The sequence below is a fragment of the Emys orbicularis genome, chromosome 10 (genome assembly GCF_028017835.1).
Source record: "Emys orbicularis isolate rEmyOrb1 chromosome 10, rEmyOrb1.hap1, whole genome shotgun sequence".
Classification (NCBI taxonomy): Eukaryota; Metazoa; Chordata; order Testudines; family Emydidae; genus Emys; species Emys orbicularis.
The window spans coordinates 50,346,748-50,490,926 of record NC_088692.1 but is presented as its reverse complement, the minus strand read 5'-3'; the positions used below and the strand labels follow the sequence as shown (position 1 = coordinate 50,490,926).

The 144,179-nt window shown below is 46.1% G+C and overlaps 3 protein-coding genes across 3 annotated transcripts in view; 2 read left to right on the top strand and 1 right to left on the bottom strand.

Annotated features, from left to right (window-relative positions):
* LOC135884481 (cytochrome P450 1A5-like) overlaps nucleotides 1-2,146 on the top strand; it is a 9,299-nt gene extending 7,153 nt beyond the window's left edge. Inside the window, 1 exon segment of the mRNA XM_065411883.1 lies at nucleotides 1,840-2,146. Within this exon segment, the coding sequence (XP_065267955.1) occupies nucleotides 1,840-2,146 (307 nt within the window).
* A 30,805-nt stretch (nucleotides 2,147-32,951) lies between these two features.
* On the top strand, nucleotides 32,952-77,780 carry EDC3 (enhancer of mRNA decapping 3). Its single transcript, XM_065412610.1, has 6 exons — nucleotides 32,952-33,115; nucleotides 35,044-35,363; nucleotides 56,919-57,254; nucleotides 72,065-72,218; nucleotides 74,372-74,589; nucleotides 77,446-77,780. Exons 1-6 carry the CDS (start codon nucleotides 32,952-32,954, stop codon nucleotides 77,778-77,780), a joined length of 1,527 nt encoding a protein of 508 aa, XP_065268682.1.
* A 4,286-nt stretch (nucleotides 77,781-82,066) lies between these two features.
* Nucleotides 82,067-115,176, bottom strand: CLK3 (CDC like kinase 3). Its single transcript, XM_065412779.1, has 13 exons — nucleotides 115,113-115,176; nucleotides 111,468-111,616; nucleotides 92,842-93,055; nucleotides 90,537-90,630; nucleotides 90,206-90,272; nucleotides 88,309-88,425; nucleotides 87,566-87,732; nucleotides 86,870-86,964; nucleotides 86,416-86,545; nucleotides 85,742-85,824; nucleotides 85,391-85,470; nucleotides 84,434-84,524; nucleotides 82,067-82,569 (listed from the first exon to the last, which is right to left on the bottom strand). Exons 2-13 carry the CDS (start codon nucleotides 111,614-111,616, stop codon nucleotides 82,384-82,386), a joined length of 1,473 nt encoding a protein of 490 aa, XP_065268851.1. The 5' UTR covers nucleotides 115,113-115,176; the 3' UTR covers nucleotides 82,067-82,383.
* Between the last annotated feature and the right edge of the window lie 29,003 nt (nucleotides 115,177-144,179).

Below are 144,179 nucleotides of genomic sequence, written 5' to 3'. Positions count from 1 at the left end.
ATCTAGATGAGTCCTAAATGACTGTACTGGATTATTGGGAATATGTTGCAGAAATTATTTCAATAGAAACCCTGTAAACAGGTTGAAGTTTCTGGTTGGGGGGAGGGGAGAGGAGCGATCTCACTGAGGATTTACTGTATGACTGGTAAACAATGGGTCTTATTCTCTTCACTTACGCTAGAATTCCATGGATTCGAATAGAGTTCTGACGTTCAAACTTGTGAGAGGAGAACTGGGACCAGTGTGGCTTTTAGATACTAATGTTTGAGCCTTTCCCCATACCCATATGCCACAGTAACTAATGTTGTTCATACTGGGCCTGCTAGACTAACCTAGTTTAAGGAAAGCCATGCCTCACCAATCTTACAGTTCTTTCAGGGACTCAACAAACATTTGGATAAGGGTGATCCAGTCGATATTGTACGCTTGGATTTTCAGAGCTTTTGACAAGGTTCCTCATCAAAGGCACTTAGGGCTACTTAGTTTCCTTGGGATAAGAGGGAAGGTCCTCTCAAGGATCAGAAACTGGTGAAAGGGTAGGAATAATTGGTCAGTTTTCACAATGGAGAGGTGAACAGCGGGTCACCCAAGAATTTTTACTGGGATTTGTGCTATTCAACATATTATTCTGGAAAAGGGGGCGAAGTGGCAAGTTTGCAGACAATACAAAATTATTCAAGATCTAGCCAAAGCTGAATGCAAAGAGTTAGAGGTATCTCACAAAACTGGATGAATGGGCAACAAAATGGCAAATGAAATCCAACGTTGATAAGTGCACAGTAATGCATATGGGAAAATCCCGTCTCTCTCTCTCTCTAAATTAGATGTTACCACCAAACAAAGATCTAGGTGCCACCACAGATAGTTCTCTGAAAACTTCCATTCAATGCACAGCAATGATCAAAAAGACTAACAGTATGTTAGAGACTATTCAGGAAGGGATAAAAAATAAGACAGAAAATATCATAATGCCGCTGTATAAATCCATGGTGCACTCACTCCTTGAATACTGTGTCCATTTGTGGTTGCCCCATCTCAAAAAGGCTATAGTAGAACTGGAAAAGCTTCAGAGAGGGGCAACAATGATGACAAAAGGGTATGGAATGACTTCCATACCAGAAAAGACTAAAAAGATTAAGGCAGTTCTGCTTAGAAAAGAGATGGTTAATGGGGGAGGATATGACAGGTCTATAAAATCATGAACGGTGTGGAGAAACTGAATAGGGAAATGTTGTTTATCCTTTTACACAACACAAAAACCAAGGGTCTCCCAATGAAATGAATAGACAGCAGGTTTAACACCAACAAGTGGATGTACCTTTTCACACAACGTACACAACTTGTGGAACTCATTGCCATTGGATGTTGTGATGGCCAAAAGTATAACTGAGTTTAAAAAAAAACTGGATGGGTTTGTGATGGATAGGTCCATTATGGATGGTCTGATATTCAATTGGTTTTCCCAGGAAAATTTCAAATTATGAAACCTCAAATCATCATTTTAAAAAAAAAAAATGTGAGCCCATTAATGACTTGTTTTCCCCTCAGCTGAAACTATATTGCCTTTGGTCACTAACATAATGGGTTAAATTCATCCCTGGTGTAACTACATAAACTTTCAAGTAAGCAACACCAGAGCTGAATTTGGCACAGAGGATTTTGTTGTTGCAGTGCTAAAGGTAAGAGCACGAATGAATAGTAAAAGTAGTGGGATGTGAGGTTGAAAACTATTGCCATGTTTCACACGAGTCTGTTCTGATGCTATTCATGCTGAAATGCCTGCTTTCCTAGTAATCCTTCAGATGATGGTACAACTACCGTCTTCTCTTTCCATTTCAGGAAGCTTTGGAAAGATCCATCTACCTTCAACCCAGAGCGTTTCCTCAGTGCTGAAGGGACTGAAGTAAACAGGGCAGAGAGTGAGAAAGTGATGATGTTTGGCTTGGGGAAGAGGAAGTGCATTGGTGAGTCCATTGGCAGGTGGGAGGTCTTCCTCTTCTTGACCACCCTGCTCCAGCAACTGGAGTTCAGCGTATGTGATGGTGAGAAGGCAGACATAACACCTCAGTATGGACTGACCATGAAGCACAAGAGGTGTGAGCACTTCCAGATTAAACAGCGCTTTGAAGTGAAGAAATCTGGGTGAGCTGCAGATTCTCATTGCTAGGACACGGAGGGGAAATGCAACATCACAATATTTTGGCTTTTGGAAACTACCACCCAGACTGCTTTGAAGGCTGACATGCTCTAGAGCATAAGATAATACAAGCCATGTTGATTCTGCATCTGTACTGACATAGTGGAGGTTTGCTCATATCTGACGTAAATGTACTCTATCTGCTGCTGTCTATTGGCATTCAAAGACTGTATTACAAATGACTCAAAAATTGGCAAAGCCTGCCAAGTATACCCTGAGGAGCATGCCCTATAGTGACATCTGACACTTCAATTAGCCAGCTCCATCATTCTTACCTGTAGAAACAACAGAATCGGGCAACATGCTTTGATCATGCAGCTGATCTTGAGAGGTTTTACACTGAGTATCTTGAGTTCTCTGCTGAACTTCCCTTAACATCCCTGAGGTGTAGTGTTTTTATGACAGGCACCCAGGTTTTTTTGTGTGTCTTAGTTTAGAATAAGCGACTTTGGCCTAAAATTATCTCTGACATGTAACCAGCTGGCTATGGCTGTGAAATATATATTGAATATAGAATCAGATGTATAACCTGTAAACAGAACACATTTTTGCAGCCATTATTTCTAATCTCATTGGCTCATCTCAGTTGTCTAAAGGTTTTGAGGAGAAACATAACCAGCCTTCTCCTAAATGGCTGGGATGAATAATTTTCAGATTAGGAGTCATTTGTGAAATTTCCAATCTATTTGTGCTGGCTGAAATGCATCTTTTGGCAGAGAGCTAGCTCAATACCCATGCACTACTTAAGTCTTATTTTGAAAGCTTGTGTGAACTTAAGTGTTGCAGAGAGGAATGTCACCTGCTGTGTGACTGGTCAGCTAAATCACATGGTATCCTTCTCCCTGAAATATTTTAAAGAGGAGAATAGTGAAACATGCTTATCTTGTAAGAAAATTCATAAAACTGTTGGGATTTGTGAGCATTTCCTTTAATACTTGGCAATTGTCTGGATACTTGTAAATAACCCCTAGCAAACAACTTGATACTGTTGTACACAAAAATAATATTAATTCAGCGGTCTTACTAGACCAGGTCTATTCATCTAACAAATACCTTTTCAAAGTCACAAGTTAAAATGGGTGAAAACAAAGGACAGACAGTGAGAGGGGAAACCAAAGACATTATTTGCCTTCAAACTGTGTATTGCTGCTCTTTAAAACTAGTTTTTAGAGAGAATTGGTAATAGAGTTATATGTTCAGTCTAGTAAAAGGGGAGGAGGGACAGTAAGTGGGACTCTATCTTATACTGACAATCTCTGCTGCATTCCATATGTCCATCCAGAGTAGATGTCTTCATTACAAATAAAGGAAGCTTATGTCCATGCCCACAGCTTGCTTATTTTGTACCTGGCTGAAATGTGATCTGTATGTAATAGTTTCATTTAACTGATAAAATATCTAAGAATTACATGTAGAAAATCTCTGAAATAATAATCATCAACATGAGATGCTCTTGATTGTTGCCTGAAAGTCTGTGTGCCATAGGTAACTCCAACAAACTCAATCACATGTTACTGATCTCTTCCTCATTTTCAGGGGCCTGATTTAGGCACTTTTGCATCCAGCTTCTCTGTTCTGATATCAACCAGCTGTTACCTCACTGTAGGAACAGTCCTGCCAATAAAGTCAATGGGAATTTTGCAGTCCTCACTGAGACTAGATCAGGCCTTTTCTCTGCATACAGAGAATGTAGCTATATTAAGGCCTAATCCAATACTTACTGAGGTCAGTGGGGAATTTTTGACTCTATGTACCATGAGCTATAAAGCCAGTTCAGCTCTTGCTTTCACTGAAAGCCAGGCCTAACCCTACTGAGATCAATACTGTTCCACTAGTATAAAATGGAACAAAGACCATAGTTTATGAATGATTGACTTTCACAGAATGCTTCATCCTTGTGTGTGTTCCCTCTTAGATACTTGTCTACACTGTCCCAGCTGGTGATGCGTAACAATCCAAGGGATGCATCTGCATGGTTCAGGGGATACAATCTGGTTTGCAACTACTGCTCTGCACTTCCCTTTCTCTATGTATTACTTCCTACTCCCTGCATAACTTCCTTCTCAAAACAGGCAACTCACAAGAGTGACTGAAACTTGGCCGTAAATATAGACTGCACCAGGCCCCAAGGAGTCATAGTATATGAGAGATTTCTCAGAAAACTGCACATACACAGTGGCATCTAACTTGTGCATGGACATCCCACTAGAAATGTGTGTACACACACTTTTTGTGGCTGTAATTACATATGCCACCTTCTCAAAACCTAGCCCTTGATGCTATGAAAATGTCCATACAGATTGGACTTGTTCAGAGTCATGTGGGTTCTAGGACAACTCAAAGCCACTCAGTTGTTACATGAGACCCTGCTTTAATGAAGCTACCTGTTCCTTAAACAGGTAATACAACACCTTCAGTGTAAATAATGGAAGTTACTTGTATTATGCCAAGGAAGAATTGGGACCCTGTATATACTCAAACACATCCAAGCAGTGACACCAAACACCACTACTGGACACTCTCAAGCACACTTACTATGCTTTAGTCTATCAACTCCAGAGCAAGTTGAATAGTAAAAAATAGTTGAACACTGTAGTGAAGAAAAGTGCTAAACTGGCCTCTCTTGCTGAAGAGGCAAGCCCTTGTTAGTCAGCAATATTCAAATGACCCCCAGCTAGTCCCAAAACTGTACAAACCCCAAAAATCCATTAATTTCAGCACAGTTGATTCCTCAACTGAAAATTCATTCCAAAAGTGCATTATTCCAATAAGGTAAAGTTTTCCTCTGGATAGATGGTCTGTTCAAAGTCTATGTATCAGCTCAGGTCCCAAATAAGCTCTACTTTGAGAACTGAGGTGGTGCATAAGCCTTGTGCTGGTGCCCTCTGTCCAGGGTGAATTGCACCGCTGTTGAAAATTTTTCCTTTGACTTCCATGGCTGTATGCAGTGTAGTTTTAGTTGTGTCAGTCCCAGGATATTAGAGAGGCAAGGTGGGGGAGGCGATAGCTTTTATTGGACCAACTTAATAAAATGCTTAAGAGTTGAATAAACTATCATGACTGTTACAGTTCCGAGCAACTTCACCTGTATTTCCCCGCAGTGGTCCAGCAAGGGTCTCCACTCTTAGGCCCCTGGTTCCTTAGATATTACCTCTCTTGGGTGGAGACCTGCGTCTCTCTCCCTTCTGACCAGGGTATGTCAAGCTGAACAGTTCCCTGCCTTCACTGTATATTTCCCAGCAAAGACAGGCTGCCTAAAACAGGCCTGCTTACTTTCTCTTCAGAGACAGAAACAGCGCGACTGCTGCAGATATAAGTTGCCATCCAACCCTTTCTAAGCAAGCCTACTTTATTCTTAAAGTAAAAAGCATTACAGAGAGCACACTAAAAACAATAAAAGAACTCACATATGTACTAATAAGTAGGGCCCTACCAAATTCACGGCCATGAAAAACATGTAATAGACTGTGAAATCTGTTTTTTTGTGTGCTTTTACCCTATACAGATTTCACAGGGGAGACCAGCATTTCTCATATTGGGGGTCTTGATCCAAAAAGGAGTTGCAGGGCGGTCACAAGGTTATTTTAGGCGTGGTTGTAGTATTACCACTTCTGGTAGCAGCACAGAAATAAGGATGGCAGTATGGTATTGCCACCCTTACTTCTCTGCATGGTACGGTATTGCCACCCTTACTTCTGCGCTGCCTTCTGATCTAGGTGGCTGGAGAGTGGCGGCTGTTAGCCGGGCACCTGACTCTAAAGACAGTGCCCCGCTAGTAGCAGTACGGGTGGCAATACCCTACCATGCCACCCTTATTTCTGCGCTGCTGCCTTCAGAGCTGGGCAGCTGGAGAGTGGCAGCTGCTGACTGAGAGCCCAGCTCTGTAGGCAGCAGCACAGAAGTAAGGGTGGCAATACCATACCATGCCATCCTTATTTCTGTGCTGCTGCTGCCAGCAGCACTGCCTTCAGAGCTAGGCTCTGACCAGCAGCCACCACTCTCCAGCTGCCCTGCTCTGAAGGCAGTTCCGCCGCCAGCAGCAGCGTAGAAGTAAGGGTATCAATACCGCAACCCCCCTACAATAACCTTTCGACCCCATTCCCAGCTTCTGGCAAACAGAGGCTAGGGACACCATCCCTGCCCATCCTGGCTAATAGCCATTGATGGACCTATCCTCCATGAACTTATCTAGTTCTTTTTTGAACCCTGTTACAGTCTTGGCCTTCACAACATCCTCTGGCAAAGAATTCCACAGTTTGACTTTGAGTTGTGTGAAAAAATACTTCCTTTTGTTTGTTTTAAACCTCTTGCCTATTAATTTCATTTGGTGACCCCCTATTTCTTGTGTTATGAAAAGGGGTAAATAACACTTCCTTATTTACTTTCTTGAATTAGTATGTGCATATTTCTCCAATGGGTGGTGGGGTAGGGTGGTGGCCTCAAAGGCTGATAACAGGGCAAGTTCATTACTTCCCCTCCCCCCAACAAGAGAAGGTACATGCAGTGCCACAACAACACATACACAATAGCCTTTTCAATACAATGTACCCAAAGGTATTAACCCTAATTCAGTGAGGTTTAACTTAATTCAGTAAAGTTTATCTTAATTCCATAAGACTTGTTCAGAACTTACAAGATATTGTCAGTCTGTCAAAAAGCCAACATGACATAAAGAATATTTAATCCTGCTTTTTATCTCTGGAGGAACTTTGCTACAAACTGAAGCTCTAAACAAAGGACTGAACGACCAATCCAAGCTGTGGATATACTCCAGAGACTTGACTTAAGCCAGCAGTTTATTCCACCACTGCTACAAGCCTGAACCAAGAACTTTGCCATTACTGTATGTAATTGATTCCTTTAACCAATTTTAACTCTCATTTCTTCTTTCTTTCTTTCTTTCTTTCTTTCTTTCTTTCTTTCTTTCTTTCTTTCTATAAATAAACCTTTAGATTTTAGATACTAAAGGACTGGCATCAGCGTGATTTTTGGGTAAGATCTAAATTATATATTGACCTGGGTGTGTGGCTGGTCTTTTGGGATCAGAGGAACCTATTATTTGATGAGACTGGTTGTAAAGAACCACTCATCTCTGAATCCAGTGTTTTTGGTGGTGATATAAGAACTGGAATGCCTGAGGAAACTGCCTTTATGTTTTCTTGTTAGCCAGCGTGGTGAAACAGGAGTTTACTTTTGTGGCTGGTTTGGTATATCTTATAAAAGAAAAACCACCAGATCTGGGTTGTGTTTGCCCTATTTCTCAGCAGTTCATCCTGAATTTGGCATCCTCAGCTGTGACCCACTAAGACATGGTTACACCAGCCAACCAGAGGAAAGCTTAGAAGCAGCCAGTCAGGGCCAGGCTGAGCCCTATAAGATGGGCTGCAAGGCAGAGAGGAGCTGAGTCTGTCCCTGGAGCTTGAGGGAGAACGACTGGTTGCCTGTAGAGAGAAGTACCTGGGATAGAGCAGTGCTGGGCAGGGTCAGGCTGGCTCCCAGACTGTGGCCTTGATACAGGGTCCGAGTAGGTGCTGGGACTACGGAGAAGTGGCCCAGGAAAAGCAGGTAGCAGCAGAGGGGAAGGAGAGGCAGTGAGCGCTGCCAGCTATAGGATCCCTGGGTCGGGGCCTAGAGTAGCAGGTGGGCCTGGGCCCTCTCCTTGCCCCACTGGCTGCCGAAGGAAGTGGCCAGCCAAAGGACTGCAGTTTGCCCCGAGCGAGGGGCTGGACTAGGGGCCTGTGACGTTCCCCTCTGGTGTTATCCGGACTAGTGATCTGCTGGGTCACTCCAATCCTTGACTCTGGGACCCAGCCTTACCCTACTATGCTATGAAAACCCCCACTCCTGGGCTGTTCACACACAGCCTCTGGCATGTAAGCTAGGGTGATCAGACGTCCCGATTTTATCGGGACTGTCCCGATATTTGCTTGTTTGTCCCGCGGCCCGACCGATGTTAGGTCGGGACACTGGACAAACAAGCAAATGCTCCGGAGCCCGGAAGTGCTCGGGGCCCCCCCCAACTCCGCCCCTTCCTTCCCCCATTGGCTCCCTCCCCAAATCCCCGCCTCTTCCCCAGGCTCGCCATTCCTCCTCCCTCCACAAGCGCTGGAGGGAGGCCCCGGAGACGCAGGGAGCGCGGGGCCGGGGTGAGTGAGAGTCCGGCCTGGCCCCGAGCGCAGGCAGGACTCAGTCGGGCGGTGGGAGAGTAGGGGGGAGGCCCGTGGGGCCAGGCGGCGGCTGTTCTCCCCCCCGGGCAGCAGGACTCGGGAGCAGCTGCTGCTGCAGCTCCCACTGCCGCGGGGGGAAGGAAGCGGCCGATGGCCAAGCTCGGCGGCTGCGGCTCTGGCGCCCGGGCCCGAACCCCCCGAGCCCGGGCCTGTTGGGGGGACCCAGCAGCGCGCACGCTGCGCCCAGCCCCTGGCCAGTCGCGTCTGGGCTGGCTGCCCAGCTGGTGCAATCCCGCGGCGGCCCCGGAGTGGGGGCAGCAGGCCCCAGCCCCCCCGTCCTGCTCGGGTCCCGCAGGGGAACGAACGGGGCTGGGCTGCCGATACCTCCGCCCCGGGGCCGCCCGCTTGTTTTGTCCCGCGTCCCGATATTTGACCTGGGTGATCTGGTCACCCTAATGTAAGCTGCTCCTTGGATTGTGCAACCGAATGGCACTAGCCAATATCTCCGGTCCCAGACACAACCCTAGGAACCTCCGTCTTGCAATGTCCAATTATGCCTGCTGGATGCTGCAAGCTTATATTAGTTCATCAATTTAACAAAGATATTGATATGCACCAGGCTTGTTATCCAAAGGGGAGACTCTGACATGCTTCAAACAAAGTACACTGCTTCAGGTAGAATAAACAAACAAATGTATTAAATATGAAAGATAGATTTTAAGTGATTATAAGTCAAAGCATAACAGGTTGGATTTGGTCAAATGAAATAAAAGCAAAATGCTGATTCTAAGCTGATCTTAACACTTCTAGTGCCCTTACAAACTTAGATGCTTCTCACCACAGGCTGGCTGGTTGCCCTTCAGCCAGGCTCTCCCCTTTGATCAGTGCTTCAGTCGCTTGGTGGTGATGTCTGTAGATGGAGGTGGAAGAGAGAGGAAGAGCATGGCAAACGTCTCTCACTTTTATCATGTTCTTTCTTCCCTCTTGGCTTTGTCCCCCCCTTCAGAGTCAGGTAAGCATCACCTCATCGTAGTCCCAAACTAACCAAAGAAATGGGGGTGACTCACTTGAGAGTCCAACAGATCATTTGTTGTTGCCTAGGCCAGTGTCCTTTGTTCCTGTGAGGCTGGGCTGGGTTTGTTTCATACATGCCCTGATGAGGTGTGAACTGCCTCTCTGCTCTTGGAGAGTTTTTGCCTGGGTTTGCTTTAAGCCAAGAGGACACATTCTCAGCTTCATAACTATATACATGAAATTACAACCTACAACATTACTATAACAACGATTACTATAATATTACCATAACAACAATGCTCAGTACATCATGAGCCTTCCGAAGACACCCGACATGACAAACTTTGCATTGAATACCACACAATCATATTATAAGGATGAATATGGGGGTGTAGGGTGTTCCCACGAGGTACAGAATGTCACAGGGCCAAAGTTCGCCACTGCAGCGAGAGGCTGGGTGAAGGACTGGCAGTTCCCCTGGAAGGGGGAGACAATGGAGTTGGGGCACAGCCAGAGGGCCGTTCCCTGAAGAGGACACCGCGGTCCAGGAGCGACGCAGGTCCCCACAGACAGCAGAGACAGTGGAGAAGCAGCGACCGAGAGTGAGACACCACAAGAGGAGGGCATCCTGCTGATGGACAGAGTTAATTCCAGGCACAACCAGCAGGAGGTGCCACGGTGGTGAGCACAACCCGTTACACAGGGCCAGCATTAGGGGGTGGCAAGCAGAGGCCCAGCAAAGCTAAGATACATGCAGAAGCTGAAGCCCGAGCCCCGCTGCCCTAGGCCGAAATCAGATTCGTGAAAGGGATACGGTAGTTTGGAAAGATTGAGAACCACTGTACTACATCATATGCATCATGTGGTCACTTCACCAGATCAGTTGGTGGCTCTGTGGTCATCTCCTCAAGGTGGTAAGTGAAATGACTTGTCTCTTCGAAGAAGCTTTCCTTTCACAATGACCTTTATTGTTCCTACTGTCACCTTCAGCTACTGTAATTATTTTGTTCTTTATATTGTCATAAGCACAGGCTGCAGTTTAAGCTGGCAAGATCAGCAAGATCACAGATGAAACACAGTCTGTTCCCGCCACTGAGTTAGTAGCGAAACAAAATACGGCCATTTTCTTGAGTCATCCTGGGCTTCTGATGGAAAACAGCTGGGTTCAATAGAGATGGAGGGAAAGTGGGAAACATCATGGTATCTTGAAAGTGAGAATCTGATATAAAGAAGAGATACAGATGCCCAGGTTAGATGTGGGCAAAAGCTAGAGTTGATTTTGCAAGTTCATCAGTTGGATTTTGGCTTTCCAAATCAAAATCCAGACATAATTAAAGTCTGGATCCCATTTAGCCCGAACCCCCAAAATGTGAGATGGGGAAGGAAGTTAAATACTTCTGATTTTGGCCCATCTTTAGTATTGTTATGAGTGGAATGAGTCCTGTGACCCCAAGCATGGTTGCTGGGCACACTTTGGCATTCTAAGAAGTCACTTTCTGTTTCTTACTGTTGAATGAGAAATGATTGTAATGTACTTTCTTATTTTGCTCTTCTGTCAGTGACTCAGAAACGGCAGCCAGATGAGCTGAAATAATTAGACCCAACCTATGCGTGACAGCTGGCAGTTCTGCCCTGTACCAATTCTTACACGGAATTCTGCTACACCTACTTATTATATAAGGTGGGAGGTGCCAGCCATATGCTCTTATTGCCATATTGTTCATAAAGGAAACATCGGGTGGAAGAGAATCCCCTGTAAAGATGAACTGAGAAAAGTCACTGAGTTCATCTTTGACATTAACATTAATGACACTACAGGGCTGGGCCAATATAGCAGGTCTTGTGCTCATCAGGACAATAAATACAGCTGGGAAATCAGAATCTATAATCATAGGCAATGATGTAAGCTGTTATAAAAGATGAATCTTTGGACCTATTTGGACCGTATGAAAGTAAAGAAAACGTGTATTGATCACCTTTCATCATGTTCAAGAAACTGAAATACAATAATAAACACGATGTTCTTGACTCAAAAGCTCAGGGCCCCACGTAGGCACACATCTTTTGCTTAAGGACATCCCAGTCCAGCCAAAGAGAATTCCGAAGGTGGTGAATATGTATTGTATTTCTAATGCATGAGGCACTGAAATTCCCCTAACTGGTAATAGGCCATGTTATCAAGGAAGATAAATATGTCCTCTTGCTTCATCTAAGCTCCCTAGATCACACCAGTTTGAATGTCACTATGAAGCGATCTATGTCAAATGACAAAGACGTGACTAGAGAATGATTCCCTTTAATTGCAAGATGTGGCAAAGATAGTAACCCAAAAAGGAATGGTGAGATTCATGAGCTCTAAGGAGCATAAGGAGGTAGAGGGCAGTCATTTATTGAGTGAATAATGGAATATTTGAATTATGTATATCGGAGCTCCCTGCTTGAAACATGGTGGCTCTCTAGTACTGCTAATAGTAGTGCGCTATGTAATCCCTAGGCCTTGTACAGCCCTCCAGCTTTCCAAAGTACAGAAGCATTGACCTTGTGCAATTTATCCTGTTGTGGCTCTTTTGATAAGACCAGAAAACGCAATGTCTTGACTGTTCTGCAGGGACATTGCCCTCTCTCCCGCCATGACATTTAAGTAAGAGAAGAGGCTTGCTTGGATTCCTTTGCCGGAAACTCTGACTGACCCTCAGAAGAAGCTATGATGCCACTCCCTTTCCCCTCGGTGGATGGCCTGGAAGGCCTCGTCCTCCCTCCGTGCGTGTCAGGCCTGTCTTTCCTCAGTGGAATTTGTATCAATGGGGCCTCCTCCTCTCCCCTCAATGGGTATTGTGGGTAGGGATGAGGAGGAAGCCCCATTGATATGCACCCACCTCCCAATAGCAGGTGTCGTGAGTGGGGCTGTGTGACTCAGGGACCTCTTGGTGCCAACTGGCAGAGGGAACAGGAGTACATAAGGTTACAGGGATCCCCTGGGTCTGGTATCTACGTACTAGTTCATCAAAGGGTGTCCCGTACGGTTTCTACAGAAAGCCTGTGTCACACTGATCGTCATAATCATTGAAAAATGTATGTACAGATAATATGTAAGGAGTTAGGTACATATGCTAAAGATTATGCTCTTAAGGTCTGTGAGCTAGGCCTGGTCACCAAAAGGCAATAACATTTCTTTCAGGCAGAAAACACTTGTCTACCTGTCTGCCTATATGTAAATTGAATATTGCATACTTCACAATGTATGCCTATTTACAGACTGAGCAAAATGCTAGTTCAAAGATTGCAAAGTCTCCAGGGAAAATTCTCTACAGGGGAAAACAAGCAGCAAGGGCTCCCTTGTTTACAAGTAAAGTCAATGGAATGTTGGAACTATATCCAGAGGTACAGAGGTAAACTGAAAAAAAACAAGGAGTCCGGTGGCACCTTAAAGACTAACAGATTTATTTGGGCATAAGCTTTCGTGGGTAAAAAACCCTCACTTCTTCAGATGCATGGAGTGAAAATTACAGATACAGGCATTATATAATGACACATGAAGAGAAGGGAGTTACCTCACAAGTGGAGAACCAGTGTTGACAGGGCCAATTCGATCAGGGTGGATGTAGTCCACTCCCAATAATAGATAAGGAGGTGTCAATTTCAGAAGAGGCAAAGCTGCTTCTGTAATGAGCCAGTCACTCCCAGTCCCTATTCAAGCCCAAGTTAATGGTGTTAAATTTGCAAATGAATTTTAGTTCTGCTGTTTCTCTTTGAAGTCTGTTTCTGAAGGTTTTTGTTCAAGAATAGTTACTTTTAAATCTGTTATAGACTGTCCAGGGAGGTTGAAGTGTTCACCTACTAGCTTTTGTACGTTACCATTCCTGATGTCCGATTTGTATCCATTTATTCTTTTATGTAGGGACTGTCCGGTTTGGCCAATGTACATGGCAGAGGAGCATTGCTGGCACATGATGGCATATAAAACATTAGTAGACGTGCAGGTGAATGAGCCCTTGATGGTGTGGCTGATGTTGTTGGGTCCTCTGATGGTGTCGCTAGAGTAGATATGGGGACAGAGTAGGCAACAAGGTTTGCTACAGGGATTGGTTCCTGGGTTGGTGTTTCAGTGGTGTGGTGTGTAGTTGCTGGTGAGTATTTGCTTCAGGTTGGGAGGTTGTCTGTAAGCGAGGACTGGCCTGCCTCCCAAGGTCTGCGAGAGTGAGGGATCGTTTTCCAGGATAGGTTGTAGATCATTGATAATGCGCTGGAGAGGTTTTAGCTGGGGGCTGTACGTGATGGCCAGTGGTATTCTGTTATTTTCCTTGTTGGGCCTGTCCTGTAGTAGGTGATTTCTGGGTAACCATCTCGCTCTGTCAATCTGTTTCCTCACTTCCCCAGGTGAGTATTGTAGTTTTAAGAATGCTCGATAAAGATCCTGTAGGTGTTTGTCTCTGTCTGAGGGATTGGAGCAAATTCGGTTGTATCTTAGGGCTTGGCTGTAGACAATGGATTGTGTGATGTGTCCTGGATGGAAGCTGGAGGCATGTAGGTAAGTATAGCGGAGAGTAGGTTTCCGGTATAGGGTGGTGTTTATGTGACCATCACTTATTTGCACTGTAGTGTCCAGGAAGTGGATCTCTTGTGTGGACTGGTCCAGGCTGAGGTTGATGGTGGGGTGGAAATTGTTGAAATTCAGGTGGAATTCTTCAAGGGCCTCCTTTCCGTGGGTCCATATGATGAAGATGTCATCAATGTAGCGCAAGTAGAGGAGAGGCGCTAGGGGACGAGAGCTGAGGAAGCGTTGTTCTAAGTCAGCCATAAAAATGTTGGCATATTGTGGGGCCATGCGGGTACCAATAGCAGTGCCACTGACTTGAAGGTATAAATTGTCCCCAGATCTGAAATGGTTGTGGGTGAGGACAAAGTCACAAAGCTCAGCCACCAGGCGTGCTGTGGCCTCATCAGGGATACTGTTCCTGACAGCTTGTAGTCCATCCTCATGTGGAATATTGGTGTAAAGCGCTTCTACATCCATGGTGGCCAGGATGGTGTTTTCAGGAAGATCACCAATGCATTGTAGTTTCCTCAGGAAGTCGGTGGTGTCTCGAAGATAGCTGGGAGTGCTGGTAGCGTAGGGTCTGAGGAGAGAGTCCAAATAGCCAGATAATCCTGCTGTAAGAGTGCCGATGCCTGAGATGATGGGGCGTCCAGGGTTTCCAGGTTTATGGATCTTGGGTAGCAGATAGAATACCCCTGGTCGGGGCTCTGGGGATGTGTTTGTGTAGATTTGTTCCTGTGCTGTAGCCGGGAGTTTCTTGAGCAGATGGTGTAGTTTCTTTTGGTATTCCTCAGTGGGATCAGAGGATAGTGGCCTGTAGTATGTGGTGTTGGAGAGTTGCCTGGCAGCCTCCTGTTCATAATCTGACCTGTTCATTATGACTACAGCACCTCCTTTGTTAGCCCCTTTGATTATAATGTCAGAGTTGTTTCTGAGGCTGTGGATGGCGTTGTGTTCTGTATGGCTGAGGTTATGGGGCAAGTGATGCTGTTTGTTCACAATTTCAGCCTGTGCACACCTGCGGAAGCACTCTATGTAGAGGTCCAGTCTGTCATTTCAATCGTCAGGAGGAGTCCACGCAGAGTTCTTCTTCTTGTAGTGTCAGTAGGAGGGTTCTTGTGGGTCAGTGCATTGTTCAGTGGTGTGTTGAAAATATTCCTTGAGTCGGAGATGACGAAAGTAGGCTTCCAGATCACCGCAGAACTGTATCATGTTCGTGGGGATGGTGGGGCAGAGAGTCCCCGAGATAGGACAGACTCTTCCACTGGGCTATGTGTGTGGTTGGATAGATTAACAATATTGTTAGGTGAGTTGAGGGTACCACTGTTGTAGCCCCCTGTAGCATGTAGGAGTTTAGATAGTTTACTGTCCTTTTTCCTCTGTAGAGAAGTGAAGCGTGTGAGACATCCTTCACCTACGGGACAAGCAGCCAGCGTGTTCATCACAGCCAACCTGGTTGTTGAACGCTATCAGAGAAGCTTTGGATAAACTAAATGTCATTATGAAAATGTCATCTTAGTTAAGTTTAGGCTCTAGAAAGTGTGTTATTTTATTTGCTATTTAACCATTTGTTTCCATTCTCCTTGTTTCTTCTTGACTCGCCATTCTTTGTTAAATAAGCGCATGTCTGATTTCACCCTCACCCTAAGTGCTGCGAGTGGAGCCTGAGGTGTAACCGCCAAGCTGGCGTGCGCTGCTCCTGCAGCAGGAGCTGAGCTGTGAATTTGGTGCATTGCATGTGCAGCGGCCCATCGCTGTCCTGCAGAAGGGACAGTGGTGCCCACATGCCGGGAGGGGATCAGGCAGTGCTTAATTTATAATGAAAGTAGTGCCAGGGTTCAAGCAATTAGGTGCTGAGGCTCAAGGAATTTTTTTACATTCATAACTGATGCAGTAAGCCCAGAAGTGCCGGGGCTATGAACTGCCAAGCCCAGAAGTGAGAGGGGCTATGAACTGCAAACCAGAGATGGCCCTGGCACAAATTAAGCATGGGGGGAGGGGTTGTGCTGCCTGTGGCCGGGGTAGGGGGGGAGGGAGCTGGCTGGCAGGCTCCCTCCAGCTGGGGGCAGGACATGGACAGGGTGGAGAAGGTGGCCCTGCCGAGCCCCATGGCATGCTGTGCCCGCACGGGAGTGTTCCAGGCTGCCCGGGGGCAGTGTTTTCCCCAGGAATTGAAATTAGGGGGAGTGTTCGAATTTACAGGCAGGGTCAGGGCTGATGAGGTGTGAGACTGTAAAGGTGAAGGTGGGCTGTATGGCACCATAGTAAAAACTGAAAAATGTTTCATGACCATTTTATTAGATTTAACTCATGTTTTAAAATCTTCACACAAATTAAAGTTGGCTACTCAAGCCTTCTATGAAGCACTACATCTACATCCTTCTTGGTTTCTTGTTATAATTTTGCACAACTCTGTTAATGAACTTCTTGAATGCAATGCGTTCATCTTTGATGGCTTCTCGTGTGTCCAGTACTTCCATTCCTTCAATTGATATGCTCATTAGTTCATTCACATGATCATGCAGAAAGCGACTTCTTTTAGAACACAAAATTCTATTCAATGATGAAAAAGAATGCTCAACTGTAGCTGTTGTGACTGGGAGTAGCAAGAGATGAATTCCTACTTCTTTCATCCCAGGAAACATAGCACAAAGATCGGGTCGAGCCACTAGTGATGATAAAAAAGTTGAAGTCAAATCTTCATTCGTCATATGACATTCCACTCTGTGTACAAATTCTCTATTCTGTCCTGAGTGCATGGCAGCCCCATTGCTGGTAGTGCCTCACTCCACTCAACTGTCGGTGTTTTATAGGACAGGGATCTGTAAAAGCTATGTAGAGGTTGAGTACATAAGAACATAAGAATGGCCATAGTGGGTCAGACCAAAAGTCCATCCAGCCCAGTATCCTGTCTACCAACAGTGACGAATGCCAGGTGTCCCAGAGGGAGTGAACCTAACAGGTAATGATCAAGTGATCTCTCTCCATGAGTGATCTCTCTCCATGGTGGACATCCATCTCCACCCTCTAACAAACAGAGGCTAGGCACACCATTCCTTACCCATCCTGGCTAATAGCCATTAATGGACTTAACCTCCATGAATGTATCTAGTTCTCTTTTAAACCCTGTTATAGTCCTAGCCTTCACAACCTCCTCAGGCAAGGAGTTCCACAGGTTGACAGTGTGCTGTGTGAAGAACTTCCTTTTATTTGTTTTAAACCTGTTGCCCATTAATTTCATTTGGTGGCCCCTAGTTCCTATATTATGGTAACAAGTAAATAACTTTTCCTTATTCACTTTCTCCACACCACTCATGATTTTATATACCTCTATCATATCCCCCCTTAGTCTCCTCTTTTCCAAGCTGAGAAGTCCTAGCCTCTTTAATCTCTCCTCATATGGGACCTGTTCCAAACCCCTAATCATTTTAATTGCCCTTCTCTGAACCTTTTCTAATGCCAGTATATCTTTTTTGAGATGAGGAGATCACATCTGTACGCAGTATTCAAGATGTGGGCATACCATGGATTTATATAAGGGCAATAAGATATTCTACGTCTTATTTGCTATCCCTTTTTGAATGATTCCTAACATCCTGTTTGCTTTTTTGACCGCCTCTGCACACTGTGTGAACGTCTTCAGAGAACTATCCATGATGACTCCAAGATCTCTTTCCTGATTAGTTGTAGCTAAATTAGCCCCCAACATATTGTATATATAGTTGGGGTTATTTTTTCCAATGTGCATTACAGTAACTCCTCACTTAAAGTCGTCCCGGTTAACGTTGTTTCATTGTTACATTGCTGATCGATTATGGAACATGCTCGTTTAAAGTTGTGCAATGCTCCCTTCTAACGATTAGGGTTACACTTTTCTCTGAGCAAAGCTTGTACTCCACCATGTCTTCCAGAGAAGTTTGCAGCTCCATCAAATGCACAAGCAGCCATCTGTTTGGGGTCCAATTGACAAGCATTTAACTCTTCTAAGATGTGGGTTACGGTTATCACAGATGCAGCCAATGCGTTTTCTATAACTTGAACATCTAGAAATGCATCTACGGGCCTACCACTGACATCAAGATAACGTACTCAATGACTTAATACTTGATGCCCATTTGCAGAGGTGCATTCATCAGCCATGTATGCAAATGTTCTGAATGCGGTGAGCAAGTTCTTCACTTTTCAGCTGCTGAGTCTTTCACTGTTGCACTGCATGCTTCTAGCCAGTCAGTTGAGTTTCTTGCAGAAAGATAGTGAGCATTTGCTGGTCTTGTTCGGAACCAGTGTTCAACTTCAGGGTGAACAAGTGACAATGCACTTAACATTGGCCTCCAGTTTGTAGTGTGTGGTATCTCTTGCTTAAATAGAAAGCATGATGCCACAGCCATGTTTGTTCGCATGAACTGTGTTGTGTCTCCAGCATTCTTAACAGCCTCATTAACACTCACCGGTGTGGTCCTTGGTCAGTGGAGACTCAGAGTTCAGAGGTGCTTTCACATGAGTTCACCTCCCAGGTGGGGGCAAGAAGGCACCTTGCTCGTTCCTCCAGCTGCTCACTGTTCGCTCTGGCCACTGCTGTTCGTTGTGCCACCGTTCACTGCATTGCTCTGTTGCCAATGACCCTGCGCCATCACCTTCTGCTGTCACCTGCCATTGTGACCTCTGCGAGTTGGTCTCTTGAGGTTCCACCCAGCTCTCAGTGATTTCAGCTCAGCTCTCAGGCCTTGGCTACACTTGCAAGTTACAGCGCTGTAAAGCCGCCCCCAGCGCTGTAACTCACTCCCCGTCCACACTGGCAAGGCATTTGCAGTGCTGTATCTCCGTGGTTGCAGCGCTGCATGTACTCCACCTCCCCGAGAGGAATAGCGTGTATTGCGTCGCCGCTGCAGCGCTGCGGCACCAGTGTGGCCCGCCCAATGCGCTGTGACTGGCCTCCAGAAGTATTCGGCAGTATCCCACAATGCTTGTTCTAGCCACTCTGGTCATCAGTTCAAACTCTGCTGCCCTGGCCTCAGGTAACCAACCATGTGACCCTCCCTTAAAATTCCCCGGGAATTTAAAAAATCCCCTTCCTGTTTGCTCAGCCAGGTGTGGCATGGAGTGCTATCAGCGAATCTTTCCAGGTAACCATGCCTCCACGCGCCAAGCGAGCCCCAGCATGGAGCAATGGCGAGTTGCTGGACCTCATCAGTGTTTTGGGGGAGGAAGCTGTCCAGTCCCAGCTGCGCTCCAGCCGTAGGAATTACGATATCTTCGGGAAGGTATCAAAGGACATGATGGAAAGGGGCCATGACCGGGATGCCCTGCAGTGCAGGATTAAAGTGAAGGAGCTGCGGAGTGCCTACCGCAAAGCCCGCGATGCAAACGGCCGCTCGGGTGCTCCCCCCGCGACCTGCCGATTCTACAAAGAGCTGGATGCGATACTTGGGGTTAACCCCACCTCCACTCTGAGCACCACCATGGACACTTCAGAGCCGGGGTGGGAGGAGGAGGAGGAAAATGGGAGTGAGGGTGGTGGGGCGGATGGAGACACCCCGGAATCCCTGGAGGCATGCAGCCAGGAGCTCTTCTCGAGCCAGGAGGAAGGTAGCCAGTCGCAGCGGCTGGTACTTGGTGGAGGACAAACAGAAGAGCAGGTTCCCGGTAAGCGGTTTTTTTTCGGGAAGGAATTTTTTCGGTGCGGGCTCTTTGGGAGAGGAGGGTTAGGCATGCATGCCTAGATGCGGAATAGTGCATTGATGTGGTTTATCACATCGTGGTAATCGGCCTCGGTAATCTCTTCGAATGTCTCATCCAGAACGTGTGCAATGGGCTTGCGCAGGTTTATCGGGAGAGCCACCGTGGTCCTTGTCCCAGCCAGGCTAACGTGTCCACGCCACTGTGCCGTGAGGGGCGGGGGGACCATTGCTGCACACAGGTAAGCTGCATATGGGCCAGGGCGGAAGCCGCATTGCAGTAGAAGACCCTCCCTTGCTTCCCAGGTCGCCCTCAGCAGCGAGATATCGTCCAGGACGAACTCCTGTGGAAAATATTGGGACAGTGTTCAGTGTAGGTGCCCCCTGCAGCTGTTGGCTCTCCCCAAGGCACAGAAACCCAGAGGACAATACAGCCCTGAAACAATCAGTCCCCCTTACTCACCATTTTGAGGTTCCTGTGGGTTGTGTGTGCTGTTTGGGACGGGAAAATTATGCTATTGTGTAGACCCTGTGTGTGCTCTCCTTAAGTGCGGGGGAAATCATTACTCTGTCTGCTATAAACAATGCTGCCTCTGTTAAATGATGCATTTTGCCTATACAGCTGCAACAACCTTGAGACCTCAGCCGTCCCTCTTATCCCCAGCTCAGAGACTGCAAAGACTCAGGAAGAGACCGCGAAAAACCAAAGAAGACATGCTGCAAGAAGTGATGCGGCAATCTATTAAAGAGAATGAAAAAGCACAGAACTGGAGGGAGAGAGAAAGCAGGATCCGCCAGGAAAATGCAGCGCACCGGCGGCAAAGCACGGAGCACCGGCAGCAAAGCACGGATCGGCTCATAAGCATCCTAGAATGCCAAGCAGACGTTATCCAGGAGCTCGTAGCCATGCAGAAGGAGCAGTACTGCAAACGCCCCCCCCCCACAGCCCTTGTCCCAAAACTCTTTCCCTTGTGCCCCACTGTTACCTCCAACAAGAGTATCTTCACCACCCAGCCCTGAAAACCACGACCCTTACCCTCTGCACTCAACCCCCATCACCAGGCAGTATAGCTATCCTGAAGTGCAGCACTCACTGCACAGCATACCAGACAGGACATACGCGAATCTGTGATTGTACCGTTCCCCACTCCACCCCCTTGCCCTTTCTGATTCCCAAGCAGTTGTGTTTCTTTTCAATAAATAAATTTTCTTTTCAATAAATGGATTTTTTGGCTTTGAAAACATTCTTTATTATTGCATAAAGTAAGAGATTCCTCAGCCCAGGAAATAAACAGGCACTGCAAGTCTGCTTAGCAAACACTGATTCCTAGAGATTGGAACTACTGCACTTCACTCCCGTGCAGGGCACCAGATATCACTGCTGGTTTTCAGCCTCAAATTGCTCCCTCAAGACATCCCTAATCCTTGCAGCCTCGCGCTGGGCCCCTGTAATAGCCCTGCTCTCTGGCTGTGCAAATTCAGCCTCCAGGTGTTCAACCTCGGAGGTCCGTGCCTGAGTGAAGCTTTCACCCTTCCCTTCACAAATATTATGGAGGGTACAGCACGCGGATATAACCGCAGGGATGCTGTGTTCGGCCAAGTCCAGCTTCCCATACAGAGATCGCCAGCGGCCCTTTAAACGACCAAAGGCACACTCCACAGCCATTCAGCACCGGCTCAGCCTGTGGTTGAACCGTTCCTTGCTGCTGTCAAGGCTCCCTGTGTAGGGTTTCATGAGCCACGGCATTAACGGGTAAGCGGGATCTCCAAGGATCACAATGGGCATTTCAACTTCCCCTACTGTGATCTTCCGCTCTGGGAAAAAAGTCCTGGCCTGCAGCTTCCTGAACAGCCAAGTGTTCTGAAAGATGCGTGCGTCATGCACCTTTCCAGGCCAGCCTGTGTTAACGTCAATGAAACGCCCACGGTAATCCACAAGTGCGTGGAGAACCATAGAGAAATACCCTTTCCGATTAACGTACTCGGATGCTAGGTGGGGTGGTGCCAGAATAGGAACGTGCGTCCCATCTATCGCCCCTCCACAGTTAGGGAAACCCATTTGTGCAAAGCCATCCACTATGTCCTGCACGTTACCCAGAGTTACGGTTCTTCTGAGTAGGATACGATTAATGGCCCTGCAAACTTGCATCAACACGATTCCAACGGTCGACTTTCCCACTCCAAACTGGTTTGCAACTGACCGGTAGCTGTCTGGAGTTGCCAGCTTCCAGACTGCAATAGCCACCCGCTTCTCCACTGGCAGGGCAGCTCTCAATCTCGTGTGCTTGCGCCGCAGGGTGGGGGTGAACTCCTCACCCAGTCCCATGAAAGTGGCTTTTCTCATCTGAAAGTTCTGCAGCCACTGCTCATCATCCCAGACTTCCATGACGATGTGATCCCACCACTCGGTGCTTGTTTCCTGAGCCCAAAAGCGGTGTTCCATGGTGCTGAGCATGTCCGTGAATGCCACAAGCAATTTCGTGTCGTACACGTTACGCAGCTCGATAGCATCGTCGGACTCCTCACTCTCACTTTGGATCTTAAGGAATAGTTCGAAAGCCAAACGTGACATGCTGGCGAGACTCGTCAGCATACGCCTCAGCAGTTCGGGCTCCATTTCCCGCAGACAGATTGCGCTGCACAGAAACCGTTGAAAGATGGCGCCAAAGGTGGACGGAAACAAAGGGATTTCTGGGATGCGAAGCGATGCATCACGGGGCGTTGGGACAGGACCCAGTATCCCCCGCACCCACGCCCCCTTCCCACAACCCACGGCGCCAGAATGGGAAGAGGTGCTCTGTGGGATAGCTGCCCATAATGCACCGCTCCCAATAGGGCTGCAATTGCCGCAAATGTGGCCACGACAGTGCGCTGGCAGCTGTCAATGTGGACAGACTGCAGCACTTTCCCTACTCAGCTGTACGAAGACAGGTTTAACTCACAGCGCTGTACAGCTGCAAGTGTAGCCAAGGCCTCAGTGGGGGAACCTCGTTGCTAGTGCAGACTGGGCTGTCTCTTCCACAGAAACACTGTACCCACAGAAACACTGTCTCACAGCAGGACTAAGCACTTAGACCTGATTATCAGTGATTTCAGCTGTAGTGGTCACTTAACAAAACAAAAGACTATCTATGGAGCCTAATCAGCTCTGTCTTTAAACAGTGGAGAGAGACAGGTCAAATAGTACTTGTGACTCAGGCAGACCATCAAGCAAAACACCTATCCCCACCCTCTCTCAATGCCCTCAATCAGCACAGGCTAAGTACAGTTCTACTGCCCTTTACTCATACAACAAGAATAACATTTCATTATCCCCGCATTCGAGTGATTTGTAACCCAACCCCAGCCAAAATCTATCACTTGGGCAACACAACTCTGTTTGCTGGATACCTAGGTAGATTGGGTGTGAATGTAAATACAATCTGGTCCTGAAGCTCCTTTCCCCCCAGTTCATCACTAGCTGTCAGGGAGAGCTCATTTAGACTTTGCTTACAAATCATCATTTGAAATGATTAGGTTGGCCAACATCACCGAAATGAATGCACCGACATTGTTGTAAAAAACAACAGCTGTATAAGGCAGCTAGTCTATGGTAATACTTTTCAAATCTATTATACTTTTTCAGATATATGTATTTGATCATACACTTTATATGCTTTTAAAGTGTGTATGAATGTTTCAATTTCAATTCAAATTTCCAAACAATCATTAAATTGGCAACACAGCATGTAACTAGTTCACAAAACTGGTGTGTGTGTGTGTGCAGGGAAATCCCTGCCCCGGAGTTCTGACTGGGGCTGGGTCTGGAAACACCTGGAGCTTCGCTCTAGGACCCCACTGCCCCGCCCTGGAAAGGGGGCTCTAAGTGAACCCACAACACTGCCCCGCATCAGGCACAAGGAGCATGCGCACCAGAGGCACGCGCCGAGAGGGTTTACACACGCTCAACCCCGAAGGGCGCTCTGCGCAGGCGCATAGCCAGTTAGGCGGGCTCAGTTTGCGCGGCGCTGGGATGCGGGAGGTCGACTTGTCTATGCTCCTGGGGGTGGGTAGAGCGTCACCCTGGCTCTGAGGCAAAATTGCAGGGCTCTATGACCGGGAGGCGGGCGAGGCGATCCCATCCCCTCCCCAAGCCAAGGCGGAAGTGACGGCAGACGCACAGGGCCGTGGAGGCGGTGTTTCCGGTGTGCGTCGGGGTCGGTGTGCAGAGTAGCTCCAAGAGAGACGGAGAGCGAGCCGCGGGACTCAGGTGGGGGCGGCTCCCCTGTCCCTCAGGGGTGGGCAGCGCGGGGCGGACACGGCCTCGACCTCTGGGGCAGCAGCCGCGCCGGGGGAGGAGCTGGGGCTCCAGCAGGGGCGGTCCGTGGGAGGGGCCCCACTGAGATGCATGGAGGAGGGGGCCCCCCTCTTGGTCAGTTCCCCTCCCCCACTCTGCCCCCGTGCACGGGGGTGATTCCCCTCTCCCATGTCCAGGGAGACAAGCCCCCTTCTTTAATTAGTTCTCCTCGTGGCTCTTCTCCCTGTCAAGGAGTCGGATAACCTGGTGCATTTCAGCGGGGCAGCTGTTCTGCCTCCCCCTCCCTTTAGCCTCAGCAGCCCCAGAGCTGCTGCTTCGGGGGGGATTTGAGTCCCCTTTCCTGTTTTTGATGAGCCCCCAAGGCGCCTTCATTTCCCCGTGGCCCTTTAAAACCTCCCAGCTTGAGTGATCATAGATCCGGGCCTGGGTGCATTGTTTTGCCTCCAAGAGAGAGTGATAAAATCAGGCCTATCTCCTCCTGGATGAAGATGTAACCATCCACCCATGGGATCCTAGTCCTCCATACTCATAACACACACATAATGAGGTAACCTGAAAGCAAACCATCTCCATTAATTAATGAGAAGCACTGTTCTTTAACCTTTATAAGCAAACTGGAGAAGAGTTCGTGTCTTGCGATGCACTTGTATAGTGGCTTGTGCAATGAAGTTCTGCTCCTGATTGGGCTCTCTTGGCATTACCACAATAAGAATAATAAACAGAAACTTTGCTGTTTCATCTGTAGGCTGTTGTCCTGAATGTTAGGAGTAACTGTGTATGTGTTCCCTTGATGACCACAAAACTGTGTCTACACTGGCATAAGTTGCCTTTTGTACATCTTTGGGAAAAAGGCAGGACATTTGGATGTGAGCTTTGGATGAGGCCAAGAGTGTAACAAGATTCAAAAAGGGATTGGGTATTTATAGATATCAGGAATATCCAGAATTATGCTAATTAATTACCATGAATTTTGGAAGGCATATTAAACTGCATGCTTCAGGGTTTATGCCAGTGCCTGACTATTAGGTCTCATCTTGATCTTTATGTGGGGGATAGGTTATTCCCCATCTACCTACTGTGCGGTTCTTATACCTTCTTTAGCATCTGGTACAGATCACTGTGAGAGACAGGATATTCTTGCCCTAAAATAAGGGGGAGGGAGTAGACTAGTGGTTTCAAACTGCAGGTCGCAACCCAGTACTGGCTTGCAGAATGGAAGACACTGGGTCATGGCGGCTCTGGTCAGCACTGCCGACTGGGCCGTTAAAAGTCCTGTCGGCAGTGCTGCTTGGCTAAGGCAGGCTAGTTCCCACACGTTCTGACACTGTGCTGCGCCCCAGAAGTGGCCAGCAGCAGGTCCGGCTCCTAGGCTCTGTGCGCTGCCCCCGCCCCGAGCACCAACTCTGCTCTCCCAGTGGCTGGGAACCAGCCAATGGGAGCTGGGGGGGGGGAGGGGTCGGTGCCTACAGGCAAGAGCTGCGCGGAGCTGCTTGCGCGCTTCTGCCTAGGAGCCGGTCCTGCTGTTGTCCACTTCTGGGGCACAGCGCAGTCCGTGGTGCCAGGACAGGCAGGAAGCCTGCCTTAGTACACATCAATTTCTAGAGTGATAGTATGAGCCCCACAAGTACTAGTTTGTAGACCTGGGCTGTGAGTGTTGCTCCCAGATGCAGTGTAGACACGCTCTTAGTGGCTCTTTTTCTTCTGAGGTGTCTGTAGCTCAAAGTGCACAGCAAAGATTATTGATTTTTTTTCCCCATGTGATAATTTATCATTTTAAATATTTATGTACTAATCTCCTAACATTTTTTGCCAGCTCAAAGCACTGTATAAACATTATGTAAACTAATATGCCAGACCAACCAGATCTCCTTCTTTGAGAAGATAACAGATTTTTTTAGACAAAGGAAATGCAGTAGATCTGGATTTCAACAAGGCATTTGATACAGTTCCACTTGGGAAATTCTTAGTTAAATTGAAGAATGTGGGGATTAATATGGCAATTGAAAGATGGATAAGGAACTGGTTAAAGGGGAGACTACAATGGGTCATGCTGAAAGGTGAACTGTCATGCTGGAGGGAGGTTACTAGTGGAGTTCCTCAAGGATTGGTCTTGGGGCCAATCTTATTTAACATTTTTATTAGGGCTGTCGATTAATTGCAGTTAACTCACACGATTAACTCAAAAAATTAATCACGATTAATCACAGTTTTAATCGCACTGTTAAACAATAGAATACCCATTGAAATTTATTAAATATTTTTGGATGCTTTTCTACATTTTCAAATGTATTGATTTCAGTTACAACACAGAATACAAAGTGTACACTGTTCATTTTATATTATTATATTTGATTACAAATATTTGCACTGTAAAAATGATAAAAGAAATAGTATTTTTCAATTCACCTCATACAAGTACTGTAGTGCAATCTTTTTATCGTGAAAATGCAACTTACAAATGTAGATTTTTGTTGTTGTTACATAATTGCACTCAAAAACAAAACAATGCAAAACTTTAGAGCCTACAAGTCCACTCAGTCCTACTTCTCATTCAGCCAATCACTAAGACAAGCAAGTTTGTTTACATTTATGAGAGATAATGCTGCCCACTTCTTATTTACAGTGTCACCAGAAAGTGAGATCAGGCATTCACATGGGACTTTTGTAGTCAGCATTGCAAGGTATCTACGTGCCAGATGTGCTAAACATTCATATGCCCCTTCATGCTTCGGCCACCATTCCAGAGGACATGCTTCCATGCCGATGACGCTCGTTAAAAAAATAAGGCATTAATTAAATTTGTGACTGAACTCGTTGGGGAAGAATTGTATGCCTCTGGCTCTATTTTACCCACATTCTGCCATATATTTCATGTTCTAGCAGTCTCGGATGATGACCCAGCACATGTTGTTCATTTTAAGAACGCATTACCTGCAGATTTGACAAAACGCAAAGACGGCACCAATGTGAAATTTCTAAAGATAGTTACAGTACTTGACCTAAGGATTAAGAATCTGAAGTGCCTTCCAAAATCTGAGAGGGATGAGGTGTGGAGCATGCTTTCAGAAGTCTTAGAAGTGTAACTCCGAAGAGGAAACTACAGAACCGAAACAACAAAAAAGAAAATCAACCTTCTGCTGGTGGCATCTGACTCAGATGATGAAAATGAACATGCGTCAGTCCGCACTGCTTTGGATTGTTATCGAGCAGAACCCGTCATCAGCATGGACGCATGTCCTCTGGGATGGTGGTTGAAGCATGAAGGGACATATGAATCTTTAGTGCATCTGGCATGTAAATATCTTGCAATGCTGGCTACAGCAGTGCCATGCGAACACCTATTCTCACTTTCAGGTGATATTGTGAACAAGACGCAGGCAGTATTATCTCCTTCAAATGTAAACAAACTTGTTTATCTGAGCGACTGGCTGAACAAGAAATAGGACTGAGTGGATTTGTAGGCTCTAAAGTTGTACATTGTTTTATTTTTGAATGCAGGATTTTTTTTTTTTACATAATTCTACATATTGTAAATTGCACTTTCATGATAGAGATTGCACTACAGTACTTGTATTAGGTTAATTGAAAAATACTATTTCTTTTTTACAGTGCAAATATTTGTAATAATAAATATAAAGTGAGCACTGTACACTTTATTCTGTTAGAATTGAAATCAATATATTTGAAAATGGAAAAAATCCAAAAATGTTTAAATAAATGGTATTCTATTATTGTTTAACAGTGCGATTAATCATGAATAATTTTTTTAATCGCTTGACAGCCCTAATTTTTATTAATGATCTTGGAACAAAATGTGGGCGTGCGCTAATAAAATTTACGGGTGACACACAGTTGGGAGGTATTGCCAATACAGAGGAGGACCAGAATATCATACAAGAACACCTGGATGACCTTGAAAACTGGAGTACAGACGCTCCCCGGGTTACGCAAGACCCGACGTACGCAAATCCGCACTTACGGAAAAAGTTTCGTAAGCTAGAAATAGGAGGTGGTGGTGGTGTTTTTTGGGGGGGGTTTTGTGTATAATGGTCGGAGATATGTTTCCGACTTACGCAAAATTCAAGTTATGCAAGGCGTTCTGGAACGGAACGCTTGCGTAAGTTGGGGAGCGTCTGTAATAGAAATGGGATGAAATTTAATAGTCCAAAGTGCAAGGTCATGCACTTAGGGACTAACAACAAGAATTTTTGCTATAAGCTGGGGACTTACCAGTTGGAAGCGACAAAGGAGGAGAAAGACCTGAGTGTATTGGTTGATCTCAGGATGACTATGAGTGGCTAATGTGATGCGGGTGTGAAAAAGGCTAATGCAGTCCTAGGATGTACCAGATGAGGTATTTTCAATAGAGATAGGGAAGCGTTAGTACCAGTATACCAGGGGTTCTCAAACTGGGGGTCAGGACCCTTCAGAGGGTCATGAGATTATTACATGGGGGGGTCATGCCCTGTCAGCCTCCAGCCCAAACCCCACTTCGCATCCAGCATTTATAATGGTATTAAATATATTTAAAAGTGTTTTTAATTTATAAGGGGGGGGGGGGGGTCGCACTCAGAAGCTTGCTATGTGAAAGGGGTCACCAGTACAGAAGTTTGAGAACTACTGCAGTATACAAAGCACTGGTGAGACCTCATGTGGAATACTGTGTGGGATTCTGGTCTCCCATGTTTAAGAAGGTGAATTGAAACTGAAACAGGTGCAGAGAAGGGCTACTAGGATGATCCGAGGAATGAAAAACCTACCTTATGAGAGGAGACTCAAAGAGCTTGGCCAAGAGAAGGCTGAGGGGAGATATGACTGCTCTGTATAAATACATCAGAGGGATAAATACCAGGGAGGGAAAGGAATTATTTAAATTAAGCACCAGTGTGGACACAAGAACAAATGGATATAAACTGGCCATCAACAAGTTTAGGCTTGAAATTAGACAAAGGTTTTTAATTATCAGAGGAGTGAAGTTTTGGGACAGCCTTCCAAGGGGAGCAGTGGGGGGCAAAAAACTTAACTCGCTTCAAGACTGAGCTTGATAAGTTTTTGGGATGGGGCGGGGGGGGGGGCAGAGGGATGGTATGATGGGACTGCCTCCAATGGCATGTAACTGATATGCGACTGCTAGCAGCAAATATCTCCAATGGCCAATGATGGGATGCTAGATAGGGAGGGCTCTAAATTACTTCAGAGAATTCTTTCCCAGGTGTCTGGCTGGTGGGTCTTGCCCAGATGCTCAGGCCTTGGCTACACTTGCAGCTGTACAGCGCTGTGAGTTAAACCTGTCTTCGTACAGCTGAGTAGGGAAAGTGCTGCAGTCTGTCCACATTGACAGCTGCCAGCGCACTGTCGTGGCCACATTTGCTGCAATTACAGCGCCATTGGGACCAGTGCATTATGGGCAGCTATCCCAAAGAGCACCTCTTCCCATTCTGGTGCTGGGAGTTGTGGGAAGGGGGCGTGGGTGTGGGGGATTCTGGGTCCTGTCCCAACGCCCCGTGATGCATCGCTTCGCATCCCAGAAATCCCTTTGTTTCCGTCCACCTTTGGCGCCATCTTTCAACGGTTTCTGTGCAGCGCGATCTGTCTGCGGGAAATGGAGTCCGAACTGCTGAGGCATATGCTGACGAGTCTCGCCAGCACGTCACGTTTGGCTTTCGAACTATTCCTTAAGATCCAAAGTGAGAGTGAGGAGTCCGACGATGCTATTGAGCCGCGTTACGCGTACGACACGAAATTGCTTGTGGCATTCACGGACATGCTCAGCACCGTGGAACGCCGCTTTTGGGCTCGGGAAACAAGCACCGAGTGGTGGGATCACATCGTCATGGAAGTCTGGGATGACGAGCAGTGGCTGCAGAACTTCCGGATGAGAAAAGCCACTTTCATGGGACTGTGTGAGGAGCTCGCCCCCACCCTGCGGCGCAAGCACACGAGATTGAGAGCTGCCCTGCCAGTGGAGAAGCGGGTGGCTATTGCAGTCTGGAAGCTGGCAACTCCAGACAGCTATTGGTCGGTCGCAAACCAGTTTGGAGTGGGAAAGTCGACCGTTGGAATCGTGTTGATGCAAGTTTGCAGGGCCATTAATCGTATCCTACTCAGAAGAACCGTGACTCTGGGTAACGTGCAGGACATAGTGGATGGCTTTGCACAAATGGGTTTCCCTAACTGTGGAGGGACGATAGATGGGACGCACGTTCCTATTCTGGCACCACCCCACCTAGCATCCGAGTACGTTAATCGGAAGGGGTATTTCTCTATGGTTCTCCAGGCACTTGTGGATCACCGTAGGTGTTTCATTGACGTTAACACAGGCTGGCCTGGAAAGGTGCATGACGCACGCATCTTTCGGAACACTTGGCTGTTCAGGAAGCTGCAGGCCAGGACTTTTTTCCCAGAGCGGAAGATCACAGTAGGGGAAGTTGAAATGCCCATTGTGATCCTTGGAGATCCCGCTTACCCGTTAATGCCGTGGCTCATGAAACCCTACACAGGGAGCCTTGACAGCAGCAAGGAACGGTTCAACCACAGGCTGAGCCGGTGCTGAATGGCTGTGGAGTGTGCCTTTGGTCGTTTAAAGGGCCGCTGGCGATCTCTGTATGGGAAGCTGGACTTGGCCGAACACAGCATCCCCGCGGTTATATCCGCGTGCTGTACCCTCCATAATATTTGTGAAGGGAAGGGTGAAAGCTTCACTTCAGGCATGGACCTCCGAGGTTGAACACCTGGAGGCTGAATTTGCACATCCAGAGAGCAGGGCTATTACAGGGGCCCAGCGCGGGGCTTCCAGGATTAGGGATGCCTTGAGGGAGCAATTTGAGGCTGAAAACCAGCAGTGATATCTGGTGCCCTGCACGGGAGTGAAGTGCAGTAGTTCCAATCTCTAGGAATCAGTGTTTGCTAAGCAGACTTGCAGTGCCTGTTTATTTCCTGGGCTGAGAAATCTCTTACTTTATGCAATAATAAAGAATGTTTTCAAAGCCAAAAAATCCATTTATTGAAAAGAAAATTTATTTATTGAAAAGAAACACAAGTGCTTGGGAATCAGAAAGGGCAAGGGGGTGGGGTGGGGAATGGTACAATCACAGATTCGCGTATGTCCTGTCTGGTATGCTGTGCAGTGAGTGCTGCACTTCAGGATAGCTATACTGCCTGGTGATGGGGGTTGAGTGCAGAGGGTAAGGGTCGTGGTTTTCAGGGCTGGGTGGTGAAGATACTGGTGTTGGAGGCAGCTGGTGGCGTGAAGAACCCGGAACCCAGGAAGGGGATTTTTAAAATTCCCGGGGAATGTCAAGGGCGGGTCACATGGTTGGTTACCTGAGGCCAGGGCTGTAGAGTTTGAACTGATGACCAGAGTGGCTAGAACAAGCATTGTGGGATACTGCCGAATACTTCTGGAGGCCAGTCACAGCGCATTGGGCGGCCACACTGGTGCCGCTGCGCTGCAGCGGCGGCGCAATACACGGTATTCCTCTCGGGAAGGTGGAGTACATGCAGCGCTGTAGCCACAGAGATACAGCGCTGTAAGTGCCTTGCCAGTGTGGATGGGGAGTGAGTTACAGTGCTGGGGGAGGCTTTATTGCGCTGTAACTCGCAAGTGTAGCCAAGGCCTCAGGGTCCAACGAATCACCATATTTGGGGTTGGGAAGGAATCTTCCCCCAGGTCAGATTGGCAGAAACCCTGGGGGGGGTTGCCTCTGCAGCATGGGACGGGTCACTTTGCAGGTTTAAACTAATGTAAATGGCAGATTCTGTTACTTGAAGTCTTTAAATCATTATTCGAGGACTCCAGTAACTCAGCCAGAGGTTAGGGATCTCACATCTCCACACATGGAAAGGCATGCACAGTCACTTCAGTGTGTTGATTGAAAGTTGTACTTCCCAGAGACTCTAGAATTAAGAATTGAGGGGAGACTGGTGGATCAAGTATTTAAATAAACACACCATATGTATTTATGAGAATGTTTACCCTTTGAAATATATGCAGTTACTGTCAAACAAAGTAACTTTTGAACTTTGTTTTATGTTAAAACTTATCAATTAGCTAATTGTGGGATTGATAATAGTATTTTATGGGTGAAATCCTGGCTTCAGTGAGGTCAGAATTTTACCCTATATAGCTATAGCTCCATCTTTCTGTTCCACTATCACTACACAAGTGTTTAGAATGGGAAGTTAGGACAGAGGTATGTGACTGAAGTTCCAGAGAGAATGTAGGCTGGCGGATCTAGATACTTGAACTGGAATTTAACAAGAACACCCCAGGAAAAGTAGTTAGGGTTGGAATGCGTTACAGAAAATTACTGGTGTTTTTTTAGATTACAGCATTATATGGAATCAGGTTGTGTGAGACTGTTTTATCCAGTATTATTTATGTAGCAACAAAACTGCTAAGTACTTTACAGACAAGCCTACAGGCATGGTCTCTGTCAAAGGGTCTTACCTATATATACTTTAAGATCCTATTTAGATTGTATTATAGATTCATAGATTCTAGGACTGGAAGGGACCTCAAGAGGTCATCGAGTCCAGTCCCCTGCCCGCATGGCAGGACCAAATACTGTCTAGACCATCCCTGATAGACATTTATCTAACCTACTCTTAAATATCTCCAGAGATGGAGATTCCACAACCTCCCTAGGCAATTTATTCCAGTGTTTAACCACCCTGACAGTTAGGAACTTTTTCCTAATGTCCAACCTAGACCTCCCTTGCTGCAGTTTAAGCCCATTGCTTCTTGTTCTATTCTCAGAGGCTAAGGTGAACAAGTTTTCTCCCTCCTCCTTATGACACCCTTTTAGATACCTGAAAACTGCTATCATGTCCCCTCTCAGTCTTCTCTTTTCCAAACTAAACAAACCCAATTATTTCAGCCTTCCTTCATAGGTTATCCCTGTCCCACTATGAAAAGACAGGCCACCAAAGTAAGGGCCTAGATGTGGTCTAGGACTGTGGCATGGGGGGATATAGCTGATGCTAATTAGGTTTGTCAGTCTCCTGATTTTTTTTCTTGCCAGCCAATCCTGTCTTCATTTTATAGTGTTCACGTGTCAGAAATATGGCTACAGACTGGCTTGGAAGCATTGTGTCCATTAACTGTGGAGACAGCCTGGGAGTCTATCAGGGACGAGTGTCGGCTGTGGATCAGATCAGCCAGACCATCTCCCTGACGCGGCCTTTCCATAATGGTGTCAAGTGCCTCGTGCCAGAGGTCACCTTCAGGTAAGTGTCTCCTCTGTCTGCTTCTTCCAAGCAAACTTTACATATGGCTGAAATTGGGACATTTTGCTTCAAAACTCATTACTGCTTATCCTTGGCTGAAAAGTGCCTGTATTGCTTTTGCTAGGTCCTATACAGAAAGCAAGAGATGCTGTCTTTGGGCTTTTTGTTGTCTGGGTTACAGTGTGACACAGATGTAGATCACAATTGGAACACATTGGTAGGAGCAAAGAAAATGGGTGTCTGCACAGAGTCACTGTGTATTACCTGTCCTCGAGCTTACAGTTAGATGAAACATTTGGCAGACTCTGTGGAATTTTTGTCAATGGCAAGTTTAATGTTTGTGTTTGCTAAAGCACGACTGAAGTGAAAGTGGAGCTGTTAATCATTTAAATTAGATCCTTGCCCCAAATAAATCCGTTTTATGGCTCCAGCTGCATGTTTATCTTCAGATCTGTCTTATCTTCTGCCACTTTCTTTTTCTCCATCTAGATAGCTCTTGATATCCGTCTGGCAAGAATTCTCTTCTCTTTGACACAATAATCTTGTTCTATAATTCGCAAGTCAATTGGTGCAGATTGGCCTTGGAGAGACATACCAACAGCATCCAAAACTAACAAGCCTACTGTTGTGTAGAAAGTATTGCTATTCTTCTACTAAATTACCTGCCCTCTACCTCTGCCCCCAGCTCCCCTGTTACGTTATTGGAGAAGAGTAAAGATTAGTAACCAAAGATTTTTTTCTATTATCAGTGCAAATTGGCAAAGTTAATACATAGATTTAAATTATTTCCATAAATACACAGATTTAACTATTTTATTACTAAACAAAGATTAAATAGCAACCTTAGGGAGTCTCTCTTCCTTAGGGCTTGTCTACGTTACCCGCTGGATCAACGGGCAGTGATCGATCCAGTGGGTGTTGATTTATCGCGTCTAGTTTAGACGCGATAAATCGACCACCGAGCGCTCTCCCGTCGACTCCGGTACTCCACCAGGCGGAGAGGCGCAGGCGGAGTCGATGGGAGAGCATCAGCCGTCGACTTACCACAGTGAAGACACTGTGGTAAGTAGATCTAAGTATTTCGACTTCAGCTATGTTATTCACGTAGCTGAAGTTGCGTAACTTAGATCGATTTACCCTCCTTCCCCCCAGTGTAGACCAGGCCTTAGAGAGTTGAAACTCAGAGTGGGAGGTGGGGGGAGAATAGAGAAGGAAGAATCCATGTAATGCTGGTAAAGGTATCGAAGTCCATAACATATTCAGTCTTGGTAACAACATTATTTTTATATCCCAGTATAATAGATTCATTCTGAAGTTTGATTATTCTTCATAAATCTAAAGTCTAAGACCATATCTTATAACCACTCTTTCCAGAGTGACTAGTTAACAGCTTGCACCCACTCCTTTATTATATGAAAGTGTGGATTATTTCCAGTACTGCATTGTAGTTTTCATGACCTTCAAAGGAGCTTTTAAGTGCCATCTCTCTGAGTTTCACTGTTTTAGGGATTGCTCTCAATAGAACAGACTATGGTAAAGGGAAGTCACCTGAAAAATAAGATTAGTCATAGCACCTATATTCTTCTAGAATCTATTAACTCAAGCAGATTTCTACCCAATCATGTCTCCCCCCACTTCTGACTAGGTACAGAGGCAGTGGGATAAAGAGGTATTTGGGGTTCACTTCTTTCCAGGACCAGAAGAGTCAGATATATTGTCTGAGGAATATAGTCTTTAAGTGTGTGTATTCCTAATAGGCATTGTAATCCATGTTAATGTTTTTTTTTTTTCCCTTGGGTTCCAGTGAATTAAGAGAAAAATGTCATTCTGATGCTGCTGCAGACTCTAACATACTAGGGGCTTGATTTCTGTAGAGGTGGGCACCAATATTGAATCCTACTTTGTTTTGTTCTCTTTCCTGTGTTTAGGGCAGGTGATATTACTGAGCTAAAGATTCTGCAGATCCCAGGTCCTGGGGACAGCAAACAGAGTGGGGACCTGCAGCATACTGAACTGGGCATCCCTGGCATTGGGTGCCAAGTGGGTACCAATCAAAACGGCACTGGCAAATTGCTAAAGAAGCCTACCTCTTCCAGCAGTGCCCCACAGGCTATCCCAAGGAGAACGGACATGAAAAATCAGGAAGTTGTCATCTCCCCACAACAGCAGCAGTGCTCTAAGAGCTACATGGACCGACATTTGGAATCCTTGAATCAGTCCAAAGGTTTCCGTCGTAGACACAACTCCTGTGAGTATATTACCCATTCAGCAGCTTTCCCTTCTCTTTAGCTCTGTCAGTCTAGTCCACTGCTGCATCGACTACTGTTCCCAAATGGGTATTTAATATAGCAAGTAAATGGGGCTGGAAAGACTTAAAAAATATATTTTGTTACTGGTATTCTTGTTTCCACACCATTAATTTCTCCACCCTCTTAAGATATTTGGGAAAGTGCTACAAGCTGTCAAATATTTTTTTACCCCAAAAAGTTGATAAATGTAGATCTTAAAACTGCCAGCCACTTGTCTTAAATCAAGTGTGATTTAGTGATGGCTTTTAGCTATATTAATGACAACATGAGAAACTGATGACAAAATCTATATGCGTAGTTTCTCTGAGTGGACAACTGCTGTTATGGCATCTCTAATTCACGGTCCATTTTGGTCAATTTCACACTCATGGGATTTTAAAAAATTCATGATTTCAGTTATTTAAATCTGAAATTTCAGGATGTTGTAATTGTAGGGACCCTGCCCCAAAAAGGAGTTGTTGGGGGTCGCAAGGTTATTGTGGGGCGGGTTGCAGTATGTTACCCTTACCTCTGTGCTGCTGCTGGCAGTGGCGCTGCCTTCAGAGCTGGGCAGCTGGAGGGCAGTGGCTTCTGGCTGGGAAACCAGCTCTGAAGGCAGAGCCGCTGCCAGCAGGAGCGCAGAAGTAAGGATGGCATGGTATGGTATTGCCAGCCTTACTTCTGCATTGCTGCCTGCAGAGTTGGGCCCTCAGTCAGCAGCCGCCACTCTCTGGCCGCCCAGCTCTGAAGGCAGCAGCGCAGAAGTAAGGGTGGCATGGTATGATATTGCCAGCCTTACTTCTGCGCTGTTGCTGGTGGAGCACTGCCTTCAGAGCTGGGCACCTGGCCAACATCTGCCACTTTCTGGCTGCCCAGCTCTGGAGGCAGCACAGAAATAAGGGTGGCAATGCCATGACCCCTCCTAAAATAACCTTGCGATTCCCCTGCAACTCCCTTTTTGGGTCAGGACCCCCCATGAAATCTGTGTAGTATAGGGTAAAAAGCACACACAAGACCAGATTTCATGGGCGGAGACCAGATTTCATGGTCCGTGACGCATTTTTCATGGTCGTGAATGTGGTAGGGCCCTACTGATGGGAGGAGACCATGCATGTCCCACTCAGGACTTGGCTTCACTCTGAGTATTCTGCACTGGGGCATAAAACGCTCTTACGCTGGCCCTTGGGTTGTTGGGTGGAAGGGACTGGATGACCTAATCTGTCATTTCCATGTCTAACTTTTCCCCCCTGAAAGTAAGGTTTTATTGCACTTTTTATGAGCACCCAGGATACACTGGCAAAAACCAGGTGCGTAATGTATATTCGACACAAAATAACTTCACATTATAATAGCCTCCAACAGCATAGACAAAAAAAGTCTGTTTCCATCAAATCAACGCAGGTAACTGGGAACTCTCTTAAATAAATTCCAGGTCCCTTCCATCTTTAACTTCTTTTCAGTGGGCATATTTCTTAGCTACAGTTTAGAATTCCTAACTGTCAGACTAGAGCCCTGCAGTGGGACTGGAATCCAGCAGGTCTCTGAGAACCCGCTGCCATAATAGGGAGATAAAAATTCAACAAACAATGCGGGTGGGAGTGGGTGTTGCGGGATGGGACAGAAACAGATTAAAACAATAGTCCTGCGCTGAATTCTATGTCAGACTTTTAAGTTCTCCATGTTTGGATCTCTTTTAATTGCTTTTGCTATGCTGATGATTGTGTGTAATGGTTATCTAATATAGGTGACTGCGTGTATCTTGGATAGAGATTAGCAAGATCAGGCAGCACACTCTGATTTCAGATTGCTAGATATAGCCTTTTTATGAGATCATCTCTAACTAAGAAGTGCATTAACACACTCATATCCAGGTACAACATTTCTGATTGCAGCATAGGGAAAAGTGTGTGTTATATATGCATAACTGCTTAATTGTGGGTGAATAAATATTTGCTCCAAATCCTCAAAAAAATCACCTCCAAGCTGAGGGAAAACTTGGAAAATTTCAGCCTGAAAAGAATTAGATTTATTAAGTAACAAATAACAGAATAAGTGAATTAGAATGGATGTTCTCAACCAGGGGTATATGTGTCCTCGGGAGTACGCAGATGTCTTCTGGATGTACATCAACTCATCTAGGTATTTACCTAGTTTTACAACAGGCTACATAAAAAGCACTAGTGAAGTCAGTACAAACTAAAATTTCATACACACGACTTGTTTATACTGCTCTATATACTATACACTGAAATGTAAGTACAATATTTATATTCCAATTGATTTATTTTATAATTGTATGGTAAAAATGAGAAAGTAAGCAATTTTTCAGTAACAGTGTGCTATGACACTTTTTTGTATTTTTATGTCTGATTTTGTAAGCAAGTAATTTTTAAGTGAGGTGAAATTTGGGGTATGCAAGACAAATCAGACTCTTGAAAAGGGTACAGTAGTCTGGAAAGGTTGAGAGCCACTGTCTTAAACTATAGTATGTGCTACCCTCACGTGCTGCTATAAACCATTAGAGGGAACAATAGAAAGCAGTCATTCTTAGAATAAAAATCTTGGGCCTGCTACATTTAGCAGAGTTCTTAAGCACATGCTTAACTTTAAGCATGTGCGCAGCCCTATTGATTTCTGTGGGGCTGCTCACATACTTAAAGGTTAAGCATGTGCTTTGTGAAATCTAGGTCTGAAAGGCTGCTTGTACGGCTATTAGTATTTACACAAAGCAACCAGCAGAGTTTAAGTCTGCAGGCATCCTTTGAGCTGGCTTTTATGATGTCATTGTTTGACCATAAAGGCTTATTAACACTTACAGGGGTTGTGGGCAAATATTTCTGTTTTCAAAGTGCAACTGCCCAGAGCAGCCTTCAGAATCTACAGTGGCACAGATGAGAAGAGGCTAAGTATGAAGTTTTATGAACTACATGCTACAGTCCGGGACAACTTCTTATGGAATGGTGGTAGCCTCCCTAGAGTTAAGGTTGAAACTAGCTTCTCCTTATAAATCTGACTTTAAATCTTTTCTCCCAAAGAGCGCAAAAAGAAACCAGTGTCTCTAAAACTTTTAAATGCTGCATCTCATCTCAAGCTTTTATTGTAATCTTAGTAGAATTCAGAAAAGTTAAAAATAATTTTCCTGTCATTCACTTGCAACCACCCAAAAGTAGTTAGAGATTTTTTATTTTCAAGATGGTTTGGGCTACATCAAATTCATTTTGATTTTTGTTCACATTGTTGACAAATGCCAATATCTGATTTTTTTTTTGGGGGGGGGGGTGTTCCATAGGGGGAGCATTTCACTGAAATAGTTATTTTTAAGTGTATATAGAGCAATATTTTAAAAAGTAGACTGACCTCATCCTGGCTTCAGGGACTGCTGTTGTGGTTGCTGAGCTGAGCCAGAGGTGAGAGGTAGGACAGGGATGAGAATTTAGGACAGGGTGGCATGGGGGTGTACCTGGAATGAGTATGGGGAGAAAGGGAGCATCAAAGACATAGAATGGCAAGTTGAAAGCAGGGAAGAGTTATGTAGGGGTACTAAGACACGAGTATTGTGTGTGTGCAAGGATCTGGAAGACGTATGAGGGGGTTTGTGCAGGGGACTATGGAGGTGCTGGAGAATTCTGGGGAAGATAAAGGGGTATGGAAATGAGTGCAAGGTGTTGGAGGGCATGGAAAGCAGGGTCCACGTATGTGCAGGGGACTGGGTTGAATTTATGCTGACTGAGCTATAATTCCCAGGGTCCTCTTTGTTCCCCTTTTTAAATATAGATACTACTGTATGTTTGCTCTTCTCCAGTACTCTGGATCTCACCTGTCCTCCAAGAGTTCTTGAAGATAGTAGCTAACGGTTCTGAGATTACTTCAGTTGGTTCCTTAAGTACCCTAGGATGAATTTTATCAGGCCCTCCCAACTTGAATACATCTAACATTCTTTAATCTGTTCTTTCCCTATTTTGGCTTGTGTGTTCCTTCCTCTTTTTTGATAATATTAATTGTGTATCTAGTCACCATTAACCTTTTTAGTGAAGACTGAAGCAAAATAGGCATTAAGCACCTCAGCCTTCTTAAGCAGAGGACCTATGCTTTCCTTCGTCTTTCCGTTGCTACTAGTGTATTTAAAGAACCTCTTCTTATTGTCTTATATGTCCCTTGCTAGGTGTAACTCATTTTTTGCCTTAGCCTTTCTGATTTTGTCCCTACATGCTTGCACTATTCTTTTGTACTCCTCCATAGCAATTTCTGTTCCCTTTTGATTTTAAGGTAATTAGAGAGCTCCTAATGGAGCCATATTGACTTCTTACTACTCTTCCTATCTTTCCTTCACATTGGGATAGTTTGCAGCTGTGCCTTTAATATTGTCTCATAGTGAAACTTCCAGCTCTCCTGAACTCCTTTATCCCTTAGATTTTCTTCCTATAGGACCATACTGTGACAGGTTGGACCCCCTGGGATGTCACCTGGTGTGCTGGGACGCCACTGAGGCAGACTATTCTGCCAGCATGGGCCCCCTTTTGGTATTGCTAGGCTAGGCTCCCCAGCCTTTTCCAGCCAAGCACACAGGGAGGGCCACATCCAGCTGCACAGAGAGACAGAGATCTGCTCTGAGAAGGCTCATCTTAAGGGGCTTGCCACAGCACCCAGATGTCTACCCCGCCTTGAAACACAAACCCAAAATTATATGAAATTCGCCTCTTCCCTCAATGTGGAGGAGGGTGTGCACAACTTCTCGCGCCCCTCCCCCCCCCCAGTTAGAAATCACATAAACTGGGTTCTATTGTAAACCAAAAATAAATTTATTAACTATAACAGGTGTATTTTAAGTAGTTAAGGAGGTAGCAGACAGAACAAGGCAGATTAGTAAGAAAATAAAACAGCATGCAAACTAAGCTTAATACACTAAAGCAGTGTTTCTCAAACTGGGGTCGCCACTTGTGTAGGGAAAGTCTCTATGTATCTATATTTCAACTATGTTACTTTGGGTGATGCCCCCGCTAACACTTCAGGTACAACAATGAAAAAGTGCTGATGGCCCAGTGGCCGTGGTTCGCTGCTCCAGGCCAATGGGAGCTGCTGGAAGCGGCGCGGGCCAAGGGACTTACTGGCCGCCGCTTCCAGCAGCCCCTATTGGCCTGCAGCGGCAAACCGCGGCCAGTGGGAGCCGCGATCGGCCGGACCTGCCAATAGGGCAGGTAAACAAACCGGCCCAGCCCGCCAGGGGCTTTCCCTACACAAGCGGCGACCCCAGTTTGAGAAACACTGCACTAAAGAAACTGGTTACATGTAACTTCTCACCCTAAATGTGGTTCTAATAATCTTCTTAACAGGCCAGACACGCTTCCAGCATGGGTCCATTTCTTTCCCCCAGTTCAGTCTTAGTTGTTTCCAGCAGTCATCTTGGGTTGGGGCAGCAGGGGAGAACTGACGACCTGGATTTCCTCAAATAGGATTTACATAAGGCGGGAATCCTTTGTTTCTATTTTGCTCCCCGCCCCCTCCCCCAGCTTCTCATGGAAAAGTACAGAATTCAAGATGGGTTCCAGTATCAGGTGACATGGTCACATGCCTCTGTAGGGTCCCTGTAGCTATTCTTCACAGGTTGACCAACATGTTCACAGGAAGACTAAGCTCTTTTACAGTCCATTGTCTCTTGCTGATGGGCCATCAGCACTTTTTCATTGTTGTACCTGAAGTGTTAGCGGGGGCATCACCCAAAGTAACATAGTTGAAATATAGATACATAGTCAATATTACTAGCTTCAGATACAGAAACGATACAGGCATACAAATTGGATAATCGCATTCAGTAAATCATAACCTTTCCAATGATATCTCACATGAGCCATCTTGCATAAAGTATATATCAGTTATGTCATATTCATATCATAAGCATATTTTCATAAAGAATATGGAGTATAATGTCACACTTACCAGTTCTGAGTTTTAGTGTGCTTTTTTGAAGTCCATTGTCCTTATTCTGATGTTTTTACTCCTTCCTTTCCTTAGAATAATGAAATCTATCATTTCATGATCATTTTAACCCAAATTGTCTTCCACCTTCAGATTCACAACCAATTCCACCCAGTTGATCAGAATCAAGTCTCAAAAGGCTGTCCCCCTGGTTACTTGCTCCACTTTCTGAAACAAAAAGTTGTCCCCAATAAGTTCTTGAAATGTGTGTTTTTTTCCAACAGATGCCTGGATAGGTAAAGTCCCAAATTACTACCAGGTCTTGTGTTTTGGGTATTTGTTATTTGTTCTAGAAATGCCTCATCCACCTCTTTTTCCTGACATCACTCTGTCTCTCCCCCTTCCCTTTTTTCTTTTTCTTAACCCAGAGACTTCCAACTGGTCTGTCTCTCGCCTTCTTTTGGACTTCAGCACAAGTGTATATTTTCTTGTTGTATAATGCAACACCATCTTTCTTTTTTCCCTGCCTGTCCTTCCTGAACAAGCTGTACCCTCTATAGCAATATTCCAGTCATGAGATTTATCCCACCAGGTCTCTGATGTCAGTTAAGTCATAATTTAGCTTATGTACTAATACTTTCTGTCAGGGTTGGCAATTTCCCAGGAAAAGCTAGTTTAGTTCAGGGTGCTGGTAAATACTGGTTTGAACCAAGAAAGTGGAAAGAATAAAATTATTATTAAAATAGACTAATGAAAATTAGTGATAAATATTTAGCAATTTGATATTAGTTTTGCAGTAATATGGTCCTTTTAATTTTAATTAAAGGAAATAAAATAAAACAAAAAATAGAAGCTGTATGCTGTTGCCTTGGCTACCTCAAACAGAAACTGAAACTTCTGAACTGGGGAATTCCCCTTCTTTGGTCAGCAATCCAAATTACGTTTGTTTAGCAAACAAAGAAGGGGAATTCCCAGATTCAGAAGTTTGTTTCTGTTTGAGGTAAACTGCCAAACAAACTGTCTAGTCCAATACTCCTTTTCTTGATCTGATTGGCTGGAGTTACAACTGCTGCAACTGAACTCAGTGTCTCATGTCAAAATATTTCAATTTGAGCAAATGTGAAAGACCATTTGATCCAATTCATGGCTATTTTGAGAAAGTTCATGAAGATGGCAAAGAGAGTCTTAGATGCACAAGTTGCAAAGAAAAAGTAAGTGGGAAGGCAGACTGTATGAGGAAACGTGTTGCAAAATGCTGTGAAAAGAACAGAGAGACACCAGGATCACTGACTTTGGCTAGACGTATGTGAGCACTAGAATCAGACTGAGGATGAAGGTACTTGCCATTGCCAAGAACGTCAAAAGAAAGCCGCACCCAGGTCAGCCAAAGACAACAAGGAGGAAATGTGAGTTTTTCAACCACAAATGGATGTGTGTGTAACAAAAGCAACTCCAGAATTGAAACAAAATGTAGACTTAAAAATTACAGCATTTTTTTTTTTTTATGGCTGTAAAATTCCCTTTTCTGTTATTGAGCATCCAGTTTTTCAAGCAATGATCATCTTCCTAAGGCCAGACTACAAAGCACCAGTCGAAAGCAGACAGCAGGTGAATAGTTAGATTCAGTTACTAATGGTTTAAAGGTGGAAGCACTCAACTGATTACATGGAAAAGCAGTTACATTACTTCAGTCAGCTAGTATTCATATGCACAATGATCCAGTGATATCTAACTGTGGTTTCTGTATCAGTGATTGATACTGGAAGCAGTAAGAAAACTGGGAAGTACCATGCTACACTGAAAAGAGAAGCCACAGTATTAGCAAAGAACTGTCATTGTGTTAAGAGCTACCTGACAGACAATGAGAAAAAGATGCAAAGTATGAGAAGTGATTTGGAACAAGATGGCAACACTTTGGTTATGTATGGATGTGCATCACATTTGTCGAGGTAGATTTAGCCAGACCTTTCATGAAGTGCTTTGATGAAACATGCTATAGATTTGCAAAGTATTTTCGTAATACTGGTTAAAAGAATGCCAAGTTCTGTTAAGACTCAAGTCATGGTGACACATGATGGGAAAAGTCAAATAAAATGTCTGGAAACCTAGAATCGTAGGACTGGAAGGACCTCGAGAGATCATCTATTCCAGGCCCCTGCACTTATGGCGGGACTAAGTATTATCAGACCATCCTTGACAGGGACGACTGTTCACTCATATTTAGCTTGTGATCCACTATCACCCCCGATCCCTTTCCGCAGTACTCCTTCCTAGGCAGTCATTTCCCATCTTGTATGTGTGCAACTGATTGTTCCTTCCTAAGCAGAGTACTTTACATTTGTCCTTATTGAATTTCATTCTATTTACTTCAGACCATTTCTCTAGTTTGTCCAGATCATTTTGAATTTTAATCCTATCCTCCAAAGTACTCGCAACTATTCCCAGCTTGGTATTGTCCATAAACTTTATAAGTGTACTCTCTATGCCATTATCTAAATCATTGATGAAGATATTGAACAGAACTGGACCCAGAACTGATCCCTGTGGGTCCCCACTTGATATGCCCTTCCAGCTCACTGATAACTACTCTCTGGGAACAGTTTTCCAACCAGTTATGCACCCACCTGATAGTAGCTCCATATAGGTTGTATTTCCTTAGTTTGCTTATGAGAAGGTTGTGCGAGACAGTATCAAAAGCCTTAGGCCCTGTCTTCACTGGCAAGTTTCTGCGCAGTAAAGCCGCTTTCTGCACTGTAACTCCCGAAGTGTACACACTGCCAAGTTGCAGTGCTTTAAAAAAACCACCCCAACGAGAGGCGTAGAGCTTTCTGCGCTGGAGCTACAGCGCTGCAGTGCCAGTGTAGACACTGTGGCGATTACAGCACTGTGATTGGCCTCCTGGAGGTGTCCCACAATGCCTGTTCTCACCTCTCTGGTCATTGGTTTGAACTCTACAGCCCTGCCCTCAGGTGACCAACCATCATCCCCACCCTGTAAATTCCTTTGGAAATTTGAAACTCCCCTTCCTGTTTGCTCAGTGATGCTTGCAGTGGTCTCAGTGCATCTTTCCAGGTGGCCATGCCTGCTCCACGCACCAGGCGATCCCCTGCTTGGAGCAATGCCGAGCTGCTGGACCTCATCAGCATTTGGGGAGAGAAGGCTGTGCAGCCCCAGCTGCGCTCCAGCTGTAGGAATTATGATACCTACGGACAGTTTTCACGATGCATGATAGAAAGGGGCCATGACCAGGACACATTGCAGTGCAGGGTCAAAGTGAAGGAGCTGTGGAACGCCTACCACAAGGCGCGGGAGACAAACTGCCGCTCCGGTGCTGCACCCATGAGCTGCTGGTTCTGCAAAGAGCTGGATGCGATAATTGGTGGCAACCCCACCTCCACTGCAAAGACCACTGTGGATACTTCGGTGGCTCGCGTGCCGAGCCAGGAAGAGGAAATCTTGGACGAGGATGTGGAGGGGGACAGGAACCCAGAGGCAGAGGATGACTTGGAGACCAGAGATGCATGCAGCCAGGAGATCTTTTCTACCCCGGAGGAGGCTAGCCAGTCTCAGCTGTCAGAGAATGTCGAAGTGCAAAAAGGAGGGGAGGCCCCTGGTAAGTGGATCTGATTTTGGGAATTGCTGAAGCGAGTTGTTGGGGACAGGAGGGCTGCAGAAAGAAGGCTTGTCTCCCACCGCATGCCTAGTCTGAGCGGCGGAACAGGCCGTTGATTGACTCCCTCACTTCATGGGAATCTCCCTCAGAGATCTCCAGGAAACTCTTGTGGAGATACTGGGCAATCTGCTGCCACAGGTTCTTTGGCAGAACTGCTTTGTTTCTTGCCCCATTAATGGTAACTTTCCCGCACCACTGTGCCGTCACGGGTGGTGGGGGGAGGGGGAATGAACCATTGCTGCACAGAGGTGAGCCGCATAGGTGCCAGGGCGGAAGCCGGCAGGCGTGGAGAAGACCCTCCCTTGATTCCCTGCTCACCCTCAGCAGCGAGATATCTTCCATAATGATCACATCCTGTGGAAAGTGTGGGGACAGGAATGATTATCAGGCTCCCCCTACAGTGCTGGCTCTCCCCAAGAGCCACGTGCCCAGTGTACGGCAGGGTCCGGGAAGAATGATTTACTCTACCCCTGCGGCTACTCACCATTTTGGAGGTCTTGTGGCTCGTGTGTGCTTGCCTGGGGTCAGCCAGTGAGTGACAGGTGTGTGAGTACTGGCTGTGTTTTAAATCAATGAATCAGTGTTTTCTGTGTTGCAAACAATACTGCTTCTGTAAAATGTTGCATTTAAACTTCACAGAGATGATCTTGGGAGTCCAGCCTCCCTCTTTGTTATCGGCGGCCGAATGGCTGCGCAGAATTAGAAAGCGGCCAAGAAGAACTAAGGAGGACTTTCTGCGTGAAGTTATGATGCACTGAGCTGCTGACAAACAGGAATTGAAGGAGTGGTGGGACAGCGAGAAGAGGGACCGAAAGGAGAACTCAGCACGCCAGAATGAAGCCACGGAGCATCTCGTAAAGGTTATGGAGCGCCAAGCAGACACGCTGCAGACGATACTAGCTCTTCAAACCGAGCAGCTCCGCACCTGCCCTCCCCTGCAGCCGCTGTCGCAAAACTCTTTCCCATGTGCCCCCCAGACACTGCCAACACACTCTTATCAACCTCCTGGCTCCAGTCTGTACCAGCGACATTCCACTCCTCCCCCCTCACAGTCCAGCACTGCGGACTCCCACTACCCACTGCACTCAACACCCATCCCTCTGCAGTTGGGCCCTGCTGAAGTACAGTACCCACTGCATTGTACTCCAAAGGAGAAGGTTGGATATGATCCCTGGACAGACACAAATCCTTAGCCGTCCCGGGACCCCTCCTCCTTTTGGGACCTTCCCTTCCCCATCCCCCTCACTGCTTAAGGTTTTGTTTGTTTGTTTGTTTGACTCTCTCCTCCAGTTGTTGTCTTTTAATAAAAGAATTGTGTTGGTTTGAAAGCAATCTTTATTATATTAACTGAAAGCAAAAAGAGCCCTGCAAAACAACATACAATTATGTTAAACCAACTTATTGCATTGTCTGCACCAATCACCTCCTAGCATTACAAACACTGCACGCCCGAGCATAGCAACAAATGTTAGTGGCTTTCAGCTTCAAATTGCTGCCTCAAGGCATCCCTGATCCTTATGGCCCTGCTCTGTGCCCCTCTAGTAGCCCTGGTCTCTGGCTGTTCACACTCAGCCTCCAGGTGCTGAGCCTCTGAGGTCCAGCCCTGAGTGAAGCTTCACCCTTCCCTTCACAAATATTATGGAGCATATAGCACGCAGCTATAAGCATAGGAGTATCGTCATCGGCCAGGTCCAGCTTCCCATAGAAGCAGCGCCAGCGGGCCTTTAAACGGCCAAAAGCACACTCAACAGTCATTCTGCACTTGCTCAGCCTGTCGTTGAACCGCTCCTTGCTGCTATCAAGTTGACTTGTGGCTTCATAAGCCACGGCATTAAGGAGTGGGTGGGGTCTCCCAGGATCACAGTGGGCATTTCGACTTCCCTATGGTGATCTTCTTGTCCGGGAAGAAAGTCCTTGTTTGCAGCTTCCTGAACAGGCCAGTGTTCCGAAAGATGCATGCATCATGCACCTTTCCAGACCAGTCTGCGTTAATGTCTGTGAAACGCCCATGGTGATCCACAAGCGCCTGGAGAACCATTGAGAAATACCCCTTGCGATTATTATACTCGGTGGCTAGGTGGTCTGGTGCCAGAATTGGAATATGCATGCCATCTATCGCCCCTCCGCAGCTAGGGAAGCCCATTTGTGCAAAGCCATCCACAATGTCATGCATGTTGCCCAGAGTCAGGGTCATTCGGAACAGGATGCGATTAATGGCCCTGCATACTTCCGTCAACATGAGTCCAACGGTAGGCTTTCCCACTCCGAACTGATTAGTGACCGATCAGTAGCAATCTGGAGTAGCCAGCGCCATGCGCTTCTCCAACATCAGAGCCGCTCTCATTCTCATGTCCTTGCGCCGTAGGGCTGGGGCGAGTCCCATGAATGTGGCTTTCCTCATCCGAAAATTTTGCAGCCACTGCTCGTCATCCCAGACGTGCATGGCGATGTGATCCCACCACTCAGTGCTTGTTTCCCGAGCCCAAAAGCAGCGTTCCATGATGGTCAGCACCTCCGTGAATGCCACAAGCAATCTCGTGTCGTAGCTACTATGCATGGAGAGATCAATGTCGCACTCCTCTTACCTTTGTACTTTAATTCCACTGCCACTCATGACGTTTTCGTCAGAGTGAGCAGCATACTGGTCAACAGTTTGGGATCCATTCCTGCAGCCCGAAGAGGCATGGCGCGCAGTACACAAACCGTTGAAAGATGGTGCCAAATGTAGACGGAAGCACAGGGATTGCTGGGATGTGAAGCAATGCATCATGGGTCATTGGGACAGGACCCAGGATGCCCTGCGACCCCCTCCGCCTTCCCACAAGTCTTAGTGGCAGAAGAGAAAGAGGTGCTCTGTGGGATAGCTGCCCAGAGTGCACCGCTCCGAATACCGCTGCAAGTGCCGCAAGTGTGAACACGCTATTGCACAGGCAGCTGACAGTGTGAACACCTAACAGTGGTTTCCCTTCAACGCTCTCTGAGTGGCGCTGTAACTTTGCCAGTGTAGACGTGCCCTTACTAAAGACAAGATATACCACATCTATCGCTTCCCCCCATCCACAAGGCTTGTTACCCTGTCAAAGAAAGCTATTAGGTTGGTTTGACAGGATTTGTTCCTGACAAATCTATGTTAACTGTTACTTATCACCTTATTATCTTCTGAGTATTTGCAAATTGCTTAATTATTTGCTCCATTATCTTTCTGGGTATTGAAGTTAAGATGACTGGTCTGTAATTCCCTGGATTGTCCTTATTTCCCTTTTTATAGATTGACACTATATTTGCCCTTTTTCAGTCCTCTGGAAACTCTCCTGTCTTCCATGACTTTTCAGAGATAATCACTAATGGCTCAGCTATCTTCTCAGTCAGCTCCATGAGTATTCTAGGATGTATTTTATCAGGCCCTAGTGTCTTGGTGATATGTTTAATAATCAGCCACATTATCTCAGGATTGTGAGTGATCATGAGGCAGAACTTGAAAATAGGGTGGTTAGTTTAATTGATAATCAAAGGATTTACCAAAAGGGAAATAACTTGATCAGTCAATTGAAATCAGTTGCAGTGGCACTTGACGGACTCCAGAGGAACACATCAACAATTGTAGCATACAAAGTATAGTTGGGTCTACTGATAAATGAAGACGTTGCACCACGTGAAGTAAAAGTACAAAAGAGATTTCCTGAGGCAATTACTCCTGTACACATGTTGGCCAACCTCCTTCATGCAAAATATGCAGGAAAGAAATTTGTCAGCTGAACAAGAAGAAATTGTAAGACAGTTGTTGCTCAGCAAAAATCCTGACTTTCTGCCATATTTACTTGCATTTAAAGTAGAAGAATTGCTGTATCCAAAATCAATGTTTTCATCCACTATCAAGGAAAAAGCTTTCCTTTAATATAGTGGGAAAAATCTAAAGAATGCTGATATTCCATCTGACTTCATAGAACTGGTAGTACAATTGCATGTGTCTCAAGTTCAGCAAGCATAGAACAAATCTTTTAAACTTTCGATACATTCAAAACTGAGGAATAGGCTTGGGCTATCCGCTCCATCAAAGTTGGTCTTCTGCTACAGAATGCTGTATGGCCAAATATACCTGGACTTGTAGTCTACAACTCTGCATGTTTCTGATTGTTTAATGCTTCAAACCTACAGCTCTCAATTATTGTCATTTTCACATAATCGGATGTTTTTGACTTTTGTTTGTGTAATATTGAAAATATGAAGTGAGTCATGACGTGTGACTTCCTTGGAAAAATATCCAACCAAAGTGTATACAGACATTCCGACATTCACTATTATAATAACATATATTAATATTACGCTCACTGCAGTTTTACTTTTTATTTGTACAACCCTAAATTAATCTCTTGATCTCTCCGCCTTATGTAACCACAACTTGAATATGTAACTAAAACTAAGTGTAATGTGCGTATGCATTAGTGTAACAGTTTTTAAACTGGAAAATGCCTTAAACTGGGACTAGCTGTTTTTTCCTGAGGTGGTAAAAGGTGTGATTTTACATGGTAAAAACCACCTCTGGAAAATACCATGCCATCCTTGCTTCAAGTTCTTCCTGTTTGTTACCCAAATGCAAGGACTATGGGGATAGACATTTGTCATCTTAATCCTGTCTAGTTTTTAAATGTTTCATTTGATGGTACTTCCATCATGTCCCTTCCATAGTCTCTTAAATCTCACTTAGTAAGTTTCCTGAATTTTCCTTAATTGCATCCAGGCACTCCAAGTTATATCCCCTTGGGCATCTCTCTGAAAGTCCCTCTTTGAACTTCCCAAATATAGATTTATCCAGCTGTAATCTGAGACCTGCTTTGCTTTGACCTCACTGACTGAAGCTTGTGTGCCAGTTGCACCAGTTTACATCACTTTGCTAGCTTTTTGGTAGCTCTGTAGTTAGCAGAGAGAGCTTTAAACCCCTCCAATTCGTCTTTAAACACAAGAGACAGAAAACAGTTACTCTGAAAAAAACAAAATGTCACATCCTCTCTTACTGATTTGACTTAAAACTGTCTGAAAATCTTTGGAAACCAATGAAAACATAAGGCAGGCTTGAGTTTGAGACATCTACAGGTGTTAGATCTACAACTTTATTCAGTCGTCTTCTCAGTCCCCCACAGTTTTGGTGGAGAGTCTTGGACCCTCTGTATTAAATGTTTGAGAGTCCAGTGCATGACAACTTGGATCGTAAACAGATAAAACTCCTAACCTCTCTGAAATGTATAGGTTTGGGGGAGCAGATTAAATGTGTGAATCTGTCAGCAATGGGATGCAAGAGATGCTAGCTGCAGGAGGGGGGATTAAGAAGTCCATGGAGGAATGCGCTGAGACGTTCTCTGGAGCTTTCTCTCAGAAGGTATAGTGGCTGGGGTTAAAACAGCTGCAAATGACCTTTCGATGACTTTAGCGTGCTAAGTCAGGGACATAGTTCTCCCTTTACAGTGCTTGTGTGACAGAAATCAATAAACAACTAATGGCAGTGTGGGTTACACAACAATGGGTTACGTGCAATGCTGGCACTGTGCTCATTCATGCTAGGGCTGGTAGTAAAAGCTCCCCGAGGGATCTTACAGGAAGGCAGCCAACCCACTGGAGACTTTATACTTGCTTGACTGTTTATAATTGAAAGGTAAAGAAGTTCAGGAAGTATTGTTTACCTTTTCCGAAGGAAGTGCTTTTTTTTTTGTGCCATGGCAAACTGCCAAGTTGATGCCAAGCCATACATCTTTCACTTTAATAAGCTGAACACACAGACACAGGAGGCTGGCTTTTCTGGTGTATTGGGAGAATGAATGGGCTGGGAGGGGAGAAGTCGTTTTTGTGTGTGCGTGCCTGTGATGAGAGTGAGAGAATTGCATGCTCATGAATGAGCTGGATTGAAAACCCCGGGCACACTGTCTTCTGTTTATCCACAAAACAGGTATAGCAAAGGCAACAGCAATATATGAACAGCCATCAGTTAGGAATCTCAGGCACTACTGATCTGCATTAGATTCAAGCCAGTGCCCTAGAGGTGAACAGCTCTGCATCCTATTAGTCTTCTGAGTTAACTATTTCCCTCACCTCAGCTTTACTTTTTTTCCCCTATGCTCTCTCCTTGTTTTCTTTCTTTCCCCCTAGTCTGTGTGGTTTATTACCTTTTGCCTTATCTAGGTCACAAACTATCACAGAAAAGGCTCTGTGACTGGAGGTCCTGTAAGGACACAACTCTGATATGCTTTGGCGACCATGAATTATGCAAGTTTTGTTGTGGTGGTGGTAACGGACTCATTACACAAGAGCTAACTCTGGTGGTCAGCAGTATTTCAGAGCTGGCGACCATCAGTGTGGATTAAAGGGCTGCCCTCCACAATTGTGTGTGTTTAATTTTGAAGGGGCATGATCTTGGCTCCCATTCAATATGTCTGCAGGGGAGCTTGGGGGAGCTTTCCCATCATTGTTCTCGCTACTTCTCTAATGCAGTTTTCTATTCTGTCAGCATTTACACTCCATTCACTTCAGTGCGCTCTATCCCCTGGAACCACCACATGGGGGATGCTTCTATGTCCATGTTTTGTTTTTCAGGGCAACTGAAGAGTAGAATGCCGTTGTTTTCAGAAGAGTCTGGCAATGAGTCTAAAAACACTCATTTGGTAACAGGAGCAGACTGGATTGGAGTAATAGCTGACATTGATGCGAAAGGCAGACTTCTCTTGACACTGTTCAGCGTAGGCTCTGTGGCTTATTGATCTAGACTCTTCAGGAGTTCTGCAGGGAATCATTTGCCTAGTTTTGGGTCTTTGAATGCTTTCCTGGAAGCTCTCTGCAATGTTACTGTATTGATCTAAGCAAAGAGATTGGAAGTGAGATATAACTGAAACCTTTCCCTCTCCCACAAAACTATACAGATAAATGACTGCTAAAGGGGTTGGCATGCACATTCGGTATGTTGCGGTTCCAGGTGCTACAGTTCTTCTTGCTTGAATTCCTTATTTATTCCTGTTTCCTAATCTTTTGCATTTGCATGTCATCTGCCAATTTTTTTGAATCCTTTATCAGTGTGAAAAATATATCCTTCCTCTCTGTGTGGCTTCTTTAATGTAGAAAAATCTCCTGGTTCATCTCATTTTCATCTTCTGATTGTAGTAAGATGACAGCTTTAAAGGACACTATCAACTTGAAAGTCACACTTGTGTCTGAAAATGAACTACCTACTCTAGTTACAGATAACCTTGGATAGCTATACTGGAAAGAAATTGATGAGAACAATCTCTTTTTTTTTTGTACAGGTAACACTGTGTATAATCAATTTCATTGTCCCTAGTGAGCATCTGTATACAATTATGCATCCATGCTATGTGTTGTGTTGGTATAATTTCATTAAAAAAATCATATCCCTAACCAAAATGTCTATAACTGTACAAGAATTGCGTATACGTCTGGCCTTAGATTTTGCAGGAGCTGCCATATAAGTAATAGTATTATGTAATTAATCCTTTCCCTCTAGTGTGGCATAAAAAATGTTACTTACCCAAGGTGAAGAGAACTTTTTTGACAAGTTAATAAACTTCCATTAGTCTCCATCTGGACAGGCAAGTAGATTTTGTGCTTTAGCTGGTAAACTTTCGTGGCAAGTTTTCACAGCTGTATGGCAGTGTCAGGCTAGAAGAAGTCTTGTGGGTGGGGCAAACGTGACTTAAGTGCTCTGATTTTATAGAAACCTTTTAACAATCATGCCGTTTCCACAGTCACTTGTTCAGAATAGCTTTTATAATACAAAGAAATAAATACACTTCGTTTAAAAACAAAACAGATTCTTCTCTGACAGTAAAATTCTCTTACATCATCACCACCTTTGGATTTTTTAAAGGCACCCTATAATGGAAAAAAATCAGTGCCCTTTTTCCTTGTTTGACTAATGAAGAAAATTCAAGGGTTTCTGCTTGTTTTTTTAATTTTAGAAATACCAGGCCTTGACTTTCCTGTGTTTGCTGGAGAAGTATTGTGTTCATGGGATACTGGAAGCTGAACAATTGTCGAGAAGAGCCTTTTAGTCAGAATGCTTAAAACTATTTTAACTGAAACATCTGACATACTTAAGAGGAAAGTTTTGTGAAAGAGTCAACATCCTTTTCAGTGGAGGACTGGGAAAGCACTCTCAGTCATCTAGAGTACTTCAGCAAAAACAAGGAACACACAGATTTCTAAAATAAAAAGTAAGCGAGAACCTGTCTCGGGGTATGTGCCTTTTTACATAAACAAAGGGCAAAACTAAATGACGCCTACCACCACTAGCACCCTCCAATAAGTCAGTCTTGTTATTCAGTGAGTTCTGTTTGTTTTCCAGAGAAAATTGCTTAAGATTGCAAAGCCACAGATGCAGCAGTCTGGCGTGTGTCTCGGTAGAACTTTCTCTATCCAGTGAACCTATTGCCAGGGAGGGAAAGAGGATAGTTTGCTTTATGGACATCTATATTACTGGTAAGAAGTGGAGGCTATTCTGGGGTTAGCCACTGGAGCTTAAACTGTAAACAGGTTGAGGCACTTACACAGATCTCTCCATAGATGTTAACTTGGCCTACTGAGTTTGTGGAGTCTGTTCATTGCTAGCGTGGCTAAAAATGGCTCCATGTTCTTAACTGCTTCTGAGTAAATATAGCAGTTGACAGTTGTAGTGAATTAATGCACATGTTGAATCAACCTAAAATTTGATGTTCTTCCTATGCTAAACAGGAACCTGTACTTTTTAATGGAAGTCTTTAGTGCTATGGTAGGGGAGTGGGATTTCTGTGAAGGGAGTAGAGCAGGGGTCTCAAACACGCGGCCCGCGGGGTTGTTTTCTGCAGCCCGCGAGCTCCTCGCAAGCCCCCCCCCAGCATTTACCTAGAGCGGCTCCAGCCCGACGTGTACCGGGGGCAGGGCAGGCTCCCTGCCTGTCCTGCCCCTGCGCCGCTCCGGGAAGCGGCCGGAACGTGGGGAAGGGGGGGCACAGGGCTCTGTGTGTTGCTCTTGCTTCAGGCAGCGCCGCCAGCAGCTCCCATTGGCCGCAGTTCCCCGTTCCCGGCCAATGGGAGCTGCTGGGGGTGGTGCCTGAAGCAACAGCAAGACACAGACCCCTGTGCCCCTCCTCCCCCAGGTTCCGGCCACTTCCCGGAGTGGTGCGGGGACAGGCAGGCAGGCGGCCTGCCCTGCCCCCGGTGCGTGTCAGGCCGGAGCCTGCCCCCCGAGCCCCTCCTGCAGCCCGAGCCCCTGCTGTACCCCGCACCCCTCCTGCAGCCCGAGCTCCTGCTGTACCCCACACCCCTCCTGCACCCCACACCCCAACTCCCTGCCCTGAGCCCCACACCCCTCCTGCCCTCCCTGGGGGCAGGAAGGGGGCAGAGTTGGGGTGGGGATTTCAGGGAAGGGGTTGGAATGGGGGCAGGGCCTCATGGAAGGGGTGGAGTGGGGGCGGGGTCAAGAGTGGTGGGGGGAGGTGTCAGTAATGCGGCCCTCGGCCAATGTACTAGTCCTCATGTGGCCCTCATGGTCATTTGAGTTTGAGACCCCTGGAGTAGAGGATCCAACACACAGCACGCACAGAGACTTTAAGAAAGTTCAAACTTTCTGCAGATTGACCTTGTCTGGTAGAGCTTGACAAAGTCTCTGATCCCAGGTGAATAATTTGTCTATCCAGACAGAAAGAACTTGCCTAGACAAGTAGCTTTGCAACAGCTCTCTAAAATTCTGCCAGTTCTGTAAATCCTGTTACCTCTGTAATAGAATCATAGTTATTCGTAGCTTGTCTTGTATTTCCCACTAGTTGCAGATGGGAATTGGGGTACAATAGAATAATAGCCAACTTTATAATAGGGTATTCAAGGGTTAATATATTGTATATTTTCATAGCACTTCTCGCCCCAAAGGTTACAACAACAGCTTACAAGATGTTGACACATTTGTCGTGGAAAGCAACAACCACCTCAGCAACTAGTGTACTGCACAACAGTATGCAAGGATGAAAATGGGTTGACTGAGAAAAGCAGGACAAAGCCCTCTTCTCTTAAAATGCCTTGGGATCCTTTGTGTCCACACAGACCAGACTGGAATTCCTGTTTTGTTTTGGGGTTTTTTTGTAAGTCTTATCTGAAAGCTCCCCTGCACTCACGTTCTGTTAAGTTTTTAATGTTGCGGCTGGAGCATGTTTAGACTAATCTGTAAATGAAGGGATTTTAAATTCAGAAACAGTGGAACCATAAATTTCATGACCTGATGGAAGAAAATAATTGTGAGAATGTGGCAGTTTGGAGAGTGTTCCATGGAGTCTGATTGGTACAAGTGTATGTTCTGGGGGCTGGACTTCACCCACAAAGACCAGCACATACAGGTCCTATCACCAGTAATTATGACACTTTGGGGTGCTTGTTCCAATGGGTTGCAATAGTTCTGTGAATTATCATTTCCAAGTGTCACATGAGGTGAATTTTTCTTCGTACAAGAGCACATGGTCTCATTCAATCTTGTCAGCTTGGAGGTGGTTTCAGTGCTACTTACAAATGGGAAGAGATTCCCAAAGGAGGTCAGACAGTCTAGAAGGGAACATTGTACTGGAATGAGCTACCACTAGCTTACTCAAATGAACAAGTAACTCCCCTGTGAGCAAGCCAGGTATGATCTGAGTTTGCCACTTCCCTGCAAAGAAAGCACTGCTTTACAGATTAGTTGACCTCTGTAACTCATCAGCACTGGTGATGTCAGCATGTCTTTTTGACAACTTGGGAATCCCTTGTCCCTATCAATTGATTATTTTCTGTTTCTATAAGGACACAGAGAGTGGCTCAAAGGGGCAGTAGCTGTGGCTAATATGATTGTGTTGAGCACCAGTAGCGTGCTTAGAATTGTCCAAACATAAGATGTTCCTGTCTCATAGAGTTTGCAATGAAGTAGTTTGTTCAATGAATAAGTGTCAGGCCATTGATGATAGGGGCTTAATGCAAATCTTTTTTCAGGTCTGGAACTCTAGCTTCAAATCAGTCTGGTCACAGTGCGGGGGTGCAGTTGAAACTTTTGAGTTGGGGGTCACTGTACTTTCTCTTGCTGGAAACAGTGATAAAAATGAAGGGATGTCTGTTTGTGTGTGGGGCAGCAGGAGATAAAGGGGGAAATGAAATAGCAATCTGAAGTACTGTTTGAAGCTTTAAAATGTAAATACAGAGGATAACATTTTGTCTGCCATTTTGAATATCTTACATACAACATATGGAAAGCCCCACTTTAAATGCTCTTTATGTGACTCTTGCTGCCCATCAGCAGCTCAGTAATACTTCTTGACCCTTAACTTTTTCACTCTGTCCAGGCCAACTTTCCAGTTGAGCCATGTGGAGCCAGAAGCCTTTGATCAGATCAGAGATGAACACCCAAATTCCCCATATTGGTGGCTGCATTGCTTTCAAGGAGGCATGTAGTCACCAGCACAAGGAATTCTGAGGTACTTTTGTGATGGGAAGTCTTGGTGTTGCTCTGTGGGAAATAATTTCTACCCACAAACATAAGGGATAATGGGGAGGCAACCCAGATGAGGCTTAAATGATTTTTAAGGGGCCATATAATAAATGTACGCACACTACTGCTGCATAGCTTGATTTTTCCTTAGAACTGTGTGAATGGGAGCTTCTGCCTAGTCTCCAGTGGATTTTTGCCTACTGCACAACTTGCCATTGTTGGCAGTCTGTTTGTAAGAGGGAGTAGCAGGTCAGCAGGATTTGGAGGTGCACTAAAAGTGCTGTGTGGGAAAGCCGGCACAATGCCAGTCTACCACCACCTGGCAGCATGCACTATTGCTATCATTCAGTATCTTGAACACCCTACTTGGATAATTGTACAAAAGGAGGCATCTGAATGAATGTTTGTGACACTTGTGACTGGGTTTCAACCTGTTTTATTTTTTGTTTAGGGTCATCCAGTAGCCGCCACCCAAACCAGGTGACGCCAAAGAAGAGTGGCCTGAAGAACGGGCAGATGAAGAGTAAAGACGATGAGTGTTTTGGAGATGACATTGAGGAAATCCCAGACACAGATTTTGATTTTGAAGGGAACCTGGCGCTTTTTGATAAGGCAGCAGTGTTTGAAGAGATTGACACTTACGAGAGGAGGAGTGGCACTCGCTCCAGGGGTACCCCCAACGAGAGGCCAGCGCGCTACCGGCATGACGAGAACATCCTGGAATCAGAGCCCGTCGTCTACAGACGGATCGTCGTACCCCAAAATACTAACAAGGAATTCTGCACCGGTATGCTGGTCTGTTTACTTCTGAGGATGCTTATTCCATGGCTCCTCCAGGAGATAACTGGGAAGTGTTCCCACAGGGGGCATCTGTCACCTTAGTGCAACAAGCACGGTTATTCGTTTACAGAGGCTTGGATCCATGCACTTTACCACAGTATTTACAGTATAACCCTCTTTATCTGCCATGTTTCAGACATTAAAAGCAATAAGGTAAAAGGGGATAAGCTTACAATAGGGAACAAGGCCAGGATTTGGAGAAAAGGAGTTACAGTGGAACAGAGTTGTGTTGTGAACTATCAGACTAGGTTCACATGACTTGTGATAATTGGAACCAAGGCTTAGCTGTCAGTAGCATGGAGAGCCTGTGTGGATTGATCCCTGGCTCCCGAGAGGGTTTGTCTCAGGATTCAGTACATGTGACCATCTTGGCACTTTTGGTATCTTGCTTGTGATATGAGGCAGTACAGTTCATGAGCTTCTGATGTTCTGCCTGGATTTGAATAGCATCTGCCAGTAAAGCTGCTAACATGCTTTATTGTTAAAAATTTCAAATCTAGTCAATTTAAAATGATGAGTTGAAAGTAGTTTCAGGTACTATATGTATTCCTGAATGTCCATGTCCAAATGTTGTAGTTTTACAGTTATTCTCTTTTTTTTAACTACTTTCGCCTGTTGCTGTGTGAAAGGTCCAGACAAACAGGAAACTGCATGTAGTGCTGTTAAATGCACAAAACACATTCTGATAACTAGGGAGATACATCCCTCCGCCTCTCCCCCCCCCCCCATTCCATTTAAAGTAATCTTGGCTGTTACAAGAATGTAAAACTTGATTTTTAAGCGGTGATGTTCCTTTAACTTGAAGTTTTCATCATATAAAATCCTGTTGACAAACGTATTAATTCCTTAAGTGGCCCAAACAGTGCATCTCAATACTACCTGCAGCACTCCTACCCTTTCCAGTCCTGTGCAGAGGTTAATAGCACTGTTTAGTGCAAAGCATAGTATAAGCAGTCCTTGTGCAAGTTTTCCCCAACTGTGTGAATGCACCCCTGCAATTCCAGTACCAATACCTTCCTAGCAGCTAGCAATCTGTCAGACTGAGGGGTTAGTGATGTATGGGTCAGTGAGTAATATTTGATTGCAGTAGTCATGAAATCTAAATATAGAAAATGTTTGTGTTAGGCCAGGGGTGGGCAAACTTAACAGGGAGGTTGGGTAGGGGGTGGGGTCCTGGGGATGATTAGGGACGGGGTCTCTGCAGGGGGCGGTCAGGGAACAAGGAACGGAGGGGCCAAAGCAAGTTCGATATAACGCGGTCTCACCTATAACCAAGGACCGCGTTATATCGGGGGAGAGGTGTATTAAATAGTTTCTTTCCCTTTTAGAGTGTACACACTTCAAAAATGTGCGGACAGAGTCTTCTATACCCTTAATTGATGCTTAGCTAAATGATACATAGTTATAATGTCTTAATCTTATTACCTCCAACCTCCTAATCATTCTTTTAGTTCTTCCTCTAGTACATTGGTATTTTTCGGGTAATGTGATTACCAGAACTGAACACAATATTCAGAGCCACCTAGACTATTACTTTCCTGTTGTTTGCCATGCCTTTGGAGGTGTGGCCCAAAATTTCATTGGCCTATCTTTGTTTTGCTACCGTGTTCCCCTCCAGATAAACTCTGTCCCCCTGAGTCTGAGTATTTGTTTGTAGTACTTTCTGCTTGCATGTAGGGTCAGTTGTTGGGGATGGAGAGATTACATGCAATAGCAGTGTTAGGTGGGAGGTGCCCTGGCCTAAATCACTTCTTGCTGCTGGGAATGAGTCTGCCAAATCTTTGCCTAATATAAACAAGTGGAGGATGGAGGGAATTTTCTCATTGCCTGATCAAACTGCTGACACATCAGCTAGCCCTCACCTCTAGCATGAAACCAGTTAATCACAGAACTCAGTTTCAATCAACGAACTTATGTTTTAAAAAAAAAGCCTGAAATGAATGTGCTGGACCTTAGCCAAGAAATTGGATCAGAGTTTATTTTGGAGCTGTAATCTAATGTGAAAGTTAAGTAGGGAGTGTGTATAAGAGACATATAATCTAAGGGCCCGAATTTGAAATTGACAAAGATTGGATAAACAGTTATTCTAACATACAGAGCGCCTAGTACAGGAGGTCATTGTTTCTTGTTGTGCGGTTTATTTCCTTCCTTATTTCTACTAAGATGTGTACAAACAAGACTTGTATTTATATTTGTTCTGGTGACATCTTTTAGTTCAACTAATGAGGTAAATTTCCCTCATCTTCTCTAAGAATTGCATCTCTTAGAAGGCTATATCTTCATAACCTAATACTCGAGGGAGAAGGGGGGGAGGGGTAAAAGAGAGCAAAGCCAGAGTATGGAAATGAAATCATCTTCTCAACTTGGCACTCTCCTACCTTGTCAAGTGGTCAGTATATTAAACTAAGTAATAACTGAAAAGGGATCAGAGCAGTAAATTAGTAAACACTGCTCTTTTTGTTGCAGTGTGTGGGGCAGGGGAGAGGCTAAGTGATTCCTGTCTGTATAGTTTCCATAACGTCTTAAAGTCTAGGATGAAAAGGACTCTATAAATCTAAGGGATGGATCATTCTGCAGGGTCAGCTAACTTTCTGATGAGTCTCCCTTATGGAATTCTACATTTGTTTGCAAAAAAAGCTGTCACTATACAGTAGGAAAGCAGTCAGACATTGAGTTCCCTGTTTGTGCTTACTAGGGCACATCTACAGTCCCCTCTTATGTACCAGGTCCTCCCATCTTCCTCCATAAAGGGTAACTTCCTTTGTGTTAGGTGGGGAAGTTTCCTTCCATTAGGGAAATGCTAATAGCTGCATGGTGAAAGCTCTTATAAACACTTGTGTGTTTGGCTATTGCTAACTCTGGGGAGCATTGGCATAAACTTGATTCTGGAGTTAGCGGGTCAACCCTCTTGATCTTGCTGCAAGAGTGGTGGATTCAGTATCTTTGGCCTCTTCCCCTCTCTCTCAGCACAGATACAGAGTCTCTGTGGGTAATAACTGATTATCTATTTAAACGGTCGTGATTTCCTTTTGTTTAACTTGGTAACTTCCTTCTAACGATTAAAGGGTAGCAGCTGCTGGAGTAACAGGAAGGGAGGGAAGGTTCAGAGTGACAGGCCCCTCATTAGTGTCAATGGTACTGAAATCTATTATTTCTGGATATCTGTAACAAAGAGGAACCCGAGTCATCGTCGTTTTCTCTCAAAAAGGCTCTATCTAAACTCATCAGTGAATCTCTAGTTGGGAAAGCAAACTTTCTAGTTATACAGGAAACAGCTACTTTTTAGTCATTTTTTTAATCTAGTCCTGTCTGTCTTGGATACTGATTGCCTTGTGAGAGCTCAGCATTGACTGACACAGTGATTGGTCTGTCTGATGAATGTAATAAGAACACAGTCACAGTTGCTGTGTTGATTGACAAGCAGTTAATGTCCAGCTCTTGCCATGCCTGAAGGGGGAAAGCTCAGCCATTTGGGTGGGAATCCCTGCATGCTCCTGCATCTTACTCCAACACATGGCCCAGGGAATAACTTGGGAGTCTTTTGAAGTGGTATCATCACTGCAAAGATCAGGGGACTGGACAGCTGTGTGATGCCACTAATTCTTCAAAAGAAACTGTTGGTCTGTCAGTGCATTTTATTGCCCATTAAATAAGTTCATCTATATCAGGGGTAGGCAACCTATGACATGTGTGCCAAAGGCGGCACGCAAGCTGATTTTCAGTGGCACTCACACTGCCCGGGTCCTGGCCACCGTCTGGGGGGCTCTGCATTTTAATTTAATTTTAAATGAAGCTTCTTAAACATTTTAAAACCCTTATTTACTTTACATACAATAGTTTAGTTATATATTATAGACTTATAGAAAGAGACCTTCTAAAACATTAAAATGTATTACTGGCACGCGAAACCTTAAATCAGAGTGAATAAATGAAGACTCGGCACACCACTTCTGAAAGGTTGCCGACCCCTGATCTATATAATAGGGGTGGTTAAGCACTGGAATAAATTGCCTAGGGAAGTTGTGGAATCTCCATCATTGGAGATTTTTAAGAGCAGATTAGACAAATACCTGTCAGAAATGGTCTGATAATACTTAGTCCTGCCATGAGGCAGGGGGACTGGATTAGATGACCTCTCGAGGTCCCTTCCAGTCCTATGATTCTGTAATGAACACAAGGCTGGACAAATCCATTTGTAGCAAAGCAACCCAGTGGACTACTATGAAGTAATGTTTGGTAGCCCAACCGTTATTATAGTCAACTGTGTGTTTCAGATAAATAGTCTTAAGTAGACCCATGACTCCTAGATCTTTTATTGCCTTTGATTCAAAATCCAATACCCCGAAGGCTAGATGAAAGTGGCTGATGTTCCATTGTCAGTCCTGGTCTCTCTTCCACAATTATGCTCACCTATCTTTTTTAAAAGGTTAATTCTATTAACCTGTCTCACTAAAGGAAAGGGGATGCTCTGAATCGAGCAACCTTCACCCAACAGAGAGGAGCTTTTGAGATTGTTAGGGCCCAGCTCTCCAAATGCTGTTCTCTTAGGGACTTGCAATATTTTATTCACTGGTTGTTCCCTGACCATTCATGTTCTGCTGCGTTTCTTCTTCATTTCTGCCCTCTTTGATTAGACAGCAGGTAAAATGAACAGATTGGGTTTTCTTCTTTGTCTCGTAAGTGACCATCTCTGTAGATTTTGGTTAAAGTGATTGTTTTGAAATGCAAAATATCCTGGCAGCTGTTTGCCTCTTGTATCTCGTAAACTGTTGAAGTGAGACCTAAAGGCGGTCAGATTGGCATCTGTGGTTAGAGGAGATGATGATGGACTTCCTGGGTTCTTCCACCTCCGCTCCCAAAACAAAGATGGTCAGTCTTGCAGAAAGAACACCAAGCATGGACATGGGTGTCATTTTGTGATTGTTAGCATGAAAAACTGATTAGTTCAATTCAAGGGGACTTTTTTGGCATGACAAGCTATACAAATATTGTCAAAGTATAAGAAAAAGACTGACTTTTGGGGTATCTTTTAGAGGCGTCTGTGCTGCGTTTTATTATAACTTGTGCTTTTATAGAGGCAATAGGATTTCTGTGGGGGGGACCAAGAATGATAGTGGTGAAGGGGTAGTATATTTTCTTGTAAGCTCTTCAGAAACGTAGCAGGAGCATTAGAGTTGGGAAGGCAGACTGCAAAACTGGGATCTGTTCCAGAGAAAAACGAACACCGAAGCCAGTACAGTGCTTATCAGTTCTTCGGTCATCACTTATTTGAATCCATCCCTGGGGCTCTGCATGTGAATTACCCCCCAAATACCCCTTTTGTTCCCCATTACACAATACTTAAAAAGAAAAGTTGTGTTGACAAAAAAAAAAAAAAATCTGACTACCAAGAAAGCCTAGATGTCCTATTTATGAGAGCAAGAGGGAAGCAATTTGCCTGCTTTCTGCCGCTGCTGCCCATCTGGAGAACTGAAGTGCACCACGAATTTGAAGACCTCTGTCATGTCCCCCCTTAATCTCCTCTTTTCCAAATTAAACATACCCAGTTCCTTCAGCCTTTGCTCATATGGCTTGAATTCCATCCCTTTGATCATCTTTGTCGCTCACTTCTGGATCCTTTCCAGTTTCTCTATATCCTTTGTATACAGCGGTGGCCAAAAATTGGACACAGTACTCCAGCTGAGGCCTAACCAGTGCTGAATAGAGTGGTATTATCACCTCTGTTAATGCAACCCAAAATCGCATTTGCTTTTTTTGCAACAGCATCACAGTAGCTATTCTCCAGTCACCTGATAAAGAGGCTGATTTGAATGATAGGTTATATACCACAGTTAGCTCTGCAATTTAATATCTGAGTTCCTTAAGAACTCTTGGGTGAATACTATCTGGTCCTGGTGACTTATTACTGTTTAATTTATCAATTTGCTCCAAAACCTCCTCTATCAACACCCCAATCTGGCAAAGTTCCTCAGATTTGTCACCTAAAAAGAATGGCTCAGGTGTGGGAATCTCCCTCACATCCATCTGAGATGGATGCAAAGATTTCCTTTAGCTTCTCTGCAATGGCTTTGTCTTCCCGAGTGCTCCTTTAGCACCTCAATTGTCTAGTGGTCCCACTGATTTGTTTGTCAGGCGTCCTGCTTCTGATGTAGTTAAAAAGGGTTTTGCTGTTAATTTTTCTGCAGAATTTAAGCTTTAATTTGTAGAAGAATTAAGGGTTTCTTTAGCCCTTAAGGTTCTGAATCAAGTGTAAACCAATGTAGTACTGTCTTCCTGAGTCTACAGACAGATGTCTTAAGAGCCTCTGTCCATGTTCATAGCTTTACCAGCATCAGAATGAAATACAGACGCTGGTCAGTTTCACGTTTGCTACTCACAATCCTTGTGTCCTACATGAAACTGACAAGAATTATGCAGATTTCGTAAAGCTGCTCCTGCTTAGGAAAGCTGAGCAGCAGCAGAGGTGGAAACTGGAGCTATTCATGGTGGCAGAGGAACTAAAAATAGAAACTCTGGAGAAGGGATAGAACAAGACAAAACGCTCTCTCCATTGCAGTTGTCAGGAGGCTCTAGAAAGGGACAGAGAATTTCCCTGTGCGCCCCTTACTGCAGCCAAAAGGCTGTGGATTTTGGGGGTGGGGAAGAGACCACTCCTCTTTTGCTTTCCAAGAGCTATACTCTAGAGGGTGTGTGTGAAACTTCATATGTCAGACCTCTACTAGGTAGCGCCCAGGAACAGCACTCTGGTAGCAATCCCATCACCCTTCTCAGCGGTTGAGTAGTGGGGGATGGGTAGTAGGACTTCTCATCTGGACATTGCTCCTGGACCTTGCTTTTTAAAGCCACCATCATTTCTTGTATGTACTTCTGATTAGTGAGCTTAGTCCTTTTGGTAGTGGATGTCAGGTTTTTTGCAGCCCTGTGTATCCTCTGCGCATGCTGTGTGGTATAGTAATTGATTTGAATGGGTAACTTGTTCATAGGTCTGTGCCAAGTATGGAGTGTACTTTAGAAATTATTTCTACATTCCTTGGGATAATGAGGATTTAGTGCTGCTGTGCATGTCATGGAATAGTTAATTATATCTGCCTTTTTTCATGGGCAGCTGTAAAATATATATTAATATTAAGGCCTAAGCTGACCTATTTTATTACCTTCATTACTGAACAGTAAAGATCCACCTTCCAACCCAAACATAATTAAGCTTGGCTGGAGTTCAGTTCTGGTTGCAGTAGTGTTATTGTTTGCGGGTTTACACGCTACCTCCTTGATTGCTTTCCTTGGAGTTTGTTTACCTAGTCAGCTTGTTTTAGATAAACCAGCCTGACTGGTTGGACCTTGCGTGAGTGCTAAGAAGGGAAATTTTCTTGGTGCTTGCATGCTCCTGTGAAAGAGCAATTAGGACAAAGTGTGATACTGGCTCAGGCCTTGCTGTTTGCATGCTATGATACTGTGTAATCTTACCGTACCTTTCTGTCAGCTCCAAGTAATGTCCCTTGCATTAACCCATTAAGGGTATGTCTACACAGCACTGAGGCTCAGAGCCCACTTCAGTTGACTCAGGCTCATGGAGCTCAGGCTGGAGAGCTAAAAATTGCAGTGTAGATGCCGGGCTGGAGCCCAGGCTCTGAGAACCTTCCCCCTTGGAGGATCTCAGAGCCCGCGTTCCAGCCCAAGCCTTAATGTCTTCACTGCGATTTTTAACCCTGTGAGCCCAAGCCCCACTAGCCTGAGTCAGCTGACCTGGGCCAGCTGCAGCTGTGTCATAGGTCATGTATTGCAGTGTAGATGTACCCTAAGTGTTCACGGTTGCCCGAGCTATCAGACTGATGGAGCAGGCACACACTGTAACTTTCAGCATCCGGAGAGGGTGCTGCTGATTTACCACCTCTTCTGTAAAGGAAAAACCTTCGGTTGTAATATGCAGGGCCGCTGAGAGCGAGTTCGGGCATCGGTGAAAAAATTCTTTCGGGCCCCCCAGCAAGGGCGGACCGGCTAAAAATCTTTACACGGGATTTGTATTAATTCCAACACTGACTCAATTGCCTTCTTAATCGCAGGAAGATTTTTTGCAAAGGATTTAATGCTCTCAACTCTAGCAGACCAGCGTGTGTTTGACATGGAGTGGAGCGAACTACCAATGTTTTCTTTCAAAATTTCCCACCTCTGAGGACTGCCACTAAATATATTTTAGAGCTTTTGTATGACTCCAAAAAATTGTATTACCTCAGGACAACATTCTGCCGCATGAACACCACATAGATTCAAACTGTGACAGGCACAAGGAGAAAAAATAGCTAGCGGATTGATTTGTAAAATTCGAGCTTGAGCACCCTTGTACGATCCACTCATATTAGAGCCATTGTCGTAGCCCTGTCCACGACACTCACTTACTGGAATATTGCGTTTTTGAAGCGTCTGTAGAATTAAATCTGCGATGGCTTCCCCTGTTTTTTTATTACAGTTTACAAATTCTATAAATCTTTCTAAAACTTCATATTTGTTTGTTTGTTTACAAGAACATAACGCAAAATGAATGTAGTTTGCTCCATATGTGCCGAGTCTGGTTTCGCATCTACAATGATGGAAAAATACTTTGCAATTTCTCTTTCCTTTAAAATGCAGCTAAATACATATTCGGCACAGCATGAAATAAATTCATTTTGGATTTCGGCTGACAAATAATGGACTGGCAATCTTTTTTTCTCAAATTGCGACTGTTTTACTCTTTTAAAATGCTCTGCTAGTAAAGGGTCGTAATGGCTTATGATTTCTAACATTCCTAAGAAATTGCCATTTCTTGACTCTCCAATTAAGTGGCTGCTTCCCCTAAAAGCCAATCCACGTTCTGCAAGAAACAAAACTACATCCAGAAATCCTCGTAATAAGTCTTTCCATACTTGTGTTTCACTTTGTATTTTTTGTAATAATAAACAATTAATTGTAGTATTCTTATTAAGATTATTTTGTAAATTTCGCCACTCTACATAACAGGCTCGGTGATTATTACTATTTTCATGTTCAGGTATTCTGTTGTAAAGTTTTTTATAACCTTTAGAAGGTCTCCAGCCAATTTCAGTTGTGAAAATTGAACGATGAGCTTCTGGATGTTTACAGAATAAACGACAGGGAAAACAGAACAAGGCTTGTTTAGTTTTACTCCACACCAACCAATCTCGAGGAACTACTTCATTATTCCTTAAGCGAAAATTCAATACATAAACAGGAAATTGGTTGCCATCTTTATCAGGTGGTAAAATTTTAGGATATGGTTCTGACCCTCGTCGAATGGCATCTTCTATTTCATTGACTGTGAAATTTTATTCTAGAAGGCCAATATCAAAATTTAATAGCTTCTCGTTGTTATTTAGTGCAATTTCAGAAGTTGGCGATATTATTTTTGTCAGGCAAGATGCGGAACAAGCCTCGGTGATGGTAACATCAGTTTCACACAAGGTTGGTGTGAAATGCGGACCCGGAGTCCCAGCCCTCTGGTTAATGAGAATGCTGTGTAACGTGTAAACAGGGAATCCCAGGACCCTGGCCTCCAGTTTAAGAAGATCTGCATTGTTTAAAAGCAATTTGGGAGTCACAAGCCCCAGGTCAGAGAGGGGAGTGTATGTGAAATAACAAGTTTGGAGAGACCCTGAACCTGGGTCACTCAATCCTACCTCAGGCTAGAGAAACAAGATCTGATGAATGAGCAAAGAGATGAATGGGAATGAGCTATGGCTGAACCTTGCGTGACTCTGGAGGGAGAGAGGGTGTGTGAACACTGACAGGTGCGTGACTAGTTTGACAGGTTTAGGATCGTTAGTGGCTTAGGACTCTGAACGTTCAGCTTTTTGAAGTTGCTGCTATCAACTGTTTTAAATTACTTCTGATAATACACATGCTTGCATATGTGCTGCATGTAATAAAAGCTTGATTACAGAAAAGTCTTTTAATTAGCTGTTAACATGCAAGGTCAAGTGTTCAGAACTGTTCCACGTCTCTGTAGCAGTAATGTGTCTAGTTTGTTTCAACACATTCCTAGATGTTAAGGCCGGAAAGGACCAGTAGATCTAGCCTGACAACACAGGCCATTGAATTTCACTAAGTTACTCCAGCATTGAGCCCAATAATTTGTTTGACTAAAGCATAACTTCCTGAAAGGCATCTGGGCTTGAAGATCTTGAGAGATGGAAAATCCACCACTTCCGATCGTTTGTTCCAGTGGTCCATGACTAGGGCTCCTAGGTGCTACAGGAATACAAATGATCACCTGCACTGTTAAAAAATTGTGCCTTGTTTCTAATTTGAATTTGGCTTTAACATCATGCCATTGGTTCCTGTTTTGCTTCTCCACTAGATTAGAGCCTTTTAGTAGCTGGTGTTTTCTCCCTTTATGAAGGTACTTATACACTGTGATCGAGTCACCTCTTGAGCTTCATTTTGAGCTCGATCTGTTTAGCTTAAGTCTCTCACTGTAAGGCATCTTCAGCCCTCAAATAGTTTTTTGTGGCTCTCTTTGCACCCTGTTTTTCAACTTTTCAACATCCTGTTTATAATGTGGACATCAGAACTGCACACAATATTCCAGTCCTGGTCTCACCAGTGCTTCCCTACTCCCCTGTTTGTATAGCCACAAATTGTATTTGTCAGTTTTGCCACAGCATCGCACTGGCAGTTCATGTTGAGTTGCTTGGCCATTGTGACTCCTAAATCCTTTTCAGAGTCACTGCTAGGAGACCGGTCCCCATTCTGTAGGTATGGCCTGCATTCCTTGGGCCTTGCAGTTGTGGCTATATTAAAACCATTGTATTTGCATCAGCCCAGCCCACTCAGCAATCCAGATGACCCTGTATGATTGCCCTATCGTCATTATTTACCACTCCACCAGTCTTTGTGATCTGCAACACCATAAGGGTAGACAAGGGCAAGCAGGGGGTTTACATTGATTGAGCTAAGGGGAACCTGAGCTAGCTCTCTTGGTGCAAACTCTGGCTTGCCCTTGTTGGTGCTTGGGAGTTGGCACCAGTGCAGCTACACCATTAGCTGAATTGACGCTGTTCCTGGGTTCATACGTAGACTGCGTCTGTAACTGATACATGTGTGAAAATGAATCCGGATTGAGGCTTGTGACTATTGCAGAAGTAGGGCAATGGTAATGAAAGGACCAGATTTTTTGGCACTTCAGTTAGGCCCTCTGCCTGGCACTTCATGCCATGCCTAAGCTGTAAAAGAGAGCTTCATCTTCTTGCGAGTGAGGTACATTTTTTTTATCTGTAATGTATCTCCCACATGTTTCCTGTGCCTCTCACCTGCCAGTCCCACAAAGTGACAACAGACAGAATGTTCAACAATAAATCCCAAAGCCTTCACTCATTTGGAGGCTGCTGATTGTTCCTGAATGCCTCTAGGCACTGCTTATTCAGTTCAGAGCAGTGTATCTGAATTAGCCAAACAGAAGTGAGCCAAGAACTTGCTTGCCTGCCTGCAGTCATTCCCCCTCAAGCTGTGATTATCAAATATCACAAGCTAAGCAGAATTGAGCTATGCTGGTATGTAGGGAAATCCAGGTACTGCAGGGTGGAATATTGAGGGACGAGTATCATATATCCCTAGAGTTTTTACTGGGCCATTATTCTAGCACAGCGCTAGAAGGTGCTGCATTATTTGAGAACTTTTCGTTGAGATGTTAAAGGTCTTGACCTGCGTGGTCAAAGATCCAATGATATTTTGCAAGCACATTCTTTCTACCTGATTTCCCCCTGCATTTTGAATTGGATACAGTAGTCTAAACTTCCTGTCCTAAGCGGTTATGTATTGCTGTCGTGTGCCGGTTTACAGCTGCTGTGTTCCAACTCAGAGGGGTTTGCCTTTCTGTGGCAGGGAAGTGGGTTTTCCAAAATTAGTAAAGTCTGTACAATTCTAGGGGTTCATTGCATGAAAGGTGCCCCATTAGTGCAAGTTCATTCTTGCTTAGAGTTGGAGGGTTGTAGAGAATTGGGTAGTCATAGCTCCAAATACTTAAAATCCAGCTTGTTTTACCTGTTGACTTCTTGGGATCTCACTGTAGAAGTGAGAAAACATCTCTACTCTGCCATCCATTGCAGCAGGATATGTTATTTTCAGCACTTCAGTCCTGCTGATCCAGTCTTTTTTTCCACTCCAGAGTTGGGGCAAGTCCTGGTGTGTTAGAGAATGGTGTTGCCAAACAACACACAAGTGTCTGAGAAACACTGAGAAATATATAGTGACCTCTTCATTATTCTTGTGCCCTTGTGATCCTGGCAGAAGTTCTGTCCCTCTGGGATTTTGCTGTGTGGAGAACCAGAGCAGATTCTGGAATGATATAGTTCTGGTTGGGACTTGGTGTTCTGTGACCAGATTTCTAGAGCCCTGCATGGATGCAAAATTTGTATCCGCATCTGATCTGCAAAAATGGTTCCCATATATCCTCATCCACGGATATCTGCAGATTTGCAGGGCTCTACAGATTTCCCCGACAGGGTACAGCTGAGGTGACCTTGACAGCTATCTTCCATTAGCTCAAACATATTTGTTTTACGTTACTTGTGTTAGGGATAATGAACTTGAACAGATAATGAGGCTGGATTGAGCAAAATGTGTAGAGGTTGGTGGTCTCATCCTTTGGAGCTTCAGGATCCTTTAATTTGGCTGGTCATTATTGTCAAGTGAAGGTATAATATCTTTCCTCTCCTTGGGGTGCAGGTCACAGCTTCTGTTCCCTGGCTTCCAGTGCCACTAAAGTCTGTAACAGCCATGTGCACATCCCTTGTAATGAGTTAGGAGGTGGTTTCTTGTGTTCAGTGTGTCATGGAAGCCCCTAGTAGAGAACCCAAGTAATTTAAAGAATAAGAGTGGAGTTTGCAGGCTACAAGATCTTCTCCCTCTAAAGGAGTTATCCATGGGCTGCCCTTTGGATGGATGTCTGCCATATTATTCTAAGCCCAGCTGCTCTGTGGGCTGTCACGATGCTGTATAAGTACTTGAAGGATGGCTCTCATGGGCTTGCAGAAGATGAGAGCTGTTAATAAACAGAACTAAAATAACTGCAGAATGCAATTGAACCATTTTAATTTCTCAGCCACACTCTGCATAGGGCTGGTTCTTAGATTGAGATGTGCCATGGTAAAACTATCACAGTCACCAATCAGAAGCCTTTGAGCTGTTTGCTGCCTGATAAAGTCTATGGCTGGATTATTCAAAGGGGCTGGCAAGAGGTAGGTCCCCAAATACCATTGCAAAAACTCTTGAGAATCCCACCCTGTATAGTTACAGGGCTTTAGTTGCTAAATTTCTGAGTTTAGAGGTATGGATTCCTGGCCAGGAAGCCAGCACCGCCTGCTGAGTTGAGATCAATTCAGCCAGAGAAGACATTTGGGGTTTTTTGGAGGTTGCGTAAAGTCTGAGACAGGGTGACACAGTATAGTGGGATTGTGGGGGACACCCTTTCATTTCTTCTGGTGGTGATGTGAAGCCGCTAAGATTTAGGGGATTATAGGTGGTGTGAGTAACATGGTGCCCTCGCCAGCTATATGAATAAGAAGTTAGGTTGATGGAGGAAGAATTTTTTTTTGTTTTGAGACTTGTGAAGTAGGAAACTGGCTGGCTTTTATACAGTTTGCCCTCACAAATCCATCTAGCTTTTTCAGTTTATCCATGTATTCCACTCGCTGAGGGGGAGATTCCATCCTGGGATCCCAGGGCAGTCTCCGGGCTCTGGGGCAGTTTATCCTGGAGAGTCTGGGTTTAGAAACAATGTAATCACTCTCTCATTAAGGAGGGAAATGCTAGTGCTTGTGGTAGCGGTAATCAGATAGCACTGGGTAAGACATGGAGTAAGCAGGAGTTTGGGGAAACGTCCTTCCCAAAGACTCCTCAATCCAGAATTGCCACGCTCCCCTTGCTGTCCTGTTCTTGAGCGGAGGCTGCTAGTTGGCGAGGACAGGGGTCTACTAAGACGAGGTCACTTTTGCTGTTGAGCTTCCAGGATTAAGTTACTTCCAAAGAAACCTTTTTTTTTCAAGTTCTGGGCATGCTTGCAGTAATAACTTGCGCCAGGCGGCCCCTTTCCCAATTAGTAATTGTGCTTTGTCCTCCAAATTTGTTTCTTAGGAGCCTAGAGGAGAATGCATGCTGTAGTGCAGCAGCCATTCTCACACCCCTTGAAGAAATAGTTCCTGTGGCAGTGTGCCGAATAAGTGCAACAGCTAGCTAGTTGAGATTCAAATGGCTGCCTCTTGAAGGGAGCTGGAGCCTGCTGGGAGCACAGCTGCTGATCCACCCTTCAGAGATAAGGGGACCTCCTGTAGAGACAAGTAGCCTCTTTGTTATATTCATTTAGGAGTTGTCTGTCATGTAGGGTACGTCTTCACTACCCGCTGGATCGGCGGGTAGTAATCGATCTATCGGGGATCGATTTATCGCGTCTCGTCTAAATCAATAAATCGATCCCCGAACGTGCTCCCCGTCGACTCCAGAACTCCACCAGAGCGAGGGGCGGAAGTGGAGTCGACGGGGGAGCCGTGGCCGTCGATCCCGCGCCGTGAGGACCCGAGGTAAATCGATCTAAGATACGTCGACTTCAGCTACGCTATTCTTGTAGCTAAAGTTGCGTATCTTAGATCGATTCCCCCCTCCCCACCCCCTCACCCCCAATGTAGACCAGCCCTTAGTTCAGAACAGATCTTAACCCTCTGGATGTGTCTGGTTATTCTGTCCTTCCTTCCCCTTCTCTTTGAATTGCAGACTCCGGGCTAGTCGTCCCAAGCGTCTCTTATGAACTGCACAAAAAGGTGCTTTCAGTAGCTGAGAAACATGGGCTGACTCTGGAGCGCAGACTGGAGATGACTGGGGTGTGCGCCAGCCAGATGGCATTGAGTCTGCTCGGAGGACCCAACAGGTAAACAACCAAAAAATCCCTGCTGTGAATCTCCCCATTTGCCTTGTGAATGGAGTTTACGGAAACCAGCTTGTTCATCAAAGATGTGGCCAAATAAAGTAGTCTCCAGTGAAAATCTTTGTAACTGTCACAGTTCAGGACACCACACCTGTCCAGCAAGGGCACCTGGCTCCCAGCCAGTGTTTTTTCACACCCGAGTGAGAAAGTTGCAGCGCTGTAAAGTGCCAGTGTAGACAAGCCCATACAGTTCCACAATAAAACATACACAGTTGCATGTTTAATATAATGGACCCCAATAATGTTAAACGTAATTTTATAAAGTTTCATTTAATTCAGAAAGTTCATTCAGGATATTGCAGGGTATTGTCGATCTATCACAGTAACTACTACATCGTACATACAGGGCCATGCTAATCCAGATGGCCAGATGTGGCTTTGTCTAGATGCTCTCCCTCCTTGTCTGGACACAGCAGCACTATTCTAGCCTGTTATGCAAACCCACACTGTATTCATGCGTCAGTCCTTAAATGACCATGAAAATGAGACAGTAATCCAGATGACCTAAATGCCAACCGAGGGGAGAGCTTTGCCTATAGTCTCACTTCCTTATTGTCCCTCTCCCTACATTGTATGTATATAGAGCACCAGGAAACCCTCTTGGAGAGACCATCCTTATTCCAGTACTCTGGGATGTATTGATTTACTCATGGCTTCGCCTGGGTTTCTATATCCCAGAATGAGTAATGTCCCTTGGTCAAATACAAAATCAACAGAGGAGGGAATAAAGAATAACTCAATTCCTGGTGGAAACTTTTTCAGAGAAGCTAACTCAGGGAAGACGTAACTCAAGAAAGATGAAAACACTTATAATTTCGGATTAGCTGATCCTTTGCATGAATAACAAAACCCTTCTTTTGGTATTTATTTTAAATGTCATTTTTAAAGGCAGATGCCAATAAAAACAAAACTCAAGAACTAAGAGGAATGCACCATCTAGTTACAATATCACTTAGGTTTTTTTTTAAACTTGAATCCAGTTTGGGAGTCTTAATCTTTTCCTGGGGCCTAATTTGATAAGAGGTCAGATATCCAGTTGGTCCTGTCTGCATGTGTGCGCGCGCACACCCCTTGTGTGAGCAAATACCTGCCTTCAGTGTGCAGTCACTAACCAGTCAAGTAGACACATAATTGCAATATACTTTTAAGCCTGATTTACGTGACCCTAATGTTTTAAGGTATTTTCATCCCACTGGAGAGAGAGCCTTAACTCCCGCTTCTGTTGTGTAGATAGTGCTGCACCTCAGTCCAATGTCTCACAAAACATTGTCTACACAGCAGCAGCGCTTTCCCTAACAATTGATGCTTGCTTATGCCCTGAGAACATTCATGAGCCTGCCTTGGTGGATAGAAAGTAGACACATCCACTTAATCTGTTATTGCACCTGAAACTGGTGGTGCAGGGAGGTAATAGGAGTGCTTTAAAAATATGGTAGTATGAATTGTTTTCTACCTTTTAATGTATCTGATCGGTCAGAGGTGAACCCTAAGTTCATGGTGGCATTACTATGCTTTAAAAAGCTCTTAGCCATTCATTCCTTTCTTGGGTTCAAAACAAGCCCATTGAAGAGGGGCAAAATGGCTCTTTTATTCTCACTGTGTTGCACTGTATGCTACTATAGAACAATGGTCTCACAGCAAAACCCCATAAAAAGAGAGCCAAACAAAGGAAAAGGTGAAACCATGGAACTCAAACCTGCTTGAACTGCAACACCTTCTAAGCATCCAGTGGAAGTGCCCCCTTGTTTTGAAACAGAGCCCTTGTGGACAGGGTACTGATGAGATTAATAGAATATTGCTGCAAGGTTCCAGAGTTTTGCTGTCTGTTTTACCTTCTGAGGAAACACTGAAGTGGAACAGGTAGGTCATCAGTAATTTCCCAGTGCGTGTGTGCTGGACAGAATGAGATGCTGTCACAGCATATATATGTGTCTTTCTAGAGCAGGAGAACTCTGGGTTCCTCATCTTCAGATCGTTAAACAGCTTAGGGAGATTTCTGGGACCTCCACGCTCTAGATTCTATTGTCATCACTCTCCCATGGAAAGAATGCAGAAGACACTTGGGTTTTAATGGTTTCCCCATCTCCGTGTTTCAGGTTGAATCCTAAAAATGTTCACCAGCGACCCACAGTGGCTCTGCTGTGTGGCCCCCATGTGAAGGGGGCCCAGGGAATCAGTTGTGGACGGCATCTTTCCAACCATGACGTTCATGTCATTCTCTTCCTACCCAACTTTGTCAAGATGCTGGAATCCATCACTAATGAGCTGAACCTCTTCAGCAAAACCCAAGGCCAGCAGGTGTCCAGTGTCAAAGGTAAGCAATGTAAGGCTTTGGTGAAAGCTGGGACACTGAGCAACTTGAAGAAGCTCGTGCTGAAACAGTCAGGTCCTACTTATGAGTGCAGCACTGAAGGCCTGCACTGTCGTAGCATCAACAGTTTTCCTTCGAGTGATTGTACACAGAAATGTTCCGCTGTAGGTGTGTGTGCACCCAATGCACTCGAGTCTCAATGGAAAGTATATGTGCACAACACATCTCGAAGAACAATGGTTACTGTACAGGAAAGTAACCCATTTTTCTTGGAAGGGAACTCGTCTGTCTAATTGAGCGTGTTTATTCTAACACTGTCATGTATTCTTAGTCCAGTGGCACCACTTAGTGGTCACCAGTGGCATTTCCTCCTTTTACATACCTATGGATTATTTGTAGGGCTGTCGATTAATCACACTTAACTCACGCGATTAATTCAAAAAAATTAATCGCGATTAATCACACTGTTAAATAATAGAATACCAATTGAAATTTATTAAATATTTTTGAATGTTTTTCTACATTAACTATATTAATTTCAATTACAACACAGAATACAAAGTGTACACTGCTCACTTTATATTATTTTTGATTACAAATATTTGCACTGTAAAAATGATAGTATTTTTCAATTCACCTCATACAAGTACTGTAGTGCAATCTGTATCGTGAAAGTGTAACTTACAAATGTAGATTTTTGTTGTTGTTACATAACTGCACTCAAAAACAAACAATCTAAAACTTTAGAGCCTACAAATCCTCGCAGTCCTACTTCTTATTCAGTCAATCGCTAAGACTAACAAGTTTGTTAACAAGGGAGATACTGCTGCCTGCTTCTTATTTACAATGTCACCTGAAAGTGAGAACAGGTGTTTGCATGGCACTTTTGTAGTCGGCGTTGCAAGGTATTTACATGCCAGGTATGCTAGACATTCGTATGCCCCTTCATGCTTCAGCCACCTTTCTGGAGGACATGCTTCCATGCTGATGATGATTATTTAAAAAAAAAAATGCGTTAATTACATTTGTGACTGAACTCCTTGGGGGAGAATTGTATGTCCCTGCTCTGTTTTACCTGCATTCTGCAATATATTTCATGTTATAGCAGTCTCGGATGATGACCCAGCACATGTTGTTTGATTTATGAACACTGTCACTACAGATTTGACAAAACGCAAAGGAGGTACCAATGTGAGATTTCTAAAAATAGCTACAGCACTCGACCCACCAAAAAAAAAAAAAAATCAACCTTCTGCTGGTGGCATCTGACTCAGATGATGAAAATGAACATGCATCGGTCCACTCTGCTTTGGATTGTTATCGAGCCGAACCCATCATCAGCATGGACGCATGTCCTCTGGAATGGTGGTTGAAGCATGAAGGGACATATGCATCTTTAACACATCTAGCACGTAAATAACTTGCGACACTGGTTACAACAGTGCCGTGCAAACGCCTGTTCTCACTTTCAGGTGACATTGTAAACAAGAAGCGGGCAAAATTATCTCCTGCAAATTTAACCAGACTTGTTTGTCTGAGCGATTGGCTGAAGTAGGACTGAGTGGACTTGTAGGCTCTAAAGTTTTACATTGTTTTATTTTTGAATGCAGTTATTTTTTGTATATAATTTGACATTTGTAAGTTCGACTTTCATGATAAAGAGATTGCACTACAGTACTTGTATTAGGTGAATTGAAATATACTATATATTTTGTTTTTTATAGTGCAAATATTTGTATTCAAAAATAAATAGAAAGTGAGCACTGTACACATTATAATCTGTGTTGAAATTGAAATCAATATATTTGAAAATGTAGAAAACATCCAAAAATATTTAAATAAATGGTATTCTATTATTGTTTAACAGTGCGATTAATTGTGCAATTATTTTTTTTAAGATGAGACAACAGGTGAATACAATAGACAGATGATGTGGGGGGAATACAAGAAAATGACGAGACAGTACTGATCAGCGTGACAAGCAGCAGTTGCAGCACACCAGCTGCCTAACCAATGGCACATTCTCCAAAATGCCCATCCCCTTCCCAGTTTTCTTCTTCTCTGGCTGGTAAACCTCCCCCCACACACACACACGTTTTTTTTTAATGGATCTCTTTGGATATCGTTAGTGACAATGGCATACCACTGATCCCTGCAGAGCTGTGGTGGCTCAGCTGAGCAAATCATATTTTTTGGGTAGGGTTTACAAAAGCGTTGGCTGTTTTATAAGATTTCCTGGCAGTAGATTCAATTAGAATCCAGGGGACTTTCCCCACCAGATTAAAGCATGTTTAAAGCTTGACAAATGTTAGGCATAAAACTCATTGTGTAGGGCCCTAGTGGGTAGGAGGAGAGGAATAGTGGCCAGGCTATACACAACAAGACACTCCGCATTAGAACCTGGTGTTACATTGCAGGTACTACCACATAACCTGACAGAGCTGTTCTGGCAGGTGGTCTCTTCAGGGGGCCAGTTGGTTCATTGAAGTGATGTCCCTCCGGAGGCCTGGGTTCAAAACCGATCCATTTCAACCACGTCTTTCCCAAAAGTGCCACACTTCAGCATGATGAGCAGAAATTGCCAACCTGCAACTCAAGCCTTTGAGTTCCATTGGCAGACGGCTGTGGGAGAGTCTATATCTAGCTGGCAAAGTCTGTTGTTACTTTGCTGCTTCTGAGTGCTAAAATGGGCCTCCTTTAGGCCTCTTGCTCTGTAGGGAGGTTGGAAGAATTCTCCTGGAGATGCAGGGAGGGAGATTGGGAGTACAGTTCTTTGTAGGCAGCTGCAGTTTCTGTGGAGGGGAGGTTCTCTCCTACGCTGGTACTGGATGCACATTAAAACATGCATGTTTCTTTCAGATCTCCCAGATACCCCGGTTGACCTGGTGATAAACTGCCTGGATTGTCATGAAAATGCTTTCCTGAGAGATCAGCCTTGGTACAAAGCAGCTGTGGACTGGGCCAACCAGAACCGAGCCCCTGTCCTCAGCATAGACCCTCCTATGAGTGAAATGGAGCAGGGCATTGATGCCAAGTGGTCACTGGCCTTGGGCCTGCCCCTGCCGCTGGGTGAGAGGGCAGGGCGAGTATATCTGTGCGACATCGGCATTCCGCAGAAAGTCTTTCAGGAAGTGGGAATAAACTACCACTCACCCTTTGGCTGCAAATTTGTCATCCCATTGCATTCAACATAGAGCAGACCCTGCAGTGTTTCAGCCCTAGAGTGGGAGATGGGGCAGAGTCCTGCCTAGCAAGCTGTATAAAGGATCCTGACAAGTAAACTCTTGACGCCTTAAAAGTTCTGGAGTTTGTTTCTTCCAGAAGAAATGTGTGTATTAAAAACATAAAAATTAAGGGAGCAAATGTTACTGCAAGATGCTTTCTCTCTCTTGTGCCATTGGATGAAGGAATGTGGAAGAAGCTGGTATCTAACACTGGGAAAGGCAGCGTCTGGTCACCAGCCAGAGGATGGTTGAAGTGGGTGAGAGGGTTTGTTTACAGATGCAACTGACTGTCAGACAGCTTGGAGGTTTACAAGATGATGCTCTGTTTTTCTAGTACTTCTGGGGGGGAAATTTGGCCCAGCGGGGGGCCCCTTTCAGGAGCAGAACCCCTCAATGATAATGTAGAAATGTCTGTTACAGTTTTACTGTTTTGATTTTGTTCTTTATTTTCTTTTATGTTCATGAGAGCAGTTATAGTTAAGTCTCTTCCTGGAGCTGCCAAGCCCCTGTGGATGGGGCTCCCTGTTTAGAAAGCGGGTGTAAAGCTTTTGTTCCTTGACCGCTTGCTGAGTGAATGCAGCCCGGGTCTGGAAACTGTAGGGGAGTGAGGTGTTTACCATGGTGTCCTTCCACCAGACAGTGCTTTGGGAAAGGCATTTTCCTAAGGTGGGTTTTTATTTCTCCAGCGAGCTGAGTAACCTCAGTGATTCGGAGAAGATGTGAGGGGAACAGGCAGATGTTACCCTCTTTTCTTTAATACCTTGTGTTCAGCACAGGTAGTGTTTGGATATATTATTGTAGAGCCTCAGTGGCCCCCCCCTGCACCTGAATACGTCTTGTGAAGCATGGCACTGTTCCATTCCCTTTGGGAGCAACAGCCATGTCGGGGGCGGATCCTCCCTCCTAAAAAGCATATGTGCTTTGTTCTAATGCACTGTTCCACATGGATCTCAATGGAGTCAGTGGAAATCATAGGGCACTTGCCTCTCCTGGTTATGCAAACTCTAAAGATGAGTCAAATGCTGTTTGTCTTAATATGCAGACAGCCTGTGAGACAGGAGCGCGTGCACAGTGTGTTAAGGGGGTGTTATGGAAGGCTTATGTTAACCCTTTATGTTAACCCCTTCCTCCAGGCCTGCTTGTCAGCTCACTGTAGCCATACTAGCTGTATGGCCTCCTGGGCACAGATGATGTTGGTAGTGCTACAGCAAATGCTATTGTGCTTGGCAAGCTGATTTGTTAGGCTGCCTTCAGAAGCATCTGCAGTATTGCTCCTGCATGCACTAGTGCACTGAAATCTGGTCCCTTGTGCCTCAGGCATCACCACTGGTAGTGACCACTGTTGTATCATGTGGCTTTCAGAAAGCTTTGATCTTTCCAGCTACATCACACTTGAGGGGAAGGTCTGACCTGAATTACTGTAGGTAGTCTCACCCTTTATACTTTGCTAGCTGGTTTGGGGATTTTTTTCCCTATGTGCTGCAAGGAAAGTATTTGTATTCATTGCACTGCCTAGAGTAAGTGAGTTCCTGAACCTTTGGCTGGCTCTGTAAATCTATCATGCTGGACCCTTTTATTGTCTCTAAAAGTGCCAAACTATCACTGGCTAGTGATGAGAAATATTAAACTTGGACCAAAACAGTGCTCTGCCTGAGAGTTTCTGAGCTTTCCTGTTCTAGCAAAACAGACCTACGTTCCTCTGCTGCAGTTTGAACTTTGCTGGGAGCATAGGCTATGCTTAAAGTTCTGCCTTCAGCATGGGACTCTACTGGCCTGGTAGGTCTGTGCTGGCACTGACTGACTTCAAAGCTTCTGTTGGTGCCTTTCCCAGGGGAGCTAGATCTCCTCTTGCTAAAGTGTGGAACAGCTGTTCTGTGTGGGTATTCAGCAACTGAACTCATGAAGAAACTGCATGCAGAGCACCCTGTTCAACCAGCTGGGTTATGTGGGGATACAAGTCAGGCCCTTGTATGTGTTTTTTTTTTTTTTTTTTTTTTAAAGTCCTGTCACTACTCATCATAGAAGAGCTGTTAGAAACAAAGCTGAGTGCACCAAGCAAAGTAAAAAAGAGGGTGGCTGGGAAGAGACTTCCAGTATCAAAAGGAAATAAGATTGTCACTGAAGAATGGGAAAATACACCACACCCTAATCTGTAGAGCACTATTGAATGTACCCCAGGGGAGATGGCAAGCAGGTATTTCATACCACATGGTGTCGGAATGTTGGGCAGGGGCATTGGAGAATCGCCCTGCTCTTATTCCATGGTACATTGGTATCCAGGCAGCACAGTCAGGACTCTGCTGCATCTGGTCTTGTTAAAGGACTTCCCATGCCAAACAGCACAGAACTCATCTACCTCATGAGGATAAAGGGCCTGTGGTTCAGCACATTTCTCATGCAGAGGGTTAGACTACTAAACTCTGTCCACTGGTTTATGCTTAATGGCCTTAGTGCTAACAGATTATCAACGACTGTAAACTCTTCACTAACATCATTGGGTGTATCTGGCTGTAGCTCTGTGTGTGGTTCTCTGCAAGGCTTAGAGTACCTATGCCTCAGGTAAAACACTAGTTTCAGCTTAATGCAATAGCATTTAATGCTAAGGGCTGGTTATTGACAGCACGGTGAGGGGTTATCCTTGCAGCCAGCTTTAGTTTAAGGTACTGAGGATGTAGCAACTGCCTACACAAGGTGAAAAACTGATTAATCCCTGTACCGGTAACTCTGTCATTGCCTTGTTTTCACCTTCCTTTATAAAAGCAGAGCTATCACCTGTAAGAAAACAGCCTGCTACTTGTCTCCTCTCCTCTATTTTACAATCATCTTAAACTTGTCCAGGTTGAAGGTTGGTTATTCAACTCTGTCCTTTGTGAGCAGGGTGCAAGTTTGGAAGGGTTAAGAAGCACTTTGAATTTTTTCTTTGAAGTGTGCATCAGTGGCTGAGGTCCTACCAGCCATATTAGAAGAGGTAGTAAGAATTGCTTAAAGGGTTATTTTTTAAATAAAGAATTAAAGTAGCCAGTGTTATTGCTGCTACAGACACTTGATGCCTCTGGGCAAGTGAAAGTGTGTGGGCACTGACAGACTCATCTCAAGCACAACTAAGAGGCTTTGGGACAAGTTGTGTGTGTTACTATACTAAACTTAATGCATTCTCCCTTTTAAGTAGCACAAGGATAAGGGTGCTTGCTTTTCTTCTGACAAGCAGAGTTGTATTCTTGCCAGAGGAATGAAATCATTGGCCTTGTCCTAGACCAGACGCATCTTGTTGCACATCCATGTGATCAAGGCTTTGGGATTCTTGGCCCTTTTATTGTCACACAGCTACTGCAGACACACATGCTTTATGCTGGATGCAATAGACAACAGCAGGAAGGGATACAGCCTCCCCCTGCCCATTTGTTAGAGCTCTTTGTTAAGATGTAGGCTTCAAGGGATGTGAACATTTCCACCAGTGTGCAAGGACTTGGTGTAGTAAATACTCAGGAGCGGACTTTCCCAGGGCCCAGGAGAAGCAGCTGCCTATAAGTAGGTACTGGAATGGACTTTGCTTTTCTAGAAAGCAGAAATGCAACTTTCACTGCTCAATAGTAACCAACAGTAGATTTAAGTTCTGCCTCATTCCCTCACAGCTTGTCATAAGAAAACATGCACCCTCTTTTCAGCAGCAGTGGAAAAAACCCTGGCTTCAGGCACCCAGTGTAAAGACTATTGCATCACAACTCTGTGTAATCAAATAAATGCTTCAGTCATATCATCATTACAAACACTGTTGTTCCATAATTCATGCAGCAGCTGGGGTAATACCAGCCTTGAAATAAAGTGCAACTATTCATGTGTGTTCAGTGACTTATGTATAAGGGAAAAGTTTGCCCCACCTGCAAGAAAGAGCCCTTTTGCACAATTAAGCCAAGACATTCTACTAGTTACTTTCCTGAATAAAACACGTAAGGTGCTTCAGGACTTTAGCCAAGCACAATACAAGCAGTTACAAGTGTTTTGAAAAGGGATTTATATTTCCCTGGCAGTTATTGAAGGGGACTAGCAAATCACCAAAAAGTAACCCCAATCCTCCCCTCCAATACCACAGCCAGCCTTGAGATTAACAGTGCAGTACCTCTCTCCTACAACCTTTTACACACTAGCTAATGGAGAGGACAAAGCAGGGTTAGGCCAGACCATGCTTGGAAACGAAGGACTGCCTAGAGCCAGTAAAGCAGTAACATCTCACATTCATAATGATGCCGTTTTGTGGAGAAATATAAAACCACTCTTTATTTAACAGAAAAAATATGGCAGGGTGGGAGCAAAAAAATAGCTGGACACATTCCTACAAGTAAATTATCAAACAATAAGAAACACTTTATTTTAACTTTACAACATATAAATATGAGACATCTGTGCTTTCCATGTAGCTTTCTCCTCCCCCCTCCCATGCCCAGGGTCCATATCACATTGCACCAGTACCTCTGAACTCTGTGCTACAGGAGGGCTGATTGGAGCCTCTACAGCAGAGGTCAGACTGATCCAGGAGTATGTTCATATCCAGCAGGCATCACCACCCACCCATCTGTCATCTGCTCAGGTCACGGTTTGAGACTCGACTACACAGCATCCTTTCCTCTGGAGACAGGCCACTAAAGAACGGGTGCAGCAGAGCTTCAGAGAATGTGATCCTCTTGGAAGGATCAAACTCTAACATCCTTCTCATCAAGTCAAACAGCTGCACATGGTCCGGTGAATCATACAGCAAGTAGCTCTGAAACAGAATAGTACAGATTCAGCTGTGGAAAAATGCAGGCAAACATCTGGCAAAAAACTAGACACGACCCTCCACACTAGATAGCTTGAGAGTTGGCAACACCGCTACAGCAATGGCAGGGTGCTACACCATCATACCTTTATTCCTGAGAAAGCCAAGGGAAGTTACAAGAGATTTTGGGCGTTCAAAGAAAGTTTGAAAGGTTGTCCCTTTACTTCCTCCACAAGCAGACAAAGCTAGGGGTGGTAGAACCCTCTGGCAGTGGCGAGTGTCTTCCTCCACCGGCTACAGCAGCAGCTCAAAGCAAATGTTGAGGGAAGTGTGCCTGCTCCCCTATCAACAGTTCCACATTTTTGGCCTCAGTGCAACTTCTGTTGAGGTGACAGCCACCTCTAGCCTGATGTGGCCCATCTTGAAGCCCCTTCCATCTCTCCCACATTCCTGCTGCATCCATGTCTATTAGATTAATTTTTATCCAGTAGAGCACCAGGCAAATCTCTGATGGTCTCCACTGGGTGAGAAGTCCCACCTACATACTACTACTCCCTTGTAGGGTGAAATCCCTTGGGAACTATCATATATGTACCCTTGCATAGAGCCTCCACTCCCATCACCATAGTATCTGAGCATCTCACAATCTGTACTGTATTCATCATCACACCCCTTGGAAGGTAGGGCAGAGCTATCACTCCCATTGGGCAGAGGAGGAACTGGGGCACAGTGACGCTAAGTGACTTGCCCAAGGTCACATAGGAAGTCGGCAGCTGAGTAGGAAATGGAATCCAGGTGTCCTGAGTCCCAGTCTAGCTCCCTGACTACGGAACCAATCTTCCTCTCCAGCACAGGGCTCCTCTGCCCTGTGATGGGGGCACAAGCTGGACCCCAACCTTCCAACAGACAAAGCCAAGGCTGCCATGCCCAGATGCAGTCCTGCACGGATCCCCTCAGCCTTCCTGCCTGGAACAGTTTGGAAGATCAGATTCCCTGTAAGCTGGGGGTTCTCCCCAAGTGCTTTCAGTGAGCAGCAGCCACAGGAGAGGGTTCCCTGTCCTGCCTCAGAAAGGATAAAACTAGCCAGACATGCGACAGAGACATGTCCTCAGCTTCCTTTAAGAATAAAGGCAGAGTAAGAGTAACCAGCAGATCTTTCTATAGCGATCTTCACCATCACGGTTCCTATTTCACAGCTGGGGAATTGGAGGCACCCGAAGAGACTTGCTCCAGGCCACAGCAATCCAGTCACAGATCCTGTACAGAACCAAGGCCCCGAGTTTCAGAAGCGCAGAGCATCGACTGAAGCTGGAGTGCTCAGCACCGTTAGAGATCAGGCTCCCACTCCTAATCCCATCTACGGGACTGTAGTGCCGCCATGGAATTCTAAGGGCTTGCCCATCTCTAGAACACAGTGTAGGGAGCAGTCCTGAACTGGCTGGAGGAGGAGCTACATGGCCTAACAATTCCATCCCTAATTTCTGATTCTTACCACACCGCACTGACACAAGTGAAGTCTTTACTAACTGCGACTACAGCTGATTTGGGAACAGGATCGGGAGTGATTATAAAGCATTGGGTAATAGGCTCTGTAAAAGCTAATACAGCTTAAAACAATTCTATTGGGACAGACCAGTCACTCTAGTCTCAGCAAGGTTTTGTTTTTGTGCCAAGGTGCTCCCTGCATATATGGAATGAAGCTACCAATCTGTCTCCCATGTCATTTAGATACTGACAGCAGCACCCCCATTTCCATCCAGTGTCATCTCACTCCAAGAATGTGCCAGGTGACACGGTGCAAGCTAGGAATCTCAGCATCCATAGCAAAGCTACCTAAGCTTTCTATAGAAATCAGAGCAGTGTCTCATACCCGCAGTGGTTTGCAGTTCTCTTGGACGTATCTTCCATCTGATGTGTTCTCATCCCATACCAGGCCCCCCTTGTGGAAGTACTTCTGTTTCCTGTACAATAAAAGGAACTATTCAAGAGTCCTATCTGCAAGAGAAATCTGGGGGTGCACACGTATGGGGTATGCATAGCTTCACTGCAAGGCAAACATCAGTACTAAGACTCAAACTATATTACATAGAGGATGCTGTACCCCTTTTCCAAAGCACTTCAGAAAACTATATGCTGGGAATTCTACCAGCCTAGCCAGCAATCAAGGTGGTCTTAAAAGTTGAGCCACATTAAAGCCAAGCTAGATGATTTCTAGCAGCCAATACTTTGGGTTTTAATATAAATCTCGTATATAGCACTTTTCATGCATGAATTTCAAAGCACTTTACAAAGATAGTAAAGTATCATTCCCATTTCACAGATGGGAAAAACAGGCAGAGAGGGGAAGTGACTTGCCCAAGGTCAAACATTAGGGTCAACAGCAGAGCAGGGAACAGAACCCAGGTCGCCTGACTCCCACTGTAGTGCCTTAGCCACTGGACCATGCTGCCAGAAAACAATAGAAGTTTCAGATTTTGATACTGTTTGCATGAAAGTTCACTGTCTTCTCAGCCAGGAACGGTGGCCCTGTCTCAGCAAAAGTATGGAAGAAATCCTAGGCAAGGCCCTCTTAGTGGTATAGAGCAACAAGGTTCCATTATTTCTAGGCTGCTCGGCCATTTTTCCCAGCCCCTGTACGCAACATCACCTTTATTTCAAGTTCAAGTCTTTTCTTGACCCTATGATCTCCACCCAGAGCTACAACCCTAGTGTTAGGATTCTGATGTGTGGCTTCTCTGCATCAGAGAAGCTATCCCGCCTACTCCACCATCACCAGAACAATGCAACAGCCAAGTCAGCTGCTCAGAGTTCAGAAGCTGGTTCTCACCGGGTTTTGTGGATCATTGGAGATGGGATTGGCCCAAGGATTTTTTCCATCATTACAAGGTGCTCACGATTCTCATGAGTCTGCGGAGGAAGAGCGACTGGGTTATTTTCTTAGCCTTGAAACAGTCACATAACAAAGACAGGAAGGTCTAAACCCACCCTTCCAAGGACGGGCTAGTAGGACAGTCTCCTCATGGTACCCAGAAAAATGTAGGCCCAAATCTACAAAGGTATTTGGGCTCCTAACTTCCACTGAGTTCAATGGAAATTAGGAGCATAAATACTATTGTCGATTTGGGAACTAAAGCTTACACAGTTCAGTCAAGGGCATAAAGGCCTTGCAAAAGTGTACCTGAAAGAGTGTGAAGCCACGGTAATACTCAAATAGAATGCAGCCAATACTCCAGACATCACACGGCTGTGCCCAGCCCAGCTCTGCAATGAAGAGGAGAGAAAATGACTGAGCTTCCAGTGACAAATGTGGAGCTTAAAATTGGAGAGACCTAAAACTCAGCTACACACCCAGTGGATTTCTGTGGTGAGATGACTGCTTAGTCCTCTGGGAGTCAGAGTCCCGGAACAGAGAGATGTGCACTGAAGTGGTTATTCTCTCATTAACTCAACTGCGATACCGCACATGAGCATCTCAGATCTCTGCCATCCCACATCTCTGCGCTGAGCACTCGCCCAAAGTTCTGGGCACATATTTACGGACAATATTTTGCTTATACAAAAGCGTCGTCTTTGTTCCAGGCTTTGGACGTGATGCAGACTGAGTGTGCTGCCTCAGCAGTCCCAATGCCCCATCTGCAGCACCACCCAAACCTTCGCTCCCAAGAGACCTATCACAGCAGCAGGTTTAACTTTTTGTCTAAATATGCCAGTGTAGATTGTCCCCTTCTCCACTCCAGAATCAGAGATTTTCCAGTCAGTTCTCTCTTGCAAAGCCCAATTCTTACCCTAATGTACCCCGTGGCCCACCCCCCAGAAACCCATCAGTAAAGACAGAAGCGTAACTCCACTCACCCAGAATCACCTCTGGCGGGCGGTAATGCCGAGTAGCAACAATAGTAGTGTGATGCTCATGGTCAAAGGTGGCACTTCCAAAGTCAGCCACACGGATGTTTGTGTTCCTAATAGATTTCTCCTCACAGCTCTGCAACACAAGAAATATCTATAAGGAACCTGGATATCCATGTCAGCAGTAAAAAGCACAAAATACTGAAACATCGCACTTGTATAGCGCCTTCCATCAGAGATCTCAAAGCTCTTTAACCTAGGTAGCCAAGTACTCTTCGTTTTACAGATTGGAAAGGTCAGGAATAGAATGCAGGCCTCCTGACTTCGTCTCCCGTGTCCAAGCCACTGGAGATGATGGCCTCATGCTCAACCAGAGAATGGGAAAAAGGAAAATCTTTTTCTTACAGAAAGAAGCAAGGCATTCAATCGTTTCACCCTCTCGCTCAGAGACACAACCTACCTTGGTCTCATTGTACATGGTGTCGAAATCGGAATTCACAAAGAGGATGTTTTCAGGTTTGAGGTCAGTGTGAGTCAGCTGGTTGTCATGTAAAACTGCGGAGAGGGGTGGGGAGAGGAGAGAAAAGTTTAAGAATCAAGCACTGGACCCTCTGTACAGCTATGTCTGTTACATAGGCCCCCTGTGAACACATGCTCCCTTGCCCCAAGGGACCATACTTTGAACCAGAGTGCAATGTGCTGCACCATGGCCCATGTCAACTGTGTATCAAACAGCTTCATTAAGCTACATAGAATTCTCTTATTTGAAGCCAAGTTCCTCACTATATGTCATCACATTTTAACTGTTAAATATACATTTCAGCCATCCCATCGCGTCCGCCACATACAGGCAGTAAGTCTCATCTCTGTGAAGCTTACAAGGTTTAGTTTCCCCTCTCTTTCAGGAGGGAACTGAGGTGAATCTAGAAGCCATGTCCTCAATCCACCTCCCCTTCACTGTTCTCCAAAAACATCGGAATGGCTCACCTGATTTTAAACTCTTCAGACTGTGAAAAGTGAGACTAGCCAAAACGTTCAGACACTATTAACATGCATGTAAAAACAAACTGACATTTCTCAAAGAAAACACTAGCTGGCGAGTAGAACTCACCTCATTGCTGCAGACAACCGTGGCAAAGGAATCTGGGTAACTTACATCTCAAGGCATGGCAGAGCTGGTATGCCATGTGCCGGATCTGGGGGAGGGGATATGGCTGAAAGTTATTCTCCTTCAGGAATTCAAAAGTGTTCTTGCCCAGAAGCTCAAAGGCGATGCACATGTGGCCATGGAAGTTGAACCAATCGGACATCAGGACACACAAACTGGACAGAATGGATAATAAGGATGTTATTGGCCACACAACACTCTTCTAAGGAAGTAGTATTCCCATCCCTCCCTCTCCAAGTGACTAGCACACAAACACTCAGTTTGCAGACACAGCACAGCCATGCTTCTCTCTAAGCAACCTAGGATTCACCTGCTCAATCATCCAGAGATGCCAAGGACATAGATATCCTAGTGTAAGCAGCAAAATTCTTACACTGAAGGGAGGGGAGAGGGCAAATGTTTCACTATAAAGAACTGTGTTTAGTTAATATGGAAGGATAAATTAACCCAATTCCCAGATATTTAAATGGTCAATAATTACATATTCAGGGACCTAGGAATAAAAGTCACAATTCAGACTAAAAAAGCCCTTCTATATTCCCAATCCCAGAGGGTGGACGAGGGAGAAGACGACACCATTTTCTAGGTAGACGGAAAAGACAGGTATTAAGTTTCCATGCTCTTATCTCCGGTTCTCCCCCATGCTACCTTGCACCAATCACTCTCCTCTCTGAGTAGATACATTGACAGCACTAAGCAGCAGCAACTTCTATGCAAGAGATCAAACTTACTATTTGTTGTCCTTGTCTCTCTCTCTAATTTTCTTTAGGACATTAATTTCCAGTCTGGCTGCTTCTCGGTACTTTCCCACATTTCTAATAATTTTCAGTGCCACCTGGGATTTACCTCTGCAGAGGGGAAGATGACACACGAATGGGTCAGACATGGAGTGGCCCAGACCACCTCAACAAATAATTGTCCCTAGACAAAAAACAATTCCCAGTTTCTGAGATTCTTACCCAATTCCTTTTTGGATGGGGAATGAGAAAGTGTCTCTACAATAAATCCTGGGGTGTGGTAGGGGACACCGGTCATTTTTCATCCCCTCCCCAAATCAGTTCTCAGGGCCATTCAGTGGGAGCAAACCACAGCCGCTCATCACTGTACTAGTAAGTTATGCCCTGTAATTGACTGCAGCATGAAACTGGGAAATGCAGCTTGGGAAAAGCCAGGATCAAGGAGAATCCATCACCCCCGCTTCATCTGCATATTCTTCCACCAGAGGTAACTAAAACCACTTTGTGGGAATGGTCCCCAGTCACCCTCCCAAGGCTTACTGGGGGCTAATGCACTTATCCAAGTGACACCTTACTCTGCAAGTACTACAGGAGTGGGGAGCCCCTCATATATCCCCAGGATGGGAGAGGTGGAAATGATCCCTGATGTACTGCTGGCCACACCCCTTTGCTTTCCTCCTCCTCCTCACTGGTCTCTGAGGGATTATCTCTGCTGCACCTCCAAAGGATTTAAGGACTGGGATTTCCCTACTCCATATTTTACAGTGCACAAGAGAGGGACTCCACCCCTGCAAACTTCACGAAGGGGAAGAATGCTTTCCTCCCAAAGTCCTGTGCTCTCTTCAGCCCCATTTATGACTAAGCTCTCTGGGGCAAGGACGGTCTTTTCTGTTGGGTTTGTATAGCCCCTAGCTCAATGGGGTCCTGGGCAAAGACAATACAAACTAACAACATTTTCCCCTACCTCCCCAAAAATTAAGGTGCTGTTCAGGTCACAAGCATATAGTGCCCTGAGTCTATACTACCCTTCAAGAACATTAGAGACTCAGGAAAATGAGAGTTAAGCTTGCACATTTTGCAATACATCACAGTCTCACACAAATCACCACCACTGGCTTAACTCTGCCCCAGTAGACACAAAAGCCAAAGTTCATACTTTGGGGGAAGGGGGAAATCAAGCATTCCCCATTTCACTAAATGGTCATCAGAAAGTATACATCAAGTGATTGTAATTCTGCAGTAGTTACTAGGCTGTAACAAGCCTCCCATGCAGGCATATAAACACATCTTGTTTCCATTGGTCAAGCCAAGCCCTACCACATATGTAGTTCAGAGATGTTTCTAAGTAAACACATGGCAGTCATATTAATAGCAGAAACAGTGACAGAAAAGGGATGATATCCCTTTGGCAAACTTGGGATGGGCATATAACGGAGTGGAGAGCAAGGCCAGCAAAATAACAGCTTGTGGGGAATTTGATGATCTGCCCATTCTTGTCTATTAGCAAAAGAAGATGTTGAGTGGAATCCCAGCTGAGGCAAACTAATGTTGAATAACCGCTTCTAACAGAACTGCAGAAAGCCACAGAATACGATGGCCTCATGTTGTAATCAATACAGTCACTTAAGCATCTCTCTTCTCTCCCCTCCCACTTTGCTAGTGACTTTTTTTGTTGTTGAAAGGACAGGAAGAGCACAGTGGCACCTAGACTAAACAGGCCACGGGCTCAGCGCCAGATGCTGAGTGTGGAAGAGCTGGGGATTGTGTATCAGCATCTAAGAGAAAACTGAAGACCATCTGAAGAGGACAGGACAAATCCACCCCACCTCATCAATGTCTGAACTGACTGGTACATGATAGGTAAGTCACTTGGAGACCAAGGATAGCATACCTGGCATGGTCCACACACTCCACAACTTTGCCAAAAGTGCCTTCACCTAGGCTGCCGACAATCTCATCTAGGAGAGAAAACAAGAGCCAATGTGAGCTTCGAGAACCAGAAGGGCATGAGGTCCTGCAATTTCACAGCATTCACATCTCAAAAAGGTATCTCCCTGCTACACTCTTTAAAACAGAAGTGTCTATTGTCTGCTTCAGGCAATTACTGGTCAGCCCATTTATAAGCAATAAACACTAGAGACCCCTCTAGTACAATAAGAGAGATCTTGTCTAACATGGGGATAGAAAGTAGAGAGGTAAAGTTTTACGAAAGGTGGCTGTACATCGCTCTTGGAGCCAATCGCCGATTCTGCACACCAGGTGACCTTCCTTGTCATCTTCCACGCTCCTGCTGCGTTTACTGCTCTGTTGGCTTCTCTGCACACACCGCCCCCCGAAACGCCATCCGACCAATCGCACACAGCGGGCAGTTCCGATTGGCAGATTGAGTTGTCATTCAAAGGTGGAGACGACGATGCATCGGTGGTTGGATTTTCCAGATCCCCGCATTTCATAAGGCACACAGCATATATAACGATAGGGATATTGCAAGGGACACGTCAAGACACAAACTAACTTCAAAACAGAAAAGTAAAAAACAGCTACAGGTATGTAAAGAACTGTCTCATTAGCTACAGTGTCTGATGCAGCTGCCTCTTAGCGGAAAGTGCCACCCTCTTCTCTGGAAGGGAGCAGCAGCTGGGATGCTCCAGTCACTGGGTTCGTACAAGCATTCCCCCCAGGTTTTGCCACAGAGGAGCAGATTCCTCTATGTGAATAGAGGACACTGCCAGCGGCGCAAGAAGAGCGAATGCTTTGCCAGTCACGTCACTTTCTCCAGTGGCAAGTGTGCCGATGGGTAGAGTACACAAGTCAGGTTGGTCAGGCTGTCCAGTAGAAGCCGATTAGCAGTTCCCCCTTTGTGGAGTCTGTCCCGCTTTCCTTTGTATGTTTATTAATAAACATCTCCAGCTATCCTAGGGACTTGTCCCACCCTTGACCCAATACTACTCAGCCCTTCCCATCCTGATGGAACCAACAACAGAATTGATCCTGCATCTGCAAGCCTGATTGGACCCATATAGGACCAGTGTTGTCATCCTTCCTTTGAACAGATTTAAAGCTTGAAAGAATTCTAGGAGCAGGAGAGTTAAGTCCCTGGAGAGCCTTATACCTCATAGATCCTGGTCTGCTAAAGGTAAGAGCTCACAATCAACCCCATCGCTACTAGCTTCTACTGGAAAACCAGCCAAACATTCCTGGAGGTTCCTTCCCACCAGCAGAAACACCCCCACCAAAGCCAACAACTCTTCTGTCCAATGACTGAACTTTTCTATTTAGTCCCTCAAAAAAAAAAAAAAAAAAAATGTAAAATTAGTTACATTCTATCTAGTGAGAGATATGGTAACAGGGCTCTACACTTCCATGTCTGAACTTCCTAATACGTGCTCCGCCATATTCCTTCCCCCAACAAGTCAAGAAGAATGAACTACAGACAAAGTTTAAGAGATCGTCTGAAATGGAGAAAAGTTTCAGAGAGTATTTGACATAGCTGCTGTGACTTCACAACACAAAGAGTAGAGATCACAACAACCAAAACCTGCACAGTATCACCACACACGCACAGTTGTTATTGGAGCATTTCAATCGTTTAACCTTGGCATTAAAACTCAAATAAAATCGTCTGGAAAAAAGGAAAGTGATGGGCCATTAAGCGTTCCAAACCATGCAAGTATCCAGTATAACCACAGGGGTTAGGAATCAATCACTTTGTTTAAACTATATAAAAGCAACAAACTTGAGAACTGTGAATAGTAGTAACGGGTCCTTACTAGGGTATGACAGAGGCGGTAAAGTTAAGACATTTGGATGAGCATCTCACAACACTTCCAAGTCACTCCATTGTCCTGGGATAACCTCTCCTCTCCCCCCCCCCACAAGTTGATTGTTAATCATCACTAACTAGGAGAGGGAGGTTGTAGTTCATTCCAGTCAGATGAGAGAACGGTGACATTCTCAAACAAAACTTCAGTCCAAGGAAACTAGTGACAACAGGGCACCTCTCCCGAGTATTGTGGGGAAGTGGTTGATAACCAGAGTGCTAACAGTTCTGAAGAATGGGTTTGACACAGCTGACTTGTCCTAAGGGATACAAGATTCTGCCACAACAAACATATCTACACTGGAGTATCTTATGCTGTCACAATGTAGCAATATCAAGTCAGGCAGAAGTGGAACCTTCAAGCGAATAAAAGAGGACGACACACAACCATAGTGGATGCTGCAACAGTGCAGGCCTGCATCCAGGCGCTCCCCTTGTAAGTGTGCAGACAAGTGATCCATCTGGCTTCACTGCACTCCCCCTGCCCACCCCGTGCCTTGGGAAGCTAGGCTTTATTTCCAGGTGCTAGGAATGGTCTGTCAAAATTAACAACTATTAATGCTTCCAGTTTAAAGACACAGTGAAGTGAAACATAATCAAGAACAAAACAGAAGAGGGATTAGAGGTACTCACCCAGTGTATTCAGAGCTACAGAAGGTAAAAAGTTAAAACCTGAACAATCCTGAACTCATCTGGATGCTACTCACCGATGAGGCACTGCTACAAGACCTGGTCTTGCGTTTCCGGCAGCGATGCTGGTGCTTCCTCGTTCGGTGGTGCTCTCTGTCCCGTGATCTCCGGCAGTGGTGTGAGCGGGTAGAGTAATAATCCTCTCCGAAAGAAGGGCTTCGGTCTTCAAACCTGTAGTTATCGCTCTCCCGTCTGTCTCTATACCTCCTTTGGTAAGGCATCCTCTCGTGGCTGCATTACAAATAAGAACCCACTTATAAACCTGGGAAGGCAGAGCACACTGCACAAACAACAGAGCGCTGCTGCACACAGAGGCAGCCTGACTATGCATGCTCTTGTGCCCTCCGCAGGGTAGTGAGGAACAACGGTAGCAGATCTAGTTCTGAACTGAAGCCTGATCTGGGAGTTTGCACCATATCACAGGACTTTTGGCCAAGTATTTCAAATGGAAGGGATGTCAGAAACCATGTGGTATTCTCTCCTTTGTGGGAAAAAAGGCTTAATGTGCAAATGTAGATCTGGGAAGGACTAGATTCTATCTATGTGCCTTATCACCACCAGGGCCGGCTCTAGGCACCAGCGTCCCAAGCATGTGCTTGGGGCAGCATTTTTCAAGGGGCGGCACTCTGGCCCTTTTTTTGTTTTGTTGCGGCGGCGGCACTCCGCCTTTTTTTTTTTTTTTTTGCTTGGGGCGGCAAAAAACCTGGAGGTGGCCCTGATCACCACAGTCTGAGAGTACTTTCCTCACAACCCCTCCCTTCCCCTATGCAGCAGGGAAGTTTTTTTGTTTTGTGTTTTTAAACAGATGGGGAATTAAGGCCCAGAGACAGTGATTTGCTCAGGCGGACAGAGAATCCCAGGGTAGCACAATGGGAACTTAACCCCACCACTGCCTTAACCACCACACCATCCTTCCTCTCATTGACAACCCTAAAGACTAGAGTCCTTCATTTAATTACAGAGCAGGTGCTGAATGCTCAACACAAGCATCCCCCATGTTACTGCACATCTTGACCAGAAAGGATTACCTCTGTGGGCCAAAAGGACCATTCAGTCTCTATAGTCAGTCCCTGGTCTCTGACAGGGTGGATAAAAAAAATAAATGATTTTTATTTAAAAAATAAAAATAAAAAATTGATTTTTTTTTATTTAAATTGGATTTTTTTATAAAATCCTTTTTGAGGAAAAAACCTATCTACAGATAGTTTTAATTAAGATATCTTTGAGTTATAATGTATCTCATCATGGAAAAGGGGTTATAAATTCCAGTTCTATAGTATGAGACAATATATTCATGTAATGTTTAAGAAAAGTTTTGTAAATGAGTTCCAATAGTTCATGGATTAGGGACCCAATCTTATGGGGTTCCAGGGGCTTCTGTACAGATTATTTAGGTTAATCTTTCTATCTACCCAATGGTACTCAGTGCTCAGTCTAGAACAGGGGTGGGCAAACTTTTTGGCCTGAGGGCCACATCGGGTTTTGGAAATTGTATGGAGGCCGGTTAGGGGAGGCTGTGCCTCCTCTGCCCCCTATCTGACCCCCCCTGCTTCTCACCCCGAGCCCCCCCCCCAGACTCTGACTCCTGCCCCGTCCCCTGACAGCCCCCAGAACCCCCGCCCCTCCATCTAACCCCTCCTCTCCTTCCAGACTGTCCCCCGGGAGCCCTGCCCCATCCAACCACCCCTTCTCCCTGTCCCCTGATCGCCCCCGGAACCCCTGCCCCGACTGCCCCCTGCTCCCCCATCCAACCCTCCCCTCCTTCCTGACTGTCCCTCTGACCTCCCCAACTCCTACCCATACCCCCCCCCCCCCCGAACTTCCCTGCCCTCTATCCAACCCCCCCTTACCGTGCTGCCTGGAGCACCGGGTCAGGCAGGGCTCTGCAGCTGCACTGCCCCAGGAGCTTGCAGCCCCGGCACCCAAAGCATTGCGCCGGCGGCGGGGCGAGCTGAGGCTGCGGGGAAGGGGGAACAGCGGGGGAGGGGCCAGGGGCTAGCCGGCGGTGGGGTGAGCTGAGGCTGCGGGGAAGGGGGAACAGCGGGGGAGGGGGCAGGGGCTACCCTCCCGGGCCAGGAGCTCAGGGGCCGGGCAGGAGGGTCCCGCGGGCCATAGTTTGCCCACCTCTGGTCTAGAAGATACCATCAGAGATGTTTAGTTTTGCTGTTCTCAAACTGTGGATTTGTCTCTCCAGAGATAACATGCTTGTTAACAGCAAAAATGTTTTTAAATAAATAAATAATATATAGAGGTGAGAAATAACAGACCTCAACCCTACAGTTCCTCTGAAAATTTGTGTACACAGAGTCAATCCCTTACCTCTCTCTAAAGGTGCAAAGTTTCAAAAAGTTCAATGAATAGAAGATTGTTGGGTGGCGGAATAGTTCTGGACAAGAAGTAGTCTGGAGATAAATGTGAGAAGGGAGGGACAGGCAGTAGAAACAAAAGTGAAACTGTTTGAGCAGCATATTCCAGAAGTCTTGAGGTCTTTCTGAGTGTAGCCTTCACTGATTTGAGATCTACCATACCATTCTTTCACTAGAAGGGAAAACCTATAATGGCAGCAGGCCGTAAGAGAGACCCAGTTTGGGAATAAGAACCATTCAAGAAATATATGTTTGCTGATGATGTTTTAAAGAAAGTCACACCAGTGAACTGGTGGAAGTGACTTAAGCAACTTGGATTCATAGACTGTTGAAGTGATAATCTCACTTTTAACAGCAGTAGCTTCTTCTGCCGGTGTAAGAAGAATATTTTCTCCCTTTGGACTAATTCATTCCAAACTGAGAAATCATTTGGGACCTAAAAAAGCAGGAATGCTTGTTTTTCTTTTCCAGATTATGAACAAACAGGAAAATGAAGGTGAAGACGACTGAGTTAGCTGCAAAAGCCAATCTTTTAAGTTTCTCATGTTGACCCAGTCGATTTAATTTTTTTAAAAAATATTTCATTTAACTATTTTAGTTAAAAACAATTTTAACAAAAACAAATCTGATTTTAAAAAACTTGAATGTTTAACTAAATTCAAAAATTCATATGCTTGTTTTGTTAAAATATTATGTTTGCTGTTAAAGAAAAAAAATCCAGAATACATAATGTTGTTGTTTTAGTTAAATAAAACAATTTAAATGTCAGTCAGGTGATGTTCTCCTCCTAATACAGCATGGCAAGCAAATCCTCCAAATATTAATGATTAACCTGTTGAATTGGAGATAGTTCTCCTCCCAATGACTTCATAAATATCTGCTTCAATTACCTTTGGTAAATGAAATAACCAAACAATCATTCATTTTCCGATATAGCTGTAAAACTAATCGGAAAAGTTTTCAAAATAAATCGCTTAAAAAATATATAGTGTGTACCTTCTAAAAATGAAACCTACATCTATCTCTGAGTTGTGAGGAATATGTATTAAGGTTATAACAACCAACAAGAATGCACTTTTATGTAGAAATCCATGATTAAATAGAGTCTTCCTGGCTAGTGATTTAAATCATGATTTAAATCAATTTGATTTAAATCAAATCCACCCTGGTCTCTGATGACGTGATAACTGGCTCTGTGGATGAGGGGAAAGCAGCGGATGTGTTATTCCTTGACTTTAACAAAGCTTTTGATACGGTCTCCCACAGTATTCTTGGCTGCAAGTTAAAGAAGTATGGGCTGGATGAATGGACTGTAAGGTGGACAGAAAGCTGGCTAGATCGTTGGGCTCAATGAGTAGTGATCAATGGCTCCATGTCTAGTTGGCAGCCGGTATCAAGTGGAGTGCCCCAAGAGTTGGTCCTGGGGCCGGTTTTGTTCAATATCTTCATTAATGATCTGGAGGATGGCGTGGTCTGCACCCTCAGCAAGTTTGCAGATGACACTAAACTGGGAGGAGTGGTAGATATGCTGGAGGGTAGGAATAGGATAACAGAGGGACCTAGACAAATTAGAGGATTGGGCCAAAAGAAATCGGATAAGGTTCAACAAGGACAAGTGCAGAGTCCGGCACTTAGGACGGAAGAATCCCATGCACTGCTACAGACTAGGGACCGAATGGCTAGGCAGCAGTTCTGCAGCAAAGAACCTAGGGGTTACAGTGGACGAGAAGCTGGATATAAGTCAACAGTGTGCCCTTGTTGCCAAGAAGGCTAATGGCATTTTGGGCTGTATAAGTAGGGGCATTGCCAGCAGATTGAGGGACGTAATCATTCCCCTCTATTCAACATTGGTGAGGCCTCATCTGGAGTACTGTGTCCAGTTTTGGGACCCACACTACAAGAAGGATGTGGAAAAATTGGAAAGAGTCCAGCAGAGGGCAACAAAAATGATTAGGGGGCTGGAGCACATGACTTATGAGGAGAGGCTGAGGGAACTGGGATTGTTTAGTCTGCAGAAGAGAAGAATGAGGGAGGATTTGATAGCTGCTTTCAACTACCTGAAAGGGGGTTCCAAAGAGGATGGATCTAGACTGTTCTCAGTGGTACCAGATGACAGAACAAGGAGCAATGGTCTCAAGTTGCAGTGGGGGAGGTTTAGGTTGGATATTAGGAAAAACTTTTTCACTAGGAGGGTGGTGAAGCACTGGAATGGGTTACCTAGGGAAGTGGTGGAATCGCCTTCCTTAGAGGTTTTTAAGGTCAGGCTTGACAAAGCCCTGGCTGGGATGATTTAGTTGGGGTTGGTCCTGCTTTGAGCAGGGGGTTGGACTAGATGACCTCCTGACGGCCCTTCCAACCCTAATGTTCTATGATTCTACGACTGGACAATAACACCAAAGTTATACCTAAAGAAGAGTTGTGTGTGGCTCGAAAGCTTCTCTCTCTTACCAACAGAAGTTGGTCCAACAAGAGAGATTACCTCACCTACCTTGTCTCTCTAGTCTGGGACTGACCAGCTATAACATTGCATCAAGTTATACAATGTTTAGAGTAAATTTTAGACCAAGATAGTAACACAAGCAGATTTTTATACTAAGTGCCAAAGGATGCTAGACCTTCTACCTTTATCAGCTACAAACTTCTCTTCCACAATTATTTGTAAACTGAAGCCTCAACCTCAGTACCAAGTGCTTCCGTTTTTAAATAGCACAATAATATAATGATGTTACTACTTAAAAAAAAAAAGGGGGGGGGGGTCCACAAATCTGGTCGAGCTTCTCCTGACAGACCAGACTGCTGTGATCCAAACAGTGAATCCCACTGTGACCCGAGGCCAGTAAGGAACTTGCAGGCTAATTGACCCAGATTCAACCTTTAGAAACATACTGATAGATAATATTTGTGTTTGTGTGTGTGTTTACTAGGGCTGTCGATTAATCGCAGTTAACTCTCACAATTAACAACAAAAAAATTAATCATCGTTAATCACACTGAAACAATAGAATACCAACTGAAATTTATTAATTATTTTTGGATGTTTTTCTACATTTTCAAATATATTGATTTCTATTATAACGCAGAATACAAAAAGTGTAGAGTGCTCACTTTATATTACAAATATTTACTTTAGAGCCTACAAGTCCACTCAGTCCTACTTCTTGTTCAGCCAATTGCTAAGACAAATAAGTTTGTTTACATTTACGGGAGATACTGCTGACTCCTTCTTATTTACGTCACCTGAAAGTGAGAACAGGCATTCGCATGGCACTTTTGTAGCTGGCGTTGCAAGGTATTTACGTGCCAGATATGCTAAACGTTCATATGCCCCTTCATGCTTCCATGCTGATGATGCTCGTTAAAAAAATAAATGCGTTAATTAAATCTGTTACTGAACTCCTTGGGGGAGAACTGTACGTCTTCTGTCCATTTTACCCGCATTCTGCAATATATTTAATGTTATAGCAGTCTCGGATGATGACCCAGCACAAGTTTGTTTTAAAAACACTTTCACAGCAGATTTGACAAAACGCAAAGAAGGTATGAATGTGAGATTTCCAAGGATAGCTACAGCACTCGACCCAAGTTTTAAGAATCTGAAGTGCCTTCCACAATCTGAGAAGGAAGAGGTGTGGAGCATGCTTTCAGATGTCTTAAAAGAGCAACACTCTGATGCGGAAACTACAGAACCCAAACCACCAAAAAAGAAAATCAACCTTCTGCTGGTGTCATCTGACTCAGATGATGAAAATGAACATGCGTCGGTCCGGTCTGCTTTGGATCATTATCGAGCAGAACCCATCATCACCATGGACGCATATCTTCTGAAATGGTGGTTGAAGCATGAAGGGACAAATGAATCTTTAACGCCTCTGGCATGTAAATATCTTGCGATGCTGGCTACACCAGTGCCATGCAAACACTTGTTCTCACTTTCAGGTGACATTGTAAACAAGAAGCAGGCAGCATTTTCTCCTGCAAATTGTAACCAAAGTTGTTTGTCTGAGCGATTGGCTGAAGTAGGACTGAGTGGACTTGTAGGTTCTAAAGTTTTACATTGTTTATTTTTGAATGCAGTTATTTTTTGTACAAAATTCTACATTTGTACGTTCAACTTTCATTATAAAGAGATTGCACTACAGTACTTGCATTAGATGAATTGAAATGTACTTTTTTTTGTTTACAGTGCAAATATTTTTAATCAAAAATATAAAGTGAGCACTGTACACTTTGTATTCTCTGTTGTAATTGAAATTAATATATGTGAAAATGTAGAAAACATGCAAAAATATTTAAATAAATGGTATTCTATTATTGTTTAACAGCGCGATTAATCGCAATTAAATTTTTTAATCGCTTGACAGCCGTAGTGTTTACATATTTGCTGTTAGAATGTAATCAAACAGTTTCTGTCTATCACTGGATTCTCTTAATTCAGAAATAAAAAACGGTTACCTACCTTTCATAACTGTTGTTATTTGAGATGTGTTGCTCATGTCCACTCCAAGTAGGTGTGTGCGCGCCGCACGCACAGTCATCGGAAGGTTTTTCCCCTAGCGGTACCTGTTGGGTCAGCTGTGGAGCCCCCTGGAGTGGCGCCTTTATGGTGGTGTATATAGGTCCCTGCCCACCCGCTGCCTCTTCAGGTCCCTCTTGCCGGATACTCCCGGGTGGCTCTTGCAATGGACATGAGCGCACATCTCGAAGAACAACAGTGACAAAAGGTTTTTCTTCGAGTGATTGCTCATGTCAATTCCAAGTAGGTGACTCCCAAGCAGTCCCCCAGAGGAGGGGTCGGAGTCGGAGTTCACCGAGTTGCAGACTGAAAAACTGCTCTACCAAATGCGGCATCGTCTCTAGCCTGCTGAGTGATGGCATAGTGCGACAAAGGTGTGAACCAATGACCACGTCACCGCCCTGCAGATGTCCTGAATGGGGACCTGAGCCAGAAACGCTGCAGAGGAAGCTTGCGCTCTTGTGGAGCACATCGTCAACGGTGGAGCCGGAATCTTTGGCAAGTGATGGCGTAAACAGTCCAGGATGAAGGGAATCGAGGTCTGCAATGGAGGAGTGCCCTTCTGAAGTGACCAAATTGTAAACCTCTTCCACTTAGCCAGGTAAGTAGCAAGAGTGGAAGGCTTTCTGCTGCCAAGGAGAACCTCCCTAACCGAGTCTGAGCATGCAAGCTCCAACAGATTTAGCCATAGAGTTTCCATGCCATGAGATGGAGAGATTCCAGCTTGGGGTGATGGAGGCGGCTATGGTCCTGGGTGATCAAGTCCAGAACCAGAGGCAGCGTTAGAGGTGTGTCCATGGACAGATCCAGCAGCGTGGTGAACTAGTGTTGACGTGACCACACTGGAGCTATCAAGATTAACTACGCTTTGTCCTGTCGGCCCTTGAGAAGGGCTTTGTGGATGAGAGGGAACGGTGGGAATGCATATAGCAGGCACCCTTTCAGGGAAAGGAGGAAGGCATCTGCAAGCGAGCCCTGGCAGTAATTCAGGAAGGAGCAGAACTGCTGACATTTCCTGTTGTGTCGTGTCACAAACAAGTCTACCTGGGGAGAGCCCCATCTTTGGAAAATACTGATGGGGAAATTCGGGCAAAGAGACCACTCGTGGCTGTGAAAGGACCTGCACAGGTGGTTGGCCAGTTCGTTCTGTGAACCTGGAAGGTACGAGGCCTCCAATTGTATTGAGTGGGCAATGCAAAATTCCCACAGGTTGAGGGCTTTCTGACCCGTGGGAGAGGAGCAAGCACCACCCTGTTTGTTTATATAAAACATGGCTGTGGTGTTGTCTGTTGATACTGACACACATCTGCCCTGAAGATGGGTTTGAAATATCTGGCAAGCAAGGCGCACTGCACACAGCTCCTTGATGTTGATGTGCAGCAAAAGTTCTGCCTAGGACCATAGACCTTGAGTCCTGAGGTCGCCTAAGTGTGCTCTCCATCCCATTACCAATGTATCTGACACTAGTGACAGCATCATTTGAGGTTTGGAGAAGGGTATTCCCGCACATACTGTTTGTGGGTCGAGCCACCACTGGAGGGACTCGAGAACCTGAAGGGTAAGAATGACCAGTCTGTCCAGGTGGTCTCGGTTCGGCCTGTAGACCAGGGCCAGCCAAGCCTGCAGGGGACGAAGCCGCAGTCTGGCATGCTGTACCACTTACGCACAAGCAGCCATAGGTCCAAGTCATTTTAGGCAATTCCGCACCGTCATGGTTGGGAATCTGCTGAGATCGTTTACGATGGCGCTCATGGCAAGGAAACAAGCTTCCAGAAGAAAAGCCCTGGCCTGGGTGGAGTTTAGGGCGCCGATAAACTATCCTCTGAGTGGGGTTATAGTTGACTTTGCCATGTTCAGAATGAGGCCAAGCTTGAGGAACGTCATGCGCACCAGGCTCATATGGTTCTCCATTTGGGCCCGAGATTGTCCCTTGATTAGCCAGTCGTCCAGGCAGGGAAACACCTGCACCTGCTGCTTCCGTAGGAAGGCCGCCACGACTGCCATGCACTTGGTGAACACCTGAGGGGCCACCAAGAGGCTGAAGGGGAAAACTGTGAACTGATGGTGGATGTTGTTTACCACAAATTGAAATCTTATGTGGGACAGAATTATGGAGACTTGAAGGACACGTCCTTCAAGTCGAGGGCAGCATACCAGTCCCCCAGATCCAGAGAGGGGATGATGGAAGCCAGGGAGACCATGCAGAACTTCAACTTCTTCATGAATCTGTTGAAGTTTTCCAGGTCTAAAATAGGCCTGAGCCCACCCTTGGCCTTGGGAATTAGGAAATATCATGAGTTGATACCCATGCCCCTAAACCTCAGAGGGACCTCCTCTACCGCCCCGAGAAGTAGGAACGTTTGCACCTCTTGCACCAGAAGTTGCTCGTGAGAAGGGTCCCTAAAGAGGGACAGGGAGGGAAGGTGGGAGGGAAAAGAATTGGAAAGAATATCCCAATTCTATCGCGCTCAGGACCTACCGGTCTGAGGTTATTTGGGCCCAAGCACGGTAGAAATGGGATAGACGGTTCACAAAAGGTGGGGAAGGATCCGGGATGTGGACTGGTGCGCCGCCCCTCAGGCGTGCCTTTTAAAAAGCCTTCTTAGAAGCTGGAGACTGCGTCGTTGAGCCCTGTCCCTGATTCGAGAAGGACTGCGGAGGCCTTTGCCTATTACTCCTACCCCGTTTCCTGCTATAGTCCCGTCTCTGCTCAGAGGGGTAGAAGCGAGACATGGGCTGAGGCTTAAAATGCTTCCTCTGTGGGGCTGGCATGTGGAAGCCCAGTGACTTTAAGGTTTTCCTAGAGACTTTTAGGCTATGAAGCCTAGAGTCCAGCTGTTCTGCGAACAGACCTGAGCCGTCAAAGGGCAAGTCTTGAATGGTCTGCTGTACCTCTGGTGGGAGGCCCGAGACCTGCAGCCACCAACTTCAGCGCATAACAATGGCACTGGACATTAGGCGGGTGGCCAAGTCCGCCGTGTCCAACACACCCTTGAAGGAAGTCCTTGCAATCGCCTTATCCTCCTCAATAACAGCTCCAAAGTCAGAAAGGGAGTCTGTTGGAAGGAGCTCCTTAAACTTGGACAGAGGGAGCAGCTGAGCACCGCTTGCTGGTTAGCAATTCGAAGCTGGAGCCCCCCGGTGGAATAGACCTTATGGCCGAAGAAGTCCAACTTCTTTGGATTTTGGCATAGGGCCTTACTGCCCTTGCCCTTCCTTGGCGTTGGCCACATCCACTACCAACATGTCCAGTTGAGGGCAGGTGAAGAGGTATTTGTATCACTTGGAGGGTACAAAGTATTTCCTTTCCACCCCCTTTGCCATGGGAGGAATGGAGGCAGGAGTTTGCCAGAGGATCTTCGTGGTATTATGAATGGTCTTGATCAAGGGAAAGGCCACTCTTGACAACCCTTCTGGCATCAGAATATCCATGGGATGTCTTCTGACACTTCCGCTGTCTGAAGACCTAGGTTTTGAGCTACTCTTCTAAGCAGCTCTTGATGGGCCCTATTGTCCATGGCCGGCAAAGAGGCAGACGCTATTGCCTTGTCTGGAGAGGAAGATGAAGAAGTCCCCATGGGCACAGGTTCCTCCTGACCCGCCAATTCATGAGGTTCCTCCCCCAGTGATGCTGTCTGCGCGGTGGCTGGCATGGTGCCGGGTTGGGTGTCGGGCTCCGATCCTTTTGGAGGTTCCCTTACCATTGAGGCAGACGGGGGGCTCCACCTGTCTGAGGCAATGGACAGGGACCTGGAGCTCAGCCCCTGGGCTTGATGGTACGCCCAGGGGGTCCAGAACGGCCATTGCATTGGAGCTTGCCATTGAGGAGGCCAGGGCATCATAGGGACTTGGTGTGCCTCCTCCTGCCAGGAACAATAAGAATGGTGCCGGCTCCGCCTGGAGATATATGACTCCGGCTACAAGGTTGAGTCCGACCTTAGGGACCACGAGGGTGCCAGAGAGCGGTGCCCCGGTGAGAGGGACTGCTGCCGAAGCATGGCCGGTTTTCCCTTGGAGAGAACTGGCCCCTTGTGCAGTGCCAGTTCCGGAAACTGCTGGGCCATCATCTCTATAAGGTCCCTTGTGGCCTCAAATGCGTCCAGGGTACATGGCATGTCCAACTCCCGCATCTGGCTCTCCCGCACCGGGGAGTCCAATGGGACCAGACTCAACCGTTCCGCCTGTTCGACCAGCGTCAACGGTGCCAGTTTCGCTTGAGCAGGAGCTGAGTGTCCCAGCACAGGACACACTCCGCGAGCTCCATCGTGCTCCACTGCTCTAACTGTTGGCAAACGCCCCCTCTCAGCTCTTTGCTTCTTCTGCGGCACCGGCAAGTGTGACCGGTGCTGAAAGGCCGCTGAAGTGGTCTTCAGTGCCGGAGAGTGTTGGTTCTGCGAGTCTCTGGGTGCCGGGTCCTTTGCCAGCACCACGGCATCCCTTACTGAGGCCGGTGTGCTCCGCCTGAAATGCTGGATTTTAGCGCCGACACAGGCTGTGCCAGCTGCGGGCGAAGGGCCGACTCCATAAGAAGAAGTTTAAGTCCCTCTCCTTTTTTGTTCTTGGGTGGAAGCTCCTGCAGATTCTACACTCTGATGGGCTTCTCCCAAGCACTTTAAGCAGGAGTCGTGAGGATCTCCCCTGGACATAGGCTTTTGACAAAACCCATGGGGTCTGAAGCCTTGAGACCAAGGCATGCCCCGGTTCCCAAAGGTGAGAGTGTGTGTGTGTAGGGGGGAGGAGTGTGGGGGGGGGGCAGAAGCCCCCTACAAAGACTTTACTACTAACTAAACTAAAAACTAACAATACTATGCTAATAAAAACTATTTACAAAACAAAGAAAGGGAATGCTAGGGAATCGTTTGCCCGAGGCAAGAGAGAAAGAGAAGTTCCAACAACCGTCACTGGCAGTAAGAAGGAACTGAAGAGGCGACAGGTTGGCAGGGACCTATATACACCGCCATAAAGGCGCCACGCCAGGGGGCTACACAGCCGACCTGATGGGTACTGCTAGGGGAAAAACCTTTTGATGACTGTGGATGCGGCGCGCACACACCTGCTTGGAATTGACATGAGCAATCACTTGAAGAAAAAGATATTAACATTTAAATGAACTGTAAATATAGCGATATCACTGTCTCAATTTCTCTTTGAAGTATGTAGCAAATCACCTGCAAATGGTGGGAGATAGGCAATTGCCTTATGATAATCCATGTAGCTAATTACCAGTGAGAAAATAGGTTACTTCAAAAGCCTATTGTTCACCCAAGGACGGGTGCTGTCAAGATGCTGCAAAAAAAATCTCTATACATGATTAGCTCAAGATAAAGAGTCTTTCATCTCAGATCTACTTAAGCTTGATTCAGGGGAAGTTTGAGGCGTAAGACAGAGATCTCCAGTCTCATCTGGACTGCCCAGATATTGAATATTTGGACACTGAACTATAACCTGACGAACTGATTTTGGAAAGGACTCTTTGCAACTCTGAAGCTCACCATCTCTAAGAACATAAGAAAGGCCGTACTGGGTCAGACCAAAGGTCCATCTAGCCCAGTATCTGTCTACCGACAGTGGCCAATGCCAGGTGCCCCAGAGGGAGTGAACCTAACAGGCAATGATCAAGTGATCTCTCTCCTGCCATCCATCTCCATCCTCTGACGAACAGAGGCTAGGGACACCATTCTTACCCATCCTGGCTAATAGCCATTTATGGACTTAGCCACCATGAATTTATCCAGTCCCCTTTTAAACATTGTTATAGTCCTAGCCTTCTCAACCTCCTCAGGTAAGGAGTTCCACAAGTTGACTGTGCGCTGCGTGAAGAAGAACTTCCTTTTATTTGTTTTAAACCTGCTGCCTATTAATTTCATTTGGTGACCCCTAGTTCTTGTATTATGGGAATAAGTAAATAACTTTTCCTTATCCACTTTCTCAACATCACTCATGATTTTATATACCTCTATCATGTCCCCCCTTAGTCTTCTCTTTTCCAAACTGAAGAGTCCTAGCCTCTTTAATCTTTCCTCATATGGGACCCTCTCTAAACCCTTAATCATTTTAGTTGCTCTTTTCTGAACCTTTTCTAGTGCTAGAATATCTTTTTTGAGGTGAGGAGACCACATCTGTACACAGTATTCGAGATGTGGGCGTACCATGGATTTATATAAGGGCAATAATATATTCTCAGTCTTATTCTCTATCCCCTTTTTAATGATTCCTAACATCCTGTTTGCTTTTTTGACTGCCTCTGCACACTGCGTGGACATCTTTAGAGAACTATCCACGATGATGCCAAGATCTTTTTCCTGACTCGTTGTAGCTAAATTAGCCCCCATCATGTTGTATGTATAGTTGGGGTTATTTTTTCCAATGTGCATTACTTTATTATCCACATTAAATTCCATTTGCCATTTTGCTGCCCACTTAGTTTTGTGAGATCTTTTTGAAGTTCTTCACAATCTGCTTTGGTCTTAACTATCTTGAGTAGTTTAGTATCATCTGCAAACTTTGCCACCTCACTGTTTACCCCTTTCTCCAGATCATTTATGAATAAATTGAATAGGATTGGTCCTAGGACTGACCCTTGGGGAACACCACTAGTTACCCCTCTCCATTCTGAGAATTTACCATTAATTCCTACCCTTTGTTCCCTGTCCTTTAACCAGTTCTCAATCCATGAAAGGACCTTCCCTTTTATCCCATGACAGCTTAATTTACGTAAGAGCCTTTGGTGAGGGACCTTGTCAAAGGCTTTCTGGAAATCTAAGTACACTATGTCCACCGGATCCCCCTTGTCCACAGGTTTGTTGACCCCTTCAAAGAACTCTAATAGATTAGTAAGACACGATTTCCCTTTACAGAAACCATGTTGACTATTGCTCAAGAGTTTATGTTTTTCTATGTGTCTGACAATTTTGTTCTTTACTATTGTTTCAACTAATTTGCCCGGTACCGACGTTAGACTTACCGGTCTGTAATTGCCGGGATCACCCCTAGAGCCCTTTTTAAATATTGGCGTTACATTAGCTAACTTCCAGTCATTGGGTACCGAAGCCGATTTAAAGGACAGGTTACAAACCTTAGTTAATAGTTCCGCAACTTCACATTTGAGTTCTTTCAGAACTCTTGGGTGAATGCCATCTGGTCCCGGTGACTTGTTAATGTTGAGTTTATCAATTAATTCCAAAACCTCCTCTAGTGATACTTCAATCTGTGACAGTGTCACGGAGTATGGGGGGACTCAGGGCCCTGCACCCCCGGCGTCCTGCGATTCACCATGACTCTCAGCCAGCCAGTAAAGCAGAAGGTTTATTTAGACGACAGGAATACAGTCCAAGACTGGTCTTGCAGGCACAGACAACAGGATACCCCTCAGTTAGGTCCATCTTGGGGTCCTCGGGCATCCCAGCCCCCTTGGGAGGTCAGAGCCCTCTCTGCCTCCCAGCCACCTCACCGGCCAGCTTCCCAGACTCTGCCTTCAGCGACCCCTCCCACAGCCTTTGTTCAGTTTCCTGGGCAAAGGTGTCACCTCGCCCCAGCCCCCTCCTGGGTTCTCATGTTACAGGCTCAGGTATTTTCAGTCAGCCTCCCATCCCCCAATGCAGACCATCCCAGCCACACTCCCCTGTCAGCACTCACAGACCACAGTAAGAACAGTCCCAGTTCGTCACAGACAGTTCCTCAGATTTGTCACCTACAAAAGCCAGCTCAGGTTTGGGAATCTCCCTAACATCCTCAGCCGTGAAGACTGAAGCAAAGAATCCATTTAGTTTCTCCGCAATGACTTTATCATCTTTAAGCGCTCCTTTTGTATTTTCATCGTCAAGGGGCCCCACTGGTTGTTTAGCAGGCTTCCTGCTTCTGATGTACTTAAAAAACATTTTGTTATTACCTTTGGAGTTTTTGGCTAGCCGTTCTTCAAACTCCTCTTTGGCTTTTCTTATTACACTCTTGCACTTAAGTTGGCAGTGTTTGTGCTCCTTTCTATTTGCCTCACTAGGATTTGACTTCCACTTTTTAAAGGAAGTCTTTTTATTTCTCACTGCTTCTTTTACATGGTTGTTAAGCCACGGTGGCTCTTTTTTAGTTCTTTTACTGTTTTTCTTAATTTGGGGTATACATTGAAGTTGAGCCTCTATTATGGTGTCTTTAAAAAGGGCCCACGCAACTTGCAGGGATTTCACTTTAGTCACTGTACCTTTTAACTTTTGTCTAACTAACCCCCTCATTTTTGTATAGTTCCCCCTTTTGAAATTAAAGGCCACAGTGTTGGGCAGTTGAGGTGTTCTTCCCACCACAGGGATGTTGAATGCTATTGTATTATGGTCACTATTTCCAAGCGGTCCCGCTATAGTTACCTCTTGGACCAGCTCCTGCGCTCCACTCAGGATTAAATCTAGAGTCGCCTCTCCCCTTGTGGGTTCCCATACCAACTGCTCCATGAAGCAGTCATTTAAAATATCAAGAAATTTTATCTCTGCATTTCGTCCTGAAGTGAAATGTTCCCAGTCAATATGGGAATAATTGAAATCCCCCACTATTATTGGGTTCTTAATTTTGATAGCCTCTCTAATTTCCCTTAGCATTTCATCATCACTATTACTGTCCTGGTCAGGTGGTCGATAATAGATCCCTAATGTTATATTTTTACTAGAGCATGAAATTTCTATCCATAGAGACTCTATGGAACCTGTGGATTCGCTTAAGATTTTTACTTCATTTGAATCTACACTTTCTTTAACATATAGTGCCACTCCTCCCCCTGCACGGCCTGTTCTGTCCTTCCGATATATTTTGTACCCCGGAATGATTGTGTCCCATTGATTGCTCTCAGTCCACCAGGTTTCTGTGATGCCTATTATATCTATATCCTCCTTTATCACAAGGCACTCTAGTTCACCCATCTTATTATTTAGACTCTACTATACAACTGACCTAAAAACTCTATTTATAGCTGTATGTATAATGATCTTTTAACCAATACTATCTCTGTTTTCTTTTTAAATAAATTTTAGTTTAGTTGCTAAGAATTGGCTGTACGCATGTATTTGGGTAACATCTGAAATATTCATTAACCTGGTAGGTAATGTGTCCCATCTGTTGGGACTGGTAGAACTTTTTATATGATGAACAAGATTTTCAGTAAGCCCCATCATATTTGACTTGGTTGTCTGGGTTGAGCCTAAGGCTGGGTTTCTTTAAGCCTTAAAGTTTAAGGGAACTGTGTTTTTGGCACCTGGGTAACCAGTACAGCATTGTAGATGCTGTTTTGTTTCTGGCTTGGTAAATCTAAATATCAGAATAACCACCAGTTTTGGGGATTCTCTGCCCCATTCTTTACAGTTTGCCCTAACTGAGCAATCTCAGTGTGGCTCCCCTGGGACCCCAGTCACACCCACATTCCCTTAGCTTGCTGGGGCTGGGCAGAGTTTAGGCCCTGTCCCAGGCTCTAGGATGGAGACCTCATGTCTGATATCCCTCTTGGCAGAGGCAATGCCATAGTCTAAATGCCTGCTACCCGCTACTCCCACAACAAAAGCAAGCCCATCTCTTCCCCTTTCTGGCCCTTGTGTCTGAGTCCTGAGTTATGTCCTCTACCAACACCTGGATTCTTTGTTCTGCTGGTAATTTTGCACACTCCACTTCATCAGCCCCCTGAAGAGAAATTTAGTCAAACTGGTTTTCCTGCTCAGGCAACCTCCTTAGCACACCCATTGTCAGGTTAGAGCACAATCGTGAAGGTTAACAACTCCATTTATTAGGTCTAGGAAAGACATGCTATAGTAGTGTCAGCAAATGTTTGCTTCCATATCCACACAGAGGCATTCCATGATAATTTCATATCAATCAGAATTCATAAGTTGTACATACAGATTCCCCATATGGTCATAGTGGTGTATGATACTGAATGAGAAGTCAGTGTTTATGTAGGAAAGCTTGTAGTTCATAAAGACAAAGATCAGTTTATTGCCCTTTCACATTCAAAGTGAGCATGTCCTATATTTTAAGATTGTCTGAAGTTTACTTTATACGTGTATTCTTGATGTGCAGTTAACCACAACTTGATGCCATTCAATATTTACATAAGAGCAACCAATCATATCTTTAATCATAATTTTGGGGGCTGCTCATTTTCTTCATTTTTCTCCCTCTTTGCCAACCAAGGGGCCAATTGTTGCCAAATAGGATAGTGATTTCACTTGATTCATTAGATACTGGACCAAGACCAACTAATTTAACACAGGCTGCCAAACAGATGGCACCAACTTTAGGTCACTACTGATCTTGGTTGAAACTGAAATATAGATCTCAGATTCCTAGACTTTAAGGCCAGAAGAGACCATCACGTTCATCTAGTCCAGGGATCTCAAACCCAAATCACCACGAGGGCCACATGAGGACAGTACATTGGCCCGAGGGCCGCATCACTGACACCTTTTCATACAAAGATACAAAAGCCCCCCACCTCTGTCCCCGGCCCTGCCCCCACTCCACCCCTTCCATGAGGCTCCACCCCTGCCCCGCCCCAACTCCGCCCCCTCCCTGCCCCATTCCAACCCCTTCCCCAAATCCCTGCCCCATTCCAACCCCTTCCCCAAATCCCTGCCCCGCCTCTTCTCCGCCTCCTCCCGAGCGCACCGCGTCCCCATTCCTCCCTCCTGGAAAGTCCTAAGCACCGCCAAACAGCTGTTTGGCAGCGGGAAGCGCTGGGAGGTAGGCGGAGGAGCAGGGACACGGCGCGCTGGGGGGGGGGTGGAGGCGGGGGATGAGGGAAGCTATGGCGGGCTGCAGGAAATAACTCCGTGGGCCGCGTGTTTGAGACCCTTGATCTAGTCTGACCTCCTGCATATTGCAGGCCAGTAGGCCCATTACCTCTGGCTGAATTACTCAAGTCTTCAAATCTTGATATAAAGACTTCAAGAACAACAAAACATAAAATCAACAATGGAAAGGTTAAAGAATTTAAGGGTCAGCTGGATACACTTTTCATTGCCTTTGCACTAGCAAACTGCAGTTGCAAGTTGAACCAGGCAGACTACACCTGTGCAAGCTGCTATGCTGACTAGCTATCCTGTTTCAGATGCACACAGTGTACCACATCGGCATGCAGCACTACTTGCAAACATTACAGTTCCCATCCCCACAGTTCCCAGCACAGTTCCCTGCAGCAGATGCTTAGTGCCTATGCTATATCTATTTGCACCTATGCATTATTTTTGGTTTGTTCCAATGGATACTCTGAACAAGGCTGGAATTGAAGCAGGGCCAAATTAGGAAAGAACACATATAGCTTTACTAAAACAGCTCAATTTTTTTTAAATTTCAGGGTAACACTTTCACTCTACCCCAAGTAACTAAATATGGGCAGCAATTTCAGAAGACAACCTGGTTTGACATTAGAGCTTTAATTCACTCCTTGGTATCTGTACTGAGAAACACTGACTCCAGGGCAGAGAGTTCTCTTTCATCAATACTTAAGGTATCTCAGTATTTTAGAAAGGGGTCGTAGTTAGATATGGAATCAAAGATTTAACAAGAGGCTCGGAAGCAAATAAACCCATTTACTTCCATATCAAGGACTTATAATTTTGAAGCTATTAGCCACGATCAGGAAATGCATGTTGTCATCTCCCAATTCTATCCCTGAAATCTGATTAGAATCTAAGACAAGTACATTAGAGAATATGTCACCCAGCCATATATACCCTCCCATTCCAGAATAGGTGCTTAGAGGAGAATCCCAGCCTCCGATTAAACCAGCACTCACCTTCTAGACCGTGATCTCCTTGGAAGATCCCTTTGAGGCTGGTATCGCAATCTTCCTTCATATTCTCTGCTGTGAGACCTCCTCCTCTTCCATTTGTGACTCATGTAGGTCTCCTGCTCAGGGGATTGATATCTCTTGCAGTGATGCATCTAGGGACATAAGAAAGGCCCTTCAAGTAAAAACTGTCGTCATTTCCTCTATGGGCAAACATTTCTAGTTTCCTACACCCAGGTCCCCACCAACTTCTACACATTGTTCAGGAGCTCCAACATTCTCTGGAACTAACTGTTTACATTTTACCAACTTTTTGATAGCCTCTTACAGCTCACTGCATAGTAAGCGAAAAGCATGAAAATAGAAACCATGCCTGAAGAGTTGGAGGAAAGTCCCATAAAAGCCATCACCAGCAATATTAATAATAAGAAGTTATAATTTTAAAAAGGCTTCACAAAGCAAGCAATGCATGTAACCAAACCCAAAAAACATTACAGGGACATCATCAACATAAAAATCACCTTTTTTCTAAAAAGTTTTATACCCTCTTTTGTTACAAACACCTAAAATTACTGTAACTGAAAGAGGCTAGGAAAAACTTTTCCCTGTATTTTTTTCAAGTTTATTTGCTTTACAATAAACTGTAATCTGTTTCCTCTGTATACCAGCTAGTTTACCCTGTTTCACAAAAGCAATAGGGATGAGAACACACTGTTAAACAGGAAAAGTGATTGTAAAACTACAGAAATTGGCAGGGAGACTCAGGAGCAGATGTAGGACTTGACACTATTTTAACGTTTTAAAAACTGACTAAATTAAATAAAGTGTCCCTTTAATACAAAAGAGCACTGCTGCTCTGTTAAAAAAGATAAATGACACCTAAATAATCAGACACAAAAGGGATGTGGATGGCTCAGAGTATCTGTAAGTAGATACTTCACTTCTTGATCGTAGTTAGAATCCAGTCTATATTAATATGGTGTGAAAAAAATCAGTACTTCCTAACAGCTTTTCACTGACATGCAAAATGGTGTTCTTGTGGACTGGAGTCCTTATTTGCAGAAAAAAATAGATTTCAACTGTATCTGTTAGGGAATCTTCCACACACACATATTCAAAAGACAAGCAAGATTTAAGAATGCAGTGGCCAGAGTAGAGATTGATTATCCAGCATCCTCTGTCACTGCTTTGCCCTGCTCCAGTGCAAAGCAGCCATAAATCCTGGTTTAAATGGCCTCAGGAGGATTCCCTGGCATAAGGAAAGCCTCTAGTGGCATAAAGCAGTCATAGCAGTTCCTACGTGTCTCAGAAAGAGGCCCAGACAACCTGCACAATGACGCCCAGCTCCTCAAAAATCCTTGTTGGTACTTCATGTAAGACAGTAGCGTGAAGGCTACTCTAGCTTGGATCAGCCTGGGTGCCAGCGCCAGGATCAGGGAGCATCTGAGGACAGCTTGGCCAGTTTAGAGAACATGGGCCAGATCTTCTTTTAAGAAATTAACTATCAGTGTTACACTGGGAGCTGGAACAAACTATAAGCCTCTTAAAAGGCCACCATCAGATCAATTTAGGGCCAAAGTGTAAGTTATAACATTTTACTGTTTTAAAAAAAACCAAGATCAACCATTTCCATGGTTTTTGGTTTTTTGTTGTTGTTTTTTTAAAAGAAAAATTCCAGTGATACAGCTTATTTGGATTTAAACCCTATGAGAAGATTGATTTAATCAGGGTGATTTAAGTCATCGTTTTTATTTATTTTCCTAAAGAAAGGTTCATTCAGATCAATTGGTAAAACCATGAAAATAAGCTGATTTGCAACCAAATATAAAATTTAGTGTAAAGGCAATACTATTTTTTGCTATCCAGGGAGATATGCCATACCTTTTCACATTTATTTAAGCAATTATATAGTTTAGCATACATTTATTCAGATTCTTAATTTCTACACTTTCCTCCTGATTCTGTATATAATTTAAAAAAAAATCACCATTTAATGCATTAAAATTTGAGGAGGGCTCATTGATGCCACATTTTGGGTTTATTTACATTATTTTAATAGATTATAATAATTTTAAGCATTACCATGTGTAATAATTTCTAATGTAATTTTAAACATATTTTTAAAAGAAAATGTATTTTAAATCAAATCTGATTTAAATAATTTTTTAAAAATTGAAAATAATTTATTTTTATCCTCTCAGTATCCCTTGCAGTATTCACAACTCAAACCCCACAGAACTGGACGAATTCATGAGAGCTAGAAAATAAAATTAAGTCTATTTTCTTTGGTAGAGAAATGCAAAATGTAGACAGTATAAATGTGGAAAGCCTGTCAGATTTTGAAAGCCCTCAAGTCTGGTTAAAAAAAAAAATCAAGTTAAAAAAAACACACAAAGCAGTCATTCCTGGTTTCTCCCTCATCTTGTATGGATTTTCTAGATCTCTTCTGCTGCCTTATTTCTACTTTATCTCCACCTTCTGTCTGAGACACTCTAAGTGCCATTCTTTTGAGGTGCAGAGCCTTAACCAGGGGTGTCAGTGGTTCCTCCTACCATATTCTACCATCCCATCATGGTGATCTCACATCTACCTGAAGAGATCTAGATAAAACTTCTGGACCCATCAGCTGTTTCTTCAGACAGTGAAAATGGTGACTAGGGAACAATGCAAAACACTACTTCCCTCAAGGTGAGTGTCGGCCTCGTGATTGAGGGACTAAAGTAGAGCCCACAGTGTTCAGCCTCTAAGACCACAGGGGAACATTTCCCCTCCCTTCATCCACTTGACTCCCCAATCTGTGTATCCACTTCTCATTCTGCCGGTCCAGCTAGACACAGAAACAAAACATCTCCCAAACCACTCTGTGACAAAGGGGTTTCCAGTTTCTGCTTTAACAGAACCCAGTCGGAAGCACAGTGTTCCTCAATGCAGTATAAATATTACTTGGTCATTATCTGAGAGTTGCAAAAAAGGACTTTGGTCTCTTTGCATCCTTCATTTGATCATAGTAATGAAGACTTTTAAATGGACATAGCTGACAATCCAAAATTAAAAGCCTCCTATCTCACCCAATACAATTATATTATTTCTACAACATCTTCATCAGCAGACTTTCCAAAACCGGGGCTCAGCTGTGAAAACCCTTGTAAATGTCAAACCCCCTCCCATCTCAAAGGAACTAGCAGAGGAATTGGCTCCAGACGCACACCCTACAGCATAAACAAAGCAGGCCCAGAGGCGGGGGGCAGGGAAAAGAGGGCGCCCCCGGACCCTCGGAGGGAGAAGGGGTTAGCCCGAGTGGCGGGGGACAGGGAAGGGGGGGCGCCCGGAGACCCTCGGGGGGTGAGGGGGACAGCCCGAGAGGCGGGGGACAGGGAAGGGGGGAGCCCAGGGACCCTGAGTTTATGGGGGATCAGCCCCAGAGGCGGGGAGCAGGGAGGGGGGGCGCCCCGGGACCGGGGAGCAGAGGCGGGGAAGCCCGCGGAGGGAGGCGCTCAGACCTGGCGCTGGGGACGCGCGTCTCGGCCCTCAGGCCCGTCCCGTGCCCCATCCGGGTCTCTCCCCCTCCCCCACTCCGAGTTCCCGGATGTTGTGGCCCCACTCGCGCTCCCCGACTCCGGGGGCTGTCGCGGCCGAGCGCCTCGCACTCACCGTCCCGCACCCCCTCAGAGCTGCGCTCGGCGGGTCCGCTCAGGCCCTGCGCCGCCGCCGCTGCTTCCGCTTCCGGCTAGACCTGCGGCGCGAGCGGGCACCCCGCAGCCACCTCCTCCAAGCACGACACGAGCTGCGCGCGCAGCGCCTTCCTGCTGATAACCCGTTACGCCGGCAAGAGCGGCTCCTCAGAGCCCTACCTACGCTCCTGGCTCCTCTAGCCACCCGCTCTATGCTCTTGGAGGACTCCTTTGCGAAAACCCCTTCTTTCCGGGGCACGTGGCGGCCGGGAGGGGGCAGGCAGGGGCTTGGCGTACAACAGGGCACCTCTGTAGCGTGCCCGCGCATTTGGTTTCCTCGGATAACAGCCATTAATGAATTGTATTTGTTGCCATGGGGTCGCTTGGCACAAGCCCAGCCTCTGCCACGCTCCCCTACAGTCGCACCCCGCCTTCGGGAGCGCTCCACTTGCCTTTAGCCACAACCCTGCTGCGGGTTTTAACTGCACCGCCCAGGAGTGGTACCTCTTAGGGAAAAGATATGTAGCACTTCGGCCCTTAAGGGTTTCACCTTGAGGAGGTGGATCATCTGTCTGTGGAATTTTTAAGAGACCCTCTAGAATTGTGTATCAGGGATGGAATTCTCTCTTAAACGCTGTAGGGTGGTTTAAAATTCCATGCAAAGGATCTCATCTATACTAAAGGGAATCTATTAACCCCCATCTAGCCTATTGAAAAAACAAAACAAGAAATTTCAGTTGCTACACTTGGCCCTGAGTACCCCTGCCAATTTTTGACCTAGATCTTCTCCTCTCAAGGGATTCAAGAAGGAGGATTCCCTCTCCTTGTCCTGTCAAGTGGGTCAGGGTCCCCCTTCCCCTATATACAGGCAAGGATGGTGGGTCCCCAGGATTCAAAGCATCTGCAGGCTACTGGGTGTCAGTCACTCTTGACAACTTCTATGTCCCACAACCTCTGCTTTTGCCAAGACCTTCTCCTAGCAGTTGTTCACCCAGAACTCCCCTGATCCGTGAGTGGGATCAGTAAAGAACCCTAAGCGTGTATATTACAGTATCTAATGCTTGAGACAGGAACTTCTTTTCTATAAATTGAAATCAATGAAAGAATGTTATATGCTAGCCCACAGTGCGGATTTGATTTAAGTCAGGAAGACTTGATTTAATCATGGTTTTCTACATAAAAGTGCATTCTTGTTGGTTGTTATAACCTTAATACATATTCTTCACAACTCAGAGATAGATGTAGGTTTTATTTTTAGAAGATACACACTATACATTTTTTAACTGATTTATTTTGAAAACTTCAGATTAGTTTTACAGCTATATCAGAAAATGAATGGTTGGTTATTTCATTTACCAAAGGTAATTGAAGCAGATATTTATGAAGTCATTGGGAGATGAACTATCTCCAATTCATCAGGTTAATCATTAATATTTGGAGGATTTTCTTGCCATGCTGTATTAGGAGGAGACCATCACCAGACAGACATTTACATTGTTTTATTTAGCTAAAATAACAACGTTAAGTATTCTGGATTTTTTTCTTCAACAGCAAACGTATAATATTTTAACAAAACAAGCACATGTCTCTCGCTTCTCACATTTATCTCCTGACTTCTTCTCCCCGTCCAGATCTATTCCACCCCCAACAATCTACTATTAATTGAACTTTTAGAAACTTTGCACTTTTAGAGAGAGGTAAGGGATTGACTCTGTGTACACAAATTTGCAGAGGAACAATAGGGTTGAGGTCTGTTATTTCTCACCTCTATATATTATTTATTTATTTAAAAACATTTTTGCTGTTAACAAGCATGTTACCTCCACAGACACAAATCCACAGCTTGAGAACTGCAAAACTAAGCATCTCTGATGGTATCTTCTAGACTGAGCACTGAGTCGGACTCAGTGAGTCCCATTGGGTACATAGAAAGATTAACCTAAATAATCTATACAGAAGCCCCTGGAACCCTATAAGATTGAGTCCCTAATCCATGAACTATTGGAACTCATTTACAAAACTTTTCTTAAACATTACATGAGTATATTGTCTCATACTATAGAACTGGAATTTATAATCCCTTTTCCATGATGAGATATCTTTGACGTTTAATGTATCTTAATTAAAACTATCTTTAGATAGGTTTTTCCCTCAAAAAGCATTTTATCAAAAAAATCTGATTTAAATAAAAAAAATCCGATTTTTTTGATTTTTAAAAAAAAAAGAATTGATTTTTATCCACCCTGCTAGCCCAGGGTGGCAATGTTTGGGTCACAAACAGTGCTGGAGAATGACTGCTTTGTTTGCTTTTCCAAGGGAATTGATAAGATCATGGAAATGTTGCTATTGACCTTTTGTTTTGTAAAAGCTTGTGTTTACAAAGAACTAAATTTGGGGTAATTTGTGACCTGACAAGACCCCTTTATGGAAAAATAACTAAATTTGAGTTGGAATTGTCTCTTCCTGGCCTCTAGGTTGGTTATTGCTCAGTATTGAAAGAGGAGTGTTCCTTCTTTGCTTGCTGCAGGGCATTGGAAAGCATGGGAGGTCAGTATCCTAGGAGTATAAGGGCGGAGAAGCTGTCTCTGCAACAACATTGAGAACCACATAGGTCAGTGCCAGTCAGTGTGTGTGTGTTTGGTGGAGTGCTGCAATTAGTGAGGGTTGTGTGCATGTTGGAAGTCGGTGGAGAGGACTACAGCACTTGTAGCAGGTTTGGGGGTGTCCTGCTTTGGGGTTTTAACCACACACTATTTGGTACTAGCTGATTATGCAGTCCAAGAGTAGTATTCCTTTTAGTCATGTGCACTTCTATTTGCACACTTCTGCATATATTCTTAACAATTCATTCATGTTAACCATTTAAAATGGCTTCAGAAGCATGTTTATGACTTCCAGATTCTGTTAATTCATCTAGATCCTATTCAAAGGCTCTTAGGGAGAAACAGAGCCAGAATTTGGCTAAGTGCGGAGATAGAAGAGAGACAAGAACTCTTAAATAAATTTGGATTCCAGTTCTGCCCTTAACTCATTGTGTGACCTTGGGCAAGTTGCTTAACCTAAGTGTCCGAATCGGAAACATAGGGATCATTGGCCAAATTAATCCTTGGTGTAATTCTATGTAAGTCAGTTAAATCAATGGCTCTCAACCTTTCCAGACTACTGTACCCCTTTCGGGAGTCTGATTTGGTTTGTGTACCCCCAAGTTTCACCTTACTTAAAAACTACTTGCTTACAAAATCAGACATAAAAATACAAAAGTACTAAGCTTGATAGTTTATGGAGGGGATGGTATGATGGGATAGCCTAATTTTGGCAATTAATTGATCTTTGATTATTAGCAGGTAAATATGCCCAATGGTCTGTGATGGGATGTTAGATGGGGTGGGATCTGAGTTACTACAGAGAATTCTTTCCTGGGTGCTGGCTGGTGAGTCTTGCCCACATGTTCAGGGTTTAACCGATCACCATATTTGGGGTCGGGAAGGAATTTTCCTCCAGGGCAGATTGGCAGAGGCCCTGGAGGTTTTTCGCCTTCCTCTGCAGCGTGGGGCACAGGTCACTTGCTGGAGGATTCTCTGTACCTTGAGGTCTTTAAACCACGATTTGAGGACTTCAATAACTCAGGCATAGGTTAGGGGTTTGTTACAGGAGTGGGTGGGTCAGATTCTGTGGCCTGCGTTGTGCAGGAGGTCAGACTAGATGATCATAATGGTCCCTTCTGACCTTAGAGTCTATGAGTCTATGAGTCTAAAAGTGTCGCAGCACACTATTATTGAAAAATTGCTTCCTTTCTCATTTTTGCCATATAATTATAAAATACATCAATTGGAATATAAATATTATACTCACATTTCAGTGAATACAGCAGTATAAACAAGTCATTGGTTGTATGAAATTTTAGTTTGTGCAGACTTTGCTAGTGCTTTTTATATAGCCTATTGTAAAACTAGGCAAATCTCTAGATGATTTGATGTATCCCCGGAAGATCTCAGCGTACCCCCAGGGATACTGCCAGTGTTAGCTGGGCTGTGTTCTCTGTCCTAGCAAGTCTGCAATGAAGAGCTGTTCAGTGAAGACATGTTGTCATTCCCTGGGAGTTGTTCTGCTGAGTTGTCTAAAAACAGTCACAGTTTGCTTTTTCCTGTGATCGGGCTGTTATGGGGAGCGTGTGTGTGTATGTGCATGTGTGGTCATTGAGCCAGATTCATCCCTGGTCCAGGGACAGAGAAGGGCCTAGTGTCTCCCGTATTCAGGACCTGCTGAGGGCAGGTTTGGCTCTTGGTGCAGGCTAGGGTAGCTCTGCTCGAACTTGCCTGCTGCACGGTTGCAAAATTGTTGGGGTGCAGCACTGCCCCCCCTCCCACCTGCTATGAAATGCTCCAGTACACTCCCCCCCATCCTAAAATGCTCCCTTCACTGGGGCCCTCTGTGGTGCATGTAGGTGAACTGCCCCCCTCACCTGCTCTAAAATGCCCCAGCCCCCACTGCCCTCAAAATGCCTCCTGCGCTGGAGCTTCCTGCAGCGTGGGGGAGAAGAAGGGGTGGGAGAGCCAGCTCTGCAGCTCCGTCAGAGGGCCTCCTGTGCCATGAGTATGCCTTGGGCGGGGGCTTACAGCCTCTGTGCTCGCTTACCTCTGGTTACTCAGTGTTGCCAACCCTTGTGATCTGATCATGAGTCTCACAATATTTGGTGTTTTCCTTAAAGCCCCAGCTCCTGGAGTCATGTGAGTATGTGAGACACTCAGCTTTCGTTTTTATAAAAAGCTTCTCGCCCTCATGGTTGCAGAGAAAAGCGTGAAAAGTCTCGAAGAAAAATGAAAAGAACCCAACATGTATTTTTAAAAAAATCTCATATTTTGCGGCCCGACTCATGAGTTTTGAACATGGAGGGTTGGCAGCTTTTATCCCTGGATCCGGCAATCCCTGGCATGGCTGGTTTGCCAGCATTCAGAGAGGGGTTGGATTCCCAGCCCCCTTTTCCCCTTTGAGTGCAAACATGAGTGTCAATGAAAAGCTAATAAAGGGATCAGTGGTTGCTGCTATTAATAGCCGGTGAGTCACGTACGGTATGTAAAAGAGACTTGATGGACGTTTTGGGAGGTAATTGTTGTCGGAAGTCTTGTGCAGGCGGTGGGGAATGTGGAGTGCTAGGTAAATGGTGTCTGTAAAGGGATGTATAGAATGAGCGGCAGGTGGAAAGGCAGCGCACCTATAGCTGCAAATGAACTAAGAGGGGATTGAAAGAAAACTGCCACGTAACAGACACAATTTTCTACCTGTTGCATTTCGTTACCGAGAAGAGTAAATTACTCAATGTAGATTTTAAGCTACTTAAATCGAATCTTTAAAATAATTAAAAACCAAATAGGAAGTTGCCATCTTTCCCTGCTTCGCCACTGTCCTGTTGTGTGGCCTTGGGCAAGTCACTTTATGTCTCTGTGCCTGTTTTCCCTCTAGTTAGATTGGAAGTTCTTTGGGGCAGTATCTTTTTTTTTTTTTTTTTTTTTTTTTACATCTGAGCACTTTTCCAGTCATATGTTCAAGGGTAGATCAGATTTCTTTGTTTTAATAAGACAATTACTGCAGGAAGGCTGAGCCAGAGAAATGAGGTTTGCATTTTGTTCTGAAAGCAGAGTTTAGTTGTGGAGGAGGATTTTGGCTGGGGGATCTGGTTAGTTGCAAATTCACTGGCTGTGGCGACCCTGACCGCCCACTACTACCATGGATGGAGACCCTGAATAGCCCAGCTCCCTCACGTTCGGAGCTCAGCTGCGCCACCACAATTCCACTATCCCTGGGGCCCAGGATGGAAGTGGGGGAGGCAGGATTGGGGCAGTTCTACTTTCATTCCCAGGGACGTGCTGAGCATAGAGTGAGAGGGACAGTGGCAGGAGAGGGGCCCAGGATGTGTGGGGAAGCGTGGGCCTGCTGCGGCTGGTGAGTAACTCTGCCAGGCGCCCCTGCCGCTCCCCCAGCTGACAGCCGCCTACGCTTCACAATCGGAGCCAGTTTATCAGGAGAGGGGGAACAGGCACTTTGAAGCTTGTTGCCATCTCGGTTGCCGTGGCAGCAGCAGTCCTGTGTTTCCTGACATGGGGAGCGGTGGTGAGTACAGCAGCTGAGCTGAACGAAGAGACGCCCAGGAGATTCAATCGGTCGGGGTCCCCGAGGGCCTGTGGGGAGACTCGCGGATGGGTAAGTCACTTACCAGCACTCTGCTTGCACTCTCACCAGCGCCTGCGTTTCTCCTGGCCAGAGCTTGCAGCAGAGGGTGCAGCCACTTCATGTTCACCAGGGCTTGGTCTTTTCCTGTCACACACCCTGTGTTGGCAAATGCAGGGCGTTGTGAATAGAGATGGGGTCCAGTTTGGAGCTCTAGGGCCACCTGGGGGAAAAGGTTCCTCCTTCGGACTCTCCCCATGCTGGGAGCTGACGTTGCCAAGGCACCACCGAGCCTTATCTGCCCACTCGTGTTCTACCTCCAAGTCCATGGTCAGAGCCTCCCACCTCCCTCTGCAGCATCGTCGCCTGTGTCACACATGTCTACAGGGATGTTTGCTGTGGGGTTGACCAGGTGAGCTCTGTGACTGGTAGGGGAGAGTGGCCTTCAGCCTTGCGAGTGAGGTGGGATATGAGCGTTCCTGGTTTTGAGCTCGTTCGGGGAATCACCTCCGCGAGAGGAGACGCAGTCATCTGTCTGTGGGTTTATGCTGTGCTCAGTGCTGTGACATCTGAGAGAAAACACTAAGGGTTCTTATTGGCCTTCACCTCCAGTGGGGCTACCAGCACAGTCCAGGGGAGAGGATGGGGTTGCAAGCCTCCTCCCGTTCCCTCTCTCCAGTGTCCTGACCATACAGATCTGCCCTGCCGATTGCAGCCAGAGGATCTGCCCCATAGCACAGTGTGCCGATTCGCACGGCACCCTGGGAAATGGAACGGAGGATTCTGGGATGTGCTTGGAGGTGGCGCAGTAGTGAGTGACATTGCAGGGTGAGGTATCCCATACGAATTCCATCCTTGGATTCCTTGGGTATCCACTGATTCTTCCTTTTGCTGCCCTTGGTGACAGGCCTCTGGCACTCCACGCCACAGCTGGATTGCACCTCCTCCGTGTGCCATAGATCTGGATCTGTGAGATTCCCCTTGGAAAGTGCAGTATGTGAAGCAAACATCAGTACCTGAGACTAAGCTGCACTGATGACCCTTCAAAGGAGGGCACCCCCCCTCCCTCATACCACCGGGCCATAAATGTCCCACCAGAAGCAGAGCAGCTTTCCTGGCCTGCCGTCCCGGTACAGCGGTGATGGATGCTTCCAGCATGGCACTGACATGGGGGCCTCAGGCTGGGCTGGCCAGGATCCTGAGAGCTATAAAAGAAGCCCACGGGCATCTCGACCCTGTTCCGTGTCGGAGCTGGAGAGGAGCTACACAAACAGCTACCCCTTGTCAGGGGTCCCCTTGCAAGGAGAGGTAATGGGACCAGCCTGACCTTCATGCTGGGGGACCAGGCATCTCTCTGGGGCTTCACAGGATCCCTGCAAAGGGGTCATGTTCCACCCCTGGCCTTCTGCTTATCATACCATGTGGCTCCTAAGATAAAGCAGGCTGATGTCCTGCCGGTGATGGGTCTGGGACTGGGTTCCTTGACACACTCAAACTGCTCAGAGGGCAATATGCCAGCAATCCCCCGTGATCTCACCTCTGGCATTACCTCTGCCACACCCCAGAGCCCCTCTCCCTCACAAGCTGAACTGCACTGCCATGACCGTTCATGGGGTGGCCAGGTAGCAGGGCTTGTTAGTGACTGCTCCCATGTTTCACTGCCTTTGTTCAGGCAACATGCCTGACATTGATGGGGAGTGATTCCAGTGGGGGACGGGTAGAGTGAAAAGGAGAGAGTGTGAGCGTGTGTATCAAGGGGGGATCAAGATGGAAGTGGCACATCCCTGTCCTCTGCATCAGTCTTCTCTTCCTCACCTCATTCAGAACCCTCTGAACGGGACGCCAGGACCCTGGGAGCCCGGCCACTCAAACAGCGCATGGAGAGAGTCCAGCAGGGGCTTTTTTAGGCCCAAGCACATCGAAAGAGCCAGGTCCATGAGCCCCTTGCGAGGGATCCACTCCATAGATAGTGGGATGTAAGTTCAGTTTTAAAAGAGCTTGGGATGGGAGGGATCCTGTGGGAATCGAGTGGAATCATCTGTGGTTGAGGGGTGCGGAAAACTTGCTTGTTGGGAAGATTTGCAAGTAATCTTTCATATATAAGTACAGTTTAGTTGGATGGATGGAAGGACAGAAAGAAATACTTACATAGCAGGTCAGATCCTTTTCTTAAGCAATACGTTACAACTGGAACTCCCTGCTGCTGTGTGTTACTGGATCAACTTGTTTAATACATTTAAAAATGGATCAGACACTCACAGTCAGACAAATAGCATCCGCAGTCACACTAGGTGAGACAAAACAAGGGCTGTTCATCCTCATGCTTCAGGCCAGAAATTGATCACCACTTGCAGTCAGGAAGAAATTTCCCTGTTGGATATAGCTCTGCATAACTAGGTGCCTGAAGAGGTTTTCTCCTTCCTTGAAAGCATCCAGCATGCAGAGGATTGGATTAGATTAATCATTGATGGGTTTCAGGCAGGCAATTGCTATGTTCTTACATCACACATCTGGGATTGTGAATTACTGGGCAGAGCTAGTTTGTGTGCAGTAAGTTGTTTCAATCACATGAGTTTAAATTGCATCAGCTGTGGAATATTGCAGCATAATTCATACTCTGGAGTGACTGTTTTTGGTTAATTTCCTTTTAAAATAAGAAATATGTCCTTCCCCTGAGAACTATAATGGGAAAAATGTGCTTAAGATTGATTGATCCATCAGTTGATCTGTTCATCCCCATACATATCCATCCATCTAGTCATCCAAACTGAGATGGTGGTTTCACTAGCATTCCTATAACTCTGATTTTACCAAACAAAGCCCCTGAGCAAAGAGCAGAGGGGAAGTATAGTCCAGGCCTTTAAATTTCCACTTGCCCTGCAGAAGTGGTGGGTTTTTTTTAGTAGGATCTCAGTGTAATTCAATGGAATTCACCTGCAGGACACCAGCAGGACTGGGGGAATTTTCAGGTGTCAGAACTGCAAGTGGCTGCCTAGGGTACCGCCTCTCAGGAGTCACTGGAATAGCACAGGGACCATAATGATCACTCAGCAATACTTTTGTTCCCTGCTGCTCTTCCCAAGGCGCCTGATCCTGATATGGGCTAAGTATCAGCAATTCCCACTAACATCAGTGGGAGTTAAAGGTGCTTGGTAGCTCTCAGAATTAAGCTTTGGCTGTGAAGTTTATGCCCGCTCTAGTCCTGCTCACTCCCACCAGAAAGGGAGGCCATGTTTCTGCTCAGCCATGTGTAGTGGCTGCATTTGGCTCTCATTCCACCTCTCCCTCCCACCATGCCTCCTTTGAAGCAATGCTGCACCTAGCGCAGTGGTTTCTGGGACACATTTGGGAACAGACATCTGGTCTTCCCTGCATTTGCCTGAGGATTCCCTGGAGGTATCAGGTGTTTACTGTGAGCTTTCTCAGCCATTCATTGAAGGGACTGGGGTGAGTATTGAATCTTTAACAAAGAGAGGTTTTCTTCCAGCTGTTTATAGGGCATCTGACTTAAATAGGAGTTATTCCTTCCCCTTTCAGTCATTCAGGTTTCATTTACTTGATACTTGGGATGACATCATCCTACTAGTTCTCCAGTTGTCCATAGAGTCTCCTAGGATATAGAGGTTGGACAAGATATTTTTCCTAAATATGCCCCAGAATCCATTGCACCAGGTAACCTTTAATGGCAAGTGGTATGACTAATGAGTTGTGAACAATGGTTTAAGGATCATCTTTGTCACCATTGGGGTCTCCTGTTAGCTATCCTCATTGCTCTGCCTTCCCAGGCCTTTCAATCAGTCGTTAAAATAAAAAAGGATGGATCTCTTTCTTGGCAGAGTTTTAACCAATGGCATGGAATGTGCCTGGAAACATTCCAGCCCACCACTCAGAAGGAGGCATTCTTTATCTCGTCTCCCGGACTGGGACACAGAAGAATATGGTCCCATGCGGCCATTGGTTCGAAGGGTGTGGAGTGGATTGGAGCTGGACCTGCGGGCATCTTTACCAGAGAATGTGCAGAGGACAGCAGGGCTGGGGCCCTCTCTGTGGGACGCTCCTGGGGTGCTAGAGGGACAGGCAGAAGAGCTGCAGAAACTGGAACTCAACAGGGTGAAGTTTGAGCTGCTTTCCATTAAGCAGAAGGTAAACTGGAGTCTCTCCAAAGCCTGGGGGAGTTTGTGAGGACCTGTCTGATTGGGACACAGGAGCAGCTGCTGCTTTTAGTCCTTCTTCTAGACACTCACCTGATTTTGGGGCTGACCCTGAGACATGCTAAGCACCTGCACCCTCCATTGGTTTCAATAGGAGCTACATGTGCTCAGGACCCCTCAGGCTCAGGCCTGGTGAGTCTAACCAACTCCAAGCTTCTCAGATGCAGCACATTACATCTCAGTGGTCTGGGCAGGCTGCTCACTTGTTTCCATTGGGATGACTTGAGCTGGTGTGCAGGGCCGGCTCCAGGCACCAGCAAAGGAAGCAGGTGCTTGGGGCGGCCAATGGAAGGGGGCAGCATGTCCAGGTCTTCGGCGGCGAGTCCCTCACGCCGCTGAATTGCCGCTGAAGAATGAAGCGGCGCGGTAGAGCTGCTGCCAAAATGCCGCCGATCACGGCTTTCATATATATATATATATTTGGCTTCGCCACTCGGGACGGCAAGGAAGCTGGAGCCGGCCCTGCTGGTGTGTGCCCACCTTCGGAGGGTGAATGTAGTACAGTGGAGTGGGATGTTCACACTCTCTGTACCTGAGTGCTTAGTGCTTGTTGAGTTCAATGGAAAGGTCCCACTGTCTTCAGTGGGCTTTGCACTAGCTACGTTGTGTCCTGTAGCATGTGCTCTCATTTGAGGAACTAGAAGCTTGTGATCCTGGAGATCAGAGATGCCTGTTTGGGACTCTGGAGCAGCTTCTGGCTTATCTCTGTTGGGAACAGTACAGCCTCTGTCACGGAGAACAGACAGTGGCACTCCTCTGGCATTGTCCTCTTCAAGGTTTAGTATAAAATTAAGCTGCTTGCCTTTGAATTCTCTCCTGACCTCGCCTTTCCCACAGCAGATGGAGAGCTCCCTCGCCCAACTAGAGAAGGAAAAGAGCTGGTTGGACCTGTCCCGCTATGAAGACCAGAAACAGAGAGGGGACCTGCAAGAGAAGTAGGTGGATTGGGGGCGGGTGGTAGGAAGGCTTTGGGTTGAGACGTCTAGGCAAGGAGTGCGTAGGATGCAGGCAGCTGGGACAGGGTCAGAGGTACTGGACAGAGAGAGACTAGGGCGCAGAGTGGGTCGGCGAAGACGGCAGCTTAAGGAGCTTCTTGTTTAGCATGTGAAATCATTGAGCTAGAATGGAGGTTTTAGGCATACCTAAGGGAGTTATGCACCCAGAGTCAATGGGAGTTGGACACCTACCTGCCTTAGGTGCCCCTGGAAATCCTAGTCTAAATTTTTCTGTCAGCACCATATTACCCTCCCTCGGTGGCCTGTGTTCTCAGTGGGGCAGCTGCCCCAACCCAGGAGACTGGGTGGCTTGGGACTGGAGGTGGAGAGCGCCCCTAGGCATCCATGTCCACTCCAGCCCAGGCCAGTGGGGAGTGAGTGAAAGTTCTTCTCACCTGAGAGCTGTTAGTGGCTTGTGTGTGATGAGTTACTCTACCGAAGGTCTCAGTCCAGTCCTGGTGGCCCAGTGTCCACACCAGAAACGCAGCCCCCAGATTTGGCAGTAGCTGTCTCCCTGGCTGGCATGCTCAGCAGAGAGGCCAGGGTTTGAATGAACTCCCCTCAGGTCAGGTTTGGCGTGTGCCCTGCTCTGTCCCTTGTACCTGTTCTGTGGATAAGCAAAGGACTTGAGTCTATAAGTCAGCCTGGCATCTTTCGCCAGCACTGAACTCACCAACGTAACTTACTCTTCTTCCTTAGGGAAGGGGGCTGTGGTGGGGACAGTGGCTGACAGTGATTGGCCCAGAGGTTGGAAGCCAGCATGGGGGTTGGGGCAACCTGGCAGTTTGGGTCTGGGGCATCTCTAGAGGGGGCACAGGGAGCAGCTGTTGGACAAGGGGTCCATTTGGAGCGTGGGGGTGGGGACAGCTGTCAGGTAGTGCCCAGGCAGTGGACATGGTGGTTGGAAAGAGGGCAGGGGGAGGAGCAGTTGGGAAAGTGAGAGAGAGATTGGGATGTGACAAATGGAAGCAGGGTGGAGCTGCTGTCTGTCTGTCTTTTAGGATCCTTAATTTGGAGATGGAGGTGGTGAAGGCCAAATCCTGCTTGAGCAGAATGAGCTGCCGCTCGGTCTCCCCAAGTCCCAGACAGAGGTTGTCTGCGGTAAGGAAGGCCTGGCAAACCCCCAGTGGCTATTACCTGAGGCTGGGCCCAAACATTTCAGAGAAGGCATTGCACATAGTAGGGGACAGAGCCCTGGCATCGGGCAGTGGCACATTCAACTGCCCGCAATAACGATTGCAGCACTGAAACAGGGCCAGGGCGCTCGCGATTGCATGCACTCGGATGCAGCACTGGTACAAGGCTGCAGCCCTTGGAATTGCACAGCAGAGGTTGCATGATTTTGGGGCAGTGGGAAGACCAAAAGGTTAATATTTTGTGTCCTGATTCCTAAAGTCCCTGTAGGCTTTTTCAGGCCTGCTCTGGAGCCTCACTCCCCTGCACATACTCAGGGTAAATCTTTGGGGGACGAGTTGCCATCCCATGTGCTCTGTGTTGGACTCTGCTGTGTGACTCTCCCTGTTTGCTCCTGGACTCCCAGCCAGCAAACCCACAACAAGGACAGATCTAATTAGAGGACACTCAGGAGCTAAATATAGCACAGGGCTAGGGGAGGAGGGGAGCGGTGACCTTCAGGCTCCCTGCTGTTAGTGGCCTGCGAAGTCTGGGCAGACTATGAAAAGCCCTTGCTCCCATGGAGCAGTGGGACTGGCACTGTGATCAGAGCGCAGAGGCTGAGGGCAGGCTGACCCTGGGTATTCCATGGGAAGGCAAAAAGATCTGCTTGCCCTTTTTTTCCCTGCCAGGCCCGCTCTGCACACAGGCTAGGTACAATCCTAATCTCTGAGCTCAGGGAAGAGCAGGGACTACTCCCTCTGTGTGTGTGCAGGGAGCAATCTTCTTGAAAGGAGGCAGAGAGGGGCCCCCAGTGCTACAGCTCTCCCCCGTCCACACTGGCTGGCTGGCTGGCTGGCTACAGAAAGGGGAACACTTTGCAGAGGTGATGAATCAGGTGAACCCCTCCCCACCTCCTTGTATCTCAGGGATTGTGCCCCCAGCCCCTCCAATAATCTTGCCCTGGGGAGTGCAGCTCCACACCACCCCCAAGGCCAGGCAGGGAGTAATTGGCACAGTCTGTCCCTTAAAGTGACAGGCACAACAATAATACTTCCAGCAGACAGACATGCTTGTTCTTTCTCACTTGGGCACAGGCAAGAGCTGGTCATATTAGCCATTACAGGCAGCACTTGTTAGGGACTGAGCCCTGTTTTGGTTAGCAGATCGCAGTATGGCTAACCCCATGTGTTCCAAAATCATGAGGCTGACTTAATATTCATGGCTTTTTTAAAGAAAACCCAACAGTACCTGGGTTCTTTCCCTTTACCTCCTGACTACAGAGCCTTTGAGTAACACCTGGGTCAAGTATTCCAGCTTTTCTCTGCAACTATGAGTGCCAGAAACGTACTTTTTTTTAACAAAGGAAAGGTGGAATTCTCCTATAATAACATGAATCCAGCAGCTGGGGCTTTACGAAAAGCACCAGGTATTGTGAGACTCAAGGTCAAATTGTGAGTTGGTCACACTAGGATTGTTCATGAGCTGAACCCGAGTCCTGCAAACAAGCATTTACTCAAGCACTTCCAGCCTGGGAGAGGGTGGGGGGAACAGTTCACAATCTGTTTGCATTGAGTAGGCAGTGCTAGCTATTTGTGAGGCGTGAATGGTCACCATACTTGAATGGTATTTCTGCTGCCTGATTGGTTGACTCATCCTTTTTCAAATAGCAGAATGATGAATGTTTGTGACATTTGTGCTAATGTTTGTGAAACAATCAGGATTTGTGAATATTTTCACCAATGCCTGGCAGTCCTGCGGATACTTATGAAACAGTCAGTCGTTCAACCAGAAGGGATGGGTTGGAGGCAGGATTCACTGGGTGAGATTCTCTGGCCGGTGCTGTACAGGAAGTCAGATGAGATGATCATTATGGTCCCTGCTGGCCTTAAAAATCTCTCTCTTTATGTGATTGCAGCAAACCAAACTGGGTGGCTTTTATTCCCATAAATATCTGCAGATCAAGCTGTTGCTCTGTGCATGCTAGGGGGTGGTTCGTGACTTTGGTGCCTCATCATAGCTGGCTGATGTACCCATTGTGTTGATTTGCAGGAGAAGGAGGAGCTGAACCGAGAAATGACAGCTCTCCAAGAAACCCTGAGTGGTTACAAGGAGCACATGAAGGTTCTGGAAGCAGAACGGGATGAAATGACCCAGCAGCTGAACTCAGCCAAAGAGGTTAGTTCCTTGGTCCAATGCGCACAATCCCCCTGTCACTGTCTAGGGATGTGTCTACACTGCAATAAAAAACCTGTGGCACTGGGTCTCAGACTCCAGCTCAACTGCCTCACGAGGCTCAAGCTGTGGGGCTAAAAATTGTGGTATAGACATTCGGGCTCGTGTTGGAGCCTGGGTTTGAGACCGTCCCCCGTTGTGGGTTTCAGAGCCTGGGCTCTATCCCAAGCCCGAATGTCTACACTGCAATTTTTAGCCCCGCAGCCCAAGCCCCACGAGCCCAAATCAGCTGACCCGGGCTAGCTGTGGCCGTGCCGCAGGTCTTCCATTGCAGAGTAGGTGTACCCAAGGGGGCTGGGAAAGGATTCACTGCACTATTTAGGCACCAATTTGTAATGAGTCCATGAGCTCCAGAAAATAGACACAATTAGAAATATCACATGTTGGAGCTGGGACTGGACCCCTCACTCCTTCCGCTCCAAAAACACACCTGCTACTGCCTGGACTCAAAGCAATCGCGTTTAAATTGTGTCTTGTCAGCAGGCCCACAATGTACCAACTCACTCCAACACGCCAAGCCTGTACGTTACAATCTATACTCTCACATGCTTCCTGACCTGTCCACTCACATCTGTATCTTCACTGCATCCCACGCTCCTTAAGGACGGGTGAACCTCAAACCATAAACACTCCAAAATGTGGATGCTCGTTCTCAGTCTACAAATGACGCTGCTCGACAGGGGTAGCTCTATGTTTTTTGCCGCCCCAAGCACGGCAGTCAGGCGGCCTTCCGCGGGTCCGCTGGTCCCGCGAATTCGGCGGCGTTTCTGTGGGCAGGGCCGGCTCTGGCTTTTTTGCCGCCCCAAGCAAAAAAAAAAAACCTGCGGGGCGGCCGGAGCCAGGGTGCAGGGGGACTCCCTGCGCTGCAGACGTGCCCCGGCTAGCGGGGGGGAGGGGGAGGTAGCGGGGGGAGAGAGAGAAGGGGGGCAGCCAGGGCTTCAGCAGGGCACTCGCCACGCAGCCCCGACTGCTGCGCGACCTGCTGGGAGGGCTCCGCGCCGCTCCGGTCGGCGGGGAGGGAAGGACGCGGGCTGCCCTGCCAGGCTTGCTACAGACCTGGCACCGGCTGGGGCAGACGGAGCACGCAGCCCGCTCCCAGCAGGGCACTCCCCTCCTCCGCGCCGCCGCCCCCTACAGGGTGGCCAGATCGGCGAACAAAACAAAACAAAACAAAACAAAAAGCGGCCGTGCCGCCCTAGGATTGGGCGGAATGCTGCCCCGTAGAATCTGCCGCCCCAAGCACGAGCTTGCTCGGCTGGTGCCTGGAGCCGGCCCTGTCTGCGGGTGATCTGCCGGTCCTGCGCCTTTGGCCCCGCCGCCGAAGCCGCAGGACCGGCGGACCTCCCGGAGGCATGCCACCAAAGGCTGCCTGACTGCCGCCCTCACGGCGACCGGCACGCCGCCCCCCGCAGCTTGCTGCCCCAGGCATGCACTTGCTGCGCTGGTGCCTGGAGCTGCCTCTGCTGCTCGAGCAACTGCCCAACCCAATCACTGCAGAGTTCCTGGAAGCTGTACAAGTAGTTGCTCCCACCCCTACTTGGGTGTCCAGACATTTGCTCCTCCCTTCTTCCAGCTTCTCTCCAGAGGAGAGATGGGGCTTAGTTACCCCATAAGTTCAGGCATGTAGATTCAGGCCATATCCCTACTTCAGGGGTTCCCTTGTTCCGTTTGCTTCCCAGGGGCAACAGCTGGCTTTCAGCCAGACCAATGAGGCCAACCAGAGAGTGACGGACTCGCTCCAGGCGACAACAGCACTGCACAAGGAAATTGGCAGACTCCAAGTGGCTTACAACAGCACCAGCCGGGTATGGGGATGGAGGAAATGTGTGGGTCTGAATAACGAACAGCCTGTGATTGAGCTCCCATTGGTAGCATGTAGAACAAGGTCTCCCCTTGTAGTACTGGCTGATGCACCATGAGAACAAGAAGGACAAGCTGTTCTCTACGTGCACGCCTGTACTGGTTAGAGTGACCAGACAGCAAATGTGAAAAATCGGGACAGGGGGTGGGGGGTAATAGGAGCCTATATAAGAAAAAGACCCAAAAATCGGGACTGTCCCTATAAAATCTGGACATCTGGTCACCCTAGTACTGGTGCACACTTGAGTGTGTGCGTACGGGTGTGATGCCTATCTGTGTCTGACGGGGGTGCCATGCAATGAAGTGACTAGTGTACACATGCGCTGGGGGCTCCTTACTGGCTGGAAAGTCAGACATGTTTAAGCATTCGTGGACTCTCTCTCCCTCTTGTGGCTGACCCAAGAAAAGGTTAAACTATCGAGTGCTCCAGGAGTGCACTTATGGAGCAGAAGGCCCAGATTTCGGTTTCCTGCGCTGCAGTGCTGTGGTCTGGCTGGCAATCAGGATGGCTGCGTTTTCTATTCTGCTCTGTTCTGTGTAGGCTTTTATTCTGTGCTCATCACTGTAGTATCTGAGCACCTTCCAGTAATGCAATGTGACTACACATCTATCACGTGCTGGTTATTCACTCATCCTCTCCCCAGAGGGAGAAGCGTCTGGATTGGAGGGTCTTCTTTTGGTAGGGTTTTTATTTATTTATTTGTTTGTTTGGGGGTCTTTTATTAAACATACCTGTGCTCTGTGTTTATATTAGAGAAGGCAGATCAAAGAAATGTGCCCTGCACTTGGAGCGGAAAGCGGTGAGGTTTGAGATGGTCCTTAGTTCCTGGGGGAATTCATTCCCCTGTCTTGGATCACCCTCGGAGAAGGTTCTGTCTCCTGCACAGTTGAGCTTGACCCATGTTACTGAAAGTTCCACTGTGCCGGAGGAGCGAATGCAGTCTTTGGCCAGGAACTTTAAAAGGTCTTTTTGATACCCTGGGCGCAGGCCACGGAACACTTTGAAGATAAGGACTGAGACCTTCAACTTGCTTTGAAATGCTACAGATTGCCAGGGAAGAGAGCGTGTGCCAGGTGTGATGTGCTTATGGTAGCCTGTGTTGCTGAGGCGATACGCTGCAGCATTCTGTACTAGTTGGAGTTTCCTAAGTGCTGAAGGTTTCACGTCCAGGGACATCGCACTGCTGTAGGCCAGCTGAGAGGTGATGAAGGCATGAGTAACTGAGGCCAGGATGGGGCAGAGTCTCCTAGCCTACCAGAGATGGTAGAATGCATTACTCATGGCAGTTGCAATGTGAGAGCTCAGCGTCAGCAAGGAATCCAAGAGTACTCCTGCAATATGCACTGAATTGACCAACTGTGGGCGTGAATCTTCAATCAAAGGAGACTGCTCCATGACTGCAAACTCCTCCTGCCCATCAACATCACCTTTGCTTTGCTTGGCTCAGCATCAGCCAGCGGTTCTTCATCCATGAGATGATCTCATCCAAGCACTGGGCCATCTTGGTGGAGGTTGTGTGGTCATATGTGGTGAAGGATGGGTAGAGCTGTGTGTCATCTGCATGTTGCTGGCACTTGAGTACATGTAATTGGGCCAATTCACTTACTCGCTGCATGCAGATATTGACAAGGACCGGAGAGAACTGATCCTTGAGGAGGCTCACAAGGGTCTAGAGGTGGAGATGCAGTTTGCCATCACTACTCTTTGGGTGCATCCCTCCAGGAAGAGCTCAAACCACTTTAGTGCGTTACCCTGGACTCCTGCCAACTCTGTCAGGCTAGACAGCAGCATCTCATAGTCAGCAGTGTCAAACACTGCAGAGAGGTCCAGGAGAATGAGAATGGATGTCTGGCTTCTATCCATTGACAGGAGGAGATCATCCATCCGTGCCAGTGTGCCACTAAAGCAGTTTCAGTTCTGTGTCCTGGCCTGAATCCAGATTGTGCTGTGTCTAGAACATTAGGTTCAGTTTGATGTGCTCATAGCTGGCCTTTAGCTAGCTTCTCTATGAGCTTCCTCAGGAATGGGGGGTTTGACACTTGGGCGATAGTTGGCTAGAACTGAAGTATCCAGTTGGCTGGACTGTTGAGTGTTAGAAGGAGGACAAAAGATTCCTTCCTGAATGAGGCCTTAGCTATTTGGCTCAGGCTATTTGCCCCAGTTGTTTGTGGCTTTCTGTCACATGCCAGGAAGGGTTCACAGATCAATTACAGTCTCTATAAATATGATTTTTTTTTTCTCATCCTGATGTGTAATGTTCCTGGGCAGGAGAAGGAGCTGCTGTCTTCCAAGGTGGCCAGACTGGAGGAGAGAGTATCTGAGCTCACCATGAAGCTGAAGCCTGCCCTGTCCAACAGGGAGAGGTTCCTAAAGGTATTGAGTGGGCACAGGCAAATGAGAGAGAGAGAGAGAGAGGATGGGGAGTGGTGGGGAAGAGAGGCAATGACACAAGAGGAGGAATGGAGTGGGAGAAAGGAGAGGAGGGAACTTAGATACCCTGGTGACGAGTTCAGCCTGGGTGGACAGAGAAGAGAGAGAGGAGGAATGGCGAGTGGTTCCTCTGTCTGTATAGGCAGTGACTTTCACCAGTGTCATCTGTGCTGGGGAATCCAGATCAGCCTTGGGTGGAGACGGGCCATTGGGAAAGGTGACTGTGCTACTTGGCTTTCAGGAGAAAGTGGAGCTGCACCAGCAGGTGCAGGATCTCACCCTGCAATTGGAACATGCGCAGCGGAGCCGAGAGGGATTCAACGGCCAAGTGTCAGACCTCCACCTGGAGCTGGTGAATGCCAAGGCCCAGGCCAACCGCCAGGACCAGGAGAAGGTCCTGATGAAGGAGGAGCTGGTGACCCTCAGACAGGTGACTCCTTGAGTGACTCTCTGAGCTGGGTGGGGGAGCCGCAAGTGGACTCTGCGGGCATCACCCACCGATCCCGCTCTGTGAGCACTGCTTCCAAACCCCACCCTTCTCGGTGAAATGAGGGCCCTGGGGCCCCAGCCCCTTAAGAGCCAGTAATAAGCTGCTTTACTAAAGTGGGTTTCCAAGATGCTCCCTCCATTCCCATATTCCTAACCACTTGCCCTACCCCACCACCCACCCTAGTCTCAGGTACAGTGTTGGCTTGAGTGTGTGCCCACCACCACCCTCTGCTGGGGGACTGTAGATCTTCTCCTCTCCAACAGTCCCCTCTACTAGCTGAACTAGCAGTGAGATGCTTGGAGCCAGATGCCTTCAGCTCCTGTCTCCTTGTCTCCTCATGACATTCTTGTCATCTATCCACTGCAGCTTCGTGCCCAGGCTAGACTTTCCAGGAACTGGGGTGAAGCCCAGAGGCTCTATTTTGAGCTGATGGAAAAGATCTAGAATTTGTAGGGCTGTCAAGCAATTAAAAAAATTAATCGCGATTCATGGTGCAATTAAAAAAATTCATCGTGATCAATGGTGCAATTAAAAAATTCATTGCAATTAATCGCACTGTTAAACAATAATAGAATACCATTTATTTAAATATTTTTGGATGTTTTCTACATTTTCAAATATATTGATTTCAGTTACAACACAGAATACAAAGTGTACAGTGTTCACTTTATATTATTATTTTTGAATCCAGATATTTGCACTGTAAATGTGATAAACAAAAGAAATAGTATTTTTCAATTCACCTCATACAAGTACTGTAATGCAATCTCTTTGTCATGAAAGTGCAACTTACAAATGTAGAATTACGTACAAAAAAATAACTGCATTCAAAAATAAAACATGTAAAACTTTAGAGCCTACAAGTCCACTCAGTTCTATTTCTTGTTCATCCAGTCACTCAGACAAACAAGTTTGGTTACAATTTGCAGGAGATAATGCTGCCCACTTCTTGTTTACAGTGTCACCTGAAAGTGAGAACAGGAGTTCGCATGGCACTGGTGTAGCCGGTTTCACAAGATAATTACATGCCAAATGCGCCAAAGATTCATATGTCCCTTCATCTTGAACCACCATTCCAGAGGACATGCGTCCATGCTGATGACGGGTTCTGCTCTATAACGATCCAAAGCAGTGCGGACCGACGCATATTCACTTTCATTATCTGAGTCAGATGCCACCAGCAGATGGTTGATTTTCTTTTTTGGTGGTTCGGGTTCTGTAGTTTCCGCATCAGAGTGTTGCTCTTTTAAAACTTCTGAAAGCATGCTCCACACCTCATCCCTCTCAGATTTTGGAAGGCACTTCAGATTCTTAAACCTTGGGTCAAGTGCTCTAGCTATCTTTAGAAATCTCACATTGTCAAATTTGCAGTGAAAGTGTTCTTAAAACGAACAACATGTGCTGGGTCATCATCCGAGACTGCTATAATGCAAAATACATGGCAGAATGCGGGTAAATCAGAGCAGGAGACGTACTATTCTCCCCCAAGGAGTTCAGTCAAAACTTAATTAACACATTATTTTTTTAACAGCGTCATCAGCCTGGAAGCATGTCCCCTGGAATGGTGGCCGAAGCATGAAAGGGCATACGAATGTTTAGCACAGGGGTCGGCAACCTTTGGCACGCGGCTCGCCAGGGTAAGCACCCTGGCGGGCCGAGCCGGTTTGTTTACCTGCCGTGTCCGCAGGTTCGGCCAATCGCGGCTCCCACTGGCCGCGGTTCACCACTCCAGGCCAATGGGGGCGGCGGGAAGCAGCGCGGGCCGAGGGATGTGCAGGCCACCACTTCCCGCCGCCCCCATTGGCCTGGGACGGTGAACCGCGGCCAGTGGGAGCCGCGATGGGCTGAACCTGCGGATGCAGTAGGTAAACAAACCGGCCCGGCCCGCCAGGGTGCTTAATCTGGTGAGCCGCGTGCCAAAGGTTGCCGACCCCTGGTTTAGCATATCTGGCACATAAATACCTTGCAATGCCAGCTACAAAAGTGCCATGCGAACGCCTGTTCTTGCTTTCAGGTGACATTGTAAATAAGAAGCCGGCAGCATTATCTCCTGTAAATGTAAACACACTTGTTTGTCTTAGCGATTGGCTGAATAAGAAGTAGGACTGAGTGGACTTGTAGGCTCTAAAGTTTTACATTGCTTGTTTTTGAGTGCAGTTCTGTAACAAAAAAAAATCTATATTTGTAAGTTGCACTTTCACAATAAAAAGATGATTGCATTAAGGTACTTGTATGAGGTGAATTGAAAAACACTATTTATTTTGTTTATCATTTTTATAGTGAAAATATTTGTAATAAAAATAATAATATAAAGTGAGCACTGTACACTTTGTATTCTGTGTTGTAATTTAAATCAATATATTTGAAAATGTAGAAAAACATCCAAAAATATTTTATAAATTTCAATTGGTATTCTATTAACAGTGCGATTAAAACTGCGATGAATCGTGATTAATTTTTTTGAGTTAATCGCGTGAGTTAACTGCGATTAATTGACAGCCCTAAGAATTTGTAACCTGAACAGAGCCTTCTCATGGGTGGGACATGCCTGACCTCCTCATGTCTCTGAGCTGAGCTGATCGGTCTACTTCTGTAGGTCATTTGGTGTCAGTTGGATCGCATGGACCAAGACCCTTGCCATCTCATCATACACAGCTTCTAGATTTCACTTGCTGCTGTCCTGTGCATGGACATCACTGCAGTGAATTAGGCCAAGTCTCAGCTATGCACATGGGTTCCCACTGCAGGTAAATGAGAAGCTTTCCTCTGAACTGGGTCAGAGCCACCAGAGACTGGAGACCTCCTTGGGTCAGCTCCACCACCTGGAGGCTGAGAAGAAGATCCTGACCAATAGGATCCAGGCCCTGGAGACTGAGCGCACGCAGCTGCTGGGTGAACAGGAGGCGCTGAAGTCAGAAATGCAGAGGGATGCTGGAGGCCAGGGGAATGATGTGGCAGCTCTTCAAACGACCTGCGAAGGGCTCAGGTACCTGAATATTGGGAGCGGGAAAGGTAGGAGACAAGGGAAGAGAATGCATCCCCTAGCTGAGCTCTTCATGCTGCTTCTCTGCTCCTGTCAGGAGTGGGAGCATTAAGGGTCAGAGGCCAGGATGGGAAGTCCTTCAGTCCAGCAGCTCATCCTGGCTGTTAAATAATCTGTAATCCGATGAACTGGCTTCTCTTTGCTGCAGTCCAGCCCAAAGCCGCTGGGTGCTTTCTAGTGCCTTTCACACAGCCTGTATCCCATAGGCTGCCCAGAGCGAAATGATTCCAGGTGGCAGCATGTGGTACAGATGGCAGAAAGGACGCTGGATGGGGAGTTCCATTGACCCCTTGGGTCACTGGGGAGGGGACAGTGGAGAGGTGAGGGAGGTTTCCCACTGGGATTTGGCAATGGAGGTGGGGAGAGGGAGGGAGGGAGGCTGTTCCAGGCAGGTGCAGAGGGGAAGGCTCTCTCACCAGCTGCGCTGAGCTGATATGGAGGGCCAAGGAGATTGCAGAGGTGGGACAGGGGAGCAGGTCTGTGTGGAAGACTGGGTAGGAGAAGCCCATGCAGCATCACTGGGTGCATTAGCCAGGCCCAGCGCTTTGCAGCACTCGTGCTGTTTTGCAGGGCATCGCAGTCCCTGTTGCAGGCGGAGAAGGAAGCCCTGCAGGCTCGCTGCATGGAGCTGGAGGCTGCCCTGCGGCACAAGCAGGAGGAGTTGTGTGGCCAGCTCGCAGAGCAGCAGCAGGTCTCCCAGCACTGGAAGGACAGATGGAACCAGGTGGCTGTGGCCCTAAAAACCAAAGAGGAGGAACTGGAGCAAGCACACGTGGCGCATCAGAGCTTGTCTGCCAAGGTGGGACATGGCCAGCGAGCCCCATGCCAGTTGCTGTCTCTCTGCCCCACCTGGCAGCCTTGGGATTGTACCATCTTTCCACCCCGCCCCAGCTCTGCACTCAGCCACTCAAGTCTCCTTTCTCATTCTCTCCTCCGCGCCCCAGCTAGTGGATCACTGAGTTCAGGAGCTGGGAGCTGCAAGCTCCTTGGTTCTAATCCCATGTCTCCCACCAAGTCAGCATGTGACTTTGGGCAAGTTACCTCCCTTCCATCTGCCTCAGTTTCCCCATCTGTACAACAGGGAGAAGGACACCTCCCACATAGGGGTGGTGGGAGGGTTATATATAGATCCACATACTCTTTGCACCAGTTTAACTACTGTGATTTTAATTTGATCTAGCTAAACCAGTGCAAGTTTTCTAGTCTAGACAAGACCTTTGAAGTGAGAGGCTCAGAACCCCATGGTCAATACCCCCACCCAGCCCACCACCAAAATCCATTGATTATATGTAAGCTTTGTACTGAGCTTCATCCTGATGTGCCCTGGAATGTAGCTAGCAAGATGGCCAGCTCCTGGATCCCAAGGCGAGGAGCCCCTTTGACATACCTAGTCTGGTTTCTGAAATTTCTGACTTTTTCCAACCAGCTCTAGAAATACCTGGGATTGACAGGAAGGTGGGGGATGGGGTGGTTCCTTTGTCTGTGTTCTGAAGGCTTGTTATGTGCTAACATTGTGTCTGTGGCAGTGGATTTCAAGGCTTGCTCCTTCATTGGGGATTCCTGGCATGTCCCTGGGCTCTCCTGTACCCATTCCGGCAGGGGGTTCTAGCACTATTTAGTCAGGCCTAACTGTCCTTCCCATGTGCCTTTCAGCACACTGAGCTCCTGGAGGATTGCGAGCTGCTCCAGGTGGATGTGGAGGAGCTGGCCGAGCTGAGAGGTGCCATGTGCAGGTAGGGGGTGAATGGTCTCGCTCCCCAGCTGTTTTTTCCATAGGTCCTTTTGTCTGGCTGCTCTGATCCCTGCATTTATCCCCTTTCCTTTCCAACTAGGGCCACCCTGTGGTGTGGTTTCCTCTCTCTTATCAGAAGGTTATTTTTCCATTGTCCCCTCTAGTGTTTTTCAGACACACCATCCTGGGTGCCTTGGCATGGGGGAGCCACCTTAAAAATGAACTGGAGCATGCTTCCCTCCCCACTTGCCTGCAGGCTGTGGCTTCCTCTGGGCTCCACGGACACACAGAGAGAGGCAGGCAGACAACGGCGGGCAGAACTCCTTAGGAAACCCTTTTTCTCTGGATCCATTGCAGAGGAATCCTGGGCAAATGCAGGTGCAGTGTAAGCAGGCACAGCTCGCTGGCGTAAATGGAGTTGTGCCCGCTTACCTGACACTGCGGCTGCATTTGGCCAGTGGAGTGCTCTCCCTGACGTGGCATTAGCACCGACTTGGTGCTTGATTCTGCTCCCATGGACTTCAATACTGGGGTAGCCATAGCCGGGTGAACCACTCCCTGCCTAGGCTCTAGTGCAGACTGTGCCGCTCCTGGGTGAACGGCAGAGTCTCCTGCCCACATGACAAGGCCTAGCAAAGGCTTCACCCTGCATACTTGGTTCTGCATTAGCAGAGTCACAGCTGCATCGGCCCAGGGACACAGCCGCTGGTGCTGGGAAGTCTCCGGTGAGGCTGGCACGCTGTGTCCCCACGTACGCACCTAGGGTCCAGTTTCAGACTTGGGTGCCCAGGTCTGGGATTGGGAGCTCAGATTGGCACCGAGGTGCTGAAAATGGACATGGGTGTATGTGCCAGCCTGAGGTCCCAGATACCCAAACTTGGGGGAAAGAGGGGGAGGATGGAAAGGTAGTGCAAAGCTTGCTGGGTCCCAGCCCAGCTGCCCCACTCTACACAGGGCTGCCTGTGCTTCTGGCCCATAATGCTGTCATCTTCCATTCATTAGAGGACAGTGGGGTCCCTACTCCCAGGGGGCTGATCCACCGCTGCCTGGCACTGCAGTGTGGGTGTGCTGCACCATTCTGATCGGGCAGTGTTTGACCCTTTGTTTGCCCTCACTTTGCACAGGTGTGAATGACTCCCCAAGGCTCAGGACAATGGAGATTTGGGCCCCTGCAAGCCACTGAACCCAGCTGAGGCCGGGCTCCGAGAGGAGAGCCATGGTGCTCTTGGTGGGACTTTCCAAAGCCCCTAAGTGACTTAGGAGCGCACATCCCAGGCAAAGTCAATGGGATTTGTGTTCCTGAGTTCCATCAGGCATTTTGAAAATCTCACCCCAGTGTAAATTTACAACCCCTTTTATCCCCAAGCCTGAAGGAAGAAAACGGAGACTTAATGAGACAGCTGAGGGAGCAGCAACAGGCCACCCAGCTGCTGCAGCTACAGCAAGAGCTGGCTACAAACACAGTAAGCAATAGAGAGATCTATGTGCCCTTTCCCTCCTCCGGGGAGAACTCCTAGATGCATTGGTTCGAAGGCCAGAAGGGATCATTCTGATCATCCAGTCTGACCCCCTGCATAGCCCAGCCCGGAGACCCTCACCTAATAGCCAGTTGTTCTGCTCCTCTCTCCCTCTCATCTCCCCCGTCCTGAACACTGTGTCCAATGGTACATCTGGGTGCCCACAGTGCTGCAGAGACACCAACCAACCCCTGCCTCCCTTTTATTTTCATCTCCCTGATGTACGCTGCATACAGTGTCGTACCTCACCGCTTGATCCAGGGACGTAAGTCACAGCCATTATCAGAGCAGGCTGGAATGAGGGAGCAGAGTTCTGGCTGAAGCCCTGGCGCGTCCCGGCACGTCCCGTTTCATACTCCCTCTTTAACATCTGACTCAGTCATAGCAAAACAGGTCAATGGCTCCTCAGGGCAGCTCCACAAGCCAGGGTTCAGCCTCAGTACCATTGTAGGGGATGAAAGAGGTCTTTGGTTAAATACAAGCTGCTGTTCTGGCGTTCCAAGCCTGGGGGCAGGTGGGTTCTGGGGAGGTGAATGGTTGATAACAAAGATGGAACCAAGCAAAGGACATTATGGACTCACTGTGATAGATCCTAGCTCTCCATGTGCCACCCACCCCTCAAACACACAAAAGGGAGGCAGTTGCTGTGGGGTAGGTGGGGAAGGTGCCAGATCGGGAATAAGGGAAGCCAACACCTCAAGTTACTTGAAAACCGTCTTATATTTGTTCCTTCCAGTCTGTACCGGGATCAGACTCAGAGAGGACTTCAGAACAAGAGGCCCTTTACAAAGAGATCCAGGAAACCCAGTGAGTTCTTGCTTCTCCTGTCATGCTACAGAACTACTAGATTGACTGGCTGGGAAGTCACTGGCAAGTGACGAGAGGGAGATTTCTTGCTTGGAAGACAGTAGGGAACAGCTGTTCTTGTTAATTGAATGGCTCATCTGCCATCCTGTTGGAGGCAGTTACAAGCCAGAACTTCCCTGTTGTATAAAACCATAGGAAGACTCTAACAGTGAGAGATCTTGGGTCCCTCAATGCTACCCACCAGGCCAGAAGAAGTATAGGGTGATGGGCTGTCTAGTCAATGCAGGCATCTGCCTCTTCTCCAGGCTCCTGCAGACGTAATTCATTCCCTGTGTAACTCTGCTGATCATGGAGTTGCTGACTTTGGATCCTGGTGCTCACAGAGTTGACCAGACTTTCTTTTAAGGATCCTGGGCCATGGTTTAGGACAGCCTCTTATTAATTGGCACACAAGTAGCAATCTACCCCCAGCTCTAATGTGTGAAATGCTGGCTCTCCTGAACCACTGAATTCAGCAGCAAAATTCCATTGGGTTGCCATTGCCAAACCAAAAAACCTGGGGCTAAGATCCTGTTTAAGACACTGGAGATTTATTGGTTTACTTCTTGGCTTCGTCCAAACCTTTCTCAGATTGGCTTCCAGGGAGCCAAGCCCCATTGTGGAAATCTCTGGTTTCTCTGGAAAATAACTGGGTTCCCTGCATTTGTTTCTTGTTAGCGACAGGATAAAGAGGCTGGAGAATGAAAAAGCTGAGATGAAGTCCGAGATCAGGAAGCTGAAGGTAGGAATGGCTTTGTTCCTATCTCCATGTGCCCGATTTGTGGCAGGGACGCATGATGGTTTCAGTTACAGTCTTGGGAGCCTGGTGGAAATCTTTTCTGCTCCCTAGAAACCCAGGGAAATATCTCCTGCTGGGATCTGGCTCCACTACAGGGATACATTACAATTAGGCCATGCATTCACATGTTATTTCTACACTCAGTCCATCTGGAGCACCTCTCTTAGTGCTGACTCTTATGATACCCTGGCATGATGGAGACTTTCAGGTGACCCTTTAGTGGACTAGGTCCTCCCCTCCAGGAATGGCATCCTTGTGGATACTCAGGCTCCTGTACTCTCTGCAACACCTTCCCTTTAGGGGTCCCACTGTCATCTTAAGAGCGGATGGAGGTGGTGCTTTTGCTATGGCATGGAACCCCCTTGGCCTCCATCTTAGTTCATCCCTCCCCCACCTTGACTTTCCTTTTCCAAAGGTATTTTGAGTGAGATTCCGCCTTGGCGTGGATTTCTCTACAGTCTGCCAGTCCATAACCTACAGCAAAGTGTTTCCATTTATTATTAAATTGGGGTGCCAAGGAGCCCCAGTCATGGCCCAGGACCCCATTGGGGTAGGCAGTGTACAAACACAGAACCAAGAGATGGTCCTGCCCCCAAAGAGCTTATGACCTAAATAATCAGTGATTGAATTGTATGTGTAAACATCTGTATCATAATTCTGCTCCCGAGCCCTCAGAGCACATTGGCAGTGGGGAATGCGGTGGACACAAAAGGGTTAGTTCCCCCATCTGTTCTTTTCCAGCTTTGAGATCTGCCTGGTGTGTTGTAACAATTGCCTGTTATCCAGGGGCCAGCCATGCTGCTGTGATCCGCGTGCACTGGTGTCCCACCAAGCATGGCTTTTAGGGAGGGTGGGCATCGGGAAGGTTCATACACATCATGCTTTCTTCCCCCTCTGGCAGCTGGACGGCGCGTCCGTCCTGCGGATTGAACTGGACGCCTGTAAGCAGGAGTTGGAGCTGGAAAAGAGCCGCAGTCAGGCTCTGAATGGCAAAGTGCAGCTGCTGCAGTCTAGGCGCTGGGACAATGCTACTCCACCACGTGAGGTCGGTACCATTCTAGGTTTCTCCAGAGCAGGGCTGGGTGTTGTACCCACATCTGTGCCATGATCCCTATTGAGTTATTTTCTACGGCTTGGTTCTGCAACCTCCATAATTCTCAAGTGACAGCACGGTGACTCCATAGCCATTTCATTGTACGTTTAAGTACCCTGCATTTTAATTGTGCTCCTCAGCCCTTATAGCATCCAGCCCACATGGGGCTGATCCAGCTGTGTCTCTGAACTGGCCTGGAACCTTAGTATCTCGGGACCACTGTTGCTTTTCCACCTGTTCTGTTCAATATTTGTACTGGAGCAGTGCAGAGTGTGTGCACATCTGTGCTTTGAATTTTGACTGAATTTTGGCCTGCACTCTCTGCTTAGCTACCAGTCAGGTGACGGTAACAGGATTCAAACTCAGCCCTGTTACACACATGCCAACTCATCCTTCCCTGGGAGAGGGCAATGGTACACGTGCTAGTATATCAGACCCTGTCTGACTTAGGCCCCAATCCTGCAATAGACTCCATAGTCGCAGATCTTCCCCGCCCCCGCCTACTGCACAGGCCTGT

Bases quoted from the DNA above. Each gene is read 5' to 3' on its own strand.
- EDC3 (XM_065412610.1), top strand. From the start codon at position 32,952: ATGGCTACAGACTGGCTTGGAAGCATTGTGTCCATTAACTGTGGAGAC. The intron at 33,116-35,043 runs GTAAGTGTCTCC...TCCTGTGTTTAG, and splicing joins GTGCCAGAGGTCACCTTCAG to GGCAGGTGATATTACTGAGC. The intron at 74,590-77,445 runs GTAAGCAATGTA...TGTTTCTTTCAG, and splicing joins GCAGGTGTCCAGTGTCAAAG to ATCTCCCAGATACCCCGGTT.
- CLK3 (XM_065412779.1), bottom strand. From the start codon at position 111,616: ATGCATCACTGCAAGAGATATCAATCCCCTGAGCAGGAGACCTACATG. The intron at 86,546-86,869 runs GTAGGTTGTGTC...CTTGTGTTGCAG, and splicing joins CCATGTACAATGAGACCAAG to AGCTGTGAGGAGAAATCTAT. The intron at 84,525-85,390 runs GTGAGAACCAGC...TTTATTGTACAG, and splicing joins CCAATGATCCACAAAACCCG to GAAACAGAAGTACTTCCACA.